At 51.8% G+C, this 130,733-nt stretch overlaps 6 protein-coding genes, 1 long non-coding RNA gene and 1 pseudogene across 20 annotated transcripts; 4 read left to right on the forward strand and 4 right to left on the reverse strand.

The window, feature by feature from the left end:
- The first annotated feature begins 444 nt into the window (after nt 1-444).
- LOC110344263 (uncharacterized) lies at nt 445-2,324 on the forward strand. Its single transcript, XR_015448696.1, has 3 exons — nt 445-604; nt 1,441-1,587; nt 2,142-2,324. It is a non-coding gene; the product is annotated as an uncharacterized LOC110344263 (long non-coding RNA).
- Nucleotides 2,325-4,290: 1,966 nt separating this feature from the next.
- On the forward strand, nt 4,291-30,850 carry Kcp (kielin cysteine rich BMP regulator). Its single transcript, XM_087204407.1, is given in 43 exon segments — nt 4,291-5,133; nt 6,317-6,429; nt 7,471-7,698; nt 8,129-8,318; nt 8,404-8,480; nt 10,652-10,748; nt 10,886-10,968; nt 11,154-11,247; nt 13,171-13,259; nt 15,336-15,429; nt 15,549-15,628; nt 15,705-15,798; nt 16,035-16,097; nt 16,100-16,119; nt 16,192-16,273; nt 16,416-16,571; nt 16,642-16,748; nt 16,820-16,913; nt 17,537-17,710; nt 17,795-17,877; nt 18,031-18,340; nt 18,343-18,375; nt 18,614-18,751; nt 18,754-18,783; nt 20,392-20,568; nt 21,212-21,297; nt 21,545-21,635; nt 21,746-21,828; nt 21,917-22,010; nt 23,213-23,386; nt 23,618-23,700; nt 24,275-24,395; nt 25,222-25,301; nt 25,473-25,572; nt 26,095-26,183; nt 27,155-27,257; nt 27,339-27,481; nt 27,776-27,948; nt 28,029-28,140; nt 28,219-28,320; nt 29,194-29,358; nt 29,952-30,258; nt 30,418-30,850. Coding segments are annotated over 43 exon segments (5,166 nt in total). The 5' UTR covers nt 4,291-5,051; the 3' UTR covers nt 30,690-30,850.
- A 1,376-nt stretch (nt 30,851-32,226) lies between these two features.
- On the forward strand, nt 32,227-47,614 carry LOC110344251 (uncharacterized; annotated as a pseudogene). Its single transcript, XR_002386698.2, has 8 exons — nt 32,227-32,283; nt 32,753-32,932; nt 33,002-33,100; nt 37,753-38,714; nt 38,803-41,797; nt 44,347-44,513; nt 44,931-45,763; nt 45,882-47,614. The product of XR_002386698.2 is annotated as an uncharacterized LOC110344251 (transcript).
- On the reverse strand, nt 39,393-41,576 carry Spmip1 (sperm microtubule inner protein 1). The gene is made up of 2 exons (XM_013076487.3): nt 41,156-41,576; nt 39,393-39,561 (listed from the first exon to the last, which is right to left on the reverse strand). The coding sequence occupies exons 1-2, from the start codon at nt 41,574-41,576 to the stop codon at nt 39,452-39,454; spliced, it is 531 nt and encodes a 176-aa protein (XP_012931941.1). The 3' UTR covers nt 39,393-39,451.
- On the reverse strand, nt 42,062-45,600 carry Atp6v1f (ATPase H+ transporting V1 subunit F). Of its 2 annotated transcripts, none has more exons than XM_004856373.4 (2): nt 45,412-45,600; nt 42,062-42,491 (listed from the first exon to the last, which is right to left on the reverse strand). In XM_004856373.4, exons 1-2 carry the CDS (start codon nt 45,567-45,569, stop codon nt 42,290-42,292), a joined length of 360 nt encoding a protein of 119 aa, XP_004856430.1. In that variant the 5' UTR covers nt 45,570-45,600; the 3' UTR covers nt 42,062-42,289. The 2 variants fall into 2 exon arrangements, with proteins under 2 accessions (XP_004856430.1, XP_087060684.1); XM_087204558.1 differs by lacking the exon at nt 45,412-45,600 and adding an exon at nt 44,898-45,080.
- Nucleotides 47,615-48,388: 774 nt separating the features above from the next.
- On the reverse strand, nt 48,389-74,796 carry Flnc (filamin C). Of its 2 annotated transcripts, XM_004856374.3 has the most exons (48): nt 74,181-74,796; nt 69,595-69,843; nt 68,013-68,110; nt 67,713-67,863; nt 67,505-67,623; nt 67,245-67,322; nt 66,887-67,049; nt 66,514-66,714; nt 65,204-65,341; nt 64,711-64,837; nt 64,430-64,566; nt 64,023-64,216; nt 63,814-63,927; nt 63,056-63,199; nt 62,725-62,848; nt 62,448-62,608; nt 62,091-62,181; nt 61,842-62,011; nt 61,517-61,634; nt 61,163-61,425; nt 60,215-60,812; nt 59,516-59,689; nt 59,226-59,388; nt 58,793-58,953; nt 58,095-58,262; nt 57,891-58,014; nt 57,349-57,505; nt 57,088-57,277; nt 56,890-56,913; nt 56,525-56,772; nt 56,074-56,172; nt 55,660-55,759; nt 55,235-55,375; nt 54,858-54,986; nt 54,592-54,765; nt 53,802-53,963; nt 53,518-53,721; nt 52,995-53,147; nt 52,783-52,905; nt 52,434-52,676; nt 51,976-52,245; nt 51,739-51,876; nt 51,358-51,473; nt 51,015-51,147; nt 50,751-50,927; nt 50,343-50,561; nt 49,406-49,615; nt 48,389-49,296 (listed from the first exon to the last, which is right to left on the reverse strand). In XM_004856374.3, the coding sequence occupies exons 1-48, from the start codon at nt 74,533-74,535 to the stop codon at nt 49,109-49,111; spliced, it is 8,181 nt and encodes a 2,726-aa protein (XP_004856431.2). In that variant the 5' UTR covers nt 74,536-74,796; the 3' UTR covers nt 48,389-49,108. The 2 variants fall into 2 exon arrangements, with proteins under 2 accessions (XP_004856431.2, XP_004856432.2); XM_004856375.3 differs by lacking the exon at nt 56,074-56,172 and having other exon boundaries at nt 74,181-74,795.
- A 6,549-nt stretch (nt 74,797-81,345) lies between these two features.
- Ccdc136 (coiled-coil domain containing 136) lies at nt 81,346-112,567 on the reverse strand. 11 transcript variants are annotated; one of them, XM_013076506.3, is made up of 18 exons: nt 112,423-112,567; nt 111,595-111,702; nt 109,577-109,867; nt 109,419-109,493; nt 101,392-101,715; nt 99,052-99,163; nt 98,320-98,488; nt 97,225-97,365; nt 96,168-96,338; nt 95,596-95,781; nt 93,853-94,047; nt 93,148-93,372; nt 91,141-91,632; nt 90,554-90,775; nt 88,911-89,192; nt 87,982-88,284; nt 85,879-85,985; nt 81,346-81,667 (listed from the first exon to the last, which is right to left on the reverse strand). In XM_013076506.3, the coding sequence occupies exons 1-17, from the start codon at nt 112,478-112,480 to the stop codon at nt 85,884-85,886; spliced, it is 3,456 nt and encodes a 1,151-aa protein (XP_012931960.1). In that variant the 5' UTR covers nt 112,481-112,567; the 3' UTR covers nt 81,346-81,667; nt 85,879-85,883. The 11 variants fall into 11 exon arrangements, with proteins under 11 accessions (XP_012931960.1, XP_021093218.2, XP_004856439.2 ...); XM_021237559.2 differs by lacking the exon at nt 85,879-85,985 and adding an exon at nt 96,747-96,938; XM_004856382.4 differs by lacking the exon at nt 85,879-85,985.
- A 14,083-nt stretch (nt 112,568-126,650) lies between these two features.
- Nucleotides 126,651-130,023, forward strand: Opn1sw (opsin 1, short wave sensitive). Its single transcript, XM_004856389.3, has 5 exons — nt 126,651-127,060; nt 127,316-127,484; nt 127,811-127,976; nt 129,010-129,249; nt 129,866-130,023. Exons 1-5 carry the CDS (start codon nt 126,715-126,717, stop codon nt 129,983-129,985), a joined length of 1,041 nt encoding a protein of 346 aa, XP_004856446.1. The 5' UTR covers nt 126,651-126,714; the 3' UTR covers nt 129,986-130,023.
- The last annotated feature ends 710 nt before the right edge of the window (nt 130,024-130,733 follow it).

Raw genomic sequence — 130,733 nt, forward strand, 5'->3', positions numbered from 1 at the left:
AGAAAAAAAATCCAGCTGCTCAGTTGCATTAGCCACACTCCAGGCTCTCTGTTAGCTTCGTGCGGCCATCATACTGGGCAGCCCAGACACAGAAAGCACCATCGTTGCCGAGAGTTCTGCTGGACCACAGGAGGCATTGTGGAAAGCTCAGAGCAGGGCCCTAAGGGATAAATACATAGGGGTGGCAGAGAGGAGGGAACACCTCGGTTCCTACCCTCTTACCTTAGGGTCAGCCTTTGAGAAAGGAAAATCAGAAGAGTCCTGAGAAGCTCCAGGTGGGAAGAGGCACCCGGGCGCTTGGTCTCCGGGCTGGTGAAGCTCCTGCCGGGCTGCAGGATGTTGGGCTTGGATGACACTGTGTGCGCGCCTAGAAGGGACCTCCTGCCCCTGCCAGGGCTGGCCGGGATGTGCGTTTCAATGTGACCCAACTCTCTCCCTATCAGAAATGAATCAAAATGAAAAGGCCCCTCCTACAATCCTAGCAGGCTCCAGTTGATGAGGAAGTGTGGTACCAACTGACCATTACCCTGGGAGCAGCAAACCATCAGTACTCAGCCTGACATTTCCTGCTTCAGCAAGCATCCGAAGCTCGGTGCTGTGCCCAGTGAGTATTCTAAGGTTGAGCAAAGGAGACTCCCTCTAAAGCTGTGAGCTATTCAGGCTGAATTCGGAGGAGGTGTAGCCAGACTGTGGGTTATGAGTTTGCCTTGTGGGATCAGAGTCTCAGCTCCCTGGTAAACAGCACATTCCTTACTGGCTGCAGCTACTCAGCCGGGGTCCTTTTCTTGGGATGAACATGGTATTTTGAGCAGGGGGACTTGGGAGGGTTGAGATGGGAACTACTCAGAGAGGTGATCTGGAAGTGATTTGCCAAGGGTCATGGGGGACATGGGGCAGGTGCTGGGTCCTGCATAGCTTGTTCCAGAAACTAAACCACTTGTGCACACATGCTTGTCTCTGGTTCTGGGAGCCAGGTGAAGAGTGGTGAAAATTGCCTCAGGCTGTTACCATTGGTTATATCAGTGTGGTAGCTGTGGATGTGACAAGGGACTGCAGCAGACAGAATGGCTTTATACCCTTGTCAAATGTATCTTGTTTCACTGGTCACAAATGTTGTGATTTGAAAGGTATCAAATGAAGTAGAAAAATTTAGTCATTTATTTAATCCCTTTCCTCCCTCCCACAATGGCCTTTTGCTCTCAGCCACCAAATCCAGAGAGAAAACCAACCTGCTGCTACTGACAGTACAGCAGGAAAGAGTAAGAGTAAGTAACTCATGTCGGGGTCTCCTATGTGTCAGATGCCATGCACACATCAGGCACACAAGGAAGGGGCTTTTACTTCACTTTGTAGATGGAAAATTTTGGCTTAGGGAGATGAATTCTCCTCAGAAGGATTTAGCTAAAATATTTGTTTTTCTTTTTTTCTTTTTGGTACTAGAGATTGAACCCAGAGCCTTCACACTGAGCTACATCCCTAGTCCTCCTTTTCATTTTTAATTTTGAGACAGGATCTTGCTAATTTGCCCAGCCTGGCCTCAAACCTGCCATCCTCCTGCCTCGGCTTCTGGAGTAGCTGGGATTACAGGTAGGTGTGTGCCACCTTGCTTGGTGCTACAGGAAATTTAAAGAAGGGATTATTCGCGATCTGCAGACATAGTTAAGAGAGCCAACAAGGTCTATGGAGGCACTAGGGACTAACAAGAGTAGGCAGCCATTGCCACCCCTGACGAAGGGAGAGAAGAAGGGAGAGAAGGGAGAGTGGGGGCAAAGGAACCCAGGAGAGCAGGAGGAGGCCAGGAAAGAAAACCCCCACTGTTCCCTCTCTTGCCCTCTGGACTCTGCAAGTGCCTAAGCCAGAAGACATGAAGACCCGGAGTGCTTCGATCTGTAGGGGCTGCAACAGGTCCGTAGAGGAGGAGGGCAAGAAATGCAGAGCAACCAGCTCAGTCAGGAAGTTTGCGGCAGGAACAGAACTCAGAACTCACTGACTCACACTCTGCCTCTTCCACTTCCCCAGCATTGCACGCTCCTATGCCCAGTGCCTTCCCTGGGGTCCCCTCATAATGTAAGGAAGCCTGCAGTCTCACACAGGGGCTCGCCAGGCCAAGCGGGGCCTCAGTCAGGTCCTTCTTTCTCCAGCTGAGATGCTCCTTGTCGTCGTTGTTGTTGTCAGGCCAGGAAGGCTGCCCGTGGTCCCCTGGCCCAGTGGAGGAGCAGAGCCCTTTACTCCAAGCCTGACAAGCCCCTGCGCTGAGCCTGCACTGGGGTTCTGCCTCATTCACTGCTGTGCCTCAAGTCTAGACAGTGCCTGACACAAAAGAGGCTCACATTGGTTGCTCAATCGTGGAACTCAAATGATCTCCCTTTCCTCAGGACGCTGGGCTCTGATTTCATAGAGTGAATTTTCCAGAAGTTTCCTTACCTTCTGTTGCAAATAAAGAATGTTAATACTGACTTTTCACTTTGGACCTTGGTGGAAGATGACGATTATGATAATGTAGTAACATATTATGGGTGCTTAAAATGTGCCAGGCTACACAAAAAGCATTTTCTGTGCATTATTTCATTTAATATGTTGTGTCGGACACCTCTGGTGCAAATCCTGGTACCTCCTCACTCCAGTTCCACACAGGCTGCAAGCAGCACCACACAGGTGCATCCTGACAGCATCTTGCCTCAGGCCTGGCTGTAAACATGGCCTCCCTCCCTTTGGAATTCCTCTGGTGCTTGCACTCACTGCCTGCCTTTTACATTGCTCAGGTGGTCCTGAGCGATCGGACACTCAGATGCCCGTAGCAGTGGCCAGCTCCATCATGCAACCTTACAGGGCTGCCCATCCCTCCCTGTTTCAGTGTTCCCCCCTGGGATCACATTCCAAAATAACTGCTGCAAGCCTTTGTCTCATGCTTTGCCCTCAGAGAACACAGGCTCAAACAGTCCTTACAATAGCTGTGACACTGGTACTCTGTTGTTGTTGGCGACAGGGTTCTTATTTTGTAGCTCAAGCTGGCCTTGAATGCTCAACTCTCCTGCCTCAGCCTCCTGAGTGCTAGGATTACAGACATGCACCACCACTCCTGGTAACAGAAGTACACTTCTCATCCCCGGTTCTCAGGGGAGGAACCTGAGACTGAGAAAGTTCAATAACTTGCCAAGATGGTACAGTGGATAAGGGGAAAACTGTGGGAACATAGGAAATGCTCCTCTCAGGGAGTGGGAGAGTGAGTTTGCCAGTGATCTGCATCGAATCCGGGCTCTGTGGGCTGTGCCCAGGGCACTTACCCAGTATCTCCCAGCTGGCTCCCATGTGAAATGAGGACAAAGCCATCCCCACCTGCAGGGTCTTAGCACAGATCAGTAGTAAAGACTTCATATGCATAGGTCAGGCTCTAGGCTAGTTGCTCTTTTCGGGTGTTAATCTTTTGAGGCAGGTTTGTTTGTTTGTTTGTTTGTTTATTTATTGGCACCAGGAATCAAACTCAGATCCTTGCGCTTGCACAGCAGGTGGCGAAACCACTGAGCTAAATCCCCAGCCCTGAGGCAGGTGTTTTTAGAGCTCACGGTTGCAGCTAAGAGAAATTAGGCACTGAAATTGAAGTGGTTTGTCCGAAGTCACACAGCAGCGGGTGGCTGACCCAGGCGGAGTCTGTGGTCATGGATTCCCCAGGACAGGCCTCCTAAGCGGCATCCAGTGAACAGAAAGGATTTTCCTAAGCTTGGTGGGAAGACAGCTGCCACTTCCTTATTCCTTTTCCAGCTGACTGGCCCCGCCTTTCCTCTGCTCTGTGACCCCAGCTCCAGGTCCTAGAGGCCAGGCTGAGTCACAGCCTCTCTTAGGAGGCTGCACTCTACTCAGGCCTCCTTAGCTTAGGGGAGCACATGCCTGGGGAAGGGCTGTCGCCCTCCCTTTGGGCAGAGGGGCTGGGGGAGACCTTCAGGCCCTGCCCGGCTTGGGTAGGGGGTGGCTTCTCACTCCTGGTTTTCCGGTGGGAAGGAGACTGCTTTGGCAGGATTCACAGCTCGGCCCTCAATGTCCCTCTTTGCCTGTAAACTTGGGGCCCGTCTGACCTCCCTCTGCTTCCCAGCTGCACTGAGGAGTTTCCCAGCCTCCCTCATTTCCTCCCTTGGGCTTCTCCGTCAGCTCAGCCCCAGGCCCAGCCCTGCCCCCTACCCAGGCTCACCCCACAGGCCTAGCTTGAGCTCAGCAGCTGGAAAGTGGGGCCAGGATCAGCCAGTGAGGGGAAGCCACAGCATTGGAGCCAATCCTGGAGCTGCTGGGTAGGTAGAAGGGGTGAGTGGAATCCAGGAAGGAAATGTAGAGGTGGAGAGAGAGTAGATTGAATATCCTTGATTTCAGAGACAGTTTAGCACCTAATATTACTACTAGCTGAGCACTTAGCACTTGCTAACCACTATCTTAAACTCTTTATCTGCATAATCTCAGTTCTTGTGAGGTACATGTTGTGACCTGTGACTTACAAACAGGAAAACTGAGGCATAGAGAAGTTAGCATGTCTATCTTAAGCCACATGGAATTGACCACGCAGGGATTTGAACCCAGTTCAGTCTGTTTTTCTTTTTTCTTTTTTTGGTATCGGGGATCGAACTCGGATCCTTGCGCTTGCGCAGCAGGCGGCGAAACCACTGAGCTAAATCCCCGGCCCCAACAGTCTGTTTTTTCTTGTAAACCCCTGAGATGGGAAAAGCTAAACTGAGAAACCTCGGGAGGATGGAGCATCCCGAAGATCAGCCAGGGACAGTCCCAGAGCCCCGAGCTGTGACTCTGTTTATGCTCAGTGTCTCCTGCTGGGTCATCTACAGGAGACCGCACACCTCCAGGGCCCCCGTTGGGGCTGCTGGCTGGGCTCAGGACGGGGCTGGGGCCCAGGCGAGGTGGCCATCGAGGAGGCGGGCACTTCGGAGCGGGAAGCCAGGGGCCCTCGGTGAACAAAGACTGGGTAGGAGGCGGAGGCGGCCTGTTCCTCCCCACCCCGCCCCCCAGCGCCTGCTGAGCCGAGACTACAGACATCGAGGCAGGGGCGGAGGAGCATGGCTGGGCCCCGCGCGGCGCGGCTGTCCCCGCTGCTGCAACTCGGCAGCCTGGCGCTGGTAGCGGGCAGGGCCCCCGAAGGTGAGTCTGGGCCGAGGGCACCCTGCTCAGGCTAACCCGAGGCCCTTGCGGGGACCCGCGCTGCTCCCTGGTCCCACCGGGCTGTCGCCCCTCGCCCTCTCAGCTGACTGGGAGCAGGATGGGGGAACCTGGCCAAGGTGGGGGCCAGGCAGGGGGAGGGGTTCCTCCTTCCGTTGGGGAGCCTGATTTCGGCGCGGCCGCGCGGGTGGGGGAGAGGCTGCTCTGGCATCTGAGAGTCTGAAATTAATTATTTGTCTTGGGAAAGGAGGAGGGGCAAGGAGGCTTGCTGTGGGAGCAGGCTTGGAGTCGCTCCATCCCTCCCCACAGGGGGCAGGCAGGAGTGGGGGGCCCTGCAGGGAAAGGGCAGGGGAAGGCTCTGAGAGGAGCTGGGAGTGGGGGACAGTTCCACAGGAGAAGTCAGGCCTGTGCCACCCTCAGAAGCCCTTTTGGAAGGTGTCCCTGGGCCCCCATGCTCCTGGTCATTAGCTGTAGCTTAAGCCGGACTGGAGGAGGGACCTGGGAGCAAGGCCCCTGGGGTAGGGAGAGCCCCTAGGGTTTCAGATTCAGAGACCCTGCCCTTGAGTGCCCTCCATGTGAGTGGGGAGCAAGGTGGGCACAGGGGCCAGGTCAAGACAGAGTGCCATTCCTGGTGGCAGGATGCCTGCACCTGCACGCAGGCATGGACAGGAGCAGGAACAAGTGGCTTGGGTGCTGATGGTATGAGGCAGGGGGCTGAGCACTCCTGGGGGTGCAAAGAGGGGTGCTGCTGGGGGGGGGGTCACACTGGAACTTCCTGCTGGGGCCTCTGCCTGTGTGACTCAAAAGTCAAGCTGACAGAGGTCTGTAGACAGCTGGGGGAAGAGCGGAGGGGTGGCTTAGGGGAAATGGGGAGATTGGAGACTGATGGGATTGGGGAGGGGTGCAGAGTTACACATTTCTGACTTAGGTACCTGGGTCGATGGGGTGGGATTAATCAAGCCAAAGAACTTGGACAAAGCAGGTTTTGGACCAGACTCCCCTCTCCCCTTGGTGGTGGCGGGGGCTGGGGTGGGGAGTGGATGACATTGCTTCCCTGCCTCTTGGGCATAGTATCTGAGAAACCCTCCAGCCAGCCCAGGATGGCCTCACTAGTGAGCTGCCACTGTGGGAAAGGCCTCTCCTCTCCCTCTGTCTCCTCCTCAAGGCCCTCTGCTGTCCCCAACCCCGCCTGGACGTCTGCGTGTAGGGAGCTTGCAGTCCACCTGCCCTCCCCCGCCAGCCCCCTTTCCTAACTCAGGAGAGCAGGATGAGGTGAGGTGATAGCGGTAAGTCTCCATCCTCAGGCCTGAACTCAGAGGTGCCCTGCCCCCTTCCCTCCTACAGTGTCATCCAGAGCCAGGGACAGGCTGCTTCCCTGGCCTGGGTTACTGGAAGCTAGTGGAGGCTTTGCCAGTACTCCTCCAAGTCCTTCAGGAAACGCAATCTGGTCTCAAGTTCTACAGTCCCCCTACCCCCCACGGGGAGCCCCAGACCCAGTGCCACAGGCTTAGGACACTGCTCAGGCTGGAGGTGGACGGGCGTAAGCGGTGCCCTTTCCTGAGCCCCATGCCCCACAGTGGCGCCCTTTCTGACGGGTGTAGATGGGCAGTGGAGGGTGGGGGTTACGCACACAGAAGTAGCTGCCTTATCTTCCCTGCATTGCAGCCTGTGCTGGCTTTTGGGCCCCTGCAGCATGACACGTCAGAGACATGTCAGGTCCCTGGGCCATTGCTGGCCCTGGAGGATGGACGATCCTGGTATTCTTGTAACAGAGATCTTCATGGAGTCAGCCAGGCTGCAGGGAGGCCCTGGTCTGGTACTGCTCTGTAACTCCCTGCGGGTCAGTGTCCCTGGGGGTCACGAGGACAAGAAGAGAAAACTGGTCTGGACCACTTTTGTCTCCTCCAGGTTTCCTTACTTCTTACATGTCCTGCCCCAGCTTTCAACTCTCACAGACCTAGCCCGGTGTGGTGGAGCACGCCTGTAATCCCAGCACTAAAGAGGCTGAGGCAGGAGGGTTGCCTTGAGTTTGAGGCCAGCCTGGACTACATGGTGAATTCAAGGACAGCCTGTATGAAAAATAAAATAAAGCTGGGTGTGGTGGCGCATACCTGTTATCCCAGTACTTAGGAGGCTGAGGCAGGAGGATCACTTCAAGTTCGAGGCCAGCCTAGGTTACATAGTGAGTTCAAGGTCAGCCTGAACTGCATAATGAGCCCCTGTCTCAAAAAAACCAAAGGAAAAAGGAAAAAACAAAACAAAACAGACCATGTCTCCTTGCCTGGGTGGTGGGGTACAAAGTGACCCTCCCCTGCGTTTAGAGGACAGAAGCAGCACTCGACCTCCGGTGGATTCTTGTGCCCTTCAGGTGAAGCTATCCTCAGGGAGACTCCCAGGCTTGCTGATATCCATGGCTACCAGCAGCAGGCACCTGCCCACTCCTCAGTCACCTGCCCACTCCCTGTTGGGAGCCCCCAGAAACAGTGGCACCCCTTGGAGGAACGGCTGGGGTGGCTGGAGGCTGAGGTGCCCAAGCTCAGAGAGCAGGTACCATAGAGGCAGGGCTGCATGTTTGGGGTGGGGTGGACTTTTGCATACTGGGAGGAGAAGAGAGGGTTGGGGGTCCCTGGGGACCCTAAAATAGTTTCACTTCAAAATCACACAGAGAAGATCTCATCTGAACAGTCTTTAACATCCATTCTCTCATGAGTGAAGAATCTCCAGAGTATTTGTGGTGTGTGGATTTCCGTGCCCTTCATAATGAAGCACCTGCCAGGCACGGGGTGAGGGTGGGGACTGCTGCCCTTTCTGCCCAAGGATGGACCTGTGCTCCCTGAGAACCATGTGAGACGGATGCTGACAGAAGGAGACCGGCCTCTGCCGTGGAGTTGTCAAATTCTCATCCTGACTCCGTTTTTGCACCTCATGAATCCATGAGACATGGAAAGGCTGAGCTGTAGTCCCATCTCTTCCCCAGAATGAGGACCTGCAGGCCAGAGTGAGGCGGCTGGAGTCCTGTGAATGCCGCCCTGCCTCTGTCCAGTGCTGGGGGCTTGGGCGCGCCTGGCCTGAGGGGTCTTGCTGGGAGCCCAATGCCTGCACAGCCTGCATCTGCCAGGACGGGGCAGCACGCTGTGGCCCTCGGCCCGAGCTGCCCCACTGCCAACGTTAGTGCCACCCAATCTACCCACTGAGCCACTTCAGGGCCTGGAGATGGTGTTGGGCCTGAGTGCCACACTGTCTCCTCCTCAGGCTGCAGCCACAATGGTCAGGTCTGTGGTAATGGGGAGACGTTCTCCCCAGACACCTGCACCTCCTGCCTCTGCCTGGTGAGTTCCCACGCCCTCCCTCCAGCTCCCCATCACTAGGTGCTGGGACTGGATATTGTGTGATGGGTTCTTGCCCCTGGTGGCCTTGGGCTGATTCTCTGGGGGTCTGCTGTCTGAAGTGCAACCCCCCCCCAAGCCTCAAGCCCCTTGATTTTGCCTTGACAAAGAGTGGCATGGGGGCCAGAGGATGTAGTTACTATCTTCTTTCCTCAAACCCTCTCCTGTGTGACGAGCGCTGTTGCCCTCACCCCACCTCATCTGCTACCTCACATTTCCACTGCCTGCTTTCTGTCACTTCCTCCATGGCCTTTTCTCCTGGCCTTTTCTTTCCTACTCCTCCACTGAGAAAGCCCTGGGTTCTCTTCCTAGGATCTCTCCACTCTGGGGAAGTTGCTGGCACCTGGAGAAGCGGGTTCCAAGGGGTCAAGGGCTTCAGGAATGGTGGGGTGGATGGGACATCTCTTTTCTGCCCTTGGGCTGGGGTAGCATGTATGCTGAGCCAGCTCATCCTCTGCTTCTGGACACATTCCTGCCTGGGGTGAGTCTGGAGTTCGGAAGGCCCTGCAGTCACCCTAGCTGCTTCCACAGGAAGGGGCCATCACCTGTACCCAGAAGCCATGCCCAAGAGCACCCTGCCCTGAGCCGGGAGCATGCTGCCCACACTGTGAACCAGGTCAGCATGCTACAGGCCCTGCCCTCCCTCCTGGTTGTGCCCTGGGGGACCTGACAGAGAGAGAGAGCAGAGCTGAAGAAACCCTGTGATGGTGCCTGGTGAGTGCTGAGCTGAGCTGGAGCCAGCAAATGCTGACGCTGCCCTGGGATGCATCAAAGATTATCAGGACCCTGAGGAGCTTCTGGTCTAGTTGAGAAGATAAATTTACAGCTAATCTATCACAAGATTTAAGATCCAATGAACAGATTAGGAGATGTAGAAGACATGGGCCAGGGATTTAGCCCAGTGGTTCTGTCGCCTGCCTCGCAAGCACAAGGACCCGAGTTCAATCCCCGGTACCAAAAAAAAAAAAAAAAAAGAGATGTAGAAGACAGTGCATGCTTTCCCAGAGGAAGGAACAGGAGGGCAGGGGACACCCATCTGAGCAGGTAGGCAGTTAGGAAGGCCTTTGTAGCCCAGGGGCCATTTGCACTGGATCTTCAAGGGAAGGTGGGATTTCTCCAGGAGAAGGAGAACTTGAGGTCCCTCTGAATAGGAACCAGGCAGGGAGAAATGTATTCCAAGAATCAGTCCAGGAGGGCCAGTGGAAACAGGCTGTGATAAGCCCTGCAGTTGGGCTTTCTTCTGTGGGCAGTAGGGAACTTTTGAAGGCTGAAGAGCCAGAGTGTGACATATTCAAATATAATGTTTAGGAATATTCAGCTGGTGTGGGCTGGATGCAGAGAGACCAGTTGGGGGCTTTTACAGTCCTTGTCTAGGCATGGAGCCAGAGATGGTAGGAGGCTGCAAATAACAAAGTGTTTCTAAAGAATGTGCAGGGATTGGTGACTGGTTGGATCCATGGAGTAATGGTGGCCTTTCATTTAAAAGAAAGACACCCCTTTAAAGGCACTTTAGTCCAATCTGTTGTAAAATAAATACATCGAGGAGCCAGGTGTGGTGATGCATGCCCATGATCCCAGCACTCTGGAGGCTAAGGCAGGAGGATTCCTGTACGTTTAAGGCCAGCCTGGGCTACATAGTGAGTTCAAGGATAGCCTTAACTACTTAGCAAGACCTTGTCTCAAAAAATTAAGAATAAATAAATAAATACATTGTTTCCATCAGTTAGACACTTGACTGTCACCTGCTGGAAAGGTGTAGTAAATATAAAACTCTGATAGCTGGGTCCTGAATGGTGGCCCTGTGATGTGGCACCCAGCCCTCTGAGTCCGGTTTTGCAGGCTGCCCTGAGGGCCACAGGTCAGGGGAAACGTGGCATCCAGAGCCCTGTGTCACTTGCACCTGCCAGGTAAGAGAATCAGGGCCTCGCCCCGGCTATCACCTGCATCCCTGCTGCCCCAGGCCTGATCCTACCCATCCTAATCTGGAGGCCAGGCCAGGCTTCTGCCTCCACCCAGGTGTTGAGGCCTGGAGCCTGCTAGGCCAAAGGCCTGAAGAGTCCTCTGGCTCGGGCAGTGGGGAGGGAGGAGGCGGGGCTGAGTGTCTTGACCCACAGGCAGGGACCGTGCAGTGCCAGGGGCCCTCATGCTCTGAGCTCAACTGTCTGGAGAGCTACACCCCACCCGGGGAGTGCTGCCCCATCTGCCGGCCAGGTGACCTCCCACTCCGCCCACCCCTCCTTCTCCCTACCCCCAGTGCGTCCAGTTCCCACTTGGGGTCGTACTATCCCTTGGGGATGCTCACCCCTGCTCTCTAGTGACGCACCTATCACCCTGGCAACCCTCCCCAGGCTGTGAGTATGAGGGGCGGCTTCACGAAGAGGGGGCCAGCTTCCTGTCCATCTCCAACCCTTGTCTCCAGTGCTCCTGCCTGGTGAGTCCTCTGCCACCACTGCCCAGGCCCCAGGCTGGGCCATGCCAGCCACTCTTTTAGCCATTTATAATATGCCTTTTGAGAGCTGGTACCAGTGAGGCCCTCCCTCCATCCCTGCCTGACACCTGCCCGCCCCATACCTGCTGGGAGACCCGAGGGTGGCTACAGCTATTGGTGCATTACAGAGGAGCCTGGTTCGCTGTGTGCCCATGAAGTGCCCACCCAGTCCCTGCCCCGAGCCAGTTCTGAGGCCTGGAGACTGCTGCCCAGCCTGCCAAGGTGAGAGCCCCTGACCCTTCCCTCATGGAGCCCCTGCCAGACCCTCATGCTATTTCTCACCTCCACAGCCCACCGTACTGGCCTCTTGATTTGGTTTGATGGTGATGGTGGGGAGTAATGCCAGTCCAAGCCTGCTCTGGAGCTGCAATGCCCAAGCTCAAATTCTGCCATTGCCACTTGGTGGTTGTGTGACTCTAAGTCACTCTGTGCCTCTGTTTCCGCATTTTAAGGTGCACATAGTGATATTCTAGATCCCACAATGCTGTGTAATATATGACCATTATTACCTGCTTTTCGCACCCCAACACAGAAGGTGAGGGGAGTGACCTTCAGGGGTGACCACCAGAGGGCGACCCTGAGTCATACACCAATACTGTGAAACAAATGTCACGGTCAGAAATAAAAGCAGGGGATATTCCACTGCTGGGGATCTTCCCCAAGGATTAAAGGGATCATACCACAGTGATAGATGGGCGCCCATGTTCATAGCAGCACAGTTTGTGATAGCTAAAACTTGGAAACAGCCCAAATGCCCATCAACTGGAGACTGGATCAAGAAAATGTGGGTTTTTTATAAAATGGAGTACTGCTCAGCCATAAAGAATGAGAAATTAGAGACATTTATAGCTAAATGGATGCACATTGAGGCCATCCTCTTAAGTGAAATAAATAGGACACACATATGTAAATACCGAATAGTTTCTCTGGTGTGAGAAACTGAAAGTGTAAATAAGGACTAAATGTATAATAGGTAATGTGAAATAGGAAGAAAAGGGGCAGAGGGGAAGGAAGTGGGAGGGCTAGGGGAAAGGATAGAAGGGAATGGGATTAATATGAGACAGTGGAAAAATAGGAACAAAATCTTTGTAAATAGGGAGGAATGGAGGGGTTGAAGGGAGGGCTGGGCAAGGGTGAAAAACAAGAACCAAGAGAGGCTATGTAAAGGTGCAAATTTCCAATGATGAATGTCATTATGTTGCATACCTAAAATGTACCAATGATTAGAATGAATAATCGATAATGTAAAATAGGAAGAAAAGGTCCAAAGGGGTAGGGGTAGTGGGAGAGACAGGGGAAAGGAAAGAAGGGAAAGGAAAAACGATGAGAAATGGAAAAAATGGAAATAAAGTCTTTGTAAATAGGGAAGGGTGGAGGGGGTGAAGGGAGGGGTAGGAATGGGGAAAAAATAAGAACCAAGATGCATTATGTAAAGGTACAATTCCCAATGAGAAAGGTAAATGTGTTGTATACCTACAATGTACCAATAAAAGAATTTAATAAACAAAAATAAAAACAAAAAACCAATCCTATAAAGCAGTCCTAAATGAAAAAAAAAATTAAAAATAAATAAATAAAATGAAAGCAGGGGGCTGGGGATTTAGCTCAGTGGTTCCGCCACCTGCCTCGCAAGCTCAAGGACCCAAGTTCGATCCCTGGTACCAAAAAATAAATAAATAAATAAAAGCAGGGGCCAGGTAGTATGGAAGTTCAGAAGACCACCAAATCCACCTGGGCCTGGGAGGGACACAACCCCAGAGGCAGCCACTGTGAAGGGGACCTTTAAGGATAAAGAGCAGTTAGCTGGGTGATGGGTCAAAGAAGGCAGAGGACATTGCAGGTAGAGGGGCAGTGTGAGCAAGGGCTTGGGCCTGCCCCTCAGCATGGGGGTGTGTACAGTATGAGTGCAGTGCAAGTAGCTATGGATGGCCAAACCTTAGAGGACGAGGTGAGGAGCCACACTCACCTGTAGCTGGGGTAGGTGGGTGTGGCTGTGCTGTCCAGGAAGGCCTGGGGGCAGTCTGTGGTGGGAGCTTCGCTGCCTAGGCAGAGGTTTAGCCTGGTCTGGTGAAGGCATATGAAGAGCACTGGGCAGGCTGAGGCTGGAGCCTGGGCCAACTCCCACCAGGCCTCCTCTGTCCCCAGCCCCCAGCTGCACAGAAGGTGGCACTCACAGGGGCCATGGCCAAGAGTGGACTGCATCCAGGGACCCCTGCCAGATCTGCCGATGCCTGGTGAGTCCTGAGGCGCTGCTGGGCTGTCACTCACCCCATCCTGCCCTCAGGCTCATGGATTCTTAACCTCGTTCTGTTGAGCTATCCCATGGGCACTGAGAGGGGACAGAGATGAAGAAGAGAATCCTGGGCACTCTGAGCACAGGGATGTGCAGCAGGTTTGTGACCCTAACTCAAAGAAGGGGGAGAGACTGAGCAGGATATGACGGCAGTGAAAACTTCAGGGAGCTTGACTTGGGACGTCCAATTCGATGGCACCACTACATGTGGCCATTGAGCCTTGGAATGTGGCTGGCAGAATTGAGATGTGTGCGTAAGTGTGCAATCACACCAATTTCAAAGATAGGAGGAACAAAGAAATGTACGGTATCTTATTAATGTCCTATACTGATTACTGTACATGTTGAAATAATATTTTGAATACACTGGGCAAATGCAATATATTACTAAAACTTTTTTTGTAGGATTGAACCCAGGGCCTCACACATGTCAGACAATCACTCTGTCACTGAGCTACATCCCCAGAACTTTTTAATATATATTTTTTTTTTGGTACTGGGGATCGAACTCCAGACCTTGTGCCTGTGAGGCAGGCTGTGGAACCACTGAGCTAAATCCCCAGCCCCTAGAACTTTTTAATATTTTATTTTGAGACAGGATCTGGCTGCTAAATTGCTGAGGCTGGCCTCAGTCTCCCAAGTAGCTGGGATTACAGATATAACTACTGTGCCATGCTCTGCTTTAAAGTTTATTTTCATGTGTTTTTTTAATCTTTTAAAACATGGCTTTGAGAATCAGCTGTGATGTACACACCTGTAATCCAGCACTGGGGAGGGTGAGGCAGGATTGTGAGTTTGAGGGCAGACTGAGCTACACAACAAGTTCCAGGTTAGCCTGGACTACACAGCAAGACCCTGTCTCAAAAAAAAAAAAAAAAAAAAAAATCCAAAACTAGGCTTTGAGAGAATTCAACAGCTTGCACTAAGCTTTCCACTTGGCTCCCAGAGACCCTGTTTAGGGCTTGGAACCCTGTTGTACCTGCTGACTCACCACTGCACACACATCTAAGTGGCTCGCCTTACATTGCTCTTGGGTAGTACAGACCTAGAACAACTTCATGGAAGGGTGGTGCTGACCTAGGCCTTAAAAGATGAGTTGGATTTCAGGAGGGAGAAGCAGGGGAAGACTATCAGGGAATAGGGAATAAAGGAGAGGAAGCAAGGGACCCAAAGGCCTTAATATCAGGCAGGCAGGTGTCACAGAGCTTCCTGACAGCCTGATAAATACTATGACTCTTGGAAGGCTGCTGGGATACCCAACTCCCATGCCCTTCCTGTTCACACTGACCCTTCACATCCGTGAGAAGAGTCTCTGTGTGACCTGGTGGGGCTGGAGGTGGTGAACCCAAAGAATTCAAGGAATGGTATCTGTTGGGGACAGGTTGGGGGTTGGGAGTAGCAGCAGCTGTCATTTTAAGTAACAGCTTCAAAGGTCGGTGTCACACTGATACCTTCTCTCATTTCATCCCCATCACAATCCTAAAGTGACAGAACTATTATTGTCCGTCTTTTCCCGATAGGCAAACCGAGTCACAGAGTGCTTGAGTAACACGCTAGGTTTTATACTGGTGCAGTTTTAGTTTCCTAGGGCTGCTGTAACAAAGGCCAACAGACCAAGTGGTGCAAACAGCAGAGATATAACCTAAGTCCAAGATCAACATATGGGCGGATTGGTTCCTTCTGAGGGCTGCGCAGGGGATCTGTTCTGGGCCTCTCTCCGGCATCGCTCAGTTCTCTGTGTGGGGTCTAAAGTTCCCCCTGTTTCAAGTACACCAGTCATGTTGGATTAGGGACCCACCTACTCCAATGTGAACTCATCTCAACTAATTACATCTTCAGCAGCCTTATTTCCAAATAAGGTCATGTTCTGAGATGCCAAGGGCCAGGACTTTAACATTTGAAGTAGAGGGTGCAATTCACCCATAACAACATCCAGTGCTCAGGACGGCTGGGACTCCAATGCTGTTTCTGCCATTTGTCTGAACCCTGACGGCCCCTCCCCTGCCACACCCCACAGGAGGGCCACATCCAGTGCCACCAGGGGGAATGCGCCAGCCTGTGCCCATACCCTGCCCGGCCCCTCCTGGGCACCTGCGGCCCAGTGTGCGATGGTGAGTCAGTGCGTGGAACAGGGTCCCAAGTTGACTGCTGGACAGGCCTGGGTTTCCCACAAAGGCCAGAGTGAGGCAAGGGGGCCCCTGAGGACAGCCTGCTCCCCTCTTCCCAACAGGCTGTTTCCTAAATGGGGGAGAGCACTGCAGCGGGGAGCCTGTGGGCTTTGGAGACCCCTGCTCGAGCTGCCGCTGTGCTGTGAGTGTGGCTGCCTGGCAGGGCCGGCCTGGCTTCTGGGCTTGCCTGCTGCCTGCTAACCAGGCCCTATTGGCAGAATGGGAGTGTCCAGTGTGAGCCTCTGCCCTGCCCACCTGTGTCCTGCAGACACCCAGGCCGGGTCCCTGGGCAGTGCTGCCCCGTCTGCAATGGTGAGTGGAAGCCGTGGCTGCCACGCGGGGCAGGGAGTGGCTGCAGGGGCCCGCTGGGTGGTGCTGGGCTTTGCTTCCCTTGCACCTAAGCTGCTGTCCCGTCAGGTAAGTCCGCACCTCACCTTCTCAGGGAAAAGTAGGGACTGTGGTGGGAGCGGTGCTTCTGTGGTGTGAGGAGGGGCTGGATGACTCAGGTGCCAGTCCTGTCCCCCTCAGCCACTTGTCCTCCCATCCAGGCTGTGAATACCAGGGACAGCAGTATCAGAGCCAGGAGACCTTCAGCCTCCAGGAGAGTGGTCGCTGGTCCGCTGCTCCTGCCAGGTGGGCAGTCCCTCCACCTCCCGCCCAGGCTGTCTTGCTCCTCAAGGGCCTCTCACCTGGCCTCCCTCCTAGGCTGGTGATGTCTCCTGTGAGGACCAGGAGTGCCCAGTTGCCCCCTGTGCCCTGTCTGGCTCTGGCTCAAGGTTTTGCCCAGGTGGGTGCTGTCTGGGAGGAGGGCGTTCCTCTGCAGTAAGGGGGAAGAGTTCAGGGTTCAGAGGCTCTGGGAGGACGGGCTGGGAAAGACAGGCTGAGTGGCAAGTGTTCAGGTTGCCATGGTGAGAACTCCCTCATTGTAGCCTGTGTGCTCAATGGAGAGGAGTTTGCTGAAGGGGTCCAGTGGGAGCCTGATGGCCAGCCCTGCACTGCCTGCTCCTGCCAAGATGAGGTGCCTGTCTGTGGGGCTGTGCTCTGCTCCCCACCCTCCTGCCAGCACCCCACCCAGCCCCCGGTGAGTCCCCCAGCCCCACCCTAGCTTCCTTCCCCTGTTTCACCCTGCCCACTTGACCAGCCCGCCCCACCCAGGTGCCTGCTGCCCCGGCTGTGAGAGCTGCACCTACCATGGCCACGTGTACGCCAATGGGCAGAACTTCACAGACCTGGACAAGCCTTGCCATGCCTGCCACTGTGAGGTACCTCTCTGGCTTGCCACTGCCCTGCTGAGGCCCTCCTGGGGCTGCCCACAGCCTCTGTCTGCTCTCAGGATGGGACTGTGAGGTGTTCCGTGGTCAACTGCCTTCCCACTACCTGTGCCAGGCCCCAGAATCAACTCGGTCAGTGCTGGCCCAGGTGTCCAGGTACAGCTTACCTCTAACGGTCCTGTGGCAGATCTACTACCTTCAAAATGAATGGCTTTCTGCATTGGTTTTGGCCCCACACAACAAAGAATTCTCTGGTACTCCCGGGAGGTGGGTGGGAGGAGAATAGAGATTTGTTATCTCTTCCCTCCTGTCCTACATTTCTTCTTCCGATGCCTCACCTCTCCGATACACTCACATACTCACCTTGGTGACTCAGGTTCGAGCACCGTGTTTGCGTCTGTATGCAGGGGACTGGGTCCTGGGGTGCAAGGGGACTCGATTCCTGCCCACATGGAGAGTCTGTGCCAGGGTGTGTGTCACAAGCAGGCACACAGGTATCAGCTCTTTACCTCTGCAGCCTCAGACATGTCTGCCTGTAGGTAATAGGACCCAAATGCACAGACACACACACACACACACACACACACACGCACGCACACACACGCGCATGCTCAGAACAATACAATGTCTGCACGCACAGGCACACAGCCCCTCCCTCCACGGACTCAGTTTCCAGGCCAGCATATCCCAGTGGCTCTGGACTAGGCCGGGGGGGGGGGGGGCGGCGCACCTGTCACCTGCTGTCAGCATTTGCCCGCTTTCTCATCCCCACTGTCCAGACTGCATCCTGGAGCAACAGGTGTTTACGGATGGCCAGCGCTTCTCCTACCCCAGAGACCCCTGCCAAGAGTGCCACTGTCAGGAAGGCCACACTCGCTGCCAGCCTCGCGCCTGCCCCTGGGCTCCCTGTGCCCACCCACTGCCCGGGACCTGCTGCCAGAGCCACTGCAGCGGTGAGGTGGGGTGGGGAGGGTGCTCTGCTTCTTCGCCTAGGCCAGGGGGTTCTCCCTGGGGCCTAGAGCTGCCATCTCCCCCAGGCTGCGCCTTTGGCGGTAAAGAGTACCCCAGTGGAGCCGACTTCCCCCACCCCACCGACCCCTGCCGCCTCTGTCGCTGTCTGGTGAATGCACCCTGGAGAGGAGAAGCCCAGGGGAGTGGCAGTGGGGCTTGGGGAGGCTGGGAGAGGCCCACTAAATGGGGTGGGGAGGGGCGGGGGTCTCCTCGGCCTTGTCCCTCTAACCTGGCCTGGCACTGTCCCTCTGTGCCCCCGCAGAGCGGCAACGTGCAGTGCCTGGCTCGCCACTGCCCGCCGTTGCCCTGTCCCGAGCCGGTGCTGCCGCCAGGAGGCTGCTGCCCGCAGTGCCCGGGTAGGAGCCGCTCCGCGCCGAGCCTCCCCCATGCCTCTGACCCGCTCTCCCCCGCAGCCCTCCCCGCCCCCTCCGGCTGCCTGCTGCCAGGGGGCACCGTCCCTGTCCGCCACGAGGAGCACTTTTCCCCACCCGGCGACCCCTGCAGCCGCTGCCACTGCCTCAACGGCTCGGTGTCCTGACGGCGGCTGCCCTGCGCACCCGCGCCCTGCGCCCACCGCGCCAGGGGCGCTGCTGCGGCTCCTTCGACGGTACCGCTCCCCCCCCCCCCAACATCCGGTCACCACTTCTTCGGCTGCCCCCTGCTGGGTCCCCCGTTCCTCTGTCCCAGACCGGGTGGCCCAGAATCCCCCTTGCTGCTTGCCTAGCATGCCCGAGGCCCTGGGTTCATTCCTAGCATTAAATAAGGGGTTGGAGTACAGTGCTGCGTCTCAGGGCTCTGGAGCCAAATACCAGGCCTCCCAGCCCCAGCCCGCCTCGCCTCCGCAGGCTGCCTGTTCCAGGGGAAGGAGTTCGCCAGCGGGGAGCGTTTCCCGTCGCCTAGCGCCGCGTGCCACGAGTGCCTCTGCTGGGAGGGCAGGGTCACCTGCGAGCCCAGGGCTCGTGCCCCTGCACAGTGCCCCTTCCCCCCAGGGGCGACTGCTGCCCTGCCTGTGACGGTGAGGGGTAGGGGACAGGGGACTGTGGGGCGAAGGCGCGCGTGGGTGGGGGTTTTGGGGGATGGGAGATCCGGTCTGAATCCTCTTTACTGCCCTAGAATGGATGCAGAAATTTTTTTTTCTTTTACAGTAAGAGAAAAGCTCTGGACTAAAGGTTGTATTTTCTCCTGCTTTTGATGCTATTTGTGTGACTTTGGACAAATTACATAACCTCTTCGGGCTTTCTTTTTTTTGGGTACTGGGGATCAAACTCCGGACTTTGCGCTAACGAGGCAGGCGGTGGAACCACTGAGCTAAATCCCAGCCCTGGGCTTAATTTTTAAACTCCTGTTAAAAAAGAAAAAGAGAATTGAACAGATCGAGTTTCCACATCTTTGGTGTCTCCTGCTATTTTAGCAATTATTGCTACACAACTTCTACCAACGGAATTTTTATTTATTCTGTACTTTTCCTCAAATAAATTCATTTATTAATTTAAATTTATTTAGACAGGAGTTTTATATCACACAGGAAATGGAAAATTAGACTTGCCAGGAATAGATTACTGTAAAAATGAAAATAATTGAAATACAAGCCAGGCATGGTGGTACACGCCTGTAATCCCAGCACTTGGGAGGCAAAGGCAGGAGGATCACTGTGAGTTCAAGGCCAGACTGGGCTACATAGTGAGACCTTGTCTCAAAAAAAAAGAAAAGATAAAAAATATTGTTAAATTCTAGAGAAATGCTTTTGCCTGTCAAGGCTTCCAGACAGAGGTTCAATCTCTCTCTTTGTTTTTGTTTGGTTTGGTTTGGTTTGGTTTGGTTTAACAGGGTCTTGCCATGCAGTTCGGGATGGCCTTGAACTCACTATGTAGCCCAGGCAGACCTCAACTCACAGTGATCCTCTTGCCTCAGCCTCCTGAGTGCTGGGATCACAGGTGTGTGCTACCACGCTTTGCTCAACTTTTCTTTTAAAAAATTTGATCAGAGGGCTTGAAGGGCATTGGGCAGAGTCTACAGCCAAAATGATTAATCCCAGCAAGGTAGCTGCAGCTTCATGGTAGGGTAGTGGACAATCCCAGCCAGCCTTCATGGTAGGGTAGTGGATAATCCCAGCTAGCCTGCCCCTTTAGTTACTCTGAAGTTCAGGCCGGTTTCTGGCTATGAAGCTGGAACCAGATTCCTTGAGCCTGCAACAGTCTACCTGTCTCCTGCTGACTTGAACTCTGCTCCTGGACCTCCTGCTGACTTGAACTTGGCATCCACACACCGAGGCACCAGATTGAAGGGCACTGGGAAGGGAGCCCTTGGCCACACACCACTTACATCCACTCATGAGGCTGGGAAAATTAGTGTCCCTGGAGATGGGTTGCTGAGTACTTAACCCCGGGGACAGACCCAGAAGGTTGTTTCTAGGGGATGGAAAGGATTTCTTGCAGGCTTCGAGGGAGAAAGGTTACCAGACCAAGTCTCCGAGGGTCTGGCCTTCTGACGGCCAGAGCTCAGAGCCAGCAGGTGTTTCCCTCCCATTCTTTCTCCCCCTCCCTTCTCTCCTCCTCTTCTACATCTCTCCCCACCTCCCATCCCTCTCTCCCTCCAGCCCACCCTCTCCCTCTCACCTTGGCAGGCTGTGAATACCTGGGTGAGGCCTATCTGAGCAGCCAGGACTTCCTGGATCCCCAAGAACCCTGCAACCTGTGCCCCTGTCTCGGAGGCTTTGTGACCTGCAGCCGCCGTCCCTGTGAGCCTGCAGGCTGCAGCCACCCCCTCACCCCACCGGGGTACTGCTGCTCCATCTGCCAGGGTAGGGCTACAGCTGCCCTTCCGGCCCCCAGCTGGAGCTCCCAAGGGCCCCAGCCAGCATCCCAGTCAGGAGCCTTGCCAGCCTTCTCCTGAGACAGACACACACTGTTCCCCAGACTCCTGTCACACCATACGCATGGTCTCTTCTCTGTCTGTACTGTCACCTCACTCCAGACTGTCACACTCACCAAATAACTGGTCCTTTGGTTTCCATTCCTTTGTACTCTTAGATTGTTTCACTGCTTCCTAAAATACCATGTCATTCTATTCAAAACTGCCCTATTGCTCTGGAGTCATTAACCAGGAGGGACAGCTGCCTTAGCCCACCCTGCTTGGCCCAGCCCATCTGGCTGCATGTCCAGTGTGCCTGTCCACACTGTCCCTTCCCACCTGGTAGGAAGTTCCCAGCCATCTTTCATCAGCCTCGACTCCCCTGCCTCTTCAGTCTGCCTGTGCCATGCAAATCCTGCCCTCCGCGGCCTGGCTGACTCTGTCTTATCTCCCACATCCACCTTACTCTCCCTGCCTCTCCCAGGCACAATAATTTTACCTTAAGCTTTTGGGGGTGTCCCGGCCATGGCTGTGTGTGTGACATCTGAGGGTTTCGTCCATGTTGGCTCTCATTGTGTCCCCGACTCTGCCAGGATACTTCTACCATGGGGTCACTGCTGCCCCTGGAGAGACCTTTCCTGACCAACTTGACCCCACCTGCTCCCTCTGCACCTGCCAGGTGAGGTGGTGGCTTTGGGACCTGGGTGCCCTTTCACTCTACATGCTGCTTTCCTGGTGGGAGGGTGTCTCCTCCACCCAGGTGACATCTTGGGTGACGGAGCTGGGCTGAGGTCTTCTGGCCTAGGGGAGGGGGTTTGGGCCTGGCGGCTTCAGTAGGCTGTCCGCCAAGGGGCAGCAAGCCTGGCTTGAGGGTGCATTGGAGTGTTGTGGAAGGCAAAAGTGGCAGTGTGACCTCTCCTGACCAGGAAGGCTCTGTGCGCTGCCAGAGGAGACCATGCCTCCTGGCTCCCTGCCTGCCCTTCTCTCCAGGACCTTGCTTCTGCCCTGTTTGCCACAGTGAGCTGCCTTCCACCTGCCCTAGCCTCATGCTGTCCCCCTTCCCTCCCTTGTGGGTGCAGCAGGACAGGGTGACACAGGTTCCTACCCAGGAAGTGTGTCCCCCACAGGCTGCCTCTTTAAGGGCCGGAAGCACCAGGATGGGGAGGATTTTGAGGGGCCTGCAGGCAGCTGTGAGCAGTGTCGCTGTCAGGTACTGCAAGGAGCAGGAAGGTGTGGGGTAGGGGCCCATGGTACCCCCTGACTTTGGTAGCAAGCTTCTGGGCCTGCATCTCCTGCAGGCTGGCCAGGTCAGCTGTGTGCGGCTGCAGTGCCCACCCCTGCCATGCCTGCTCCAGGTCACAGAGCCGGGGAGCTGCTGCCCTCCATGCAGAGGTAGGCCTGGTCCCTGAGGCTGCCCCACACTCATGCTTCAGCCCCTCCGGCCCTCTTGTCTTCCCACTGGCCCCCCCACATGTCAGTCCTGGATGTCACCCTAGCCCCCTTCAGCTCTTCCCACCTTCTCCCTGCTCTGGCCTGCCAGGCCACCCCTCTAGGTGCTGGTTAGATTCCACCAAAGCTGTTGCTCTTCCTACCCACATCCTATTCAAAATAATATAATTGTCCTGGTAATTAGCATTTATTGAGCTAGGCCAGGCCCTGAGCTCAGCACTTTACTCCTATTATCTCATTTAATCTGCACAACAATCTTATCAGTTAAGTGCTGTCCTTTTTTAGTATCTTTTTTCTTCTTTTGAGACAGGGTCTCATATATAGCTCAGGCTGGCCTTGAACTCACTATAAGGTGCAGGCTGGTCTTGAACTCCTGGTGATCCTCCTGCCTCAGCCTCCCAAGTGCTGGGACTACAGGTGTGCACCATCACGCCCAGCTGTCATTATGTCTTTAAAAACAAACAAACAAAAAAACCTAGGGCTAAGTGCTTCCTGGGTTCCATTCCCACTGTTGAAATAAATAAAAACCAACACCCAAACAAACAAACAAGGATCAGAGTTACAAAGAGGTAACCTAACTTGCTTGTGGTTGCTTGCCTCAGAGGTAGCAGAGTCAAGATGCGTGTCCTGGCCCACTCCTCCAGAACATAACCCTTTCTGAGCCTACCCGCCACCTACCTACTGTCTCTCACCCCATATACTGCCCAGTGCCGTGTAGTTAACAAAAACCAGCCCAGTGGCCCTCTTGCCCTGTGAGGAAAGGAGGACAGATGTAGTACCCATTTAACAGAGCAGGAGGCGAGGCTTGAAGAGACTAGGTTACCTGGGACACAGTTAGTGAGAGCCCGGTGCATTCATTCCACACCTGCTGAATGCCAGTGTGTCCATGGGAGCTGCAGCCAGCCGTGCCTGCTGCATGCAGCTCAGTCTAGCAGGCAAGCAGACAGGACAGGGCAGTCCAAGGCGCTTCGACCCTGCCCCATGCCTTTCCCCTCCACCACAGACAGGGCTCTGTCCCGCCACCTCCCTGCTACATCCCTGCAGACCTCCACCCTGGTGTCCACATGCCCTGCTGACCACTTGTGGGAGGGGCAGGGCAGATGTCGGATCTCAGGCTCAACACTTATCCCTACCTTGGACTGCAGGCTGCCTGGCTTACGGGGAGGAGCACCCTGAAGGCAGTAGCTGGGTGCCTCCTGACAGCCTTTGCTCCTCCTGCATGTGTCATGAGGGCATTGTCACCTGTGCCCACATCCAGTATGTCAGCTCTTGTGCCCAGCCCCTCCAGGGGCCCAGTGACTGCTGCCCTCGATGCTCTGGTACTGGTGTTGGGACGCTGGGGTGGGGACAGGGGATGGGATGGGGTCTGTACCTCCCCACCTTGGTGCGGGGTGAGTGGCAGAGGGGATGCTCTAGGAGGAGTGGCCTCCATTCTGCAGGTAGCCCAGTCCTTACAGGGGCAAGGGGCTGGAGGGCAGAGGGCCCTACTCCTGGTATCACTGCCAGCCTGAAGGCTCCCTGCTGGTGCCCTTCTCTTGTCCCACCCCAAGGCTGTGAGCATGAGGGCCAGAAATATGAGGCTGGTGAGAGCTTCCAGCCTGGGGCAGACCCCTGTGAAGTGTGCATCTGTGAGGTAAGAGGCTGGGGGCATCCCAGGGAGGGCAGCAGCATGGAGAGGCCTAGCCAGCTGGCCACTGCTTGGAAGGAGTGGACACCATGGGGTCTGAGATGGGAGGGGGTCCCAGCAGCCAGGACTGGGCAGGGCTGGGATGAGCAGGCCCAGAGTGTATGGTTTAGACATGGAGCACAGGGCCTGAGTCAGGGGGAAGCAGTGGGTGCCCTTCAGGCTGGACTGTGGGGGAAGGGATAGTGGGTGAAGGAGCCACCTGGAGTGTACAGATGCTATGGAAGACAATGGTGAGCCTAGGAAGGGATTTGAGCAGGTGAGTGATGCCATGGGCCAGAAGAAGGGCAATGGAGATGGGTGGGCTGGCAGGACAGCTCCAGTCAAGGACGCATGAGAGTTCTGGCCCAAGTGACTGGAAAGAGGAGTGACATCATCTTTGGGCATTAGGACTCAGCGGGACCAAGCCTAGGGAGACAACTGAGTCTGCCCATGCACACCCCGGAGAAGATGCAGCTGGCAGACAGGGCTGCCTCTTGCTTTCATGGCCTGGCTCCCAACCTTTGCTCATTTACTTTTTCAGCTGAAGCCTGAGGGGCCTCCTGGCCTTCGCTGTCATCGGCAGCAGTGTCCCAGTCTGGTGGGGTGCCCACCCAGTCAACTGCTGCCCCCTGGGCCCCAACACTGCTGCCCTACCTGTGCCCGTGAGTCCTGGGGTTCAGGGTAGATGAGCTAGGAGTGTGGGGATGCATCTCAGAGTGATGCTGGAGGAGCCAGCAAGCTGTCCTGTCTGGCTCCAGCCCCATCCCTTTACAGCCTCCAGTGGACTCTGCTGTGGCCCTTGCCCTAGTGAGTGGGTGGACACAGCCCAGGGCAGCTAGGAGGAACAAGGTGAGCAGGCAGGGACCCTGGCCTCTCTGAAGCTGGACGTGTTTGTGGAGCACCTTGCCCAGCAGGTGGCGCTGCAGGGTGGCAATTGGGCCACTACAGGCTCCTTGTGGCTTCTGACGTGAGAACTAGAGGGAGCATTGGCCACCAGGATAGGGAGAGCTATTCTGATTTTTGTTTTTATTTTTTATTTTTTCATTTAGAGTAAGGATTTATAAAGATAGAGGGGGAGTATCTCATTTAATTTTCACAATTGCCCGGTGAAAATTACCCCTTTTCGTTGAAGAAATTGAGGCTTCCAGAGGTTAGTTGTTCTGCTTGTGACGGTACAGACACTGAGTGCTAGAGCCTGGATGAAAACCTGGGTTGCTTGGTTTCTTACGCCTCCTTGTGCTTGTTAGCCAGATTATGAAAGGAAGTGACAGTGAGAGCAGGCCAGGCAGCCTGGCTGTTCCTAGTGACCTCAGACTGAGGGAGCCACACTTTGTCACTTTCCAGTTCCTGCTCTGTCCTCCCTGGAGTCACAGTGCCTGGGATATAGGTCTGCCTTGGGCCCAAGAACTCTGAGGACAGAGCTGGGAGTGTGCCCCTGGCTCCCCGTGTTTTCCAGCCCCCTTCCATACCGGGTTCTTGTCTTCACAGAAGAGCTGAGCAACTGCACAGAGGGCCTCCTGGGGTCCGAGCTGGCCCCACCAGGCCCCTGCTACACCTGCCAGTGCCAGGTGAGCCCTGTCTCGGGATCTGTCCTCTGTGAGCTGTAGCTGTGATCCTCTCTGACCTTCGTGAGTTCGCTCTGAATGTTACATCCTACCTGTGTTCTACTCCCTCCTACATCTTGCCAACTCCTTGAGATCTACTGTCTCTCCCTATGGTGTTCACATGACAATGGGCAGGATCTGACGCGGCTCTGCATTCACCGGGGCTGTCCTGAGCTCAGCTGTCCCCGGTTGGAGCACTACACACCACCTGGGAGCTGTTGCCCTGTGTGTCAGGGTGAGTTCTAGCCTTGGCCTTACCCTCAGAGAGGAGCCCCAGAGGGAGACAGGATGTGGTAGTATTCAGAGGCCAAGTGTGAGGTCTGGGATCTGCACTCTGAATGTCGGTTTCATCCTTGAAAAACATGGAAGAGCTGTTTGTTGGGGAAGAGAGAAGCCCCATGAGGCAGATGGAGGCAGTGAGGGCAACCTAGATTTTCAAGGCCTGCACTGAGGCTCTTCATGAGGCTTACAAGACCCCTGGTTCACCAGTAGGCACTGCACTGCGGAGCTGGCAGCTGGCCCAGAGGCAGGCTCCAGGGTCTGTTCTTTGGGCCTCCAGGACCCTAGAGACATCCAGAGCACTAGTGCAAGGCCCAATACTGCCCAGGCTTTCTGCATATTGGTTGAAGAAATCAACCCCATCTGGGTGCTGGTGGTATGGCCTGGGCACTTCCCTGCTGGGAAGCACAGAGTGAGCCCAGGGAGGGAGGACACAGATGGAAGGACAGTGCCAGCCCATCCCAGTCTTTCTCCTTAGAATGTGTGGTGGAGGCCGGGGGCCGGAGAGTGGCAGATGGAGAGAGCTGGCGGGACCCCAGCAATGCCTGCATTGCCTGCACCTGCCGTGTAATCTGGGGGGTGGGGTGGGGCCGGGGTGCAGACCTCCTAGATGGGTAAAGAGGGGAGGGTCTCACATTCACCAGCAAATACTCCGTCCTTAAGGAGCAGAGGTATCTTGTGGTGGGGCAAGAAGTTGAGGGCTGGATTTTTTTTTTTTTTGTATTAAATTCTTTTATTGGCACATTGTAGGTATACAACACATTTACATTTCTCATTGGGAGTTGTACCTTTACATGATGCATCTTGGTTCTTATTTTTTCCCCATTCCTAGCCCTCCCTTCACACCCTCCACCCTTCCCTATTTACAAAGACTTTATTTCCATTTTTTCCATTTCTCATCATTTTTTCCTTTTCCTTCTTTCCTTTCCCCTGCCCCTCCCACTACCCCTACCCCTTTGGACCTTTTCTTCCTATTTTGCATTATCGATTATTCATTCTAATCATTGGTACATTTTAGGTATACAATATAATGACATTCATCATTGGAAATTTGCACCTTTACATAGTCTCTCTTGGTTCTTGTTTTTCACCCTTGCCCAACCCTCCCTTCAACCCCTCCAGTCCTCCCTATTTACAAAGATTTTGTTCCTATTTTTCCATTTTCTCATATTAATCCCATTCCCTTCTATCCTTTCCCCTAGCCCTCCCACTTCCTTCCCCTTTGCCCCTTTTCTTCCTATTTCACATTACCTATTATACATTTAGTCCTTATTTACACTTTCAGTTTCTCACACCAGAGAAACTATTCGGTATTTACACAGGTGTGTCCTATTTATTTCACTTAAGAGTATCACCTCACTATGCATCCACTTAGCTATAAGAGGGCTGGATTTTTATTTCCCACCTGAACAGTGATGGGTTGGGAGCAGACAAATAGGAGGCTGCTACCTAAGACTGCCCAAAAGGCCCCCAAACATGTGACAGCAGGGACCCCGGGCCCTGTAGGAAATCCCTAGAGCAATGGTGTCTGTCCTCAGCGGGGCCATGTGGAGTGTCACTTGGAGGAGTGCCAGCCCCTCTCCTGTCCCCAGGGCTGGGTGAAAGCATCCAAGAATGGCAGCTGCTGTGAGAGATGCCAAGGTGAGGGGCCTGGAGGGTGGAGGAGGGGCAATCAAGATAGGATAGGGGGGCACTGACCCTGCCTGTCTCCTGTCCCCTCAGACTCTAGACAGTCATGAGAGCTCCAGGGCCGGCAGGCGGCCTCCGGGGAGCACTGGGCCGTAGATGCCTGCACCAGCTGCTCCTGCGTGGCTGGCACTGTGCACTGCCAAAGCCAGCGCTGCCCGCCACTGTCGTGCAGCCCAGTGAGCGTGTGGTCTAAGGCAGTAGGGTGCAGGCGCCTGGGACACAACCATCCATGAGTGACCAAGCTTGAGAGAGGGGGGCTGGGCTTCCTCTCTCCCTGTCCCGGGGCAGCACTGGAGCCCGGGAAGGTGCTGTTCTAGGCGCGGCCACAGGTGGTGCCCTGACCCCACTTACAGTGAGCCTGGGTGGGTGACTGAGGGCCAGCATAGTGGTTAGGGGTGGGAGTCGGGGTGGCGTGGCTGGGGCATGGCAGGGAGCACCTGGGGTCTGACGGTGTCTGGGGCTGAGGCCAGAACAAGGCCCCTGCCCTGAGTCCCAGCAGCTGTTGCCCCCGCTGCCTGCCCCGGCCCGCTTCCTGAATGGCCTTCGGAGACCCCCATTACCGCACCTTCGATGGCCGCCTGCTGCACTTCCAGGGCAGCTGCAGCTACATGCTGGTCAAGGACTGTGGGGGGGGGGGCTTCAGGTGGGCACCACTTTCCCTTCTACCCGACCCCCACACCCAGCCCTGCCCTCCATGGGCACCCAGGCCTCTCTTGCCTACAGTGTGCACATCACCAATGACGACCGGGGCCGGAGTGGCGTGGCCTGGACCCAGGAGGTGGCAGTGCTGTTGGGAGACATGGCAGTACAGCTGCTGCAGGGTGGGACTGTCATGGTGAGCTGAGATCTGTGGGCTGTCCAGCACCGTCCCCTTGTCTGTCCCCAACATCACCCCTCCTCACTTCTCCCCCAGGTGGACGGGCACCTAGTGGCCTTGCCCTTCCTGCAGGAGCTGCTGCTGTACCTGGAGCTTCGGGGCCAAACTGTGATCTTACATGCCTGGCCTGGGCTTCAGGTGTGGCCCGAGGACATGACTGGCAGGGGCTGGGTTCCCTAGGGAAGACCTGAGAGCTACAGGTGTATCTAGGCTTTGTATGCTAGACAGAGTAGGATACCAGCAATACCAGGTACCTCCTGGGCCCAGTGAGGCAGCAGAGTGAAAGAGAGCATGCAGCTGATTCCCAGGAAAGGAATCCAGGCCAGAGACCTCTGGAAGCAGAGGAATTCTGGACATGGTTTTGTTTTGTTTGGCAGTGCTAGGGATCAAACCCAGGGCCTCACACATGCTGGGCAAGTGTTCTACCACTGAGCTACACATCCAGCCCCTGGTTTTAATCTTGACCCATATCCTAGAACAACTTGAGCTGACCTCTAAGACTCTGTTTTCTCATCTGCAAAGTGGGGAGAGGGTATGTAGCAGTGGGAGGATGTCAATAAAGGTCTCCTAGGTGGTATGTGAGGTTCCTCTCGATCTCCTGTGGAAGAGTGACTTGCCCCTCTGCCCCAGGCAGAAGCACAACTTCATGAAATCAGCCTTGTGTGCCCTTCTGACCTGGCTGTAACTGTACAGCCTGAGGGTCCAGGAGACACTGAATCTCAGAAGAGGGTAGCATTGCACCCTGGGCCCAGTTGAGGGGTCCCGATGGAGAAACGGCCCTCATGCAGGAGCTGTGGGCAGCTCTGCTTGTCACCTGTGTTTGCCCAGGGTGGTGCTGAGGGTGCTGACATGGCCTAGGCCAGGGCAGCATCCTCCCTGTGAGGATCTGCACCTGCCCATCTTGCCTGCTGTGGCACAGGGCATCCTGACACATGCAGGGCCATGGTGGACCTTGGCCACCTCAGGGTCTGTCTCCTTCCCTACTCCCTAGTCCCAGGCCTCTCTGTGCAGGTGCTATGGGACAGGCAGTCCCAGGTGGAGGTGAGGGTACCTGGCTCCTACTGGGGCCAGACCTGTGGGCTCTGCGGCAACTTCAATGGCTTTGCCCAGGATGATCTGCAGGGTCCTGATGGGCTGCTCCTGCCCACAGAAGCTGCCTTTGGGAATAGCTGGCAGGTGAGTGGCACAGGGGCCATAGCTGGGGCAGGCTGAAAGAGCTGGGCACAGCTGGGTCTGAGTCCCAGAGCAGCCTCTGGTGTGGAAGGAAGGCCCAAGATGGGCTTTTGGGCTTTCAGGGAGCTGTAGGGGATTCATGCCTGTGGTGGACAGTATGATTGCCTGATGAAGGAAGCCTCATCAACTGAATCCCTAAATCCTGCTTTGCCACTTAGTGGCTGCTGACTTTGGACAAGTCACTTGCCTTGGTTTCTTTATCTATAACCTGAGGACAAGGAAGAGTAGATAAGACTTCCTTTGCTCTTCTTGAAGGTATTGTTTTGTTTTGTTTTGTTTTTTGAGACAGAGTCTTGCTATGTAGTTCAGGCTGGCTTTGAACTCACTATGTAGCCCAGGTTGGCCTCAAACTCAGGGCAATCCTCCTGCCTCACCCTCCCAAGTGCTGAGATTACAGGGGTGCGCCATCATGCCCAGTTTCAAGGGAGTTTTTGGAGGCTAAAGCAAATGATTGGGTGGGAAGCACTGTGAAGATACAGCCCATAAAGATCAGCTGCCAGCCCTATCGTCATACTGGGTTTGTTCTCCCCATGTAGGTCCCAGGTGGGCCTGGGCCTGGCCAGCCCTGCTCTGCAGGCCGAGAAGTGGACCCATGCCAGGCAGCAGGGTACCGTGCCAGGCATGAGGCCAATGCTCGGTGTGGGCTACTGAAATCTTCCTCATTCAGCCGCTGCCATGCTGTGGTGCCACCAGAGCCCTTCTTTGCTGCCTGTGTGTATGACATGTGTGCTTGTGGTCCTGGCTCCTTGGCCGATGCCTGCCTCTGTGATGCCCTAGAGGCCTATGCCAGCCACTGTCATCAAGCAGGCATGACACCTATCTGGAGGGGCCCTACACTGTGCGGTGAGGGGGCAATGAGGGTGCAGGCTGGGGAAGGGATGGTGCAGAGGGAAGGGCTGGCCCAGGAGGCTCGGGTCTGCGTGGGGTGGGTCCAGGGATGTGAGCAGTGACTAGAGCAATGTTGGGGGACCACCGTGACCCTGCCTTCCACTCTTCCTATAGCGATGGGCTGCCTCCTGGACCGTGGCTTCGTGTTCGATGAGTGTGGCTCACCCTGTCCCTGCACCTGCTTCAACCAGCACGTTCCCCTTGGGGAGCTGGCAGCCCACTGCGTGAGGCCCTGTATCCCTGGCTGCCAGTGCCCAGCAGGCCTGGCGGAGCATGAGGCCCACTGTATCCCCCCTGATGCCTGCCCCCCGTCCTGCTCACGGAGGTCCCAGCCACTCAACCCTCTGCCCAGCCCCAGCCAGGATCAGCTCCTGGCTCCACCCTGAGGTAGGAAGACACCTGGCCAGGACTCCTGGTGCCAGAAGTCTTCCCTTGGCAAGCAGCAGCCACCCCAGCCAGAGCTGTGGGGACAACGCCCCACTCGGACCCTGAGAGCCTGGGCTTATGTCCTGCAAAGAAACATGGCAGTAAACTCTGGACCTACTCAGCTCCCTTCTGTGTGTGTTTCTCCTGGCACTGGGGAGGTGGTCAGGCTGCTAGGAACATAGAGGCAGCATTCAGTGTCCCCAGCGTCAGAGAGCCTTACTCTGTCCTTATGCCCACATGCCTGGGCTGCTCCAACCAGCTACTCTAATGCTATCTGGGAAACCTTGAAATGGGCAGGAGGACCCAGGTGTGCTGGCCCCTATCCTGTTTGGTCTGTAGCAGGCATGCTCCCCTTTCTTTCCTCATGTTTGGTGGTACTCAACCACTTGAGTACCTTCTGGGCCATTCCAAGAGCTGTTGACACAGGGACCTCATGTTTAGGGGGAGGAAGGGACAATATCCAGTGATGAAATACAAACACACATGCACAAACACTTTCAGAAACATTTGCAGTGTGTGCATGCACACCTGCCTGCACCCATTCGCATCCATCAGTATACGCATGGACAATAGGCACACATGCAGCCTGCAGAGATGTTGTAGGGGAGAGGCCATGGGTTTCAAAATGGAAAATTTCAGAATTCAAGTTTTCCTTGCTGTACCAGCTGTGTGACATTGGAGTTTTTTGGACAGTGGCTAAAAGATTAGGGGGACTCCATTGTCATTATAGGCCCCTGTAACAGGGAGTGAGGGCTCAGTGCTCCAGGGGCGGTCATGGCCACACCTTTTAATGTTGACTTAAGCAAGAGAGTGCTGAGTTGAATTGAAGATCACTCGCTCCACCAGCTCAATCCTTTTTTGGGGAGGCTGTTCTCATTGGGGCCCAGAGAGAAGAGTTTGCTCCATGCGTCATGGAGCGGTGTCAAGGCTGCAGGAAAGCAAAGCTGCTGATGACAGCACAGGATGTAGATTTCAGGACTGTATTAGTCAGCTTTCCATTACTGTAATGAAATACATGAGGCAATTCATTTTTTTTAAAGAGCAAAGGTATATTTTGGCTCATGGTTTTAGAGGTTCCCATGTAAGATCAAGCATCCTGTTGCTTTGTGCCTCTGCTGAAGGCACTTGATGGCAATGACAGGGAGCATGTGTTGGAACCAGTTGCTTCCATCACGAGCCAGGAAGTGGGGGGAGACAGGATGGGGCAGGGTTCCCATGCTGCTGGTGATCTAAGAACCTCCCACCAGGCCCCATCTCCTAAAGGTGCACAGCACCTTCTGGTAGTGTCACCCTCAGAGCCATGCCTTTTACACATGGCCTTTGGGGGACACTCAACAACACAGACGTCTCCAGTGTCTTGTCCCTGCCCTTCTTATAACAAATGATCTCATCTGTAAAACAAGGACAGCAACAGCATGCATCTTCTATATCGGGAGGCACTGCTGGGCTGACTGCAGACCTCTGCCCTCACTGTCTCACCTCTGGTCGTGAACAGACATGTCTCCGAAGGCTGTGCTTTCCCAGAGCCTATTTGTCACGGTCATCTATATCCATGTGAGGAAAACATGGCCATGTGTCAGGGCAAGTGACTCTCTGGAACCATCTGCTTATCTGTAAGCCAGGATGAGAACAGCACCTACTTCCTGTAGCCCAGGAAGGAAGAATTCTGTGGAGAGGGTCGTCCAAGCTGTTGAGAGCCACCACCATCGCCGCTGGCTACATGGGGCACAGTTGTGACATGCCCACATGACGCAGTCACAGAGTTCACACAGCTATGCATGTGTGTGTACACAGGATCCCCACTGGAAGCTGCGAAGAAGCGCGCACACCTCTCTGCCAAGGTCACACTCAGTACTCCACACTGCCACCTCCAGCCAAGAAACCTGTCTCAGAGTCAGCCTGGCCTCTGTGAAATTCAGGTGCTCCTAGGCCTTGGCTCAGGTGTCAGGGCCCTGCATTATTGAGATCAGAGCCTTTGTCCCACCCTACTCCTAGTCCTCAATGGCCATCCGCCACATTCCAGGCTCTGGTGGCAGAGGCAGAGGAGGGAGGGAACATCTGCCGAGACTCTTTCACCATGGTACAGGCAGCCACTCCTGGGGGCCCAGGGCTTCCTTGTAGCTCCAAGCAGGCTTTGGCCCTGTACCAGCTCATCTTCCGGTGCCCTGCAGGCCTGGGCCAGCTCCAGGCTGCACGGCGACAGGTGAGGAAGTTGGGCACTGCCTTTGAGGGGGTGGGCAGGGGTCTGATGTTTTCTTCCTGCCCAACCCAGGTGCAAGAGAGCCAGGACTGTCCCCCAGGGCTGGCACTTCCCACTGTGCTACTAGAGATGGAGCAGAGCCGGCGGGCCCACGAGCAGTTGGGGTGGCCAGTGAGGGGTGGGTGGCAGAGGACAGGGCCGGTGCCCTCTCACACCCTGGCTCCCCACCTTCCTGCAGCTCCTCTAGGACCAGGTGCTGCTGACTGGGGCAGGCCTGGGCCTCTTCTGGCCCCCCTGGCATTTCTGGCATCAGAGGCACCAGGCCCAGGACACATGGAGCCGGCGCAGTCAGCTCCTTGGTAGGACGGGTGGGGACTCCGGGCAGCAAGTGAGTGAGGTGAGCAGGGGCATGTGTGGCTTTAGGGCAGTGGTGGAGGTGAGGGAAGTGGAAGGTGTGTGGACTTTGTTTTTGTTTTTTGTTTCTTTTTCATATATTTATTGGTACATTTTAGGTATATAATACATTTACATTTATCATTGGGTGCTTGTTCCTGAACATGATGTATCTTAGTATCTTAGTTCTTATTTTTTCCCCCATTACCTGTGCGCTCCTTTTTTTTTTTTTTTTTTTTGGTACTGGGGATTGAACTCGGGTCCTTGTGCTTGCGCAGCAGGCAGCTGAAACCACTGAGCTAAATCCCCGGCCCATCCTGTGCACTCTTCACATAGATTTTGTTTCCTTTTTTTTTTTATTTTCTCATAATTTTTCCTTTCCCTTCTTCCCTTTCCCCTTCCCCTCCCACCACCCCTACACCTTTGGACTTTTTTCTATTTCAAATTATCAATTATTTATTTTAATCATTTTCATCCTTATTTACACTTTCAGTTTCTCACACTAGAGAAACTATTTGGTATTGACACATGTGTGTCCTATTTATTTCTCTTAAGAGGATGGCCTCAATATGCATCCATTTAGCTATAAATGTCTCTATAGTTTCTCATTCTTTATGGCTGAGCAGTACTCCATTTTATAAAAAAACCCACATCTTTATCCAGTTTTCAGTCAATGGGCACTTGGCCTGTTTCCAAGCTTTAGCTATTACAAACTGTGCTGCTATAAACATAGGTGCACATATATCGCTGTGGTGTGATTCTTTTAATTCTTTGGGGAAGATTCCCAGTAGGGGAATAGCTGGGTCAAATGGGACCTCTAGTCCTAGTCCTTTGAGGTATCTCCATACTGATTTCCACAGTGGTTGCACCAGTCTACACTCCCACCAACAATGGAGAAGGATTCCTTTCTCCCCACACCCCTGCCAGCATTTGTTATTGGTTGATTTCTTGCTAGCAGCCATTCTTTCTGGGATGAGGTGGAATCTCAGTGTTGTTTTCATCTGCATCTCTTAAATGACCAGTGATGTTGAACATTTTTTCATATGTTTATTTGCTACTTTTACTTCTTTGTCTGAGAAATGTCTGTTCATTTTGGATGCCCATTTTTGAATTGGGTCTTTGAATTTGGGGGGTCTGATTTTTTTGAATTCTTTTTTTTTCTTTTTTTTCAGTTCTTTATATATTCTCAATAGTAGTCCTTTGTCTGAGGTACAGCTGCTAAAAATTTCTTCCCACATAGTAGGTTGTCTCTTAGCTCTCTTGGTAGTTTCTCTTGCAGTGCAGAAGCTTTTTAATACAATGAGATCCCAGTTGTTGATTCTTTGTGCTAATCCCGTGCTACTGAGGATTTGTTCATGAAGTCTTTTCCTATGCCAGTGTCATCAACAGTTCTACCTAACTTATCTTCCAGCAAGTTTAGTGTTTCTGTCTTAATATTTAGATCTTTAATCCACTTCGATCTTAGTTTAGTGCACGGTGATAGGTATGGGTCTAGTTTTAATAGATGTGTGGACTTTGGAGACCAACAGCCCTGCTCACAAATCTCTGCTCTGACAGCCCCTGTGGCCTGGGAGCCTCGGTCTCCTCAGCTATAAAATGAGGATGAGGGCAGATTTTTCTCCAAGGCTGTTGGAAGGACCTGTGAACTCATCAGAGGGATTCTCATGGAGCCTGGCACCCACCACATGCTTGTTACTTGCAGGCTGCTACTATTATTCCACAATTAACCACCAGACTGGTCAATCAACTGTGTGGAAATGCTGGGAAGCCTTTTAATATGGCTGCCCAGGGTCCCAGAGGGCAGAGGCCCTGGTGGCCAGGGCTGCCCTGAGATGGAGACACTGAGCAGCCCTCCTGTCCAGGAGGGAGTTCCTGTGGTGATGGCCCCCAAATAGAGCTGAGGACTGGGAATGTGGATCCCAGTCCCAGCCCAGGCACTGGCTGCCTGAATCATGGTAGGCCAGCCAGTCAGTGACTGCTCTGGGCTGTGGCATCATCAGCTGCAGAAGGGAGAGTTGGTGGAGACTGATAAGGGTCCAGCCAGCATTGTGGGCCAGGACTGCAGTCTCCTCACAAGGCTCAAGTGGGCAAGAGGGATGTGTTCCAAGCACTTTCTGTGGAGGGGAAATGGTCACACAAGGTCCTGAATACCAGGAGGCAGGGACCTTGGGGCCATCTTAGGGGCTGCCCTCCACACTGAGGGGTGCTGTCCTGTAGACCTGGGTTCCCCAACCCTTTCAGGGTTCCAGGCTGTGTGCTTCACCCCAGGCTGAGGACTCCCGAAGCCAGAACCATCAGCTCACAGAGGGGTGAGTCTCCTGGGGAACCCTACACTCACTCTTGTTGCCTCACAAAGTGACCAAGAACCCAGCCCTTTCTCCTGTCTCCTTCCACAGTCCTGCCCCTACTCATGCTTCTGGCTCCTTTTAAGCCCTCACTCAGTTGCACACACGGTTGTCCCACGATCTCACTGGTACAGGGCTTAGGGGAGGCCACCTTGAACTCAGAGTCTGGACACTGGCTAGTGGGGAATAGGAAGACTGGCAGCCATGGTCCCTCCCTATTCCTGAGTCCATGGGCCACCTGAGGTGTACCTGAGGCAGCCCCTGGATTCCTGCAGGGGACAGGCACCAGGCCCATCATCTGCCTCGGATCTGGATGAAGCCAGGAGTGACACAGACCCAACGAAAGAGGGCCCTGGCACACCTGAAAAGGCCACACCTGGTATGACGACAGGAGGGTTCTGGGAGCTGGGACAGCAGGGAGCCCCTGGAGCTGGAGAAGTCAGACTAGCTTGGAAGGCAGGGACCTTCTCAGCCCAAGTCCAAGGATTTCTGTCATTCTTCAGGGTCTCACTATTTAGTTCAGGCTGGCCTTGAACTCAGTATGTAGTCCACACTGACCTCAAACTCATGGTAATCCTCCTGCCTCAGTCTCCTGAGTGCTGGGAGTATAGGTGTGTGCCCCCATGCCTGACAATCATAAGCTTTTACTTGTTCTATCACACACATGACAGAAGAGTGCCAATATTCTTTTTTGATTGATAGAAGCTTTCGGAGGCATTTTATCTCTTGGGAAGACAGATATTACTTACACTATTACCTGGGAAATAAACTCTCTAGTAAGACAACAGATGAGCATCTCAGAGGGAGGGGTGGGAGATTGTTCTCACAGTTCTTAGCAATCATTTCTAAATGCTGGAGTCTTACTAAACTCCTTTGTTCAAAAGCCCTTTGAAAGATCTATTGTCACAGAGAACATACCTATTTGGTTAAAGTTATGAATATTCACACATCTCTACTGCCTACCAGAACACTGTGCGATATTCTTATGAAAGCTCTCAATTTAGGACCTTATGAAATCAGGTTCCATTAACTAGTTTGATGGATGCAGAACATCTCTCCTTCCTCCACAGCGGCAAGGCAGCAGCAACAGCATCTCTTTTTTTAGATTTCTTTTTTTTTTTTGGTACCGGGGATCGAACTATGGACCTTGCGCTAGAGAGGCAGGTGCCGGAACCACTGAGCTAAATCCCTGGCCCTAGATTTCTTTTGTTAATGATGAACACTTGCAATTTTTAGGCCAGGCTTGGCTTCAAATTTCATTTCTTGAATTTCATTTGAGCTTGGGGTCAGAAACAAGGGGCAAAGGAGGCTTTTCCTTAGTAACAGGGAAAAGTATAGCTCGTAGTGTTTCTTCTATGGGTCTGAATTGGCACACCGGGACAAAGTGGGGTGTTCTTGTGCAGAGGGGCCCCAGAAAATGAGCTCTTCTCATTCCCAGGCAAACTGTAATTGTCTTGGGGAAGAGGATGTGGAAGCTGCCTTAGTGTGGTCTGCCCTGGCTGAGAGGACGAGGCAGACGGGGTCGGGTGTTGGCAGGCGCACTTGACAAGCAGGTGTATGACAGGCTATGTGAATACATGTGGGATAACGAACTGATAGCCATGAAGTTCAAGCAGCGCCCTCGGGGTTCCACCCTGTGCCCTACACTGGGCTTCTCAGGTCCAGTTCAGGGCAATGTTTGTGAGGGCCTGTGGTATGGCAGAGAGTTTTCAACACTGGTCTTTCTCCCTCAGGTTGCTTACAGGAGATGAACTCTATCACCAGCAGGCACTTTGAGGAGCCAGGAAATTTAGCATTTGAGGTGAAAGAGTCAAAGGGACCTGGGCAAGGCCTCTCTCAGGTTGGGAACAGCTCAGGTGGGGTTTGCCTGGGAGGAGGTTGCTGGGGTGAGGTGGGGCTGCCTCCTGCAGCCAAGTGGAAGAAGGGACCATCACTGAAGAACTTGTACAACACATAAAATGGCCTCTGCAAATTCAGAAATCAGGCAAGGACCAGCCACTGGGGTGTCCCAGCTCCCCTAGGGAAAGAGCCCTTACACTGCCACTCTCCACAAGCCTGGACCCAAGGTGCTCTCTCCCTGCCCAGGACCTGCCCCAGAGGGAAGAAAGGAGCCAAGCAGAGCCTACCATCCAACAACTCCACTCACCAACACTCAGGAGCCCACAGGAGGGAAAGCTCAGTCAGGAAGCCCTAGGGCCCTCTGGCCTGGCTTCCCAAGGCCTGCTAGCCCTCCAAGATCTACCCAAGGGGTTCGGCTTGGGCCTGGACAGAGAGAGATCAGAACCTCAAAAACTGCTGCTGCTGGACCCTCTTCAGAGGCTGAGAGAGGTGGTCCCTGGGGGTCAGAAGGGCGAGTCTCTCCCAGTCAGGAAGAAAAACCACAACAGAGTAAGAGCAGGGAGGACCCTCAGGGGCAGAGAGAAGAGGCACCCCAGGGAGAGAACCCAGAGGCTCCTCAGAGTCAAACAGGAAATAGTCCAAAGTGCGTCGTCGGAGAGGAGGCTCCTCAGGGTCAGGGAACGAAAGCTTGGCAGGCATGGGAAGGCCGCATCTCACCAGCCCGGGAGGTGGCTCAGGGAGAAGCAACTGCCCAGCCCCCGGAGGAGAGCGACCCCCTGGGCCAGGGGGAAGAAGAGAGTCCCCCGAGTGTGGAAAGGGGGAACCCAGGCCTCCGGGGAAGGACCTCCCAGAGGATGCAGGGCAAGACCGAGGGCCAGAGTCAGGAGTCGGCCGTGACAACGCTGGGGGTCCCCCGGGAGGAGGCGTGGGCTCCTGTCCCAGGCCCAGGTTCGGGGATACTGGCGACACAGAGCCCCGGGAACCCTGGGCAGCCCGAGCTCCCTGCGACTGTGCCGGGAGGGGGCCGTGGCCCGGCGCAGCAGGCGGTGGGCCGAGCGAGTTTCCCGGGTGCGCTAGAGGAGTGGAGGGGTGGCCCTGGGGGTCCCCCCGCCTCGAAGGCCGCTTGGCTGGCAACCCCTGGCGTGAGCACGGCGCAGCAGGATTCGGCTCTGCGGCGGCGGCAGGACTGAGAACAGCAGCGGCTCCGGGTGCGTCCCCTTGCGGGCGGGCCAGGGGCTGCCTGCGCGGTGGGACGCCGAGACCGAGGCCGAGTACGGCTCACCGCCGCCTCCCTAGGTGCTGGAGCGGCTCCGCATCGCCGGGAACCGCCGCTGCCGGGTCTACCCACTGGGGCTCCCTTCGGGTCCCGTACAGCTCCAGACTCAGACAAGAACTCGAGAAGGCGGGGTCCCCAGGACCCTTCCGGGGGCAGGGCGGGCACGGTTAGGCCGGCGCGGGCCCCACCGAATTCTGCCCATCCAGGAGGACACGGCCGGGTGGCGGCGCGCGCTGCGTGAGCAGCTGGACCAGGTGCACCGGGAGAGGACCGGGCGGCTGCGGGCCCTCGGGGCCAGGGGAGGGGAGGGCAGGTGGTTTGAGGGTGATGGAAGGCGCCCCCCCCCCATCTGAATGACAGGCCACTCTCCTTCCTAGAAACACCCAGAACTTCCAGGGGCTGCTGTGGCCCGCTGGCGATGAGGACCCTCGTCTCGAGAATAGCGCCCACCCTTCCCAGCCCCCTCTGATCCTTGCTGGGTCCCCAAAGGGATGATAAAGGAGATAAGCCTTAAGGAAAAAGAAAGAGGGAGGTCGCAGGTCGGTCTGAAAGGCCCAGAATGCAGCCTGAGGGCCCGGACAGCAGATATAAACACCCACCACATCTCTGTCCCAACAGGAGACCTGTTATTTCTTCTCTCCTCTAAGCCGGCTCGCTGCCAGGCTGGGGTCAGAGGGCCAGGTCTCGGGAGTCCAGCAGCGCAAAGGCCCCGTTCTTGCGGAAGAAAGACTCAATGCGGCACATCTTGCAGGAGACCAGTTCTTGCTTCACTGGGGGGCCTGGGAAAAGATGTCAGAGGCCAGCAATAGGTTCCCGGGGAAGGGACTCAACAGAGCCCTGTCTGTCTGCATGGCCTTGTTGTATCCACTTAGTGTGAAGAAATAAAAAGTACTTCTGAGGAGGGGGGGCTAAAGGCAAATACAGGCTGGACGCTGAACACAGCAGTGAGGGCAGCGTGGCAGCTGGCTATCTGCCATCGTCACCCCAGCCCTGCTGCCACAGGGACAGACTGCTGCCATGGGACTTCCTTCAGCCTCGCTCCCCTCTGGGGCTGCCCTGCTTTTGTTGGAACCTGGCTCCCCTGGCTTCCCTCTTAGTGCCCTGGGGGAAATGAGGAAAACATGCGGTAAAATTCCAACCGTGTTGATTCCCAACTATCTGCCTTTTTGGCACAGGCACTTGAGTAGCTGGAGAAAAGACTCATAACCGAGTGACCTCCCTTGAAATTCACGACACCGGCAAAGGGTCATTCAGCACCATCCAGCAACCTGGCAACACTTGCTGCCATATTCTTTGCCCCACTTTCACTCTTCGCTGAAAACTACTCCACTGACTGGGCTGGTTCCCTCCCAGCTGACGACCGTTCTCAGCCACTCAAGGAAGCAGACTCCGTGTAGATGGATAGCTTTCCCACGCCATTGATACCGGCCTCTAGCCCTGTACACTTGCCCTCAGGTGAGATTTCAGCAACTTGAGCTCCCCAAGTGACCTCATCTAATTGCAAGGATTTAAATAGCACTTACGTATACTCTAATGACCCCCAAGTTTGCTCTTCAGCTCTGAGCTGACCCAGAGCCTGACTTTCATACACAGGCCTCACTTAACACCTCTAGCCTACCTTGGCCAAATGACCTGTGTCTCATGTACCCTCCAGCCTGTCCTCCCCTAGTCTTCCCTACTGGAGGAGCTACAGCCAAACATCTGGGCATTACCAGTGATTTCTCTCTTCCCAAAAAGTTTCAGTGAGTCTCCAAAACATCAGAACTGACTTCAGCTCTACTGCTAAACTTCTGAGCTGAAGCCACCATCACCTTTTGCCAAGATAACTCAAAATACATGTCTAACTCACTTGCCAGAGTCTACAGCTTCCCCTGAGAAGCCATTACCTACAACACAGGGTAATTTTTAAAAAAGTAAATCAAGGGCCGGGGATTTAGCTCAATGGTTCAGGCGCCTACCTCGCAAGTGCAAGGTCCTGAGTTCGATCTCTGGTACCAAAAAAAACAAAACAAAAAAAAAAACCAAAAGTAAATCAAACTTAAAAAAAAAAAAAAAGTAAATCAGCATCATATACCTGCTCAGAACCCTCCATTTGCTTCCCTTTGAACTAGAGTAAAATCCAAAGCCCTCCCCTTGTCATTTAGCTGCAAGCCTGAGGGCCTTTCTGAGGCTTTTCCAGACAACACAATCTGAAGAATCACCTCTCCCCTGCCTGCCCGCCCACAGTCACTCCCTAGTCTCTAGAAATGAGAATCCCTCTTGGCCATTTCCTTGCTCTATCTTTATGGTCTGGACCCTCCACTACATGTCCACTCCTGGCACACGGTTGGTATTCCAGGTTTGGGAAGCGACTGCTGAGGGGTTGGGGCTCACCCAGCTGCCAGCCGTATGTGAAGTTGGTGGTGATGGGTAAGAAGTAGCGCAACTCTGGCAGGTCCAGTTTTCGGGTGTTGAGGTATCGGTAACGCCCCTGGGAGTCATGGGAGATGCCCTCATACAGCAGGGCCCGGGTGGCAGGCGGTACTGGGTACATTTCTGACTGAAAAGAAGCCTCTGGGACAGGGCTGGGGGGCTTGGAAGGTACTGCTTTGGGGACAGGTGGGGGTGAGAGTGGGGCCTTGGAGGCCAAGGTAGGCAGTCTGAGGGGCAGGCGGGCTGCAGCCTTGGCCTTCTGCTTGGCCTTTACCAGTGACCCATACTTGTGGTGCCATTCACAGCGCAACATCTTTTCCCTTAGATATTCCTCCTTCCAGAAATTTTGCCACAGAGTATCCATGCTGAGCTGCCGAGACATGGTGGTAAGTGAAGGAAGGACCAGTACCAGGGTAGTTGCAACCAAGAAGTGAACACAGCCAGTAGAGTCTGCCCCAGGACAGTCACCTGGCAACCAAGTCCCACCTCACACAGGGCCAGGGTTCTACTTGCCATGTCCTCAGCAGTCCTCACGTGCCACCTTTTCTGAAGCAGCATGGGCCTCCACACCTCCTGCAGGACCCAGCTCAGTCTGGAATTATGGTATCCTGGTTTCCTCATCTATTTCTGTCCCTGGGGCCAGGCCATCTCCCAGCCCCATGCAGACCTGGGGGTGGGGAGGTCTCATTCCCATCCCTGTCCCCCCAGCTGGTCCTCTTTGATCCAGACAATCAGTCCTGACTTCCAGCCTCTTGGACCAAACTTCCTGCCCAGCACTTCTTTGGCAGAGCCTTTTTCCAGCCTTGGTCATCTAATCTCCCCCCAACACCCTGGCCCTACACACCCTTTCCAAGCACCCAGCCCAAGTTTGGAGAGAACCAAGAATATTACTTTAATTTAACATCGACAGTGACATTGTAACAGTACAGGGAAGAGGTAGAGGAGAGAGAAGATGGCCAGGGTTCCTGTTCCCTAATCAGCCTGGGTTTTAACAGCAGAGGCCCCAGTGGCCTAGAAGCATCACCCAGCCTTCAGTGGAGGGGTAGGGGTGGGGCTAGCGAGCCTGGGGGAGGCCTGGCAGGCCAGGGGCGGCTCCTAGCGCAGGTCTTCAGCAGTGAACATGCCCTTGGCCCTGCGCAGGATGGAGTCCTTGGCAGCGTCATAGGGGTGGTCCTTGGATGGGATCTCCAGGACAGCTGGAATGGAGCGCTGGTGGGCATCAAGGGCGTGGCGAACCATCTCTGCGATGTACTGGTTGATGAGGACGATGCCGATGTCATCCCGGTTTAGTAACTGCCTGTGGGGAGAGATGGGAAGGGGCTGTCTCCCTTGCCCAGGCAGCTCACTCCAGGTGGGGGGACTGGGCCATGGAGGGGAGTGAGAGAGACCTGGGGGCACAGAGGACAGAGGAAAGGCTGCTACACTAAATACTCTCAGGGCTCTTCTTCCTTGAACGAAGCAGTTTCACTCAAGAGCTCAGGGCCACAGGCAGTACCAGAACTCTGGGAGGCTGAGGCAGGAAACTGAAAGTCTGAGCCAGGCCTAGACAATTTAGCAGCTTAGTAAGACCCTGTTGCAAGGGCCGGGGATGCAGCTCAGTGACACCATGCCTGCCTGGCAAGCACAAGGTCCTGAGTTCGATCCCCAATACCCCCCAAAAAAGGGGGTGGGTGGGTGAGACTGTAGCTGAGTGCAAAGGCCCTGGGTTCAATTTCCAGGACACCCTCCCCTGTTAACACACACACACACACACACACACACACACACACACACACACGCACGCACGCACACCTGAGGGCCCTGTTGGTCAAGGCTGCCTTCTGCCTCCCCTTCTTGGAAAGGGAACTGGTAATGAAGATGTATTCAATATGCGCCCTTTGTGTAGGAAAAGGAAAGGACAGGAATGAATATGTGTACGCATCTGTAGGAAGACTGCAGAAAGATACTGAAAGAACTAAATGGTTATTTTTATGGGTGGCGGAGAGAGATAAAGAGGTGCAAGGTTTGGGGTGGGGGGCTAGATTCCTCAACAAGTACTTTTTTCTTTTTCCTTTTTTTTTTTGTGATACCGGGGATAGAACTTAGGACCCTGTGCTTTTGAGGCAGGCACAGTGCCACTGAGCTAAATCCACGGCTTTCTTTTTTTGAGACAAGGTCTCACTGTGTAGTTTAGGCTAGTCTTGAATTTACACTGTAGCCTAGGCTGCACTCAGACTTGTGGCGGTCCTCCTGTCTCAGCCTCCCGGGTACTGGGATTACAGGTATACGCCACCATGCCTGGCAAAACATACCTTTAAAATATAGTAAAGTTTTTACCTACCCCCTACGATAAATATAAACATTATGTATTGCAAACATGTATTAATAAAAAACTGGAAAAAATAAGTATTATTAAAGTTTTAAAAAACAGGGCTGATGAAACCACTGAAGGCCTCAAGGTCTACACTCAGGAGGGTGGGGGAAGAGTCTGAGGGGATGTTGGCATGAGTCAAGGACACAAGACAGAAAGAGGAAACCTGGCAATGGAGGAATCACACTTTCCACAGAGGCCCTCCTTGTGATCGCCCACCCAATTCATTCACTTATTTACTCATAAAACTAACTCTGTTGAGCACTTACCCCATGCTAGGCACTCAAATAGTTAGGCTTGAGATCTGTGAGCTCCCTTTCTGGTTGGAACCATGGAAGATTTTTTTTGGTGCGAGGTGGAGGTACTGGGGGTTGGACCCTGGGCTGTTGCATTGAGCTACAGCCCCAGCCTTTTTAAAAAAATTTTTATTTTTAAGATACGGTCTTGCTAAATTGCCCAGGCTGGGCTCAAATTTGTGATCCTCCTGCCTCAGCCTCCCAGAGTGCTGGGATTATCTGTGTCATCACTCCTGGCTAGAAAATTTTTTGTTGTTTGTTTTTTGAGACAAGGCTTGCTATGTAGCTCAGGCTGACCTTGAACTCATGGTGATCCTCCTGCCTCAGCTTCCTAAGAGGATTGTAGGCCTACACCACTGGCTACGAAATTCTTTTTTTTTTTTTAAATTTGAGACAGGGTCTTGTTACGTGGTTCAGACTGGCCTCAAATTCCTGGTGATCCCACTGGAATTACAGATGCGTGCCACCACACCTGACTAAAAAATAGAAAATTTTTATTTTTTTAGAAAATTCTTGAAGGACAGTTTCTCTCCTCCCCTGACTACTTGGGCCACTTTACCAACTGCTTGGAGATGAGGATATAGCAGCCTTCCAGGTCAAGGCCTATCAGACCCCCGGCAGCAGGAACCAGTCTCAGCCGGCAGCTCTGGGCCCAGCTGTTCAGGGGAAACAGGTAAGCGAGGTATTTCTGAGACTTGGCAGAGGAGCTCTAGAGAAAGAGTGAGGAAAGAATAGGAGTCTGGCATCAATTCTAATCACCAAGACATCTCCTGGATTAAAGGGCAGGCTTGCTTCCACACTTTGAAGCTATCATCCTTGACTGAGGGCAGGAAGAAGTACCAGGTTTTAGTGGAAAGCCAGAAAGTCCAGATATTCTGCTCATTGTGCTTAAGAAAAAGGAAAATTCCAAGGCAGACTGTGGACAACTGTACAAGCCGAGTGTGTACAGCTTAGGAGAGACAGAAAAGTGTTGGCCCCCGGTTCAAATCCCAGCTATGACTCTTCCCACTAGTGTGCCTTTGGAGATGTCTTAACCTCTCTGAGTTTGTTTTCTCACCTGTAAGTGAAAATAATAACCTCCACCTTACAGGACGATTGGGAGCCTCTAAGGAGGATGAGAGCGCAAGAAGGTCCAAGCCCAGTGCCTAGGATTCCAGTGAGTGTGGTTCCTTTAGGGAGCAATTCGCAAAAGAGCCGAGCGCTTTCAAGGCCGGGAGACCGCTCGTCGGTGAACATCGGGGACCGGAAGAGCTGCTGAGGCTGACCGTCTCCAAGGGCCGGGAGCCCCAGACGTCCAACTATGGCAGGGACAGGTCACAAGCTCTGTTCCCCTTCCTTCCTGACACATGGTCATGTGAAGGGGAGCTCGTGGACCCGTCACAGCCCCGAGACCACCGAGCCCCAAAAGGGAACTCAGAGGCGCAGAAGCTTCCGCTTCAGAGCGGGGGACAGACTTCCAGGGCCGCCTCACATTCCCGTAGGCGTCTGACACCTCGGACCCCGGGTCGCCTCCTCCCTCTCCCCGCGCTCCACTAGGCAGCAGCCCGTTCAGGCCTAGCAGACTACCGTACCGGAAGGTGTCTTCGATCTCATTGATGGTTGTATCCTTTTCTACCACCAGGAAATTAGGGTGGCGATTCTTGTTAAGCTCCCCTATGCCGCCCAGGAGAAAACCAGTGACCGTATCTTCATCTCCAATCACTGCGATTAGCTTCCCCCTCCCCGCCATCTCCGCAGCACTCAGCGATCACTCCTACACCGGAAGTCGCCAAAGCCCTGCCCCCGCAGTGCGTCACCGAGCCGACCTCAGCCCCTCCCTTCAGTCATGCGCAATTCCACCACCGCTGCTTCGGGATATGCGCATTAGCAACAACGAGGCTTCCTACTGAATACGTCTACGCCACACAGAGAGACCCGAACCAGGTGACTACGATTCCCAGAGGGCTGCGCGGCACACGGCAACTTTCTGGCTTTTGTTCTTTCAGACCTGGTTGGGTCCCTCACTCTATTTTTTTTTTTTGGTACCGCGGATCGAACTCAGGACCCTGCGCTTTCGAGGCAGGAGGCAGAACCACTGAGCTAAATCCCCGGTCTCCATCAACCTTCTGAATTGAGCGCTGCTAGACGCTGAGACCCCCCAACGAAGAAGGTCGGAGTCAGGGTGTGTATGCATTACATAACGACGACACAGTTAACAGTTAATACATATTTTTAAAATTACTAAAGGAATGAACAAGTTACTGATGATACTGTCTCGAGAGGTAGAGTCATGGGAATAGGCGAGTACAAAATTCTGTTAGTTGCTAAACTGAGAAGTACATGGAAGCACACATCCCTGGTAACTAACCCCAGGAGAGGGAGTTCTTGAAGAACACTTCCCCAAGGAGGTAGCATCACCTGAGCTGAGACTTGAAGGACCAGCAAAGTGAAGGGAATAGAAATGAGGGCAGGAGGGTGTTCTAGACAAGAGGAACAGCATATCCAAAGGCTTGGCAACTAGAGAGTCTAAGAGTATTCAAGAAAAACAGTCTGGGCGTTTTCCTGAAAAAAGGATTTTAAGCAAAAGGCTGATATGGCCAGGTTTATACTTTAGAGCTATCATTGGAACTGTATGTGGACAGAGGAAATACTGAAGGAGAAACCAAACTGGAAAGTCATTGTGGTAATGAGAATGTGAAGAAATAGATGAAGCCAAGAGATATTTAGAGCAATAGTGGACAAAACTGATTTTTGGATTGGGTTTGGGGATTGAGATGTCCTGATCTATAGACACATTAACCCACAGTGGGAGGACACAAAGACAGTTGGGAAGATCTCACTCCAGGGGCTGGGGGCAAGGGACAGAGAGTGAGGTGGCTATGAAGGTGTGTGTAGGAGTACCTGGTCTGGCAGCTGGCACAGAGCTGGCCCTCAGTGACCACAACAGAACAAATCTGCCCTTAATGGGTTTGTCAGATAAAGGACCTGGGATACCATCAGGTTCATCACTACTACAATCAGACATCATTTATCAAATGTGACCCCAGTTAGGAGCTGAAGAGATAAGATTAATGAAATCTGATTTATGTCCTCAAAGGCTCCCTGCAGGACTAGGGGGAAGGTGAGAAATACCAGAGGGAGAGGACAGGCATATAGTAAAAGGAAGCTCTAAAAATGTCCTGAGGGGCACATCAAGGGTGAAGAAGGGGCTAGTACCTCCTCCCAGATGCAGGAAAGGAAAGAAGAAACTTAAGAGAGGTGTGAGGAGCAGACAGGCCACAGAGTGAAAAAGTGAGGAGGAGGGTGGTTCGGAGCTGGAGGCAGAGGTTTGGGGTCTTTTCTGGCAGTCCCGCTACTAAAGGCCTGAAAACTGGTCTGTTGCAGGATCCATTGAGAGAAACCTGTCTGCTCTGCTCTATGTCTGTTCATTCACATGTTCTTTCAGACTCTTATTAGATCTCTCAGGCCCAGGGAGCTGGTGCACAAGGCCATGGTGGATACCTGGTCAGGGATCAGGGTAGTAAATACAACCAGAGTTGTGCCTAAGGGCACAGTCCGGGAACATTTCCTGTGGTCCAGAAAGACAAAGGTGGAGCGGCAACTGTGTTTCCAACTAGAGGCCCAGACTGCAGCAAACATGCCTGGGAAAGGAGAGGCCATGAAAGGCGCTGGAGGAAGGTGCAATGAGGAGTGGGCACACTGCCCCACTCAGGTGGTAGGGAGCTGGTGCCTGAACCTGGGGGATCTCAGAGGGCTCCTAAGAAAGAGTAAACTTTTTTTTTTTTTTTTTTTTTTGAGACAGGGTCTTGCTATGTAGTTCAGGTTGGCCTTGCACTCTCTCTGTAGCCCAGACTGGCCTGGAATTCAAAGCAATCCTCCTGCCTCAGCCTCCCAAGTGCTAGGCTTATAGGCATGTGCCACTAGGCCTGGCAAGAGTAGGCTATTTAGCCTGAACTAGGAGGGAGCCACAAAGGAATGTAAACCAAAGAAGGGCATACTGCCTTTAGTGGGACCCTCTCTAGCTACAGCATGGACTGTGGAATGGAGGGAGCTGGCCAGGACCTGAAGAATGGTTCAGTTGGTGCAGGAGTCTAGGAGGGCCCTGAGTGAGGTCAGGGCTAGAGGTGAGGCTGCAGCAGGTTTGACCCAGGACCTGGAATGAAGGTCCCGATTGCCTGCTGCCTGGTTGAAGACCGTCCCTATTTGAGTCTGTGCTCACTGTCTTACATTCCTAATTTGAAGAGCATTACCCAGGTCAGGCTGAACTGAAACTGGCCTTCTGGAAGTCCTGGGACAGGCAGCCTTCCAGGACATTAGTGTCCACTTCCCTCTACCACCTACCAGCTTTCAGCCAGCTGAAGACCCAGCCCCCACCCCCATCCCCACCCCAGTCTCTCAACATTCTGCCAACATCCCACCCCTCACGTCTGCCCCCGGCCCTCCCCTCAGCCTGGGCCAGCCCTCCAAGGGACGCCCGCTGGCCTCTGCCTCTCCAGGGCTGATTTGGAGCCAGCAGGACAGGAGGTGGCCAGCCACAGAGAGCACACCCACAAAAAACTGCCAAGCCGCTGCGACAGCCGCACTTTATTTGGAGTTTTCCACCTAAGCGGCTCCCAGTTGAGCTGCATGACATGTGCAAAAGACCCCCCAGAAAGCTGGGCCTCGCAGTGTGTATAAAAGGCCCCCCCATGGGGCAGAGCTGTGCAACCGTAAAAAAAAGAGAGAGAGAAATCAGTTTCCCAGGAGCCTGGTTTGAGTGGGGTACATAGGGTTTGGGGCAGTTCACATGCTGCTTGTTCCAGGTCCGTTTTCTTCGCCAATTGTGCTTTCTTTTCCAAGTCTTTAACACTCCGGGGTGGTGGCCACCAGAGAGGCCAGATGCAGTCTTCAGGCAGGATGGCCTGGCTGGCAAGGGTGGTTTGAGGGTAACCTCTCTCACACACAGACACCCACAGCACAACGCTTCCCCACTGGCCATGGCTCCACCAGGAAACTCAGGGCTCCCCCAACCCCGTGCTGCCCTGTGTCACACACAGCCTCTGCCTCTGAGCCTGGCCCCAGTCTCCCCTCATGGCGCATTCAAGGGAGGACACTGCCCTGAGACAGATAAAGCCTCTGCCCCAGGGGCACAGTGGGATGGGAGGCTGTGCCATTCAAGTCACACCCAAGGCAGGTGTTTGTAGTGTTGGCTCTGTGCGCGTGAATCTGAGTGTGGCACACTGGTGTGTGGACGGGTGTGAGGGTTTGGCTGGAGGTGGGGGCTGAGGCGGGGGGAGGCACTTCCGGCATTCAAGGCACATTCACTTTGAAGGGGCTTCCAGGGACGCTTTCATCACCCCACTTGACAATGAGGATGTAGTCCCCCTTCTCCTTGACGGTGTAGGTGACGTTGTACACCCGGTTCCCCACGTGCTTCACATACACCTCCTCACAGGGGGTCTTGGGCCCGTGCACACCCACCATCATCATGTTGGTGCCTGGAGGGGAGGCGGAGGGACAGGCTCACACCAGGGCCCCCGGTGCTCTTCATCCGCTCCCCACCTCCTTTCCCACTCCCACCCCACACTCCTGTCCCCTCGGGCCTGCCTGCTTTGCTGCAGTCCACGGTAAAGGAGTTCTTCTGACCCACAAAGGCCTGGGACAGCCCAGGGCCCCGTGTCACCACCTTGCTGGCATCCGAGGAGAACTTGGGGATGGAACTGTAGCTGGAGCCACGGCTTGAGGATGACTTGGTCACAGTCTCCACCAGAACCGTGGATGTTTCATGAAGGCTGTGGCCTCCAGACAGCCGGGGACCTGCGGGACGGAGTGGGTAGCCATGAACCCCGTCAGAGGGGATCCTGCCCTTCCTAGGACGGGGGCCTGGGCCAGCATTGACAACTCTGTGACACTCAGGGTTCCAGGCCACACTGCACTGCGTTTCCCCACGTCCTGTTCTGAGAAGCCCATTTCAAACAAGTGTCCAGACTACCAGCTCCAATTCCCACTTATCCCCAGGTCTTGGCCCCTGAGGACTCTGTCCCTCATCCTTCTAGGCTTTGTCTGGGAACTCAAGCTAACTTACAGGGTTAAAGTCTTGCTTTAAAAAGGAACGTGATATATAGCTAACAAGGTCCTTAAAATAGCTTGAAAAAGCGAAGCTTGCCAAATATTTATCTTCTTCGAAGCAAGAAATAAGGGGGGGGGGCAGGAATTTACTCAGTGGTGCCACCCCTGCTTGGAAGCGCAAGGTCCTGAGTTCAATTCCTGGTACCACACAAAAAAAGGAAACCTGGAAGAAGAATGTTAAACAAATGCTTGGGGAGCTGCTACAGATGGTCAAGAATAAAGAAGAGTTGGAGTTTTTTAAATGACCGTGCCTGACTCCACACAATGGAATGATACAGAAATCCAGGCCCACCCCCACCTCCTTCGTGGTAACTTGGCCACGATGTCTAGGGGACGACTAGGGCCAGATATGAACAGCCACTGGAGCTGTTCAGGCTGGGCTGGGCTACAGAGCTCCCCGACCTGGGACACTCACCTGTGACCTTGGCTTTGAAGGGGCTGCCCACGATGTGCTGGGGGCCACCATACTTGATGGCGATGAGGTAGTTGCCAGGGGCCATGGGAGTGTAAGTGACCACATGGCCCTCAGGACACTCCCGACAGTCCAGCTGCACCTTGGAGGGGCCGTCAATGGTGACAGACAAGGCTCCTGAGCCCGCATTCAGGGTGTTCACGATGAACTCTGATGACACGCCTGGGGGCCAGAGGAAGCAAGGCTGTGGGCAGGAAGGGATGAGGCCCAGAGCGAGGCTGGGCCCCAGGCCCTGGCAGCAGGGAGGACTCAGGGCTTAGTGAGCGTTACCCCTGCCTCTAGGACAAGGCAGTACCAAAAAGCACTTAAGAACCCCAAAGCCCACTACTGCACCCCAGCTCAGGCACTTACCAGTGGTGCCTCCCTCAAGCCCAGGACCGTAGGCTGACACCAAGCCTGGGTCCCCAGCCTGGCTCTGTTCTCCTACACGGATCTTGAATGGGCTTCCAGGGATGTGGGCGCCATTGAACTTGACATCGATAGAGTGGACACCATTCTCATGGGGGATGAATCGGATGGTATGTTTGTCTGTGGGGCAGAGGGTTGGTGGGTAAACATCCCTCCTTCCTAGGAGGTCCTGTCTGGCAAGGGGTGGCAGGGGCAAGGCCAGCTCACCACTGTCCAGCTCCGAGACGTAGCACTCCTCCACTGCCCCTGAGGGTGTATGGACCCTAGCATCGATCACGCCCCGTGCACCATTCAGCTGCACCGCAAAGGATGCTGGCTGGTTCACCTTGAGACCCGTCTCCTGCAAAGGCCGCAGAAGATGCTTAGACTCCTGGGAGGCTAAAGGTGGACTCTCTTCCCCAAGTGCCCCACCCTTGGGGTGTCCAGAGAGGGGACCTGTGCCGCCTGGCCTTTCCAAAGTCACTGCTAAGTCCCTGGCCTTATGGGGGCGTGCCATCCTAGACTCTTGCTTATCTTTCAGGTAGCAGAGGGGCCCACGCCCGGCACACACCTGGAGGCTGGTGACCGTGAGACGGCGAGCATCATCCGAGAGGGAGGCCACGGGTACCACGAAGGGGCTGTCTGGGATGTGCTCATCATTGAACTTGATGGAGACCTCATAGTCACCTGGGAAGGGAAGGGCAGCCGGTCAGCAAGGGCCTAGGTGGGGATGGTGGGGCTGACTCCCACACTCCCAGCCTCATCCCAGGACAAGTTCCTTGGGTCAGGGCTCGGCTCTGAGGACAGACAAGTACTCCCAGGGGAGGGTGGAGGAGATGGGAGAGAGAGAGCAGAGCCGGTGAGGTGAGTCCTGCAGCCCCAGGCATCTTCAGCCTGGTCAGTGAGCAGAATACAGTCTAGAAGGTCAGGCTGGCCCAGTGTAGACAATTACCTGGCTCCTGGACAACATAGGAGACACCACAGGAGCCATCTTTGCGGTCCTCAAATGCAATCTCCGCCTTGCTGGGGCCCTCCACAGCAATGGACAGGCCCCCAGCACCAGCTTCTCGGGTCCAGATGCTAAACTCGGCTGGATTCAGGGAAGGGGGCAGGGGTGGCATTTGAGTACCTCTGCCCCTCATGCTGGCTTCCCAGGCCCCAACCTCCCTCCTGGCCCCTTGCCCCTCACCTGGCACTCCTGCCACGCCTTGCTCTAGCCCTGTACCTCCAGCATGCACCTTGTGGGCACCACCTTCACCCAGTGGCCCCACAGTGAACTGGAAGGGGCTGCCAGGCACATGCTGGCCACGGTACTTGACAGTGACCGTATGGGGCCCCATCTCCTGGGGCACGAAGCGCACACTGTAGGCACTGTCCTCCCCCTCAACGATCTCTGCTGCCTCTGTCTTGCCGGATGGACTGGTCACCTGTGCGGTCATGTCCTGAGAGCTGGCCTCCCCTGCAGGGTTGGGAAATGTCAGGGCCAACAAGGGCTGTTTCTGCCCCTGACCCCCAGTGAAACCCTGTCCTGTGCTCAGACCAGCCCAGGCTGTGTGGGCCAAGTCTCACCCTCTCATCCTGTCTCGGGGGATAGAAGGCCCAGCCTCCCAGCAAGGACCCCAGCCCAGCCCTCCGCTCTCTGCTCACCTTCCTGCTGCCGGGTGATGCTGCCAAAGGACCCCAAGCGTTCTCGGCCCAGGAAGTCTCCAAAAACAGCAGGGAAGGGGTCCCCGCCGACCTGGGTGGACTCCTCCACCCGCACCTCACGCTTGGTCTCCCCGCCCCGCGTCTTGCTGATCTCCGTCCGCTCTGTGCGGGTGTAGGTATGGCTGCTGCGTGTGAAGGTGCGAGTCAGGCGCTCCTGGGCAGATACCATCTGGAACCAGTTCCCTGTGGGATGCAGGGAGGCAGGGTGAGCAGTGAGTAAGGGGCATTGAGGCCATGGGCCAAGCTAGCCTCTCTTGCTGCCCTCCACCACAGCTCTTCCCCACTGTACCTGGGATCTTGAGGTTGAGGTCACAGGTGCTGCCAATGGTGGCAATGGAAGGTGCCTGTCTCCGCCGGGTGATGCTTTCCTTCATGCGGCCCTCGCCAGTCACCTTCACAGTGAAGGGGCTTCCTGTGGAGTGGAAGGGGAGATCAGGCGCACACACTGCCTTCCACCCAGCCCCTTGGTCTGTCCCCACTTGGCCTGCACCCAGAGCTTACCAGGCACGTGCTTGTCGGCAAACTTTATGTTGATGATGTAGGTGCCGGGCTCAGTGGGGCAGTAGGTGACTTTGCATGTGCCATCCTCCATGTCCTCGCAGTTGATGTCCACCTTGCTAGGGCCTTCAATGCTCAGCCCCAGGCCCCCATAACCTGGGGAGGGGGAAGAGACGTGTTTCCCTCGGCCCTGTGCCATCCACACCACAATGCTCTCCCTGCCTCAAGCTGCAGGTCCTGCCCAGAATGGGCACGGAATGCATGTAGTAACCACTAAGCAAAATGGTGTGGAGGCAGGCAGAGGGCTGAGTGGGGGACTGTCCCCAAGGGCAGTGGGCTTTCTCTTAAAAGAGGGAACTCACAGGATGTTCACTTTCCCTGAATGGACCCAGGCTGTGAAGCCCAACAGAGATGGGCCAGGAAGTCCAGGGAAGAGGGTATGGCACAGTGGGTTCAGGGTGGGAAAGAAAGACAAGCACCCACCCAAGGGGGCAGTCGGAAGGGTGGACCCAGGGGCAAGGAGTACCTGCATTACGTGTGTCCACGATGAACTCTGCCACCTGGAAAGTGTGCCCCTCGGAGAGACCCTTGCCCCAGACTCGGACCTTGCTGGCGTCCCCAATCTCAGATGGCCCCACCAGGATCTTGAAGGGGCTGTTGGTGACGTGCTTGCCGCCCTTACGCACACTCACCACATGCTCCCCAACCTCCTTGGGGGTGAAGGAGATCCCTGTGGAGAGGGGGTATTAGGCAGAGCACCCCTTGGGACCCCCTCTGCCCACCCCCATGCCCCTGGAGTCCCAAGCTCACCAATGTGCCGGTTGGGTAGGCGCTTCAGCAGGCAGGGCTCCTCGATGCCCGAGGGTGCTCGGATGCTGGCAGTGAGCAGGCTCAGGTCGCTTTCTGTGATCTTCAGCGACACGTCCGTGGAAGTGCCCACGTTCAGCTGTGAGGTCCTCATTGAATCATCACCTGGGGAGGAGTTGGGGCACTGAGCCGTTGTGACTCATCAGGCTCTGCACTCTTGGGGCTCAGGAACCCCCAGGACAGACCCTGCTGGACTCAACAAGAGTCACAGGCTGCTCCCAGGCACAAAGGCTCAGGCCTGCAAGAGCTGGATCTGTTTCACATTAGCTGGCAGCAACCACAGAAGGGCCTAGCACCCCAATTCCTCCACGGCTGCCTCAGTCCTTTGAGGGCTGAATCCCTAAATGGACCGCCGTGTATCTGTCTGTGAAACGGTGGAAATGAGACATGGGACAGACCACCAGACCACTTACTTGCTGTGTGGCTCTGGTCAAAGTGCTTAGCCTCTGTGGGATGGGTTTTCTCATCTATTCAGAAGACTGCCAATACCCTGGCTACGCAAGAGTAACTTCAGAAACGAAATGAGATCGTGCCTTTAAAGCATGGGGCTGTGAGGCTGGATGGTCTTCCCTGCTGTGGAGAAATGTTCTTCAAGTTTATCCAAAAATTCCCTCCTCCACTTCCAGGGGGCTTCTGCACAAAAGCCCTGAGCGAACTGCATATACATCGCGTGCTGTGTGTGTGTGCATCTGTGTGTTTGTGCCATGGGCTATGTGTCCGGCTGTCCACCCACCTGTGATCTTGGCTGTGAAGGGGCTCCCTGGGATGTGCTTGTCATCAAAGCGCACGATGATGCTGTAGTCTCCGGGGGCTGTGGGCAGGTAGGACACAGTGCAGGTGCCGTCCTTATTGTCCTTGCAGGTGATCTCTGCCTTGGATGGGCCCTCCACAGCCAGGGACAGACCCCCTGTAGGTGGAGATGAGGCTGAGCTCAGAGGTCCTGCTCTTGCCTGTGTATCTTGCTGGTCCCCATCCCTCCCTCCCCGAGGCTCTCCTCACCTTCCCCAGCATCCTTGGTGACGATAGTAAAGGTGGCTGGCTTGTTGACCATCCCATGGCTCAGGCCTGGCCCATAGGCACTGACGTGGCGGCTGTTGATGGCGTCCACATAGAACTGCAGGGGGCTCCCTGAGGGGACAGGGAGGGACCCGGGTCAGCGCAGGAACAAGGGCTACCTATGCCTAACTTGAGCCCCCAAACCTTCCAGCAGCCTCCTTGCTGGGCCCTGCATCTCTGCCATGGGGACCTGGCTTGTGGAGGTGTCACCCACCGGGACATGATTCCCTAGAGTCCCAAATGGAGTCTGCACACAGCAGGTGCTTGACTACTCAAGGAGGGAAGGCAGGGCTGACTCTGGGCCACCCCAACCCACTCACCAGGGATGTGGTTGCCGTCGTATTTGATCCCCATCTGGTGCAGGCCCTTCTCGGTGGGTGCATACCTCACCATGATGGTGCCATCCTTGTTGTCGGTGATGCTGGGCCGAGCGGTTTTCCCAGAAGGCATCCTCACCTCCCCTGCAGGGCAGATGAAGTTACATGGGGGGTCCCGGTTTCTCCCACCCTAATCCCCCGCTGCTCCAAGCCATGCTCCTGTGGCTGTGCTTCCACCCTAGAGGCCAGATACTGGGACACAGGCTAGAGCAGCAGGGTGAACCCTGAACTGGGAGACAGGTGGCTTAAGCCTGAGTTTTAGCTCTACCCAACTTGCTTTGTGACCTGGAGCAGTTTGTTCCCCCTCTCTGGGCCCCAGTTTACAACTCTAAGAGGCTAGGTTTCATACCGGAGGCCCCAGGCCGTACCTGTGAGCTCCCCTTTCTGCATGGTGAAGGGGATGACCAGGTTGAAGGGCCTCAGCATGGACTCCAATGGCTCCACCGGCACCACGGGCTCCTCTGTGGCCTGTGGCAGGTGAGAAGAAACAGTCTTTGGCTTCAGGGGGCCTTGGAGTGCGGCCTGCCTCAGGACTGAAGTTGGGCAGAGCAAGGAGAGAACAAGATGGTCAGTGGTGAAACCCGAGTGGCCGAGAGGTGCGCCAGCTGCAAGAGATGCGGTGCTGTGCCTGCTTGGGACTCCCTCTGCTCAGCCTATTGCCCGCCTGCTTTCCAAGAGGCCCCTAAACTGCGCCCCAGCTTTGGCTGCAGAAGAACAGAAGGAAGAACTGGAGGAAGGGGAGGAGGAGAGGGGGGCGAGGTCCACCGCGGTAGGCACAGTACCCAGTGTGTGGGGCGGGGGCCAGGCCGGGGAGGGGTGTAGGGCTGGCACAGCAGCAGCGCTTCAGAGGGCTCCTCCACGTGGGGCAAGGGGTCACACGCCTGAGGAGGCAAGGCACGGGGGCACAGGATGTGACTCAGAGAACGGCTGGGGGAACCCAGGTCCTGGGTGGTTATCTCAGGTGCTCCGCCCTCATTCTCCTGCACGGCCCCCTTTGTGGAGACAGCTGGGGACAGTGGCCTGAGGCAGAGGGGAGCACTGCGTTTCTACAGTTCTGACCTCACCCAGGCCAAAAGCAGAGCTGTGCTCACCTCCCGCTTTGGGAGGCTTCAGGACCCTAAGGTTCCCAGAGGTGAGGACAGGTTCTGGGATCTCTTGCTGCTGCTCAGAGTGTGGGTCTCCTCCCCGCTCCCCACCAGCCACTGTCTGTTGCTGGCAGGACTGTAAGCTTACCAGAACGTGGAAGGGGCTGTTGGGGATGTGCTCGCCCCCAAACCGGATGGTGATGACGTACTTGCCCGGCTCAGGTGCGGTGTAGTAAATGTCAAAAGTACCATCATGGTTCTCAACTACGTCCACGTCAAGCTCTGCCCCATCTGGTGTGGACACCGTGCAGGTCACCTTCCCCTTGCCTGCTGCCTTGGCATCCACTGTGATCACAGTCTCCTCTCCGATCTGGATTCGGGGGCCCAGGCAGGCACCTGGCACATGGAAAAGCCAGGTCAGGGGCTGTGGGGGCTGTGTCCAGTCCTCCTCCTGCTCAGCTGTCCCCCAAGCCTCGAGCCCACAGAAAAAGAGGAGAAGAGGAAGACACTCACCCAGGCCATGGCCTCCAATGGACACTAGAAACAGAGAAGAGTGTTAGGCCCTGCAGCACTCAGGACGGGTCTGGGGTGGGAAGGGGGTTGGAGGGGGACAGGGCCCCTGCCAGCCATCCTTGAGGGGCTGGGCAGCGGGTATGGACATGCTCTGAGGCTGGATGGTGAGAGAGGCAGGGGTGTGGAGTGGGTGCCCACCTGTGACAAGGCACTTGCTGGCATCCCCAGTGGGCAGGGCATGGATGCGGAAAGGTGAGTAAGGGATCTCGTCGCCCCCATACTTGATGGTGATGGTGTATCGGCCACTCATGTCTGGTAGGTAGGACACAGTGTATGTGCCATCCCCGTTGTCCCGGATATTGGCCTTCTTGGGCTTACCCTCAGGGTCCTAGGGGAGAAGCAGAGGTCAAGGCCTGCCTGTGCCCAGGGCCTTACCGGAAGTAGGTGTGTAGGACTCACCAGGATCTGGACAGTGAGCAGCCCCTCCCCAGCATCCCGGGCATCAATGGTGAACTCCACTGGCAGGCTGGCAGGGATGCCAGAAGCGTTGAGGCCGGGGCCGCTGGCCCGCACCTTGCTGGCATCATGGGCTGGAAGCACTTTAATCTTGAAAGGGCTTAGGGACAGAAAGGATGGACAATTGGCTGAGGGCTGGGGCAGGGGTGGGGCGGTCCATCTCATCTTGGCGAGAAGGATCCTTGTGGGGAAGAGGAGCCCATTTCCAAACCCCTTTGACACAGCCTGAGCATTTCTCTGCCATTCCCCCCAAGAAGCTGGGGTAATTGTTTAAAGAGAAGGACCAGAGGTTTCCTCCCCAGGAGGCTTTCTCTCATTAGCCCTTGCTAATTTTGGTGTCAAGTCTCTGGGGTGTGCTACCTCCAGGCAGAGAACTCTAGGGAAGGCAGGATGGAGCCGCCAACAGGATGAGGCTCAAATGGGAGGGGCTGCCCAAGGTCGAGGTGGCCCCAGGAGCAGCGGTCCAGAGCCAAGCAGCTCCTTACCTGCGTGGCACCTCCTGGTCGGCATACTTGACAGCTACTGTGTAGGGTCCGTCAGTGGCAGGGGTGTAGTGGACAGTGTGGGTGCCATCCCCCTTGTCACGCACCTCTACAGGCTCAGCCACACCTGGGCAAGGGGAGCGGGGTCAGCAGAGCCTCCTGGCCCATTGCCTCACCTCCTTCCCCCCTGCCCCAGACATTCTATACCTGTAGGGCCCAGCACAGCCACCTGCAGGGGGGCCCGGCCAGCTTGACTGCAGTCCACTGTGAAGGTCTGGGGTACCCGGGCCCTGACGCCAGCTCCCAGCCCTGGCCCCGAGCACTTCACCTTCCCAGGGTCCACCACATCCTTCACTGGCACCCGGAATGGACTCCCTGTGAGGAGGAGGAGGAGGACATCAACCTCTACCCATCTGCCTGGGAGGGCCTCCCTGATGCCAAGGACTCAAGGAGGAGGCAGCCTCCCTGCCCCTTTGATGCCCACAGCGAGGCCAGACCAACATTCAAAAATGCTTAAGAACTTTCTGAGAAAACATAAGAATAAATGAACTTGGCTACGGACTGAGGCTGGGCAAACCTCATTTGCGCTTCGGGTCAGGAAGAAGGTCTTCCTAACAATACAATGTTCAAATGTTTTCTGACATTGTGGTGGGAGCAGCCAGCAGGCCAGTGACAGTGACCTGGACCATCTGAGTGACCAAGCCTCTTGAGTGGACTTGCACAACCAAAATCTGAAGCTCTAGGCAAGGGTTGCTGGGAATGAACGGGAGGAGCTGTCATCCACAGCAGCCCCCGCCCTGCCCCCCAGGCTTCCTTCCTGCCATCTCGCCTCTGCCAATCTCCACACCCAGCTTCCCTCTCCTCTAGCACCACGCAGCCTTCCCTACACCCTCCCCTCTGTGCACCTGGGATGGGCTGCCCCCCGAAGGTGATGTTGACGTCGTACTCTCCAGGGGTGAAGGGGATGTACTCCACGGAGCAGCTACCATCCTTGTTGTCCTTGCAGGACATCTTGGCTTCTGAAGGGCCCTCGATGGCTAGGCCTAGGCCCCCGGTGCCAGCACCCCTGCAAGATGACACTCCGATCACCTCTGCTAGGACCAGTGAATGTGGATGGAGGGGGTTGCAGGGATGGGGAGGAAAATGATAGCAGGCAGGTGGGGGCCCTGAGAGGGGTGAGGGATGAGCTACAGGGGCTGACTGGGAGACCATGGGAGGTTTGCTCCTGAGTCACCCCTCAGAGAGGATGGGACGGGGTGAGACACAGACAGGACAGGTGGAGAGACAAGATCGAGGCAGCCACAGCCTCAGTTCAAGGTTAGGGAAGGCCAAAGGTACCTGGTTTCCACAGTGAAGCGGTTGGATTTGTTGACCAAGCCACTCTCTAGGCCTGGCCCAAAGGCCCGGACTAGGGTGGGGTCACAGCCTTCAGTCACACCCACTCGGAAGGGGCTTTTGGGCACAGCCACCTCATCATATAGCACCTCCACCAGATGCACGCCTGGAAGTCAGACATAGAGTCAGTCAGGGAGTGTAGCCCCACACGCGCCCCGCCCCCCCGGCCCCAGCCCCGACCATGCTGTGATCAACTCCCTGTCAGGTGTGCCTCCCTTAGCCCAGCCACTCACCCTCCTCAAAGGCTGTGTACTGCACCCGGTAGGTGCCATCCCCATTGTCTGTTACGTAGGTGTCTGTCTTAGCACCAGAGGGGTTGAGCACTCGAGCTGTCACATGGTTGCCACCCACGGTTGTTAAGGATCTTGCATCCACAGTGAACTCAGTGGTCACCTCCCGAAGGACACCTGGGGCCAGAGAGGCGTTCTCAGCATGGGTGTTCAGCCCTACTCCTCCAGGTGGAGCCCGGCCACCCTCTGTACCCCTGTGGGCCCCAGGCTGTCCCCCATAATGTATGTCACCATTTGGTGACATATTCTGCCCACATCAGTTGCTCCACCGGGCTGTGGGTCTTGGGGAGTAAGTCTGGGTCTCACATGCCTTATGTCCTCCATGCCCAGTCCACAGTGTGGCCCCACAAATGGCCCATTTATGCTACTATCCTTTGACTCCTGTCATCTTCTGTCCCAGAGCTTTCCCTCCTGAGCAGGGTTCTTAGCTTTCCTGGGTCTAAGATCCCTTAAGCTAGTAAGTGCAAAGATCTCCTAAGAAAAATGCTCAGGGGCAGATGCCATCTTGTTATAAGAGCAGAGGCCAATGTCCACACCCTGCTTGTCCCCTCTGCACTTTCTTTGAGATGTCTAGGTCCCTAAGGACTCAGGGCTGCCATCTCTGCTTCCCTCCCTCTCACTGCCGTCTCCTCTCTCACTCACCATGAGGCTCCACTCCAGGCCCCGAGACCTTGACACCGCTGGTGTCAACAGCTGGTTGCACATGGACACGAGTGGGGAACTTGGGGATAGGGTGGCCGCCGTACTTGATGGTGATGGTGTAGGTGCCGGGGAATGCAGGGCTGTAGGTGATATGGTAGGTGCCATCCGCGTTGTTGTGGATCAGCACCTCGGCCTTGACGCCGGCATCGGACAGGATCTCGATGGTCAGCTCAGCCTCGCCCGCCTCTGAGCAGTCCACAGTGAAGGTGGCCGCCTCTCCAGCCTTGCCGCGCTCCAGGCCTGGCCCGCTGGCCCGTACCTTGCTTGGGTCAAACACAGGCTGGATGGTGGCCTTGAAGGGCGAGCCTGGGATGTGGGCTTCGGCAAACAGGATGTTGATGGTGTACTCCCCGGGCTCCGTGGGCAGGTAGCTGACAGCACAGGAGCCATCGCCATTGTCCTGGCATTCGATCTTGGCCTCGCAGGGGCCCTCCACAGTCAGCCCCAGGCCACCTGTGCCAGCCCCTTTGGTGTCTATGGAAAATGGTGCGGGGGTGCCGACCAGGCCGCCCTTAAGCCCAGGGCCGTAAGCACAGACCTAGGAGGGAGCAGGTGTGTGAGTTCCCCATGTCTGGCCTCTCCATGGCACCCCACCAAGCTGAGAACTTCAGCTGAGCAGCTCTGGAAGACTGAGTACAAGTACTCAGGAGATGAAATAACTTGTCCTAGTTAGTGGACCCAGGATTTAAGCCAAGGTCTGATTCCAAGGCCTGGCTCTTAATAACTAAATTGTCTATAAGGCAGGTCCTGGCTGGAGGACAATCCTGGCCCTGGGTCCTTGGCTGTGCCCACTCCTGGAACATAAGTACTTCCGGCCTCTGCCCCGGATTTGTTCATTTTCCCCATAGCCCCCCAGGTCTTAGCTCCAGCCAGCCTGTGTCTCCTCACCTTGGAGGGGTCGGGGGGCAGCACACCCTCCACAGCAAAGGGGCTACCAGGCACTGGGTGGCCGTCATAGGTGATGTCCACCTTGTAGGGCCCCTCCTCAGGGGGCATGTAACGGACTGCCTGGGCTTCGGCTCCACCCCCAGGCTCCAGTTTGCAGGGGATTGGTCGTCGGGAGGGTGAGGTCATCCGTACATCCAGCTGGCCCTGACCACCGGCCCCTCGTGTGTTCACAGAGAACGCCTGTTCCTGCCCCACAGCCACCTCTGCACATAGCACAAGGAACACCATGAGCAGAGACTCCAGCCTACCCCACTCAACACTCCTCACTCCCAGGGTGGCTCTTGTCCTACTTACTGCTGTTGAGGCCTTGAACTTTGACTTTGCTGAGGTCCAGTGGGGGTGCCACATTCACTATGAAAGGGCTTTTGGGAACAGGGTCCCCGCCATAGGTCACTGTCACTGCCATGTTGCCCTATTGTGTATAATAGAAAGTCAGAACTGGGTAACTTAGCTTACCTTGGCAACATCCCCTGGGTCTATGTGGACTCATAGAGACACACAGAGAGAGGATGGGAGGCAGGAAAGGAACAAGGACTCAGAATGGTTCTATGAGATTGCAGGAGGGACCCCTGGTCCCTGCTCTGCAGGACAGGTGAGGGCATGCCAGGATGGGACGCACCTGCTGGACAGCAGTATACTTGACAGTGTAGGAGTAGTCGTGGTTGTCTATGATTTCAAAGTCCCGCACAACCTCGCCCTTGGCTGCCCCAGCAAAGTGCACGTCCAGCTTGGCCTTGCCAGCTCCCTTGGTCAGCACGGTGAAGTGAGTGGGCTTCCCGACTTCCACACCTGAGAGCCCATCCAGAGATGGTGAGGACCTCACCCCAAGCCCAACCTCACACCAGCCCCACTCCCACCAGACACCTACCTGTGCGGTTCAGCCCGGGACCCTCAGCCTTGACCTTGCTGGCATCATGGGACGGGTCCACCTTGATGTGGAAGGGACTGGCGGGGATCTCCTGGAAGCAGAAAAGGCCTGATCAGGTCTCTTCCTAGGAGATCACTCCCCTGTGCCTCCTGGATGCTGGTCAAAATGCCCAGGAAACAAGTGAGCATGAGGATGGCCTCTGCACCAGCCCTTTTACGTCTTGGCCACAGTGCCCACTCTCAGGGAAGGGCCTGCATGGCTGTGCCTTCTGCCCCTGAAACCATGCACTGCCAGCTGTTGGGGTAGACCTCCAACATGCAGGCCACTGTGACTACCAACAGCAGGGGGCTGGGGTACCTGGTTGGCAAACAGCACCATGATGGTGTAGTGGCCAGCTCCAGGGGGCGTGTACTTGACTGTGAAGGTGTCATTGTCATTCTTGATGATGTCAAAGTCAATGTCAGCCTCTGCAGGTCCCACCACACCAGGGGCACACTTGATGCCAATGCTTACGTCACCTGAGGGAAGGAAGAGGCCTGAGTGGGGCCCAAAAGCCTCCTGCACCTGCAAGTCATAGGATCCTGTGGAGTCCAAGGCCTCTCCCACTCAGAACCCACCCCGTGCTCGAGTGTACCTTGTCCTGCTTCGCTGCAGTCCACCGTGAAGTAGGTGGGCTCATTGGCCTTGAGGCCTGTCTTCTCCACACCAGGGCCATACACCTTCACCCGCTCAGGGTGACTGCCCTCTCCCACGTTCACCTGTGGGCAGGGGTCAGTGCTCAGCTCGGCGCTCCTCCTAGCACCACCCGACCCAGGCTGATAGAATGGTCTTAGACTCTTTGAGGGATTTGGGATAGGGTGGGGGGTGGGGGCTGCATGGTCTGGGACAGCCAGTCCTGCTGAACAGAGCCCACCTCCCTCTTGGGGTCCCTGGCAGTAGGCATGGGGCAAGCTTGGAGGACGAACCCTGAAGGGGCTCTTGGGCACATTGACGCCTCCCCAGGAGACGATGATGGTGTGCTTGGTGGGCTTGGTGGGCACGTAGGAGCAGCGGAAGGTGCCGTCACCGTTGGGGATCACCTTGATGTCAATGGGGCAGCCATCTGCGTCCTGTGGGGATCACCCAAGCAAGGTTCTTAGTGGCTGTGGCGGGCTCAGAGCACATCAGCATGCCCTCTGCTGGCAGCAGGCAGATTCGACACCCCTCCTTTCCTACCCACTAACACTGATGCCTCCCCTTCCCTGACATCAGACCAGGTGAGGGTAGTGCCATGAGCTCTGGTGGCCAGGGCCCACCCTGGGAACCAGGAGACCTGGCTCAAGGCCACCTGTGTGGCCTGCTTTCCCAGCCCAGCTTCCTTCATGACTGAAATGTGCTAGTGAAATCAGTGTTTCTAAAATTGAGAAATGAGCCTTTTAAAGAGTTATCTCCTCCGAGCCTCAAGAAAATGTTCATTAACCACTAGGAGTCAATGGACACCAGTTTGAGAAAATGAAACCACTGTCCTAAAATTCAGTGGAATCATCTTTCAGTTGCAAAGTATTAGTAAAAAAAATGAGTTGGGTGAAATACGGTTCTATGATTATCATAATAAAACAAGTTTTAATTTTTCATAGCACTTATGGACCCATGAGACCCAGTCCTGCCTTTCTTGATGTGGCAACCTCCCTTCTGGAGGCCCTGCCTGGGGAAGTGGGGGCTGCAGAGCCTGGGGGGCACTCACCTGGGCATAGAGCTTCAGGTCTCCCTTGCCAGCTGCTCGGGCATCAATGGTGAACTCAGCGGGCTTGTCCACGATGCAGCCAGTGGGCTCCAGGCCAGGCCCAAAGGCCTTCACCTGGGCAGAGCAAGAGAGGAGAGCTGGGTTGGGCCTGGAGGAGCCCTAGATCACCACTTCCCAACCCAGCCTGTGTGCAGGAGCTGGGCTTGCACCTTGTCTGGGAAGCAGTCTGGGGTGGCTGGCTGGATGTGGGCAATGAAAGGCGAGTCGCGGATGTCCTCGTCATCACAGATGACATGCACAGCATACTCGCCAGGCTCTGTGGGCCAGTACCGCACATCACAGGAACCATCCCCCTTGTCATCACACTCGATCTTGGCCTGTGAGGGTCCCTCGATGGAGAAGCCTGGGTGAGAAGCAGGATGTCAGAGGGTGTAAGAGGCAACTTGGACGCCCGGGCCAGTCTCCCGTCCCTCCCCCAGCAACCACCCCAGTCACCCCAGTGTCCCATATCCCTGCTCATCCCGATGATCCCCAGCACTCCCACCCCTGTCCCCAGCCACTCTGTCCTGTCACACCTCTCCCCAGAATTCCTACCTTCTGCCACCCAGTCACTTACCCAGTGTCCCCACCTCTGTCCCAATGGCCTCCACCACAAAGTCAGCTGACTTGCCCACCTGGCCAGTCTCCAAACCTGGGCCCCAGGCCCGCACCTTCTGTGTCCCTGCCTCTGGGCTCACCTGGACCTCAAAGGGGCTAGGGCAAAAAGGGAGCTGCTGTCAGTGCCAGGAAGTGCCCTCGCCAGAGGTACCCTCCTCGCTTCCCTCCAGCCCCTGCAGCCTGCCTCCTTTCCTCTTGCCCGGTGAAGGCTCAGACAGGAAGGCATGGGGGAGTGTTTACCTTCGGGGGATGGCGTAGCCGCCCCATGTGATGGTCACCACATACTTCCCAGGCACCACAGGATAGTACTCGCATTCAAACACATCGGCTCCAGCCTCCCGCACCTTTACCAGCTCCTCTGTGCCCTCTGGTGTGGAGGTGCAGATAACATCCTGTGAGTCCCACCTCCTCAATTCTCTCAAGAAAGGCTTGGGACCCAGGGATCTGAGGGCAGTGTCACTAGTGGGCAGAGCTGAAACTCGGGGTAGGAACCATGGTCATCCCTGTGCCCAGAAGTGTTCATCCCAGTGAGGCACACAAGACAGAACTAGTTCTAGTTTGCAGCCTGGGAAACTGAGGCAGGGAAGGGACAATGTGCCAAGATCCCATGGGGCCCCTTTGGAGTCTGCTCCTAGGGTGGAGTGGTGCTGGCTGTCATTACCCTCGGGTTGTCAGAACAAGCGGCCAGATTTCTTCCCTGCTCCTCCACCCCCAGCCCCCACATGGCACTTACTTGGCCCCTTGACTGTGACCTTGAGCTCCCCACTGCCGGCACCCTTGGTGAACACCTTGAAGTCGGCCACCTCTTTCACACGTACACCTTTGGGTTGCAGGCCTCGCCCAGAGGCACGGCACACGTTGGGATTACAGGCTAGGGAGAGGAAGGAAAGGGAGTTTGGGGGTGCCTAGAAGCCCTGGACAGAGCCTCAATCACTTGTTCCCTCACTGGCCGCAGTCCTCTTGACTCCCTCACCAACAGGCACAGGCCATGGCCCCATGAACCCCTGCCCTGCTTCCTTTATGTCTCCCACACAACTGGGCTGCTGGGAGCTGTGCTGAGCAGAGCTGGCACCAGGTCAGGTAGGTTACAAGAAACCCTTTCTGCTGGGGTCCTCAGAGCCAGTACCACTTGGGACAAAGACATGACAGAGCCTGGCTGACAGTGAGCTAAGAAAGGCAGGGAAGGGCCCTTTGTCCACACCAAGTCCATCCATCTGGGTCTTCTCAGAGCCACCATCACAGCCTCAGGAACTAGGTCACGCCACAAAACATCCAGCAATACCATGGAACCAGAGCTGTTCCATGTAACATGAAGCCTGCCACAGAGCACAGGCAATGCATAGAAACCAGCCTGCCATGGGACACGGGCAAGAGTTCGAATCTCAGCCTGCCACAGAACACATAAAATGGCATGGAGCCCAAGGGGCACCACAAAACAGGCAGTGACATGTAACCCAGGGCTTGCCACAGAACACAGGCAGTGGCACAGAACCTGGGGCCTGCCGCAGAATGCCACAGAATAGGGCTAATCCACAGCATATGGGTCATGCCACACAGCACAGGTGAGGCCAGTCTGCCATGGCTATGCCCAGCCTTGCCTCCGCTGGCGAGTACTAATGTGGCTCCACTCTCTTGGCCTGGTGGACGACGGCCACGGAGGGGGCAGGCGGCAGCAGGGGCTCTGAGTGCAGGGAGAGAAGCAGTGTGTGTGTGGGGGTGTCACCAACTGAAGGCCCGGCAAGCAGGTGGGGTCTTACTGGTCATCCTTCAACCTTTCCACCCACGGTGGCACCTGCTGTGATATCCTTCGGTGTGGTCTCCTGCCCCTCCTCTTAGGGCTGGGAGATGATCAGGACAAGGCCTTCCTAGGGCCTGACCTGGCAACTCTTTCTGCCCAGCTCAGCCCTCAGCTACCTACCCTCCTTGAGGATTAAGTGCTGCATTTACCATCAGTCCTCAGACCTGGAATTTGGTGGCAAGTCTTTCTGCATCTTGGCTTTGGTGAGGGTTATTTGGGGAATCAGTGTAAGTAAAGCCCCTTACCTTCTGCCACGTGGACAGGGAATGGACTGCGAGTGATGGGGGAACCAGCAAAGGCCACGTGCACTGTGTGTGGTCCCTCCATCACAGGCCTGTATGTGCAACGGAATGTGCTGTCACCCTTGTCTTCCAGGGCCACCTCTACTGTGTCCTGACGGCCCTGTGGGTCCACAATCACCACAGCAACATCACCAGTGCCAGCTCCTGCCATGGACAGAGGACATCAGGGACATTCTGGACACACATAGCCAATCAGGGCCCTCCCCCATTCTGGGACCAGCCAGCCTCTGCCTAGAACCTCTGCCCTAGCCCGCTGTTCACACCCCCACGTCCTGTCAGGGGCTGCCCACCTGACATACCCGGGTCCCACACATACCAGCAGTGTAGATGTCAAAGTAGGTGGGTTTGTTGGCTACATTACCCACAGGTTCCAGGCCAGGGCCACGGGCTGACACCTTGTTAGCATCCCCCAGGGCCATGCCCACATTCACCTCAAAGGGGCTACGCTCAATGTTCTGGCCAGCAAAGAGCACAGTCACCTAGAGGTCAGAGGTCAAAGGTTAGCTTCTAGCAGAGCGCAGTTCTGAGAGGGGTGGAGGGACAGAGTAGAGCCAAGGAAAGCAAAAGGCAGATGGTTGGTACCCTAGGAGGGGTGGGTGTGGGCTGAGAGGGGTACATTGAACCAGCCATGGATGTGAGTGGCAGGGAAGTCAGGAGGGCCTACAGGGAGATACCTTATGTAACCCAGCGACCTTGGGCACGTAGGAGACAGCATACGTGCGGTCCTTGTCATTGTTGGGAACCACCTTGGCCTATTGAGAGGGAAAGAGATTGGAAGTCGCAGTGGTTGTGGCCCCTGCTGACCACACAGTGCCCAGGGCTCCTCAGCCCCACGTGGTTCCATGATGATGTCTTCTCTAGCCTCCACAGCACCCCCCAGGAATCTGGTTCCAATCCCATGCTAATCCCTCCGTCCCTGAGGGCCTTTCCATACCTCCTCCGTGTGACCCTCAGGGTCCTCAATGTAGACCAGCACCTCGCCCAATCCAGCATCCACCGTCTGCACAGTGAAGTGGGCAGGCTGCAGCACTGTGTTGCCCTGGGGCTCAATGCCTACGGGTAGAAGCAGAACCCAAATTATGCACCAGGACCCTACCCCTGCCCAGCTTCCCTGGGGAAGGCCCTCAGGGTTCCACACATACCAGGCCCATAGGCAATAGCTTTCTTGGGGTTCAGCTGCTTAGAGCGAACAGGGGCACCAGGTTTGAGCTTGGCCTTGGGGAACTGGGAGAGGTAGGTCATGACCGAATGCTCATCCACGTTGGGGTCCACAATCTCCTCAGGGGCAATCACCTGCATGGAGAGGAATGATTCTCATGGTGCCCTCTTTACCCAGCAGCCTCAGTTCTCACCTGCATCCTGCCACGTATCCTCACAGGCCAACCTTTAGCTCTGCTCCACCATCCCTCATGCCCCACACATCACCCCATCCGCCAGTGTACCTGGGGCACCCCGAGCCAGTCATCCGCCTGTTGCATGGCCTCTCGAGCGTTCTGCACTGGCTGGTTGGGATCCCAGGCCTCCCAGTCTGGGCAGAGGCCTGGAGAGATGGTGGAAAGGATCAAAAGTTAAGGGAAACCAGGCAGCCAGATGCTGAGCACCTGCGTCTGTAGGTTCTCCCTACACCTTCAGAGGCTGCAGCTTCTACTACCTTTCCGGCCAGCTTGAGGCCCCTGACCAACCAGGTTCCTGCTGCCTCCTGATGTCACAGCCCATCAGCTGGGATCCCAAGTAAGATGCAGCAGCCCTCACTAGCAGCAACAATGAAGGCTTTCTGCCCTCGCTGATGCAGCCTGGCACCAACCCTGCCAGCTGGCTTACTGCCTTCCCAAGACCCAGCAGAGACCCCGAACACCAAGCCCCCATGAGGGACCCTTGCCAGACTTCTTTTGCCTCATTCAAGTTGCTTCAGGGGTGAGGAGGGGAGGGCAAAGGCCCTGTCCCACGTATGCCTATCCCCTCAAGCTGCAGCCCCAGCATTCTAAGCACTTCCTGCACCCTAAGCACTTCCTGCACCAGCCCTATGCATAAGACTCCTTTCCTGACTGCCCTGGAAGAGGATGAGTTCTCCTCTGGGCCATAAAGAGCCCAGCCTCCTAGCAGTTCAAATGTGAGGTAGGCCCAGATCACACTGTGAAGCTGTACAGGGTCAGGGGATGCTTGGTCCAGAGCTGGAGTGGGGCCTTATGCATTAGTAGGGAGGGGGCCAGCTCAAAGGCCAGAATCCATGACTGGCCGGAACAGCTGAGCTCACTGCTGGCAGCCGCACCAGCTGTGGGCAGTGGCCCAGCAGCTGGGAATGCTTCCCAGGCAGCATGCCCCTGCCTCCCACTCCCTGCTCCCCAGCTGACCCCAGGGTGGGGGTGGGATTTCCCCAAGGGGCTGTGGCTCCTCAGGCAGCGTAAGGTAGAAGAAGACCTCTCCTCTCAGGAGATGAAGGTCAAGTAGGAGCTGTGTACCAGGTAGGGCCTTGGCCTACGCAGCCTGTTTGCTGAGGGCCCTGATCTACCTGACTAGGCCAGGGCCCACACACAGAGGGGGCAGGGTTGGGTCACCTGCCCCTGGATAGTACTGCACTGCCTCAGCCCACATCATGCTGGGCTTCAAGCCCTCCTCAAACTCTTCCAGGGTCTCATCAAAAAGAGCCTTCTCTTAGTCTAACTCTGGGCTTTCTTGTCACAAGGTCCATCACACTTTCCTCCTCTCTGCTCAGAGGGGATGATGCCCATGTGGCAAAGCAGGGAAGCAAGGCCTTGGCCTCTGGGTGTAAGGTGTGTGATTACTGACAACTCACAGCCCTGTCTGAACCTCACTTCCCTGGGTCTATAAAATGAGGTGTTTTAAATCTTTTCCTGCCCCGCAGAATCAGGCCCGCCTACTGGTAGGTCCTGACTAGAGCAGTGATTCCTGGTAGGAGGAGGAGCAAACTCCATGTTGCTCTTGATCCCTGACAACCCCCGGCCTCGCCTCCTTCCCACTGTCCTTCCAGGCTGAGGCTTCATGGGTGCCTGCTGGCCTACTCACCAGGGGCACAGTTGTCCACCAGGGCACCCAGGGCCTTGCCATCCTGCCAGTCACGGTTGAAGTTGGTGATGGGCAGCTGGGGCACCTTGTTCTGAATCCATCCAAGTAGTCGCTGCTTAGGTGTCTGTTTGCGGGCATCCTCGTCATCCTCATCCTCCCACATGGGCATGGAGATGGAGTAGTGCAGGATCAGTGTCCATATCAGGCCCAGGATCAGCTTCAGGTTCCCATCCACAATGGCCTTGCTGTCTACAGAGTGGAGGGAACAAGCTGGTCCCACCTCATGCCACACCTCTGCCCCGAGTGCCCATCCACACCTGCCCAGCTGCCTGAGGCACTGCTAGAGTGCCAGGGTCAGGTTCCTATCTCCACATCTTACCCCCTTCTTTGCCCACTAAATTCTGTCTCTGACAAGTCCTGGTCCACGCGTCAAATCCTCTGTCCCTCATAGTACCTCCACCTCTACTGCAGCGCTTGAGGCTGCCTCCAATCTAAGCCAGTTTCCCATTTTGGCCCTCCTGGACTGCAGGCCTCTTGGGTTCAGACATTATTTTTAAAAAAATAATTTTATCAACATACAACAAACTGCACATTTTAAAGTACAGTTTGATAAGCTTTGACACTAAGCATGTACCCACAAAGCCACTGCTACAAATCAAGAATAATCAGCATGGCCACCACTCCCTAAACTGCCTTGTACATAGCCCTTTGTGAGCCTTTCTTCCTGATCTGTTCTCTATTATGATAAATTAGTTTGTGTTTTCTTGAAGTTTATATAGATGAGATCATACAATCATCTTGGGGTGGGGGTCTGACTTCTTTCACTTTAGATCCTGGGTTTCATCTTCTACACTGTGGGCCTAGAATTGAGCAGGGTCTCAAGAAAAGTGATTGAATGAATATTTTGAAAGCTTAAGTTAGACAAAAATGGGATCAGCCCTTTTCCACTCACAATTTACCCCAAAGGCCATACGGGCTCTTGGAACAATGGAGTTCTGGGAGGGTGAGGGGGCATAGCATGTCCTCAGCTAAGTTGGTTTTTTTTGGTACCGGGGACTGAACTTGGGACCTTTCGATTGTGAGGCAGGCAGCAGAATCACTGAACTAAATTCTCAGCCCTCAGCTAAGTTTTAAAAGTCACATTGCCAAATGCTGGGGATCAGGGAATCTCAAAAAAGCCAGGAGAAGGAAATCTCATCCAAGGGGGGGGGGGGTCAAGGCTTAGACTGAGGCACACTCTACCCATCACCTCCTCTGAGTAATACTTTGGACCAGAACTAGCTCCCCAAGATTTTAGAGCCCCAGTTTCCCTTCAGTAGTTAGAGGGAAATATCCAGAAGGGGAGGGGGTTAGAGTACAGATTTTGGAATCCACCCTACAGTAAAGCACAACGCAGGCCTGAAATCCATCAGCTTCTCTGAGCATTGACTGCTTTTAAGAGGCTTGGAGGGGGCAAAGACTCAGTCTTGTTTACTGATGTTGCCTGAGAGATGAGAGAAGGTGGGGCTGGAGATTCCTACCTTATACACCTTTTCCTGCTCCCCTCTCCCAGATTCTGGGGGAGCGTATTAGAAGACAAGGGCCTGGGGAACCCCTGACGTCTCCACTCCACCCCCACCTACCTCTGAGGAGGATCCTGGTCTTCCTGGGCCCTGGGGCCTCCCCCACCCAGTCACTGATTCATCCTTCCTTCCCTAACAGCTCCCCAGCCCGCCCCTTTCCCCTGGCTTCACTGCAGCACAATGGTTTGGCAGCCCTTGGATTCCATGACACACTCGCTGCTGGCCTCTGGTGCTTTCTTTCACTCTCTGTCACACACAAGCTCACAACACTTTCACACAGTCTGGACGCCCCAGTGCCCCCAGCCTCTCACAGCCCTGACAGCCGCCAAAGCTGGGGACTCACACACCCAAAAGTGCCCTCTGTGAGAGAGGCCTTGAGGCTTGCGGCTGGGAGGAGGTGAGAGGTGGAGAAGGGGTCCTGTTTGCTGGAGAGAGAGGTTTCTCCCTAGCAACTGGCCCTGGGCCAGACAGCAAGTGGTCCATAGCTTGGGGCAGGATGGGGACAGCAGGCTTCAGTCCCACCCTGGGAGCAATGACCTTCCTCTCCCTCCTCCCCTTGGAAGCCAGGCAGAGGCGTGAGCTCAACTCAACCCAAGCTGCTTCCCGGTGCAGCACCCCACTGAGCCATCACTTTGCCTGTTACCCCCCAAAGAGTAGGAGAAACCAGACAGCTAGTCCCAGACCAGATACACACTCAGACTGCCTCTAGCGGAGAGGCGGGGAGAGAGGGCTGGGCAGAGGGAGGTGCTGGGACAGCTGCTGCCCCCTCCAGCCCCTCCCTCGGCTGTTGGCTCCAGGAGAAGGAATAGCAACTGGGGAACAGCTGCGGGACAGAGAGCTGCCTCATAGGCCTCTTTGTTCTGAGGGGCTGAGGGGACAGTAGGGGTCCAGAGGGGGTGCTGGGGGGTAAGAAGGGCATGTAGTTCCTTTGATCTAGGCTGTGAACTCCTCTTCCAGGTGGACTCTGAGAAGTCCCACCCCCTGCTCCCACCCCAAACCCTGACTTCCCAACTAGAAAGAGAAGTGGGGAGTCTTTATGACACCCCCTAGATGCCCAGTTGCTCCATTTCAGTCCTGAGACAATGTCCTGCAGGAGGTCTATGGGTGGCTCCTCCCCACCACTAAATAGGACCCGGGGAACTAGAGGAAGCAGGATACCCCCCTCCTTGCAGGTAGCCCCTCTACATCTCCTTGGGGTCTCCGGGCTGCTGTCTGTGCCCTTCCCCTGGAGCCTCAGCCCTGGCCTAGCAGCTGAATTGCTGACAGCTTATCTCATCAGCATGAGTGAGCCTCTTGGCCCATACAGGGCACAGCTCCCCTTCCTCCCAGCGGGAACTCAGGGAACTTCCCTCCCACCCTCAAACAGCTCTGGCTTCTCTCCCCGTGACGAGGAGCTGGCCCCTCCACAGCTGAGCCAAGGGGGCCCGGAGCCAGGCACCGCCATGGGGGAGGGGAGAGGTGCGCTGGGAAGGATGAGGCCTGGAGAGGGGCCTGGCCTCCCCCGTAGCGCGCAGCCGGAGAGAGGGGGGAGGCTGAGTAGTTTCCCATCATGTCTTGCAGAGGCCCCAGGCTTTCCCCTGGAGACCCCACCTGGGACAGTCTGTCCTGCCTTTCATTCCCAGCAAGGAGGGGGATGACATACAGCCCCAGGACTGCCTCTCTCACCCTCCACCTTCCCCTCCCCGCCACCCCTCAACCCCACTACACACACCAGGGCCCCTCCCCCACCCCTTGCCCTCAGCCTTGTCCTTCTGGAAAGCTCAGAGACATCTGCTGTGTCACGGAGACAGGGCTATTTCCAGGCGAGGGCTGGCGGGTGGGGGAGCAATACTGGGGCAGCAGGAGGTAAGGCCTAGGGAGGGGACTGGACAGGGCAAAGGGCCCCTGGACTGACCTCAGCTGCTAATTCAGGAGGCCTGGAGATGGCCCTGAGGGAGAATGGGGGTGGCTAGGCCTCCAGTTACCTAGACTGGGGGGCACCTGGCCCCATGTGCAATTCTGCTCCTGGAGCCCTAGGAAGCACTCTGCAAGGGGTCCATCCTGTAAATCACAGCAGGGCTCTTAAAAGCTCACCACAGGTGTGGGATGGGGCTCTGCTGCAGGCTCCCAGCCTGCCAGGATGAAGGCGGGAATGTGAGGGGCAGGCCACCCAAAGCCCACCCTGGGCTAGTGGGATCCAGAGGCTGGCGGCCTCCCCAGCTCCACCCAGCATGGACACACCTTCCAAATCTGGTTACACTCAATGACTTCCTCCCTTCCACAGGCCATTCCCTCCCTCCCCAAGCCCAGACTGTTAGTGGCAGCCAATCCCAGGCATAGGGTGTGGGTTGGGGCAGGGCACCCAGAGGCAGGAGCCCCCTCTAGGCAGGCTAAAGCAGGAGAAGAGCAGGCAAGGGTTAAACTGCCTGCCACTGTTCAGTGCCTTTTTAGGTTTTTCTGAGGATGGGCCCTGCCTGCACCATCCTGGGCCTGAACTCAGCTGCTGAGCACAGCCTGTGGAGAACCTTAGTGGTGCTGCATGGCCACCAGCTCTTCCTAGCCTCAGAGCCTGGGAGACTCGGGCTGGGGGTGTGTGGTTGGGACCTGTCTTCAGTCCACACCTTGCGTGGGGAGGGGGTTGCTGGGAAGCCATTTGCTTTGTTGGTATGGGGTAGATGCCCCCAGAATCAGTAATGCCCTCTTAAGCATGCACGGGGACTGCCCAATACAAGGAAGAGGGACAGTGAATGGCCCCAGGCTGGTGGGAGTGTAGAGGGGAAGGCTTTAGCTGCAGGGATCAGAAAGGGTAAGGTCTAGACTTTCTAGCCACCTAGGGAGTGTCCCTTGTCCACAGAGAAGTGTCAAGACAGTGCCAGGGTGGCTGCATCAGTGAGGGAGAGGCAGGGCCCAGGGACCCTCTGGTGCAGGGTGGGTGGGTGGGGGCTCCCTTTCCCATCTCTCAGCTCCCCATGGGCCCACTCAGCACCTGTGTCCCCTGCTCCTAAGGGACAAGCCCTCCCCTGCTGTGGCCATGCCCGCACTGACCAATGGACACGAGTTTGATGTGCTCGCGCTCCAGGAACTCGAGGGCCACGGACACGTTCTCCAGCTTCATCTGGCGGAAGTTGGGGCGCGGGTGGAACTTGCGGTACATGCGCTTCTGGCTGAGCACTTCGAGCAGGGCGATGAGCCGCAGCCCGTCGCTGAGGTCGCGCTGCAGGTCGGTCAGGCGCTTGCCCACGCACTTGAGGTGCTCGTTGCACCAGCGTGTGAACGTGTTCTGCTGAATCTTCTTCCACGGCGCGTCCTCGGCCAAGTCCTTCTCGGTGGACGGCATCTCGTCTGCCTCGTCTCCCAGGCCAAAGCCGGAGGCGTCGGGGTATCCGCTGTTGTTCATCATGCTGTCGGAGGCGGGGGTCGGGCCTGCACGGCCTGGGGGTTCGGGGTGCGGGTGCTGTCGGGTCTCGACTGCAGGACGCCGCTACGCTGCGCTCCTCTCCAACTTCTCTGCGCCCTGACTGGCGGGGCTCCGGACCTCTAGCTGCTCGCCGCTCTCTCCTCTCGCTGTTTCCCTCTGGGGGCGGAGCGGTGCTCGGGAAGTGCGGGCCGGGCCGGGGCGGGGGGTTTAAGAAGCCCCCGTGCCGCTCCCCCCACCCCCCGCCGCGCCCGCGGCCCCCAGGGCCACGTCAGAGCGCCGGCCTCCCAGGAATGCCGCCCGGCCCGCGGGTGGGGGCCGCGCCGAGCCCCACGGCCCCGCCCCCGCCGCCCCTCCTCCACGCTGCCCTGCGAGCAGCCGGACGGGTCACGCACCTGCCCACTTGGCCGGGGGCCACGGTGCGGGAAGATGGGGTGAAGGCGGCAGTTCCCATGTGCACTCAAGACCTCAAAACTAATCACTGTCACTCAGGGATGAAATATGTCCCTGCTCACCCAGAGGGATTATAGAGATAAATGGGGAAACTGAGGCCAGTGGCTAGTGGCTAGGCTAAACACACTGATCCCGTGTTGACAGAATTTTCTGGATGTGGTGAGGTTGTTGACAGGGCCTGGGAGTCCTGGCTTCTAGCCCGGGGTATTGTCCACCTGTGGACAGGGAAAGGAAGTGCTGTGTTTGTGTACACAGAGGGCCTGAGAGGAAGCAGGGACATAGCCCAGGCCAATTTGGGGCTACCTCCCCTCATTGCTCCACTTTACAGATAGAAAAACCTCATTTAGAGCCCAAAGCCAGGGTCCCAGGGGAAAGAGCGAGGCTCCTGCCCTGACTCAGTGTCCCTGTCACCAGCCATTGGGCTCGTTGTCTCAGAATGAAGCTGAGCTCAGGAAAAAGATGTCCAGTGAGTCACATTGTGTGTGCCCCTCCATCACCAGTCTGACTCAGCCAAGGTGACGAGAGGGGAGCCCCCTGGGCAATGTGCCACAGGGCAGAGCCTCCTAGAGAAAGGGTGAGCTAGCCAGACAGAATCAGGGAGAGCCCTGGTAGACCAGCCAAGGGGAAACGTGACGGAGGTGGGGTGGGCAGGGCCAGGGGTAGAGAAGGCAGGAAGAGCCGGAGGGAGCCAGGCCAGGGCAGGATTGGGCTCAGGGTAAGCCAGGGCAGCTGGAGGCATGGGGAATGGTAACAGCAGGGAAACTGAGGCACTCAAACAAAGGTGCCTGCTTGGGAGAGGAGAAAGAGCCACAGAACGAGAATATATATTTGGTATCTCTGCAGTATACATGTGTTCCATACTTCTTGGCACTTATTTAGCCCATGTTCCCTGTCCTTTCCCCTTCCTTTTAGACCTAGTAAGCTCAACTGGGGAGGATACTATGTCTGAGTCTGAAAAGTTTCTTCAAGCCAGACAATCACCAATTCAAGCCACATGATGATTGAGGTTTGGGAAGATTCTGGAACTTTATAGGTGAATCATTCTGTTTTACTCCTCTCCTCCTCCCAGGCCTGGTGAAAAAAAAGAAATGGTGGACATCTTTGGGGACTCATTCTTCAAGGACAGAGTGAGGGCAATCTCCATTACAGACTGAGAAAGAAGTTCAGGGGTTTTGTGGGGGCAGTCGTTATCAGGACAGGGTTCCATGAATCATTTCTTTTCCTTCTCATTTATTCCTTTAATGAGATTGCCTGGTCTTTACATAGGAAAGAGGAGGAGTAGAGAAGGAACCCGAAACAGAAAATTGACCTGCTGTGCATGGCGGGTTGCGGGGGGGTAAGGGCCCTGATAGTGACAGGCGAGGTATAAATAGCTTGGGCTCTGCAGCTCGTGTTCTGTCGGCTGCCTGTGACGAGGTGCTCAGGAATTCCACTCTCCTGTTGGCAACCCCCTCTCCTTGTCTCCAGAACGTTCATTCTCCCCAAGCCACCTTCATCCCATGGTCCAAACCACCCATCAGCATCACTGATGTCTACCTGAGATGCTGAGCTCTTCCATGGAGAAATGCTCAGCTTGGACTGTTAGCTGGGCCTCACAGGGAATTCTGTGTGTGTGTGTGTGTATGTGTCTGTGTAAGGTAGACATCTGACAGCCAACCTGAGGTGCCAAGAGCCCAGAGTTCCACAGTGTTGTATATAAGCTTTGATGAAGAAACAGAAAGAATAGATCCCTCCCTGAGCTACTGGAGAGGTGAAGAAAGGGGCTTTGTCAGGTAGCTTGGAGATGACAGCCTCTTTACAGACCCTGATGGCTCAGTCCTGTCTGGTGGGAATTACCAGGGCCTTCCCCAGTAGTCTAAGGCCTCTGTTGAGGTGGGAGGGTTCAGAGGGAAGCCCACACGGAGAAAGAACTCTGAGGGGAGCCGCCTGTGCTCTCCCTCTTTGACTCATTGTCTTGCTCCAGGAGAGGTCAGCGCGCTGTCTCAGGCGAGCAGTGAATGGCCAGCAGAGCAGGGTGCAGAGTGCCAATGGATGATGGTTCCTGTCACCCCCCTCCTGAAACTTGAGTCTAATGCTCTCCAGGATAAATCGGGGCCTGAGTCAGGCCCCAGTAGCCACTCAGCCTACCCAGGCACAGGCTGGTGACTCAGCCCTCAATATAGCCCATGAGACCAGGCCCCAGGCCCAGCCATGTAGGCTCAGAACAGACCGTGCGCAATGCTGTCCTAGGGACTGCCAAGTGGGGGCCCCCCCATGAGGAGAGCTAATGTGTTGCTCCACAAGCCAGCCAGGGGCACAGAGAGGGGCTTACAGGGGGTTTCATCAGCTGAGTATGTGGGGCAGCATTGGCTGGGCCCACAGGCGGTTTATAGTCCCCTGACTCACTACCTGCTGATCTATCTCAGGAGACCAGGTTGTCTGGCTTTCACCTGAGGCTGCCTCTCCCAACAAGGGTCACTGTTTGTCAGCCAACATTAACCATTTTTAACTTGGGTTGAGCTGAATCTGCCTGAACAGGTGCAATGGGCCATGTTTGAAAATTTTGTTTTCCAGAAACCAGGGGTATTCCCACATTTATCTGTGATGATTCTGGGCTGGCCAGATCACAGCAGGCACTTTGACAACCAGTGAGACTAACTGTGGCCCTGACCTGGGTGCCAGTGACAGTGTGGCAGAGTAGACAGAGCCACAGGCTGAAATCCAGCCACTCTACTTCTAGTTGTCACCTTGGACAGGTTATGTAACTCTCTGGGGCCTTCATTTTTTCAAGTATAAAATGGGGTTAATAATATTCTTAATAGGGATTTAAACAAATGTATGGAGAAGAAATACATGAAAGATGACTAGCATGGTACCTGCTGTAAAACAGGGATTAGAAAAAGAGTTTCCTCTGGTGGTGTCTGGGATACTGAGTGGGGATCAAGGCCTTCCCTGCAGCTGTGTCTATAGCCAGAGCACTGTAGACCCATTGCCTGGATCTCCATGCTGATCCTTTTGTTCCTTCTCTACATCCTAAAACTCTGCCTGTCAGGATCAGAACCAGTGGTACTGTGATCTTTAGAACCTCTCTCCCTGGCCCCAGCAGCAGCTGGTCCTCGGCAGAAGTGGCAGGTGGAGGGCTGGGCAGGGACCAGAGGGGCCCAGCCTGCAGGGAGAGGGTAGATTGCAGGCTGTTTTGCAGACAGCAGTAGCGGGGAGAGATGGAGGCTCCTGAAGGTGTGTGGGGTCCTTGGTTCTAGCTGTACATAAGCTGGGGCACACCTACCTATGACTTCTAAGACACACTACTGTAGACTTAGAATCAATGCCTTCTCCCCCACTTGTAAAGTGAGTGAAAGTTTCACGTTTAACAAAAAGAGACCTTTTTGTATGCTTTGATAATAATCTGGATCAATAAGACAAGGAGGCACCAATTCAAGCCATACAAAGAGGAAGAGATTCTAAAATGAGCAGAGAGGGGCAAGTGTGCTACAGGGAAGAGCTTTGTAGTCTAAGCAGAAGGCTGGTGAAGGCAGGCCCACATGCATGTCATTACCTAGGCTCTAGGTTCAGGTCCCACGATGGGACAAACTGCCTACCAGAACCTGGCCTCCATCTCGGTATCTAATTCCAAGTTGAATCCATGATCCTTGATGTCTTTGTCTGAGCTGCTGTAACAAAATATCACAAACTAGATGGCTTATAAACAACAGAAATTTATTTCTTACAGCCCTGCTGCCTGCAGAGTCCAAGATCAAGGCACCTGCAGATTCCTTGTTTGGTGAGGTGCCCCTTCCTCCACTGTCTCCCTGTGACTTCTCATGGCAGGAAGGCTGAGGGATCTCTCTGGAGTCTTTTTCATTTAGGGTACTAATCCTACCCATGAAGGCTGTGCCCCAACTCCTAATAGGCCAATAGGACTGCAACGTGAATCCTGGGGGACACAAACATTCAGACCATAGCCTTTGGCTATAGCTAATCTTCCAGTCATTCCCATCACATGTTTTCCAGGCAACTGGTGGCAGTGTAAAGTAGTTAAAAAGCACAGTCAGCTGCACTTTGTGGCACACACCTGTCAACACTTGGGAGGCTGAGGCAGGAGGATTGCCATGAGTTTGAGACCAGCCTGGGCTACATAGTGAATTCAAGGTCAGTCTGAACTACATAGTGAGACCCTGTCTCAAAAAACAAACAAATGGCAGGGTATCACTACCTGAAAAGCTAGTGACCACTAGCACTAGGTAACTTTGAAGGAATTTCTATTTTAGTTTTTTTTTGGTGCCGGGGATTGAACTCAGCACTAGGCGCTTGTAAGGCAGGTGCAGTAGCACTGAGCTAAATCCCTAGCCCTAGGTGTTTTTGGTTTTGAATCAGGGTCTCTTTTTGTAGTTCAGGCTGGCCCTGAACTCACTTTGTACCCCAGGCTGGGCTTGAACTTGTGGTGATCCTCCTGCCTCAGTCTCCTGAGTGCTGGGATTACAGGTGTGTGCCACCACGCCTGGCTTAACTTTTGTTTTTTTTTTGGGGGGGGGCAGTGTCTTGTTATGTATTCCAGGCCCAGGATGGCCTCAAACTTGCCACAATCCTCCTTTTTTAGCCTTCCAAGTGCTAGGATTACAGGTGTCCATCCCCAGGCTTGGCTAGAAATTTCTCTAATTAGGGTACAATAAGAACATACGCCTTTAAATAATTGGCAGTGCTTTCCAAGTTTAACTGGGTTTGCTAATCACCTGGGTGTGTTACAAAGCCGATTCTGTGTCAGGAGAGCAGAGACTCTAATGAGCTCCAGGAGATGTTGACACTGCTCATCCTTGGGCCATATGGAGTAGCAAGGGGGCTAGACTACCTGAAATAAGGACGATCTTCAAAGAGGAGTCACTCAGAGCTGGATGTGGTAGCACAAGCCTGTGATCCCAGCACTTGGGAGGCTAAGGCAGGAGGATTGACATGAATTGGAGGCTAGCTTGGGCTACATAGTGAGTTTGAGGTCAGCCTGGACTAGAGTGAGACCCTGTCTCAAAAAAAAAAAAAAAGTCACTGAGAGGCAAAAGGGACTTGTGGCACTGCCTGTTTGCAGCCATGTTTATAAGGGGCTGGCCACAATGTCAGTACTGGCCTCAGGGTTACCTGAGGGACTTTACTTAGCTCAGCCTTGTTTCTTCTCTGGGCTACGTACAATTTGAAAAGTTCATCTAAATGTTCTTCCTACTTTCCCGTAGGAAAGGGCTGGGGAAGAAATGGACTCATTTAGGGCCTAGCCACCACAACATACCGTGTTCTTCACAGATGCTTGGCTGAATTGGACAAAGTCCTTTGCTGTCAACTGGTGAGGCAGAAAGAGGGGGCCCAAGATGGTAATGGGGCCCCCTTTTTTTTTTTTTGGTACTGGGGATTGAACTCGGGTCCTTGCGCTTGCAAGGCAGGCGGTGGAATCACTGTGCTAAATCCCCAGCCCCAATGGGGTCCATTCTATGCACTGTGGGTTAAGAATACACTCAAGGTTTTTCATGTGTAAACACCCATGATGAGAACAATCAATCAGAAAGGACTCCACGGGAGTGAAAGTAAACAGGACATGCATGAAGCGTTCTAGCCATTCTGCTGTCCCCTTAGATCCACTGTCATCCTGCTCTGAGCTCAAGGAGCACCTCTGCTCTCAGCTGGGTTTAGTGAGAGAGGTATTAATTACTAGGAAGCTGGCATTTGGAGGAAAGGGCAGGGGACTGAAGAGCCTTCCCACTTCACTGTGGCTGTAGCATAGCACTCCTGCCTGGGTCCACCAGTTCAGGGCTCTGGTTTTTGCTTCCTTGCCCTCTGGCTCCAGTCTGAGGTGATAATAGCTTTCCACTGTTGCTAGGGCCTGGGTACTTCACAATTTATTGTTGGTTCTCCTAAGTGTGCCTTCTGTGCAAAGTCCCTTCATTAAACGAGCTTCAGTTAAGGCTTTGAGTGTCCTGTTTACTGCCAAGACCTTGACTGATTAAAGTCATCTCTGAGTGAATCCCTTGAGAAGTCTCAAGGACTAAGCCACCATGGCTCCCACGCCGATCTTCTCAGTGACTCGATCGCACACGGATGATGTGGGCACAGAACATGAGGGGAGGTCCTATGACCCCAAAGTACCCAGTTCCTTCCATTTCTCCATGCTGAGGAGCTCCTTGAGATAGGGTTATTAAGGACAGATCAACCCCTCTGCACTTCAGCTGGCAGCACAGGGAACCAGCCTCGTTTCTGAGGTCATCTGTAGGGTGAAAAATCGTGTTTAAGAGCCAGGCCCTTATGTGAAGTATTTGGTTGAAGGGGAACTGTTCTGTTCTGTTGTGTGCGAAGGATTTAGCAAGTAAAAAGCCACAAAGTCTCAGGTAATTTGGTTGATATTTAATTACGAGGAACCCAGGTTCTTATACAAGGCAAAAAATGGAAGCCAGCAAGAGTCAGCAGCTCCTATAAGCCTTTCCAGCCTGAGTGACTGAGGCTTAGGAGATGGGGACACATGGGATACATGGGTGGGGTGGGGGCTCTGGCACAGTGTGTCCTGCCCAAAAGTGAGGGTGGTAGCTGCCGGGCATCTGCCCTCTCAGCTGGCCCAGGACTCTGTTTCCTGCAGTCGCATGTTGGGTAACACATACAGAGCCACAGCTGCAATAGCCAAGAATACCATAGGCTTCCACATCCCAGACATGTTCTGTGGGGACCAAAGAGAAATGGTGAGTGTCCAGCCTTCTGAACTTTTCCCTAAGCCAGAAATCACCTGCCCGGGGGTGCTGGAGAGGGACACCTCAAGAACAGCATGGCTCAGCCTCTCACCTCCTGGTAACTGGTGGAGATCATGTAGTCTGTTCTCTCTGGCACCACAGATACCATGGCATGACATGGCATGGTGCACATTATGTCAGGTGATGCCTGTATTCATGCCTCCACTTCTCCCTTGGGATGAGAATATTGGCTCCTATGTGTGGAAGCAAGCTCTCGGGCCAGATTGCACAGATTCTCCATGTGCATGTGGGAGGAAGGGTGAGGTATCATGGCAAGAAAGCAGAGGGTAAAGCTAGGCCTTTGGGAAAAGTGGAGGAATCTCATAGGCTTTATGGAAGACAAGTGTACTGAGAATTAAGAGGAAGGAAAAAGAGACTAAGAGTAAGGGGAAGTTATTGGGGAGTGCAGGTTAACAGGAGGTTCTAATGCAGCCAGACATTTGCACAGAATGATGTTGGTTTTAGGAAAATTCAAGGAACCTATCACTGGCCCTGGAAGGAAAATGTCAGTCATTAAACACCTCCCCCATCACCAGGTGTGTGGCCTCACTTGCTGGTGCATATGCTGGAGGCTTCTAGAAACTGCTGGCCCCTGGTCAAGCCTGAATCATGGATAACAAATAATACCATCTGAAGAGCTCCAAAAAGCATCTTTTAGGAAATACTGGAATCTTGGACAAGAAAATTCATACTTTGGGAAATAGTTCCTATTTTTGTTACCTTTTTTTTTTTTTTAAACTGTATCACTTGAAAGATGGAATCTGGATTTTTTTTTTTTGTACCAGGGATCGAACTCGGGTCTTTGTGCTTGCAAGGCAGGCGGCAGAACCATTGAGCTAAATTCCCAGGCCTGGAATCTGGATTTTGAGCCATGAGCTATGGCATAAGATTACAGAGGAATAGTTTTAGGTAAAGGGTCAATAGAGGCCATTAAATCTAAGAACATATTTGCTCAAAGAGTAACATACAAAGAGGACTTTAGGCCAACTATAAAGAGCAAAGAAAATCTCCTAAAGTTATAGAAATAGTTACTAAGGAGAACAGAAATGAAATGAAAAGCCAAATAATATACAGAATAATTTATGTAAGAAAATAACTGAGAAGGAAGCTAGAAGAAACGTTTACATGCTCAGATATTTATATCCTAACGAGCACTGCTAAAAATGTCAGTCTGATGCTCTTATAAGAGGAAAGCATGTTGAAATCCATAAATGTGGGGGCAACCCACTTTCCAGTCCTCCTTCTTTTTCTTTTTTTTTTTTCGTACCGGGGATCGAACTAGGGTCCTTGTGCTTGCACAGCAGGCATCGAAACCACTGAGCCAAATCCCCCGCCCTCCAGTCCTCCTTCTGTATCTCTTAGGCAGAAGCTTTCTTTCTCTCAATAAGTTTTTCCTACTCTTAAAAAAAAAAAAAAAAAAAAAGAAATCCATAAATGTGAACTGATGTACTTTACACTGGAGTGGATGTATAAAGGGATGGTTTGGGTGTCCCAACAGGGGAAGTCACAGGCTTCTAGAAACTGCCTTCTTTTAGATTGTGTTACTAAAATCATGGTTTTGGACTTAACCAAGGTACCTGACAAGTTTCCTTGAAATCCTTGCAGCTAACATGTGGAAGTAAGACTAGGATGACAAGCCTGTCATTAAGTAACCAATGAGCTGATGAAAGGAACCTAGTGAGATGACACCCTAAGACTGAGTCCTCACTTGTAACTTGGATGTAAACATGGAAAGTGGGTTTGTCACCCTGAGAATGGTGTGTAGCTGCAGGGAAAAAAATTTTGTTTTGGTACCAGGGATCGAACTCAGGACCTTGCGTTTGAGGGCCAGGCACAGTGCTACTGAGCTACATCCCCAGCCCTAGAAAGAGAATGTTTTGAAATCACAGGCTTGGGTAAAACAAAGACAGAAATCCCATAAAAGTTCATAGGTTTGGACAATGGACTGTATGTAATAGGCAGGGATGGAAAATTCTGCTTTTGGACTCCCCAAAATGAAACTCTCATAAAGAGTGGGGAGGGAATGCTAAGTGTGTGCAATATGCAAAGGAGTTTTATAAGTAAGATGAAGTTAATTAATGATATGATAGTAAATACCAGAAGACCTAATGAAATCTGAGGTTGGATAAACAGAAGTATGGTAACCTCCTAATTACCTGGAGATCAACCAAAGAAAAGCGCTCAAAATGAGATGATAGAAGGAAATAGCATTAGGATGTTATCTATGCTTAATAGTAAGCCCTTACAATCTGAGTCATAATTTCTTGGCTGTATTCAGGTCTCTATACTTTAGTTTTATCATGTACAAATAACAATAGGGAGAGCTTCCTTACAGAGTTGGTGCAAAGATTTAGTTAATATATGTAAAAAAAAATATATATATAAATATATATATAAATATATATATATATGTATATTTATATATATGTAAAGTGATTAGAGCAGTGGCTGGCATTTAGGATACACTGTACTACATGCATGTGCTTTTTGTTATTGATGTAGGATTTTATAATCTATAAAGTACTTTACATGCCCTAATTCATCTGATACTTACAGAATCCCTGTGAGGAAGACCAAGCTTAATCATCCTTTGTTTACATCTGAGGAAACTGAAGTTCAGATGAGGCACTTTTATTTTTATTTTATGAGTACCTGTTTGCAGTACATATCGACTGCATTCATCATGAAGAGTTGGTACATGTACCCGATGAGGCATTTTGCTTTCCTGGACAAAGCTTGTAGGCAGAGATAGACTCAACCAAGTTCTTCTCGCCACTGTCAGCCACACTTTTTACTACACTGCACTGCCTCAAATCCTGGATAGGAGCTACACACTGGGGATTAGCTAGAACTCCGGGAATTACAGGCTCTCCCAGGAAGTCCCTTAGCTAGCAGTTCCTTTCTCTCACTCTGCTAGGGCCTGGCAGAGTTGGAGTTGGCAAAATTTTGTAACTGAGTGCTTTGGGTCTCATTCCATAGGGACTCAAGACATTGCGGGGTGTTCAGGGGAGGAAGAGGTGTCAAGAGACACCCCATCACTAAAAGAGCTAAAGGCTGTCTGGGAGAATAACTGGAATGCCTAAAAGAAAAAAGAAGGGCTGAAAAGTAGGGGAACTAAGGGGGATGCAAAGGGAGGATAGAAGGTAAGAGGTGCCACCAACAAATACTTTGGCTGCTCTCTGAACCTAGCACTATGCCAATTATACTTCACTTATGGAAGCAGGAGAAGAAAGGTCAGGGGAGGGCCAGTGGCAAGGAAAGCATGAGATTGGAGCCAAAACAGGACAAGAGAGAACAGCTTTTGGTTCCGGAAGGCATGTGGAATCCCCAGGTTGTACCTTAGGCTAAGGGACCATAATCTGCTTCTTGAATCCAGTGTCCTGTTGACAGATCAGATTACATGAACTAGGGCCAACTGGGAGGCACCAGAATGCATCAGTCTTGATTTCCTGAGAACATCTGCATCTCTAGTTACTTTAAACTTTTCATCAATACCATATTCTCTCTTGGGAAGCCAATCACAATGAAATCTGACACCCAAAAGGGATAAACAGAGAACTTTAAAATATTTCCTGAAATTTATTCTAATTTTTCTGGAGATCAGAAGTTCCAACTAGAAAACTTTTCAGGAGAAAGTGCACAATATAGTAGGGGTTCCATTCTAGTTTATTAAGATTGAAGGACCAGTTTAGGTTGCCCTCATTCAAATGTCCGTGGGAGGATCAGCAGGATCAGAGCTCTTCCTATCTCCTCTCTCAACCACCAAGAGAGGGAGTGATTCCTTATTTGCCATATTGTGTACAGGCAGTGGTAAGAGATCAGCTCTGGAGTTAAAGACAAAGAGAGACTAGGCCACCCTTGCAGACATATCAGAAATAGGAGGCTTTGACAAAGCAATAGTGGTGGGCTATTCAAATTTTTCCCAGCCAGTGACAGAAACTCAAGCCACACTTCTGTAAGCATTCCAACTCCCTGTGCATTACATGCACCACAAAGACATGCCTGAGAAGTTACAGGCTTTGCAGGAGCCCGAGGAAAAGACAGGGCTACAACTCAGTCCTGAGCATTGCCTATTACACAATGGCAAAAGTAAGGAGTAAGCAGCTGAGGGAGGAAAGAGGAAAGGAAGCGATACTTATACCTGCGTTAGGACGACGTCTCAGCCCACCAGCACCAGAGCAGAGCCGATATGACCACCAGGCCTACAAGAGGCAAGGAGAAGATGGGGGGATCGGGGACAGGGGATGGCTGCAGCATGTCAAATGAGGAGAGACCAGAAAATGTGAAGTGGTATGAAAAGATGTAAACACGTGAATGAGGATGAGAAAACAAAGGAAAAGGAAAAGAATTGAGAGGTTAAAAACCAAGTAAGTTAGAGCAGTAGCATTTCTTCTGTGCTCCCTGGGCCTTGAAGAGAGCAGAGGAGTCTTCCCACTGGCAGCCTGCAGAAGCTGCAAAAATGAACGGGTTAAGCAGTGGACAGGTCCAAGTCAGGTGGCGAGGCCAGTTTTCTGTCCTGTCACGTATCTCTCATGTCTTTTCAAATAGGAGTTATCTGTACCTAGACCCTTCTTGTGGGTGGGAAAAGTACAGGTCTAGAGATTAAAACTGGGCTTTCTTAGAGGAGTGGATACTTTTCCTGGATCATTCCAGGAAGAGCCAGTCTTCGGTCAGGCCACCTGCCTGGTCTCTTTTCCATCAAGTTAACTGGTATTTTGAGCTCCGGTAGTAGGTATTTTGGCATCAGATACTCTAGGAGTCTGATGCTTTAGTTGTAAGACAATATGTACAAGCTAACAATGGGGAAGAGCTAGTCAGGCTAGTCCTCAGGCTACAACAGCCTCAAAAAAGAAACTGAATCTGCAGGTAATAACACATGTCAAAAGACACAGGACCTACTGGGCCAGCGGGACACAGAACGGACTCAGTGGTGGTGAACCTATGGCACGAGGGCTGCAATGGGCTGTTTGTTATCACTGAAAGCTCTAAAAGGTTTACCATCCCTGGGCTTGACTTTGAAGTACAAAAATCAACTTTGAACTTTGTCATCCCAAAGTTCAAGAAAACTATAAGGCTCTGAGCCAGCATATGATGGGATGTGAGGAGTTAAAAAAAAAAAAAGTATTGGAGAAGGGTTCAGCTGCTCTCTTTACATTATGAGTAGTGGTCCCCTGTCACAAGTTTAACAGGGAACTCCATGTGAGAGCCTCAGCCAGTGCTATAGACTGAATTGCTGGGGAAGCCCAGATATCCTTAGAGTTGACTGGGTAATCCCACAACAGACTTATTTTTTCCTCATGTTCAGAGTAGAAAAGACCTATACTATAAAGTAGGACTTATTCAGGAAGCACTCAAACTCCAGAGACCCCAGTTAATCACAACACAGGTTTTCAGTTGATACCAGGACTTCTGTACAGTTGGTGAATGACTACTACCATCCTGGCATGTCCCCCAAGAGACCCCACTCCAATCTTTGAAAGATCCAGCAACTAAAGGGACAGGGCTGTGGCTGGTCATGGACTAGGCAATGCTCCTGCCATAAAGTTGGAAATTCTGACTATTGCTCCTACATATTCCCACACTTATGTCCTATGATAATAGAACCCAGTGGGTGATGCAAGCCTACAAAGAAGAGATTATGCGCCCTCCACATCCCTAACAGCAATGACAAAGGTTAAAAGGGCACCATGGGAAAACAGGACTGAGTCACTTTCCCAGGCTGACCGAAATGCCCTGAAGAAGGCCTCATGCTGTCAAGGTCTTCATACAGTGCCAAGGAGAGGGCTGAGGAAACCCTCTCAACAGAAAGAAGGTAACAAGGGCTACCATGTAAATGAAAGGACACAGGACTTCAAAGACCCCACTTTGGTTTTGAGAAAGGTGGTCAATGTCAGATGATAACAGCAAATTGGTCTAAGCCTGCCATTTCCCTGAGACTGCTCCGTCCAACTCCTTCTCCATCCCCATCTTCCCTGAGAGCCATACCTTATGCTCACTGGCCTCTACTTCTACACAAGTTCATCCGCCCTTGACAGAGCCAGCTCTGAACGCTAAAGTGCCTATGTCCAAGGCCCATTTACATTTTTTTTCTTTTTTGGGGGGGGCAGGGTCTCACTATGTAGTCCAGGCTGGCCTCAAACTTGCACCAATCCTCCTGCCTCTGCCTCCTGAGTCCTGGGATTACAGGTGCACGCCACCATGCCCAGCCCATTTCCCAACTGATCCAGCCTCTGGCAGTGGTTACCTTTTTGCTCTTAGAAATTTTAAGGGGGTTTTCCTCTGCAGTTTCAGGGGAAGCATCATCCTCCTCATCTTCATTGTCTTCTTCCTTATCCTCCTGTTCATTGTACTCTCCATAGTCTTTCTCCTGATCTTGTGTTGACTTAACTACCTTAGGGTCTGCCGGTTCAGTAACTAGTTCATCCCAGGACTCCTCCTTTGTTTCTTCCTTTGTTGTCTCTTCCATCTCCTCTTTCTTTTGTTCCTCTTTTCCTAGCTCGTCTAATTGCTCCTGGCTTGCCTTGTAGTATAGCACCACCTCCAGACTCTGTTGGGTGAAGGCAGAGCAGAATGGGGGCTGCTATTACCTGTGAAGAATCTACTTTCCTGACAATGCTGTATTATCTCCTCAAAACTCTGTCTGAGGCATGTTGCTGTGCTAGGGTGTAGCACTAAATTCTGGGACTGCAAGCCAATCTCCCTGAGCATAATGTGGAGGGCAGCTGCACCTGGCCTCTTGGTGCCAACACATCTACTTGGCTATTAAGCCATTTCCAACAGTGACTAGGGCTAAAGACTCTTGGGCTCTGCACTTCAATTCTTGCTTCCCACCCCTCATGGTGACTCCTATCATACCAATCCTCTTTCACTTATTAGTACAGCACTGCTCTGAATAAATTCCTTTTTCTTCATCTTGTTAGTCCTCCTCTTGGGCATATAACTCAAGAACAGGGTCCCTAAAATGGGGCTGGGTCACTGCAAGTAGTTCAGCCTAGAGGCTGTATCCACTCTTCCCATAGATCCTAGGAGCAAGAGTCCCAAATTTCTCCTGAGATGAAATTGTCTCAGAAACCTTCCTATAAGCACCTCATCCGGGAGAGATGGTGGTAGAGATGATGCTTCTTCCCAGGGCTTTCTCCACCCTCCTGTCTGACTACCAAGGCTGTCACTCACCTTTTTGGTCTCTAAGCCACCCTTAGAACTGTCCAAGCATGGCTTGGTCACCCATTTCTTTTTGGTCCCATTGGCGTTCTTGTTTGTGTTCTTATTGCAGTTCTTTCCCCTGGCCTCTTTGCCAAAAGAGGGCCTCTTCTCTTTGAGCTGGTGGAGCTCTTCCTGGCAGCACTGCAGCTGTCCTTCCAGCTGCTCCTGCACTGCCAGGAGCCGCCCCTGTTCATCCATGCTTGCCTGGTACTGAAGCTGTAGCTCCCGCAGCTTGGTTTGAAGTTCCTTGATCTGTTGGTAGTAGGGGGCCAGTTACCCAGAGCTGGGTTCATGCAGTCAGCCCAGGCCCTACTTTGGGCTTACTGTTTCAGAAATATCCCTGCTAAATAGCCCATGGGTTGGCAGATGGTAGAGACAACATTACACTGTGGAAAACAAGCCTCTTAAACAGTTTTACAAAAACCTTTTCCCTAACTTGAGGCATCTGAAGATTTACATCTCATGTGATCAAATGATGATTTAAAAATAGATAATATATATACTTTTTAAAAAAACCAGGACCTATCTGAAGAATAATTACAAGGGTGCTACTACTTCCAAGCCTCAGGGTTTATTATGTAATTTTTCTATCAGGAATTCCTACTTTACCCATTTCTCTAGGCACAACTACTCAAGGACGTGTTGCCCAAGCCTGAGCATAACTGGGTGCCTGCACCTCTCCTGGGAAAGAGAAGCAAGTTACCACCCCACTCCCTAATCTCGGGTTTTGTCTTCCTCAGCTGCTGGCAGCCAGTCACGATCCACTTGGTAGGTACTAATCAGTCTAGGCCTCTGTGGTCAACACTCTGGGTCTCTTGTAGGTACACACACAGTGATCACTCCCTTCCCTCCCACTGCGAATCACTGCAGGCTAGAGGCAGTGCCTTCTGCTTCTTTCCTAGTGGACAGAGAGCACTCCTGTTGCCATTAAGAGAGATTCAAAAGAAGATATAATAGACCAGGGGTTTAGCTCAGTGGTGCTGCCACCTGCCTTTCAAGTGCAAGGTCCTGAGTTCCGTACAAAAAAAAGATATGATAGCCAGGCAGCTGGGTGTGGTGGTACATGCCTGTAATCATAGCACTCAGGAGGCTGAGGCAGGAGGATCATTGGAAGTTTGAAGCCAGCCTGGGGTACATAGTGTGTTCAGGGCCAGCCTGAACTATATAGTGAGACCCTGTCTCAAAAAAAAGAAAGAAAGAAAGAAAGAAGGAAAGAAAGAAAGAAAGAAAGGCAGGCAGGCAGGCCCTGTCCTTGAAGTCTTTATAACCTAGCAGGAGAGATGAGATAAATGTATACAAAATAACAAAAGAAAACTGGCAAGTGAAAAATATAACTCTGCAGAAGTACTCTAGGACATAGAACAAAAGAGAGAACAAAAATGGCAATGGGAAGAAGAAAATAATTCTGAGACAAGTCAGGATGACTAGTGCCTCCCAGCACAGTGAGCACAGGAGAAACGTCCTTTGGCCCAAGCATAGGGCATCAGCTATACTGACTGTTTGGCCTTCTGGGATTCAGTGTCCCTGCTCTGCCCCTCTGTCTTTGGTCTCTCAGAAATGGCCATCACCTCCTCTGGTTTGGGGAGAAACTCTGCCTCCCTGATAGCAGTTACCTCATTCTTGTCGTTGTGGGGGGCTGCAGATTTTTCAAGGCTTTCCATGCACTCCTTGAATTCCTTTTCGCAGGCATCGATCTCTTCCCTCAGCTCTCTCTGCCTGTCCAGAAGTTTGTTCATCTTCTCTTGCAGCTGGTAGTGCTCCTCCTGGCTCACCTGGTACAGGGCCTGCACTCCCTGCAGCTTAGCCAGCACCTTGGCCACCATTTCCTCAAAGTGCTGTGGAGGGTAGGGGAGCAATGGCAGCACCCCAAGAAGTGCCTGACCTCTGGCCCACACTTTGCTAGGCCATTCTCTGGAAACAAAATAGTGGCCACCAGGATCTGAAGCTGCCCAGGGGACACTGTTTCTCCCCATAAAGAGCACCCTGTCTGTGATTAAAATCCTCAGTCCTAGGCCTCACTCTATGGGAGAGAACCGGCGGGGAGGAAGGCTGCTGGGAGAAGCCTTGCTCACTTCCAGCAGCTCCCTAGGTCAGCGCTGACCCCATTCCTGTCTCACTCCTGCACCTCTCCCCATGTGATGTTTCTTTTAAAGACATGACCCTATCTTCCCCTGCCTCACCTGTCACCTGTGATGGTTACCTCTAAGTCTTTAGGCTCAGCTGGATCCTCATCTGCACTGCTGCTGACGTAACTCTTAGGACAGCTGTCAGAGGTACTCGTGCTGCCATAGCTCTTCTTATAGGTGATGCTGCTGCTGCTGGAGCAGTAACTCTTCTGATAGGTCTCACCAGAAGTGGTGCTGTCATAGCTCTGGAGAAAGCCCTCATTGCTGACCTGGGTGCTAGCGTAACTCTTTTGATAGCTCTCGTTGTTGTCAATGGTGCTGCCATAACTTCTGTGGAAGTTCTCACTGGTGGCAGAGTTCTCCTTGTAGGACTCAAGACTCATTCTGATACAGGGGGACTGCATTTGGAGCAGCTGCATTTCTTCTAGACAGAGCTGCAAGTCGGCCTGTAGCCTCCTCCGCTCCTCGAGGAGCCGCCCATGCTCCTGTTGCAGCAGCTCTTGTTCCTTCTGGCTGGTGACATACAGCTCCTGCAGAGCCTGCAGCTGGTCCAGAAGCAGCTTGGACTGCCAGAGGTGGGGGTGGAAGACATAGCCATTACCCTTAGACATTTCAGCTCTCCAAGCTGCCCGTCTCGGGGGCTGATGCCTGTGTGCAGACCTATACTCGTCTCACCAGGCCTGTCTTTGACTCAGCCTACAGGTGATGGGCATGTATGAGCTTCCTGCTCATTTGGGACAATCTCCCTGGGGTAGATAGTCCCCAGGGCTCCTATTTCTATAGTCTGGCACATCTCTCTCTTCTTCCAGCAGTGTATGATGGGTCTCAAGAAGACCCTAGCTCCCTGACCTACCTTCTTCTTAATCAAGTGTACCCATTATCCTGATCCTTAGGCTGTCCTTTCCCCTCACCCCTAAGGCTAAAATTAGTCATAACCCTGAATGTAGGCATATAAAGAATTCTTTCCTGGGAAGATGCAGGCTCAGAATCAAGTCTTATTCCTATTGGTCCTGTACCTCCTGCCTGGATTCTGACTCTGGCCCATGGGCATGTTTCCCAGGCCTTTGGGCCTGCCTTCTTGGCTGCCACCTCCCAGGATATCTGATCAGTTAAGGAAATATCTTATACCTGGTTTCCTGTCTCTACCTTACTCAGGCTTTTCGCCTGGATATCTGATGCCCCTGGAATATGACCGAGTCTCATTTTAGGCTTCTGCTATTCCTTGCTTGTCCCTTTTGACACTGATATCTGAATGAGTAGGTTCAGGCTACGGTACCCTGAAACTGTCTACTGGCTCTCCTTTGCTTACATTGAATCCACAAACCAAATTTACCTCGTCCCCCAATTCTCAATAGACTTGTTTGGAAATTTCTGCCTCTGTCACCTCATATGAATGACTTCCTGGTGCTTGAGACACATGGATTTTCTGGTCTAATCCCCCTGACCTGTCTCTGTAACAACTGTCATCAAAGTACTAATGAAGGTGGTGTAGTCAGTGTGATAGTATATGCTAGGAACATACATCTCCCTTGGAGATAAATGGACCCAGATTTGCCTCATATAGAGCACTAAAAGGTTAGACTTTGAAAATGAAGAAGTGTACCTCCCACCTCATAAGAAAAGAATGACACATTTAGAGTCAATCCAAAGGAATCTAAAACACTAAACTGCTATTATATCTCTTGAAAATGACACATCAATGGGATTGAATCCAGTCGTCAGATTACAGACTTCTGGGTCATCCCAGCTCTGTTTTACGTGCTCACAGTACTCCAGTTGGTATGCCTTTGGGTGAGGTCCTCAGTGCATCTAAGGCCACATCTTTTTTTTGGTACTGGGGATCAAACTCAGGACCTTGTGCTTGCGATCCAGGTGCGGTGCCACTGAGCTAAATCCCTGGCCCTAAGGCCACATCTTAATGGAGCCCATGGTGGTCCTGGCTGGTTAAGGTCAGGACTTTGGCTTCACCCTGCCTTCTGTCCTAACAGACCTTCCTGACTCTGACCCTTCTGTAGAGCCACCATTCCCTCTAATGCTGCTGTGCTTGGGAGAACCACCTCCCTTCCTCTTGCTATGGTTACCTTTTTCTCACTATTTGTGGACTTAGGTTGTATGGCATCCTCAGGATTCGCCAATACTTCCTGGAAACGAGAGTTTTTGAAAACTTGCAGCTCTTTGTGTGCTTCTACCTGTTCCTTTAATAGACATTCTTGGTTATGTATCAGTTTTCTTTGTTCCTCCTGCATGTGTTGGTAGAGCATTTGTAGGTCCCACAGGTCTTGTAACTTTGTAAGCAGCTCCTGACTCTGAGTACAGTGGAGGAAGGAGGAAGGAAGAGTAGCAGTTAAAGGGAAAGCCCCAGACCCCTCCTGTGCCACATCCCTGTTGGGCACTGTCTCTCCAAATCTCTGGCTTCTGGGGACATAAGAGTCTTCCTATGGAGGTTGAGTGGTACTGATTTCTTACATGTGGATGTATTTTATACTTTACAAAATGCTTTCAGGTGCATTTCCTCTAGATGGGCTAAATATCTAAATATCTAAATGCTGCACAGATTCCAGAGTATAAAATATATTTTAAGATTTAAAGCCCTTATGTGGAAAAACCCAAATCAACTCTATGGAGCTGTTTGGTGTGGGAAGATTTATGGGAAAGGAAGGACTCATTAACCAAGAAAGGAAAATGTTAGATTCCTACCCTTTTATTTTCCCCAGGGATGACCATACCTGGGAAGCTTCTCAAAGTAGCCTCTCTGAGGCCAGTGACCATGTCCTGGCTGTAGGTACCTTATAGAAGAGGCCACATTTGGGCAGTGGGAATGTGAGCCGGTGCAGCTCCTCCTGTAGCTGGCCCTGCTCCTCCTGCAGCCTCCTCTGATCCTCCAGGAGCTCGCACTGCTCCATCTGCAACTGCCCCATCTCTTTCTGGCTGGCCTTGAACTTGTCCTGCAGTTCTGTCAGCTTGGATAGTAGTGCATCACACTGTGGAGGTAGGTGGGGTGTGGTTACTCTGTAAGGTACTTTGGGGGGGGGTGGTAGTGGCGGAGCCCTAGTGTGCTCTCCTGACTCCTGTGACTCACAGGGTCTTCCTCCCTATCCAGTTACCTTGGACTGTCAATGGCTGAATTCTGAGTTCCCTCTGCCAGCTCCTCTGGAGGGTGGTTGGAGAAGGAGCACTATCAATGTCCTTCCCCTCTCCCTGCCTTCTGTCTCTGGCCTTTCCTTTGGTGTACCATCTTCTCACCCTGAAGGAACTCCAGCTCCAAGCTACTCTTATTATTGTCAATTGTTTTTAGACCTAATTATGTTCCTTCCCAATAAGGATTTAATTTCACCCTAATATTTCCCATTTTTGTTTTCCTAACCATCTCTTAAAACCTTTAGAAATTATGAGCTATTGCTGAATTTGGGTTAAAACTAAATTATCCTATGATCCCCCAAACCAAATCTTCCAATAGCAAATGAACATCAGTGCTGTTCTATGACTAGAGAAAAGGCTGGCTTTGTACACCACTGTGCTTCTCCTTTCCTATAGTTCTTCCACTAGAAGAGGAGGTAATAGACAAGTCGCAGATCCCCTGAACCCCTAAATTGAATCGGAGTGGAAGAAGAGGGAAACATGAGCCTGGTGCAGAAAGGCAAGTAGACTGTATCCTTTTCAATTCTCTATCTCCTGAAGGCCTTTCCCTAGAAACTCTGCCTTCTGAGTTCCTGCAAAGGCAGGAACCACTGAGCATTCTGGCAGAATGTGATCACCTCTATCAACTCCTGGGACTCTTGTGCTTTTTCTCCAACATGCATCAACACCTGCCCATTTCCTACCAGTAACCAGGGGCAGAAAGTGCTCAGCAGAGTAAATAATGGCTTGCATTTTATAAACTATGGAAAAAGGATAGGTGAATAAGGTTTTATTTATCACTATCAGGATTCATTAATAAAAGGATGTGAGGTTAAAGTAGCATTCTATTCCGTTTGAAGAGGGCAAGCCTAGAGAATTTACTCCAAGTCACACAGTAAGTCCTGGAAGAGCCTACCAGGGATGGTGAGCCTACGACAGGCATGCCACAGTGGGCTGTTTGTATCACTGAAAGCTCTAAGAAGTTCACCATCACGGGCCTAGGCTTCTGATACTCCACCAGCACTCTAGGCACATAAAAAGAACACATACAGTCTGCCTCAGAAAACTGGTCCCACTTTTTCTAGTTCCAACAATAACAGCTACATAAATGGGCCTACATGTTTGTGTCTCTCCACAAATGACCAGACACCACTACTCTTTTAACATGATTAAAAATGTCTACCCACACGGAATCATATGGAAAACCAGTCAGGTGTTCAGCCTGGGATCTAGACATACTGGTCCCACTGTGGCTTTGGTTTCAAGTCAAGATCAAGGCAAACTGTCTGAGGATTAGCAGCACGTGGCTCTGCCTATCTCCCACCTTTGGTTGGATGAGTTTGCCTCTTGCTCTGCCCCTACTTTCTCCAGAGCAGGTGCCAGAAGTGCTTGTTGTCTGGTCTGTTGATTACCTTATTGGCACATGATCCCTTCTGTTCAGGAGAGGGCTGGGTGGTCTTGAGCTGTTTGAGCTCCAACTGGTGCAGCAGAAGGTCCTGCCCGAGCTGGTCATACATGTGCTTCTGGCGCTCCAGCTCATCCTTGCTGGCCTCGTATAGCCGCTTCATCTCTCGGAGCTGGGTGTGCACCTTTGCATTCTGGGCAGGGGAGGCAGGCCTGACACTCACTCCAGGCGCCCCTGCTGCCACGCTCTCATCTCAGGAAGGGACTGGGGATTTGTTCCCCCTTCTTTCCAGCCCCTACTTCATCCCAGCTAGGAAGACACAAGATGGACCCATCCCTAACAGGCTTGAAACCCAGACCTTGTGGAACTTTTTTTAGGGGGGGGTTCTTTAGAGTCTAATTTTCTGAATTAAAATCAAGGAAGCTTGGAGCATTATGACTCCCTGAGACCAATTTTCTACATGCACCTCTTTGGTCTCATCAGCAGCTCCTCCACAAAACTCCCACCAGGGCCACTCTGTGCTCACCCTCACAGGAATCCTGCCTGGCCATAATCTCCCTCACCTGGGCCTCCTTTTACCTTCTCACCAGACTCCTGCAAGGAGGCCACCATGTCCCGGAGGCACTGCAGCTCTGCCTCATGGCACTGCAGCTTATCCTGCAGCTGATGCTGCACCTCTAGCAGCTTCTCCTTCTCACCCATGATGTTCTGGTGCTGGATCTGCAGCTTCTGGAGCCGGCATAGTAACTCCTGTGTGCAGGGGCTTAGGGTAGCACTGCTGTCCTGTAACTCCACTCTTCTGCTCAAGTCATTCTAGGTCACTGGTGGGTTGTGCATTTACTTCTCCCTTCTTTGTCTGCCCCTTGTCTTCCTACCTAAGGCAGCTTGACCGGGGCTGAGGTTCTTTAGTTCAGGCTGGCCTTGAACTCACTATGTAGTCTAGGCCGGCCTTGAACTTGCAGGGATCCTCCAGCCTCAGCCTCTGGAGTACTGGGATTATAGGTGTGCACCACCACACCCTGTATGAGGTTCTTTACTTGTGGTGCTGCCTAGGTGGTGGCTGGAGCTATTTTAAACTCTACTCTTATTTATCTTCCCCAAATCCTCAGACTGGTGCTCTTAGCACTTTGGTTGTTCCCTCACCACTGGTGCTATTACCTTTTCACTTTGGCTCTCTGTGATTGTGGATTTCATGATTTTAAGCTGTTGGAGCTCAGTCTGAAGTTGCACCTGCACCTTCAAGAGCTCACTCTGCTCATCCTGGCTAGCATCATACTTTTTTTTTTTTTTTTTTTTTTTAGCATCATACTTTTGTTGCAGGGCACAGAGCCTGGTCTTCAGCTCCTCATTCTGTGAGTAGAATGATTATTCTCAAGAAGTAGCAGACCCCTTACTAGGTCAACTTGATCCTTTTCAGGTGCAGACTGCTTGAGAAGCTCCCCTGGGTCTATGGTTTGGTTTCTTCAGCAAGGCAGACACGTTTCTAGAATGCCAAGCTACGTGGCTTCTATAGCTGGCCTCTAGTAGCCTGGGTTTCTGGTTGTAGGTTGAACATCAGCAGAGCTCAGAGTCTCCTGAGGCAGAGACTCCTAATAGGCCCTCTGCCCTCCCAGGTGCCTCCCCTGGCAGTGTTTACCTGGACAACGCTGTGGGACGTCTGAAACTGAAGCACTTCATTCTGGGCACACTTGAGCTCCTTCTGAAGTCGCTTCTGCTCCTCCTCACTGACCCGCCGATGATGCTGTAGTTCTTGCAACTCACAACACAATTCCTTACACTGTACAGGAAATGGAACAGAGGGCTGATTCAGTTCAGGTGCCACATGTCTGGAGGAACAGGCTGGGGCAAAGTAAGGCACTTGATTGGAATATAGTTATGAGTTGCCTCCCAACATGGACACATGCTGAGAAATGCATCCTGAGGTGACTGAATCCTTGTGAGAATGTTATAGATGGTATAACTGGATGTTACCTATGACACACCTAGGCTGCATCGTGGCCTATTGCTTCCAGGGCCATGATGAGCAAAACAACATGAGATTAACTTAAGCACAAGAGTTAAATGATGTGCCAGGGATTTAGCTCAGTGGTTCCACTGCCTGCCTCACAAGCAGAAGGACCCAAGTTCGATCCTGGGTACCAAAGAAAAATAAAAAAGAAGTAAAAAAAAAAAAAATTGGTGTGAAGAGTTAAATGATGCAATCCAGAGACTCAATGCATAAGAAATCTAAGAGGCTGCTGCCAGTGTGACACAGTATATTGTTCTGCAGTAAATTTTTTAGTTTTTATAAGAAGGAGGATTATATTCTAAAATAATGATAAAAACATATCAAATATATAAGCCAGCAGCATAGGTATTATCATATCAAGTCTTAAATACTGTGCATAAGTGTATATACTATGTTTTATATGACTGATAACATAGGTGTGTTCACACCAGGCATCACCACCAACATATTAAGCAACATGCTGGACTACAGCATCATGAAATGACAGGAATTCTTCAGCTTCATTATAATCTTACGGGATCACCACCATGTATGGCGTCCGTTTTTGACCAAAGTATCATCATATGGTACATGACCAAGTTTACATCAGGCAAGCTAGCAAGACCCTGGGGACCTCTCTCCTGCCATAGCACATGACTCCTCTGTCAGCCCTGTGCCTGCCACAGTCCAGGAGAAGGTGAAAGAGCAATGGTGGAACAGGCCTCCCCGCCCTCTGTGGTCTACCTTGTTCTGCATGTCATACATCTGCTCTTCAGCTCCCAGCAGTTGCTGGCGCAACAACTGCACTTCAGGATCAGGCTCGAGGAAATCCATTTCTGAAGTCTGAGACTCTGATGATACCATAGTCTTTAGTGTTTGGGACTCCAGCCACCTCTCTGTTGCTCTTCGTGTCCTGTAACCCAGAACCCAGAGCTATGTTGGGAGCAGCTCAGACTGGTTAGCACCAGACAAGTGTACTTGGGCTTTATGCCTTCAGTTTAGGTCAAAGATTATAAGAGGCCTTCAGTTGTGATCCAACTCTCAAGTAAACATGTTTAGAAAATTACAGAAAGTTTCCAGCACCTCAGGTACAGAGGCGTGCTTGGCTCTGGGACACCCTAGGAATGAGGGTCCGGTTGGTTTCAAGGTTGGGCCTGGTATCAAGCCAGCTCCGACCTGGAGGCTCTGTGCCATTAAACTCAATCATGTCTGTCCAGACAACAAAGGACTCTACTTACCTATTCTAAGGCTGAGTAAACCAGACCCCAAAGCTGAGAATAGAAGAAAACTAAATTTTAGAACTCACTCAACTCTAGGTGTGGAATCCCATGCCTGCTTCTAGATGGTGTCTAAGGCCTAGGGACAGCACAGAAAGGACTGGCCCTCTGGAAGCAGAGGAACACTCTTGGACCCTGGCCTCTGTCTTCCAGGGAATGCTCAAGGAAATGTCCACAGCACCCCGCCTCCTTGCTGTACCTCTCACTCTCCAGCTCCACCAGCTGCCCCGTGAGGCTGCTGTTGCTCTGCTGCAGGGCCTGATACTCCTCATTCAGAAAGTGGTAGCGTTCCTGCAGTTGCTGCAATTCTTCTGCAGAGGACAAGCAGAGAGAGATGAGATCCTTGGTGAAGCAGGGTGGCGAGCACTGACGACCAGCCCCCAGTTTTCCTGCCTAGAAACCTGAGACCAGAAGGTTGACAACTTCTCTTTTTCTGGAGACAGAAAAGAAATACTACAAAGACATAGAAGACAGGCCCCAGAAAATTCCATGGCACAGTGAGTCTTTGCTGTTTCCAGGAGCTGCCCTTCCTCTTGTCTTCCCAGAACATGTACCCTGTTCGCTCATCTGAAGCAGAATCTTGAGCTCGGGAGTTCTTAAGGGTTTAAATAAGTTTTTGGCTTATTGTACTTAAAGTTTCCACTTAACTGTTTATGATTTCTTCCTTATCATGATTTTAGTACAAAAAGCTGAGCAATGTGAACTGCCAGATGATATAGTTCCAGATCCTGCCTTTTGAAGGCAACCCAGGAATCCTGAGCTTCCTTTACTTCTTTTACCATCACACCAAAGACACTAGCCTGATGTGGCCAAGTGTCCTTTCTAATAGTCTTTTGTCTGTTGACAGAAAAGTCCATCCCAACCAGACCCATATCTCATCTTCAAGCATTAGAGGAGATCTGGTAGAAATGTCCCAGCACATATCCTGAAGTACTAGTCACCAATTATTTTCCCCAGTATTTGGGATTGAACCTAAGACCCTCACACTACACTATCTCCCCAACTCTTTTTATTTTGAGACAGAGTCTTCTAAGTTGCCAAGTTATCCAGGCTAGGCTCGAACTTGTGATCCTCCTGCCTCAGCCTTCAGAGTGCTTAGATTATAGGTGGGTGCCACTATGCTCAGCTTTTTAAGGCTGTGATGATACACAACATCTATGTGTTATATGTTTTCATGACTGAGAATCATATCTCTTAGAACACTAATTCTACTCACATTTAAGGAAAACTAACTTGTCCTTATTACAACACAAGACCTATCTTACCTGATAGAAAATTCAACACTCTAAAAGTCACTTCTAATGTTTTCTATTTATTCCAATCAGAAGTCTTTAGAATACTGCAGATTACCATAGAAGGATGGAAGGAAACTAATATTTGATGAAAACCATGCCAAGCATTAGATTTGATGGTTTCAGTCTTAAATGGGTATTTCATTTAATTCCCAAAATAGCCTTATAAGTGTTTCTTTTTCTTTTTTCTCTAAATAAATTTTAAATTTTAAAATAGTTTTAGAGTTATAAAAAAGCTACAAAGATAATGCACAGTTCCCTGGGAAAATTCTCACTCAATTTCCTTGATGTTAAAATTTTATATTTGCATGGTACACTTGTCACAACTATGGAATCAACACAAGTACTTTACTATTAACTAAAGTCCACACTTTATTCTAATTCCTCCACATTTTCCCTAGGGACCTTCTTCTCATCTAATTATAAGGTTTTGTTAACTAATTTGGGTCCCGTATCTAAGAGATGGAAACTGAGCCTCAGAGAAAGATAATAACCTAAGTTCACCCTGTTGAGTCGAGCTGTGTTTCTGAACTGTTTCATTCCAGCCAAAGCCTTTCCCATGTGCTAGCCACCCCCAGCACCACCAGTCCAAAGGCTCTTCTGAGAGGCTTGATACAGCTGGGAAAACTTGGAATTCTTTGATTCCTTGTTGACTACCGCCTCTGCTTGACCTGGCCAAATATAGGGCCTCCATTATGCTCAGATCATAAATCTAGCCTCAAATAAAGGCAGACTCTCTGATGTCATGGATCCTAGCAACTAGCTGAGAGCCTCTCTGTCTGAAAGCAGGACTTGAAGCTTTTGAGTACCTCATGCATTTCTAGAAATAACCTCTTTTCCTTTCCAGCTGTCTTGTGCTCTGATTTGTTGACCCCTAAAGCTTCTACTTTGGGAAGAGCTAAAGAAGCTTAAGAATTAGCATCCTGGAACTGAGAAACAGGGCTGAAGGTCCCCCTAAAGTGGTCCAGGGAAAATGCCATGACAGAGGAGCAGAAAGAGTTTCCCAAGCTGACAGGTCTTTCTATACTCATCCCAGAGCTGCACACTTTTCCAGGAAGAGCTTTTCCATAGACAAATCAACAGTACCCAGTGGTTCTCTGGGTAAGAATCCCCAGGGTACATCTCTACAGGGTTATTTATTTTCTAATGCATAATGTAACACCACTCTTCCACCACTTTCCTATCTATGACCTCCTCTCCTCTACCTGACCTTCCTGATGGGTCAGGAGGTGGGCTTGCTCTCATACCTTGCAACCCAGAGAAGTCCGAGAGACTTATACTATTTGATGGGTCAGAGCTCTTCATTTCCATTTCTGCTCGGAGTGAGGCAATCTCCATTTCATATTCCCCCCGAATGCGTTCCATGTCATCAAGTTCATTCTGCATTCGGTAGAGATCTTCCTGCAGGGATGCTATGTCGCTCTCATGTTCAGCTGCAGAATCTGCCGAGGCTTGCCGCAGATTCTGGATCTCAGCCTGGGCCAAATGTAACTCTCGTTCTATTTCCTTAAGTTCATTTTCTTTCTCATGTTCCAACAGGGATATTTCCTCCCGTAGATGCTGCAGCTCACCTGAAAAGCCAAAGGTTGACATGGTCAAGAGGATAAGTGAACTAACCTTTCATGGATTTTTTTTTTTTTTGAGACAAGGTCTCACTATGTTGTTCAGGTTGGCCTTGGGCTCACTATGTGGCCCAGGCTGGCCTCAAATTCATGGTAATCCTCCTGCTTCAGCCTCCCAAGTGCTGGGATTACAGGCATGTGCCACCAGGCCTGGCAAATCTATCAATCTATCATGTCTTATGCACACAGTTAAAGGCAGAGATTTTCTTGTCTGGAAACTCCTGACAACCTAGACCCTACCCCATCAGAGAAGCAGAGTGCCGTATGGCATGAAAAGAAGAGGGCCAGGGATGTAGCTCAGTGGCACCTGCCTGACAAGGGAAAGGTCCTGAGTTTGATCGCCAGTACTGGGAAAAAAAAAAAAAAAGAATACCTAAGAAGTGAACAGAGGGACTACACAGTAAGGCACAGTAGAAAGGCAGATTTTGAGGTCTCGTACAGAGAGCAACAACTTGGGCTACTGTAAATAAAAAATATTAAGTGCTTCTAAGGACTCAACTGACAGTTAAACACCAAACACTAGCTGACAGTATTCTACAGATACTCTGAGCTTTTCTAAAAATTCCTTAGCTAAAAATCTCTCACACCATATTTTCACCTATTCAACCTGGGAGTTTAGAAATTACACTGCCTCAGAGCCCCCATCATGAACCACTTGTAGTAAGTACCGACCCCAAAACAATGTGCATTTAGAGTTTCCAGCTGAAATTCAAAGAAGTTCTTCACATGATAACCAAAAATGGAAAAATAATCTAAATATTGACTAATCAGGGATTATTTAAATTGATGATGGTTAATAGAATATCATAGAGCCATTTAAAAGAAAGTAGCAGATCTATAGTGAAAATATAAAAAAGTTTTATGTTAACTAGAAGGTAAAACATATGGAAAATCTAATGTTGCAAAAAATGTTATGTACAGTAGATAACACACAAATGTACAAAGACATTCTGGAAATATCTATGCCTCAAACCATCAAGGATAGTTGCTTCAGAGAGGGATAACAGGTAGCACAGTATTTTACTTTCATATATATATTTGTGCTGTTTGATAATCACAAGTCTTTATGTTATTATACATATATATTAGCTTATAAAGAAATATATCAGAGCTTTGTATCTGTGGATTATCTCAGCTCATACAGGTACCCATCTAGGATCAGGAGAATCAGAAAGTGGAGAGAGAATAAAAGCCACTGACACAGAGCCAGGTGTGGTGGCGTGTGCCTGTGATCCCAGCACTCAGGAGGTTGAGGCAGGAGGATTGCTGTGAATTCAAGACCAGTCTGGGCTACATAATGAGTTCAAGGCCAGCCTGGACTACATAGTGAGACCCTATTTCAAAAAAACCAATGAAATAAAACAACAACAATAACAACAAAAGCCACTGATACCAATAAAAACTCAAGATCTGGGGGCCAGGATTAGGGAATTAACACAGATTGGACTGAGAGGGTCCGGTCTTTCCCACAAACTCCTTGCAAAGCATTCTCCCCATGCCTCATTTTGCTCACCACTCAGATTTCAACTTTTCCTAGCCTCAACCCTCATCTCCTCAAAAAGCTAACAGGAAAGAAAGAAAAAAAAAGCTAACAGAAGTCCTCTATTAAATGCCTTCACATAACACCTTGTACTCTGCAGTGGGGTGTCTCTGTGTGTGTTTGTGTGCGTGTGTGTGTCTATCCGTGTGTATAGTTAGTCTCCTCCTCACTTGGTTATGAGCTGTAATAAAGCAGTAACATGTCTCTTTTTCTAGTTTAGTTGTGTTTTTTTAAGGCAGGGTCTCCCTTTGTAAGTTTCAGGCTGGCCCTGAACTTACTATGTATCCCAGGCTGGCTTCGAACTCACAGCGATCCTCCTGTCTCAGCCTCCCAAGTGCTGGGATTACAGGTGTGTGCCACCACACCCAGAAGGAACATGTCTGTTTTGCTGACCATTCCAGGTCCAGGAATGGCAGAATGCAACTCAATATACACTTGGTGTATTTATGCATAAATGAGGTAGGGGTTGATCAATTCAACAAACTTGTACTGAGTTTTTCCTGTGTATTTCACAAAAATCGAAAGAGAACTTAGACATTTTATAAGGCAAATTTAGGGTGTGGTAGTGCATGCCTGTAGTCCCAGCATGAACTCTAGACTGGGGGGGGGGGGATTGCTTGATCCCAGGAGTTTGAGACCAGCGAGGGGGGAGAGAGAGGGAGGGAGGGAGAGGGGGAGAGAGAGAGGGAGAGAGACTGACTTGGCCAGACTGCAGATATAAACTCTGCAGAGAGAGGCTGCCTCAAGGGACAGACTCTGGTCCTACACTTGAGTGCAAATGTGTAGCACCAGCCACATCTCTTCCTCCAATCCTTCCTTTTCTAGAAGGTTCCTAGCAGCAAATGTTGACCGATCATCAACCGTACCAAGCCTCAGGAAGTCCACATAGGTTCTCTGACTTTTTAATTTGAAAGGAAGTCATCCCCTTACTGTACTGGCTTGCTCTATTCCCATTACTAAACAGCACAGTGAGGGCCGCGTTGACACTGGTCATGAGGATAAACCTCCCCTAGAGCCTGAGGTGGGCTTTCTGTAGGGAAGTCTAACAGGCCCTTGGCCTCAGGGTACAAGTCTCTGGAGTCTGGGGCCTCCGAAGACCCCCTGGGGGAGGGGCAGGGGCGGGGCCTATCCAGAAGTTGAACAGGAGGAAGTGGCCAGGAATTGGAAAGGCTGGAACTGCGCCTGTTGACCTTGGGGCTGAGACCTTTGGGGTAAGGCCAAGAGCCTAGGAGTCGTCTACCGGACAGAAAAGTCGATTCTCACTCACAGGTTATGGCCTCCATCTCGCTGGCCCCCAACTAGCGTTCTCCCTGGGGGGGCCTCCCGCCTCCCGGCAGGTCCTGGGCCCCGAGGGGCTGTGGCGGCCGGAATGCCCTCTGACCACCGACCGCCAGCTGCCTCTGCGGCCGCGCGCGCCCCCTCTTGGTGGAATCAGGAAATGTGCCTGCGCGAGGACTGGCTCAGGTTCCTCCGGTGGGGCGGGGCCTGGGGCGGCCCCCTCACCGGGAGTCCAGGCCTAGAGGAGACAGAAGTCATCCTGGAAACCCTAGAAATAACCCTGGAAGACAAAGGATGGAAGCGCTCTGGAGCTTTTCTTTCCCAGATAGTTCAGATTGCCTGTCTTGCCCGCCTATTGGAAAGGAAGAATGTTCCTTCTCCAGGCACGCATCTGCTCATGATCTCCAGTTTCCTACTTTTAAAAAGAAAAGCCCTCACTTAAGAGTATTGCCTCAATGTGCATCCACTTAGCTATAAACGTCTCTAATTTCTCATTTTTTATGGCTGAGCAGTACTCCATTTTATTAAAAAAACCCCACATTTTCTTTATCCAGTCTCCAGTTGATGGGCATTTGGGCTGTTTCCAAGTTTTAGCTATCATAAACTGTGATGCTATGAACATGGGCGCACATATATCACTGTGGTATGATTCTTTTAATTCTTTGGGGAAGATACCCAGCAGTGGAATAGCGGGGTCAAATGGGACTTCCAGTCCTAGTTCTTTGAGGTGTCTCCATACTGATTTCCACAGTGGTTGCACCAGTCTACACTCCCACCAGCAGTGGAGCAGGGTTCCTCTTTCCCCACAGCCCCGCCAGCATTTGTTATTGGTTGATTTCATGATAGCAGCCATTCTTTCTGGAGTGAAGTGGAATCTCAGCGTTGTTTTCATTTGGATCTCTCAAATGACCAGTGATGTTGAACGTTTTTTCATGTATTTATTTGCTATTTCTACTTCTTTGTCTGAGAAATGTCTGTTCATTTCAGATGCCCATTTTTGGATTGGGTCTTTAAATTTGGGGGTCTGATCTTTTTAAGTTCTTTATAGATTCAGATAGTAGACCTTTGTCTGAGGAAGAGCAGGTGAAGACTTTTTCCCACATTGTGGGTTGTCTCTTCACACTGCTGGTGGTTTCTCTTGCTGTGCAGAAGCCTTTTAACATGTATAAATACCGAATAGTTTCTCTGGTGTGAGAAACTGAAAGTGTAAATAAGGACTAAATGTATAATAGGCAATGTGAAATAGGAAGAAATGGGACAAAGGGGAAGGAAGTGGGAGGGCTAGGGGAAAAGACAGAAGGGAATGGGATTAATATGCGAAAATGGAAAAATAGGAACAAAATCTTTGTAAATAGGGAGGAATGGAGGGGTTGAAGGGAGGGCTGGGCAAGGGTGAAAAATAAGAACCAAGAGAGATTATGTAAAGGTGCAAATTTCCAATGATGAATGTCATTATATTGTATACCTAAAATATACCAATGATTAGAATGAATAATCGATAATGCAAAATAGGAAGAAAATGCCCAAAGGGGTAGGGGTAGTGAGAGGGGCAGGGGAAAGGAAAGAAAGGAAAGGAAAAATGATGAGAAATGGAAAAAATGGAAATAAAGTCTTTGTAAATAGGGAAGGGTGGAGGGCGTGAAGGGAGGGGTAGGAATGGGGAAAAAATAAGAACCAAGATGCATTATGTAAAGGTACAATTCCCAATGAGAAATGTAATTGTGTTGTATACCTACAATGTACCAATAAAGGAATTTAATAAAGTGCAAAAAAAAAAGAAAAGAAAAGCCCTCCCTTGACCTTATTTTTCTTTCCCTCCTTCTCTTAAAAATGACTATTAGAGTGGGCTGGGGATTTAGCTCAGTGGTGCCGCCTTTCTCACAAGGGGAAGGTCCTGAGTTCGATCCCCGGTACCAAAAAAAAAAAAGACTATTAAGAGTGATCTGTACTCACCTTTTCCATTTGACCTCCCATTTCCTCTTCAATCCCAATCCACTAGAGCTCAATTGGCTCGAAGATGTCTCAGGGTGTGCCATCTTGACAACTCCAATGGCCATCTCACTTGCCTTAGCAACTTTTGACACAATGGATCATTATCTCCTTGAAGCACTTTCTGCTCTTGGCTTTCAGAGTATGACGTACCTCTGGAGTTTCTCCTACTGCAGTTCTTTTTGTTCATTTCTCCTTCTATAGTGGACCTCTGAATACTAGAGTGTTTCTGGGATTGAACCCTTATTTTCTCCTCCATATGCTAACACCATGGTATCCCATGGATTCTAATGCCAGGAAAATGCTAGTAACTACCAAATCTCTATTTCCAGCTCTAATTTCTCCACTGGTTCTGGATTCATATCTCCGCCTGCCTCCTTAACATAGTCACTTAGGTGTCTAACTCATCAGGTGGAAAACATTTTAAATCTTAAATGGCTCCCTTAGTCCTCAAACTTGTTCCTTGCTAGATCTTTCCCATCCCATTGAGCAGTGCCATCATTCATCCAGCTTCTCCAGCCTAAGTCCTCCTTCGTGTCTCTGAAAGATGTATTCCTCATCAAGTTCATCGGCAGGTCTTGAGGGTTCCACTTTCAACATTTATTCTGAATCATCTCCATTTCTTTTTTTTTATCATCTCCATTTCTACTGCCCTAATGCAGGCAAACATTATCTCTCTTTGGACTGGACTATTGGAAAAACTTCCTGAGAGGACTCACTGTTTCAACTCCCTTTCTTCCAACCATTTTTGTTTGTTTTTTCGTTTGTTGAGACAGGGTCTCCCTATGTAGTTCAGGGTGGCTTTGAATTCATTATGTAACCCAGGCTGGCCTTGAACTCACAGGGATCCTCCTGACTCAGTCTCCTGAGTGATGGGATTACAGGCATGTGCCACCACGCCTGGCTCCAACCAATTTTCACATAATGGCCAAAATGCTCTTTTAAAAATGCAAAGCAGGGCTGGGGATTTAGCTCAGTGGTGTCACTGCCTGCCTTGCAAGCATGCCCAAGATCCCAAGTTTGATCCCTGGTACCAAACAAACAAACAACAACAAAAATGCAAAGCAGATTAGATCATTCCACCACTCGCTAAGATCCTCCTATGGTTTAAATGAAAGCTAGACCTCTTAGCTGGCCTACAAGACTCTCTGTAATTGGCTTCTACCTGCTTCTTGGAACTTTGTCTTACTAGGGTCCTCCATAGCCACTAGGGCCTTTATTCTGTCCCTCAACATATGAAGCTCATTATTACCTCTGGGCCTTTTCAGTAGCTGTTCCTTCTGCCTGGTGTGCTCTTCCCTCAGATCGTAAATGGCTGAATCCTTCCCATTATTCAGCTCAAATGTCCTCTTTTCAAAGAGGACTTTTCAAATTATGCTGTCTAAAATAAACTCCCATCTCATCTCCTCACTAAAACTCATTCTGTTATATTGTGTTCAGAGCATTTGTTGGCTCCTGAACTTAGGCTGCTTGTTTATTTTCTGACTTTCTCTATGAGAATCTACTCCTCATTAGGGATCTGGTCTGCCTTGTTCATAGCTGGCCCTTCAAATATAAAGGCTCTCAATTAACATTTCATAGACAAATTAATTAGCCCTATTTTATAGGCAAGAAACCTAGTCTCAGAGGGATAAAAGTGACTTGCCCAACACAGGTGAAAGTGGGCGTAACATACGTTTTTCTTTTCTTTTTTTTGGTACCAGGGATTGAACTCGGGTCCTTGTGCTTTCAAAACAGGTGCTGGAACCACTGAGCTAAATCCCCAGCCCATAGGATCACAACATTTTAAGTGACAAGGCTGGGGCCAAGAATCTAGGTGATCTAGAGGGGCTTTGTGGTACCTGCCTGTAATCCTAGTACTCTGGAGGCTGAGGCAGGAGGATCACAAGTTGGAATACAGCCTGGGCAATGTGGTGAGACCCTGTCTTAAAAAATAAAAAACGAGCTGGGGATGTAGCTCAGTGTGAAGACCCTGGGTTTAGTTCCCAGCACTGAAAAAAAATCTAGGTGATTGGAGACCAACACCCACATCTTCCCTGTGTGACATTCTCCTCCTCTTCACCTTATTTCCTGCATTTCCCTTTGCTTAAATTTTCTGTCCCCTTCTCTTTCCCTCCCCTTCTTATACTTTGCTTGCTTCTCTCCAGGCCTGCTCCCAGGCCTACCTTTTTTCTCCATTTATACTCTTCATTTGGCTTGATCTCAGCTCTCCCTAGAGAGTCCCTGTTGTTTTCTAGGGCAGCTCCCCAAAACCTTCTGGAAGCCCACAGAACTAACAAAAGCTGATTCTCTAGTGATGTGACAGAATGTGGGATGCCTACCTTGCTGCATTCCAGAGACAAAGGGATGTGGATGGTGGAAGAGAGGAATTTGGGGGCCATGAGCGCAGGTCTTGGGGATTCAGAGAAGCATTCTTATCTGTTTCCCTCCAAGATGGGTCGAATACCCCCAGTCACTTCACACTGGCTCCCTCCTCTTTCCCATGGTGCCAATGGAGTGACCCAAAAAAGGAATCTGCCTTGGAATTCAACCTTGATCATCCACCCCTGGCACTGATCAGGAGAAAGGACAGGGGAGAGGAGAGAGAGAGAAAAGGGGAAGAGAGAACTTGTGAGATAGGAGGGGAAACAGAGAAGGGAGGACAGAAGAGCCAGGGAGTGATACAAGGAATGGCAATTAGGGAAAGAGGAGAATGAGGGAAGAAGGAAAATAAAACGGTGAGAATAGTAGAGGAAAATGAGATGAAAGTACTGAATAGGTTATGCTTGTCTGCTGTATTTCAATAAACCCTCAGGAGAAAGGGGCTTGGTTGGCTGCTTCCCCTTTATCCGAATCAGGCGATTACCTTGGAGTCCCTGGATCTGCTTGGTGAACACCTCTGCCTGCTGGGCACTGGCCAGCCGTTCATCTTCCAAGAGCCCTGCAGTAAGAGGGGGTGTCAGTGTGACTCCGAGGAAGCGCAGCATCTTTGCCCCCCACCCCACCCCCATCACAAGTGCTCACCCTGCAGTTCCAGGGAGTCATCTTCATGCTGCCCAGCCAGTTCACGGGTCTCCTCCAGCTCTGCCACCAGCTGGAGCACCTGAGCCCTGAGCTCCTCCAGCTCCGTCTCCGTGAGGCTCAGGCCCCGGTGCTTGCCAACAGACAAGGAGCTCACACTGCCACTTTTCTGCACTTGTTCTTCTTCTTCTTCTTCTTCTTCTTCTTCTTCTTCTTCTTCTTCTACCTCTTCTTCTTCTTCTTCTTCCTCTTCCTCCTCTTCCTCCTCATAGAGAGCTGGGAGTAACACCTCCCCTAGGAAGACACCCATCCCACCAAGGAGTCAGTACCCACTTCCTGTCCGTAGTCCTTCCACAGCCCCCCACCCCAACTCACTATCCTTGGACCAAGATGGAGGAAGAGTGCCACTTCCACCCAGGAGGTTCTGGGCAGGACCTGATGAGGCTGCAGATGTGAGGGTCAAGTTTGGAGGCATCCCCTCCCCTCCCCTCCCAAGCCCTTCTTGGCCAATATCACACTTGCTGGCCCCTTTCTACCACCCTTGCCCCCTTTCTACCAGCAAATGGAGCAGCTTGGTGCTGGCTCAGCTGTGAAAAGCCTGCAGAAGGATACCTGGCTTTTCTAGTCTGGTGTCTGGATAGTAGGACAAGTAGGCAAGAAAGGGTTTAGACACTGTGTGGTGACTTTAGGTCAAATGGGCCAAGAGTTTCTTTTGGGGGCTTGTAGGTTAGAAAATCATCCAGGTGTGTTGTGAAACATTAGCCTTTCCATAATTAGAAAGTATTGACTGTCTGTAGGTAGTAGAAAAAAACATCTGGGTAAAATGATCCTAAATATTTTAGTGGACAAACACTGGGGTCCTTTCAAATGTATGCTATCAAATATGTTTTTCTAAAAAAAATTTTTTTTTTTTTTGAGGCAAGGTTTCACTTTGTAATTCAGGCTGGCCTTGAACTATGTAGCCCAGGCTGCCCTTGAATTCGTGGCAATCCTCCTGCCTCAGCCTCTTGAGTGCTGGGATTACAGGCATGCATCACCACACCAGGCTGTTTTTAAAATTTTCTAACAAGTCCATCTGGCTTTCCTCAGCTGGTGTCCTGCTCTTTTCCCCTGCTGACCCAGGGTGGTTTTCAGGGGAAGTTTTAGGTTAAACTTGTGTGTAAAAGACAGCTTGCCATATTAATGGTTTTAAAAAGTGGGGTTTGGTGCTGGTCCCCAGCCTCCAGTTGGTGAGCATTCTCCCCTTCCCCCCTTACTGCATTGCAGTTGCTGTAGATAGCAAAATCTTGCCTGGACAGCAACTGTCTGCTTTGTTTAGAAATTCTGAATCTTTGCTTTCACTTTCCCCAATACCTGCAGCCTAAGGTGCATCTGGGACCCCTTGTGTCATCTGACCCCTCTTATAGGGAGCAAGCTTGCTCACACTGATTGGTCAGAGGGGCCTGGGGACACTTCACAGGAAGTCCTGTGAAATGTGTTGGCAGCAGCTGCCTACTCACAAGGGTTGTGGGGAGGCACATGTGTGAGGAGGTTGACTTCACCTGCCTCCCTCCTAGGCTCTGTCTTTCAGGCAGTGAGAAATGCTAGAAAACCAAAGCTACAAAGCTTCTATTAGAAGTTAATGGTGGTGGCTCCAGAAAGACAATTGCAATGCTTGTGTCCTTCGTTTTTAAAATAAGAGACAGCTTGGGATCTGGGTCGGCAGGCAATGAGAACAAACCCCCTGCTGAAAGGCTGCTTCAAAGCTCTGTCCAACAAGGCCTCTTTCTCCGTCTGGCAGCTCCCACAGGACACACAACCTGGTTAGCTGGGTGAAGAGGGCCCCAAAGGGTGGCACCCTGAACTTCCATCAAAGCCTTAGCCCAGGGAGGCCTGGGGCTCAGATGCTAAGGTGGAAGGGCCTGAGGTGAATTAAGGGAAGGCTGTGTTCTGGCTCAGAGCTCTGGGGTCAGAGGGAGGAAGGAGGGAAGGGAATTGGGGGAGGAGAAAGGGAAGACAGAAAACCTTTGGGGAAAACTCACCCTCCATAGCTTGCATCCCACGCCGTTCTAGGGAACCCCAGCGTTGGCCTTTCTTCCTCTCACAACCCTCAGACACCTCATAGGAGCCTACAGTGGTTACTGTGGGTCCTGTGGGCAGGAAGAGGAGGCATTGTGGGATGCCAGGGAGCTGAGGGCCGGGGTGTAGGGGGAGAGAAGAGGACACGTCTTGTAGCTCGGAGACCCCTGGGACCCCTGAGACTTGTAATCCCAGACAGAGGACGTGCCTGACTCAGTGTGCCCTGCTCTGCGACTCCCCGCCCTCAGCCACCTCTCAGGCTCTGCCTGCCATGACGACCCCAGCTCGAGCTGGCCAGCCTCTTCAGCACCCCCGTTCCAGCCTCCTCTCCCTAGCACGGGCAGAAAGAGGGTGTGTGTCTGTTTAGCCTGGGGAACAGGAAGGAGAGGAGCTAGGATGGGAGAGAGGGGCCAGGAGCCAGGAAAGAAGGGCTGAAAGGGGGCCTTGGTGCACACAAGGGGAGGCTGTGAAGGGGGGCGTGCGGGAAGGGGCTCCGGGCCGGCCGCTCCCCTCCCTCCCCTCCCTGGACCCCGCCCCGCTCAGGAGCCTCGGGACCGAAGGGTGCAGGCTCTGGAACCCCACGGGCTGGAGAGGTGAGGTGGGGCGCTCGCGGGGAGGGGGAAAAGCCCCAGGCCGAAAGATGGGGAGTGGGCCAGTGGAGGCCAGGATGGAGGGAGCCAACGCGGGGCACAGGGCCCCGGAGCTGTGAGGCAGCGAGCGCCAGGGGGTCTGGAGGGAGGAGATTCGTGCAGAGCCGAGGCTGTAAGAGGTGAGGGAGAGGTGGCTCTGACCTGGGCCTGCGCAGCTCCAGCCGGCGGCTCCCGCGCCGGCCCCGGCGCCCGCCTCCATGGCCGCTCCCGCCGCCGCCGCCTCCCGGAGCCGAAGCCGCAGCCGTGGGGCCCGGACCCTGAGCCGGGTGCGCAAGGAGGAGGGAGGGAGGGCGGACCGAGGGGGCGGGGCCTGAGCCACCTGACACCGCCCCCGCCCCCGCGGCCCGGAAGCCCTCCCTGCCGCCTCTACAGCCCCGCGGGCGGGGACGGGGGACGGGGGATGAGGGGCGGACGGCGGGCGAGCACGTGCCCGCGAGGCGCCCCCAGGATCGCCTCACTGGGCGCAGGGAGCGACCCGGCTGGGGCCACAGATGTGAGGTTCTCGGAGCTTAGGTCTCCCCAAAAGGGAGCGACGGGATCCACTGGTCCTGGAGGTGGGTCCCGCCCCAGTGAGCGGCGCGTGGGAACCCTGTGCGCCGGGTGTCAGGACCCTGGCCTGTCCAGTGATCGGAGCAGAAAAGACAAGGCTGAGCTCTCTTCTCCTGACGCAGACACGCCGCTCGCCCCTCCTCCTCCCTCCACGCCGGTCTGGCGCCCCCACCTCCGCGGTCAGCCGGGACCCCAGCCTCGCGCAGTGACGTCTCCCGCCCCACGAGGCTGGAGAGTAGGGAATCCGAGGCCGAGATCGCGGGGCTCTGATCTCTCTGCTTTCCCCACACTCCCACCAAAGTTGAGCCAGTGACCCACTTAGGAGGGGTCCTCCGGTGGTCCCATGCAGGCTCAGCGCCCAGAGACCCCACCCTACCGACCTGCCAACCTGCTAGGCTGGGGGCCACGTCCCCGTGGTAGCCGGTTCAGAGTGGGCACTGCTGATGTTCGCTCGCCCAGAGGGAGACTGGAAGTGCAGGAGACTGATTTCACCTGTTCAACCCTTCATTCATTCAAGGAGTGACTGCCAGGTTCTGGACCCTGACCATGCAGTTCTCGCTTCTCTGCAGGACCCATTCAAGATGGAAGTGGATGCATTTGGGAACGCGGGCTGCCCTGCACATCTGAACATTGTTGGGAAGTTCCTAAATCTGGGTCACACACCAATCCCTTCTCTTGCGTATCCTCTGCCAAGGTCTTTGTTCGACCCTGCAGGCTCCCAGGCTCACCAGCCCTCCAGGCTCCGGCGTAGGGGACTTGGGGGAGCTTTAGGGGCTGACAAGAAGCCCAGTTGACTGTTCTTCCAACCGAGCACAGCTCTTTCCGGTTCTACCTCAGCCAGAGGCACGTGAGCAGTTGCCTTTGGCTACTACCTCTGTGCAGACAGAGACAGGATAGGGAATAAATTGTCACTTGTGACATCAACAAGTCCAAGCTCTCCTTAGGGGGAGCTCTGATCTTGAGTATTAAGACTAATATCTTCTGGCTCCTGGGGTGCAGGTCACTGGTTATCCTTGATTTGGAGAAAATTCAAGAGAGATCTGAACCATGCTATTCTTGGGAGCCAAACAGGCAACCCTGTTCAGACTAGTAGTGAGTGAGTTGAGGGTGAAGGTGAAGTTAGGGAGCAGGAGGAAAGACTTTAGCAGTATAGAGGAGGTGGGCTGTGGTTCAGGGGGGGGATCTCTGTCGGGCTAGGAGTGGTGGGTGTATCAGCCAGGTGATCAGTTTAGGAGGATGATCTGAATTAATTCTCATAATCTCTGGACTCAGGACTCACCCTCTTTCCTAATCCCATCCCAAGAGATCATCCTTTCTGAGGACTGATGCAGCCATTTATCCCCTTTTACCCTTATTTCTAAATGCCTAGATCCTTTCATTAAAAATTTAAAAATGAGTATTTGAAATATACAAAAAAAATAGCATTGAGAATAGTATAACAAATATCCATGTATGTAGGGCTAAAATCCAACTATTCATATGTTGCCACATCTGATTCTATGATTTTACATGTATATATCCACAAAGAATACACCATTTTTTTTTGCTTTAGAAATCTAAATGGTGTTGTATGGTATACTTTTGTCTGCAAACATTTTCTTCAGTTCGTTTACATTAATCCATCTTGTTTCCGATAGCTCCAGTTCATGGATACTATTTTGTTGCTGAATAGGCCACAATTTACTTATCTATTCTTCTGCCAGTGGGCATTTAGGCTCTTTCCACTTTTCCATATTAAAAATAATGCTGCAATGGGTAGTTTCGTGAATGGCTCCTTTGTGAGTGTTTCTCTGGGGCAGATATGAAGAAGTGGAATTTCTTGAACTCTGCTAGTTGTGGCCATGTTGTTCTATAAAGTAGTCAGACCAATTTAAACACCAGTAATCACAGCTTTATTTATTTATCTTGTTTATACTCTGGTCCTCCACTGACTTGGACATTACATATTCTATTTGTATTGTTTCGGTGATTATCTTTTTATATATTTTCTAAACATTCTTCCTTAAGTCTACAGTGACTGTACATTTTCTGAATAATAGAAGGAACTTCAAACATGTTAATTTTGGGACTACAGAAATGGTGGTGTTTAAAGTCTGTTTTATCCAACCTCTGTGTGTTTATTTTCAGGGGCACTTGATAAGGGTATAGCTACATTTGTGCAGTCTTTTATGGTACCAGAAGTTCTCTTGTAGATTCTCTCTATTATGTTTTACTTCTTTAGAAATAGGGTCTTGCTATGTGGTTCAGGCTGGCCTTGAAGTCACTATGTAGTCCAGGCAGGCCTTGTACTTACTGTGATCCTCCTGTCTTAACCTCCAAATGCTGGAAGTACAAGTGTGTGCCACTAGGCCCAGCTATATTCTCTTTATTTTTAATGTTATTTCTAACACGTCCTGTGACTCTAAGGTGCATTATATTTTCTGATTTAATCCTCTCAGCAACTCTGAGAAATGAGTATTATTGTTCCCTTTTACCAAGGGGAAAACTGAATCTCAGAATTATAAACTTTAATCCTTCCTAGCTTTTGGACCTTGAGTCCAGTGCATTTCATAGCATAGGCTTTACATGGAGAGCTTGCCTGTTTTTGACCTCCAGCTCAGTTCAGCCTCCGACTTGTTCCCGTCACTGGCTCTTCACCTGAGGCCCTCTGAGGGGCTGTCTTTGTGGGTAATGAAAGGCAGCCCTTAGACTAACCTCCTCAGGCTCAGCCAGATACTGTGCACTCTCCTGCCCAGTTTGGCCTCTATGGAAATGATGGGGGTATGACAGGTCATGTGGCTAACGGGGAGACCGTCTGGAAAGAAGCTTGTCTTCAGGATCCTTTAATTACACACGGTGAGGCCATTTCTTCACCTAGCCTAGAAAAGACAGAGTGTATGTGGCAGCCAGCCAAGGAAGAACAGAAGAAACAAAAAGTAAAACAGGGCTCGTCCAGGATTTGAACCTGGGACCTCTCGCACCCTAAGCAAGAATCATACCCCTGGACCAATGAGCCACTGGCAGTTCAATCTGGCCAGATGTGTCATCTCTGCCACATCATCATCATTAGTAGCAGCAGCAGCCATAGGAGTTTGTGGTTCCTAGGATCTGCCTCTTTCCCTTCTAGGCTGGCTCCCAGGCCAGGCCGGCAGCGGTCTAGCAGGCCTTGCTCCTGGGCTCTCTCCTGTTCCTGCTGAGCCTTGGCCAGAGCCACACAGATACTCCTGTGACCCAGGGCTCCAAACAGGGCCCATTCTTCTAAGCATGGTTGAGGGGAAAAGGTAGGAAGGAGACAGGCCCTGGCAACCACCACTTTCCTGGGCAACCCCAGGGCTGTGTGAGGCAGTCTGGAGTTGTATCAAGTTAAGAACTATCCTTCTTCCTTTACTCACGATCAGATGAGCAGAAAAAGTTCCCCAAACCATTAGATTCCTAGGAGAGGGCCCAGAAAACTGTCCCAGCTCACCCTCAACAAGGTGAAATTTGCTAAATCACTCAGTTTCTGCATCTGCCAAGTGGGGAAGACATCACCTGCCCTGTCTGCCTTACAGTTGAGAGGTGAGAGGCTGTTTGTGAAAGTACTCTGCAAACTGTAAAGTGCTGTACAAAGGAGAAGAGCTGCGACAGCAACACAAGGCAAGGAAAAGCACACAACAGGAAAGTGGCCATTTAATGCCTGCTGTGGGCCAGGCAGTGTGCTCTGTGCTTTAGAGATCTTTTAAACCATGTAACAACCTGGTGAGGTCAGTGTCACACGTGCTGTAACATAAAAAAGCTTGCCTAAATTCAGCTTACATTTCGTATTTATCTGAATGCTTACACCCGCCTAAATTCAGCTTATTCACATTTGTCTGAATCTGAAGCCAATTTTAAATGCAGCACACAGCTACCTAGACTTTCTAGAAAATCAGAGAGGGAATACATCCTGCACATATACACACTGCCCCCTTCCCAGCCTGCCCTGCTCATCCTGCCAGGGAACGATTTGCTTACTGTGTAAGGATTGCCTGGGTAAGCGTCCTTCTGGTGGAGATAGCCCACCCCAAAAGAGAGAGGGGTGAGATCACATCTCAGATACCAGGGCCTTATAGGAGAGTCCAGTGGGCTCAGCCTGGCCCTCTCTTATCTCCACAGTGCCTGTACCACACCCATCACATCAGTACTGTCTTGCTCACTTCCAGGGGGCTGGCCTCGGTATGCCGGAGCTCCATGGAGACAGAGCCCTCTCTTGGTGGTCTTTGGGTCTAACCCTGTGTCTCGCCCTTGGCAGTCTTACTGATGGTGCAAACAAATCCCAAGCACTCTGTGTGCCTGGCCTGGGTGAGCTTTAGCCAGATCAATCTCGTTTAACCCTCAGCACAACCGTTGTTGTCATGGCTTTGCAAATATCTGTGGAATAAATGGATGAGTGAGTGAAAGTCTCAGGAGTGTGCAAAAAAAGTCACAAGTGCCACAGCTATTCAGGTGACTCTTCCCACTTGGCTTGGAGTAGAAAACACAAGCTTGGAGGAATCCTCCTACCTTCCTCCATTAAGCAGGCTTTCTAGTAAGCCAGTACCTGTCTTGGATAGGTGGGGAGAATGGCCCCCCACTTCCAACAATGGATTGGCCAGCATTTCTTTGTCACTAAGTCATAAAGTTATTGTTTTCACCCAGGACCGTCTCCACCAGGCAACTGGCTCTGCTGTCTAATCATGATCAGAAAGAGACGCAACTGCCCATCTATTCTCAAACCAAAGAGACTTTTTTGGGTAGCTGTTCCCAAGATTTAAACTGACTTTTAATAAAAGCACGTTCAACATGTCATTCCATGATCTCAGCACACATTCCCTAAATTGTTCCTATTGGTGGGTGTGCCAGGGAGTGATGTTGCTCAAAGCTATGGCTCTGAGGGAGACTTTGCTGAAAATGTTTCAGAGCTGAGACTGAGGGGCCCCAGCCAGGGCTCCTCTTGGGGGGGTGCTGTTGAATTTGGGGCAAGATCATTCTTTGTGTGGCCTTATCTGCAACAGCATCCTGTCCACTAAATATCAGTAGTCCCTTCTCTGCTGTTGTGACAGCCATAAACACCCCTTGCTCACTTTGAAATGTCTCCTGGCAGTGGGGGTTTTGTTGGGTGGAGAGTGAGCTTGGTGGAAATCCACCGGTACCTGCTTTCAGTTTATTTCCAGGCTAAAATTACTGTGCCTTTGCTCCATGCAGTAAAATTCTAGGCTCCTCATCTTTTGTTTGTCTCTGTATCAAAGAACCCATGCCATAGACGGAATTTTTGTGGACCCTCACTCCTCTGAGGTATGAGAATAACTTTTTTTTTTTTGTACCAGGAATCGAGCTCAGGCCCTTGTGTTTGTGAGGCAGGTGGCAGCACCACTGAGCTAAATCCCTGGCCCGAGGATGCCTTTTAAGCAAGACAAATCCTTGAGTGATTCCTCACTTTTACAACCTTGTGCCAACCCTTCCTTTATCTCATCGCTCGTCTAGAGAGCCTTACGGGTCAGTACTCAACAGACAATATTGTCACAGCACATTTTTCACACTAACACTGGGGCTGGGGATTTAGCTCAGTGGCACCGCATCTGCCTTGCAAGCGCATGGTCCTGAGTTCAAGCCCCAGTACCACACACACAAGAAAAAAACACCAAAAAACAAAAACTAGAACTGGTTGCCTCTGAAAAGGGAAACTGAATAGTTGGAAGTGAGGTGGGAAACATTTTCCACCATATATCCTTCCTTATTTTTTGAGTTTTGACCTCTGAATCAATGTATCTCTATATTCCACTCAAAATTATAAAGAATACTAAGAGGAAGAAGCAATCATTAGGATAAGGAAAAATGCATTTCAGGCCTCCAGGTAGCCAAAATTCCCCAGGAATCAGAAGAGCTCAGCAGAGACTCATATTTGGTTCTGGCCCTAATGGTTCTGACTTCTGCACAGTTTGAATTGTGCTTGGTACTGCGCTGGGTCCCTAATGGAGGTCAGTGATAGATACAATCCTGGGAAGCTGGTTGCTGTGTTTACTCAATGCAAATGATGTCCAGAACATAGTTTACCATATCCCACCAATGTCTTCTTTAAGAAGTCCCCAGGGAGGCAGTCTTTTTTTTTTGGTACCGGGGATCGAACTCGGGTCCTTGTGCTTGCGCAGCAGGCAGCAAAACTGCTGAGCTAAATCCCCGGCCCAAGGCAGTCTTGCCAGTCATATTCCCAAGAACAGTTGGTTTGCATTGACTCTCTGCACACTTTGAATTTTGTAAACAAGTAGCTTCTAGAAAGCATGTGACCATAAGTAGCAAGTTCACAGGGTGATCATATTTCACTCTAACTCCTTGGTGGTGTTTCCTCTCTTCTGCTCCTAATTAGATTCATGGTTTCTTGTATATAGTCTTCTTCCATATAGTTCTATAAACTTCCCTTATCTATTTCTGGATAAGGGGAGGGTATAAATAAACTACTAATGAGAATAGAGAGAGGGAAAAAACCAAACAAATCCTGAAGCTATTCAGAAAATATTCACTTTTTCTAGGACTTTCCTTTTTTTTTTTTTTTGTCAATTAGAATGACTGGAAAAATGAAAAATGAATTTCCTCTTGGCTATTTTCCATTCCATTCTGGGCATTTAGAAATTTAAATCTAAATCAGGGATTGTCAAACCCTCCCTGAGGGGAGGGATTGGGGGAGTTCATCTCCTCAGGACAGTTTTGGTTATCATAACTGGGGTGGTAAAAAAAAAAACACTGGGGTGGTAGTGGTGATTTGCATCTAGTCAGGAGAGCAAGGGATGCTGTTAAAACACCCCACAATGCACAGGACAGTGACCACAATAAAGAATTATGTGCCATCACTATTCTCTCGCTGGGAGGCTACTCTGTAAGCCATATTAGGCTGATTAGGGATTGCATTTTTTTTTTTTTTTTTTGGTACCAGGGATCAAACTTGGGTCCTTGTGCTTGTGAGGTAGGTGGTGGAACCACTGAGCTAAATCCCCGGCCTGGGGCTTACATTTTTGATCTCTAGTTCTCAAGGCTGGTTATTTTCTGGCTCAGTCTTACTTTCAGGGAAAGAGGGTTGTAACATGACAGAGCCTCCTGTCAGAGCCATATTCAGAGGTGGGCACCTTGGCAGAGTGCTGAAGACAGCCGAGGGCAACTTGTTCCTGTAGGTCAGGCTAACACAGGGCCATGTGTCCTGCTCAGGGATAGGTTCCTTTAGATGCTCTTTGGTCCTGGTCCTCAGGTCCTGGCTAGGCAATGTGGTGGAACAACTTGTGGGCCCTTGATTGTATCTTTTCAGTAGTCTCCCAGGATCCCATCTGTAGGATAGCATGTGTGTGAGGTTGTCTGTGTACCTGCACATGGGAATGCTGGTCATTCAGAAATGGCTGACTAGTCTCCATCCAGCTCTTCTAGCTCAGGATTCAAGGAACTCAATAGACATCCATGTGTGACAGAGATTTTGAGGCCTGGATGAGGCCTGGCGGCTGTCAATGGTGCAGGCCTCATTCAGGTCGAGTGACCAGTGTAGCCAAGCCCTGTGAGAGCCAGCTCACACAGGGGCTTGGCTGGCCTAGTGGACTGGCCGCTATGCATACACTTCTGTAAATGTGGAAAAAGGAAACGGGTAGAACGGGAAGGAACCAGCCTGGAGTGACTAAGAAGAAAAGAATCACATTAAACCAACTCCACTCATTTCGTTTTTAAGAATTTTTTTTTTTTTTGGTACTGGGGATCGAACTCGGGAGCTTGTGCTTGCAAGGCAGGCTGCGGAACTACTGAGCTAAATCCTTGGCCCTTTTAAGACTGTTATTGGTAGGGCCAATAAGATGACTTATCAAATAGGGCCCTAAAGCAGAGAGTATTTGTATTTCAGGAAACATTTTACACATGTGTTGAAAAAAATAACTATCACCTGGCTAATAGTAGAGGGATGAAGAAATGGCTGAAGAACATTGCCCAAAGGCGTAATAAGGGATGAGGCCTTCAGGAGAGTGCCACAGAGCTCTGTCTCTGGCTTTGTCTAATGCCCTCCATCTTGGCAGAGGGTTGGCATGGGGAGGGAAAAGAAGTCTCTCTATGGAAATGGTTTTCTCCTGTATCAGTATGTTCTTAGGGAATAAGATAATTTCTATCTTCAATTTGGGCTGAGCTAGTAATCCCTAATAGTCAGCAGGGCTTACTTAGAGCTTTCCTCTGTCCCCTTGCCTGGAGGCAGTGAAACCAAAAGGAGTAGGAAAGCTGTGGGAAGATCCCAGTGTCCCTTGCTTCCTGTGCTGGTAAAGCACCTCCTAACAAATACTTGTGCTGAGGCTGAGGTTTCTTTTATTTTTTAATTTTTTTTGGTAAAAAAATTTTACCAGGGGATCAAACTTAGGACCTTGCACTTGCGAGGCAGGTGTGGTGCCACTGGGCTAAATCCCTGGCCCTGAGGTTTCATTTTTGTCCCTCAGAGAAAAGGTGAACAGTAGAGCCTGTTGTCTGACTGCTTGCTGTGAGACAACACCAGAGAAGAGCCACCGCCAGGGGCAGCCAGGGTGGACATGGACCTGAGAGAGGCAGAGCCCGGCGCCACTCCCCGGAATCTTCCAAGCACACATGCTCAGAGTTTTCCTTCTAGCAAGCTCGTCCCTCCCTTGGAGGATCTGTGAGGTATGTATTTTAGGAGGTCTCTAGAGTTGACATGTGAAGCCAACACACCGGTAAGACTCCACAGGGTCTGGCCAAGCTGCAATGATAGGACACATCCAACAAAAATAAGATTCAGAGTCAACACAAGACCCGCACTTGGCCCTGGGCCACAGGCACACTCATGTAAGCCAATGTGTGGAAAAGATTGCTTTTATCAACTGTAAATTCACTGCGAGTCTATAATGTGCACAGGTGCCAAAAAACCCAGAGCTGGATTAGACCCGGGATAGTGGCCCAACAAAGGGGAGGTTAGGGCTTGCCCTGGCCATGCAGATGACAAGCAGCTCCATGAACCTCAGTTTCCCCATTGGCAAATTTCTGAGACTCTTTCCAAAGTCCAAAATTCTGATTATTTTTGGAGCATATTTGCCTCTTTTGTATACCTAGGAATGCACCAAATGCTGATAGTGGCTGATGCAGCAATTCCACTAGTAAGTATATATCCAAAAGAAATGAAATTCATATGTCAAAGAGGTATCTGTACTCCCATGTTTACTGCAGCACTATTCACAATAGCCTAGATAGGGGATCAACCTAAGTGTTCATTGATGGATGAGTGGATAAAGAAAATGTGGCATATGTACACAATGGGATATTGTTCTGCTATAAAAAAAAAGAATAAAATCCTGTAGCTTGCAGCAACATGGATGAGCCTGGAAGACATGTTAAGTGAAATAAACAGGCACAGAAAGAGAAATACCACATGTTCTCACTCATACGGGGAAGCTGAGTGAGCTCATGTTATACAAGTAGAGAGTAAAATAGTAGTTATTAGAGGTCAAAAAAGGTAGGCAGAAGTGGGGACAGAGAAGGCTGGTAAACAGGCATAAAAATACAGTCAGATAGAAGAGAATATAGTACAGAAGGAAGACCATAGTTAATAACAATTTATTGTATATTTCAGAACAGCTAGAAGAGAGGATTCTGAATGTTTCCAACACAAAGAATAAATGTTTGGAAAAAAAAAAGAATAAATGTTTGAGTGATGGATTTGGTAATTACCCTGCATTTATCATTACACATTGTATACATGTGTGGAAATAATGCACTGTATCCCATGAACATGTACCATTATGGTATATCAATGAAAAAATTTAAAAAGGGGTTGGCAGTGTAGCTTAGTGATACAGCACTTGACTGCTATTGAGAGGCCCAGGGTTCTGTCCCCAGCATAAACAAACAAAAAAGAAAGAGCAGATATAAACATTAAATTCCTGTCACAAGGAGGCTGGAAAATGCTAATGTTCACTCAGTTCCTGTGGAAGAGATGCTTGACAGGAAAGAGCCCTGCATTCAGTTTTGCTTCAGGTTTCAACTGATTTCTCTAATTTTTTTTCTGGTACTGAGGGTCTAACTAAGGGCCTTGTGCTTGCCAGGCAGGTGTGGCGCCGCTGAGCCACATCCCCAGCCCTAATTTCTCTATTCTTTATTCATTTTCAGTTTCATTGTTTTCCTCTCTTACCTTCTGTATCTCCTTTCTATTTATTTTGGGATTATTTGTGTTTTTTCAAACCCAAGGCTTTGTATATGCTAAGCACATGCGCTGTCATTAATCTAAAACCCTCATCCTTATTTTGGACTTAGGGCCGGGATTTAGCCCAGTGGCACTGCGCCTGCCTCACAAGCACAAGGTCTTGAGTTAGATCTCCAGTACCACAAAAGAAACTTATTTGGGGTTTAATTTTCTCTTCTTTAGCTTCTTAAGGTGGAGGTTTAAATTTTTTTCTTTTTGGGGGGGGGGCTTAGGATAAAGTTTAAATTTTAAGCATTTCTTCTTTCCTAATACAAATATTTAAAGCTATAAACTTCTCCCTAAGCACTGTTTTAGTTGCATCTCTCAACTGCAGATTGTGATATATTATGCCAAAGCAGCCTGTAAGCAGTGCAGGTTGTAAAGAGTTAACCCCACAACTGGCTTGTTGACATAAGTGAGTCTGGCAGAAGCCCACATGCCCTGCCAAGGTCAGAGTAACTCACACCCCAATTCTGTTCCCACAATTAAAACTTTTTAACTAAAAGGACAATGTTCTAATTACAACTATATATATTGTCTACTCTGTTCCTAATTTGAGAATGTTGTCTTTTTCCTCTACAAGCCTTTTCTCCATTAGTTTCCATAATAATCGCATAGTCCCATCCTCGAAAGTAGTTTGCCTTTACCCCGATTGATAATCAATAAAAATCAGTGGCTTAGGGCCAGAGATTTAGCTCAGTGGTGCCTGCCTGCCTCAGAAGTGCAAGGTCCTGAGGTGAATCACTGGTACCTAAAAAGAAAAAGAAAAAGAAAAATCAGTGGCTTAGATAGTCCAGTGCCTTTGCTAATTAAATGGCATTGGCCATCCTGGCTTTCTGATTTCTGTCTCTCTTAGTTCTGTCTTTTAGTTTTTCCCTCAGGCTTGTGTCATACACTGCAGCAGGAGATTGGAGCCTACTGCAGAGGTTTCTGGTAATTTCAGGAGTTCTCAGTACTCAACTGTCTATATATTGTTTTTATTGTTATTTAGCCCACATTTTTTCAAATTCCTTTATGATTTCTCTTTTGACCCATGGGATATTTAGATATATATTGGTCCTTTAAAAGAGTCTGAGGACTTTCCAGATACCTTTTTATTGTTCAGTCTTCAAGATCACTAATCCTTTCTTATGTTTTCCAATCTGCTATTAATCAACTTTTCCATTGCACATACTGCACTTTTCAGTTCTGGAATTTCCATTTGGTTCTTTTTTATTTTTCCCATTCATCTGTTGCGATCTGTTAACTCATGATGTTCATTTTTTTTCCTTTTAGTCCTTGTACATATTTATAATAGCTGTTTAAATTCCTTTGGGCTGGTGCCAATTTCTGGGTCATCTTAGGGTCTATTTCTATTTACTGCTTTTTGCTTTTGGCTGTGCCTTGAATTTTCCTATAGGTTCTTTTTTCCTCTTTCACTTGCCTTTTAATTTTTTGTAGTATATTAGACATTGTAAGTAGTACATTAGACTGTATTCTGTTATCTACCACTAAGGAGTGTTTCTTTTCTTTTCTTTTCTTTTTTTTGTACCAGGGATTGAACTCAGAACCTTGCGCTTGTGAGGCTGGTGTAGTGCCACTGAGCTAAATCCCTGGGCCCTGTTGCTTTTCATTGTAACAGGCAGGTAAATTGCTAGTTGGTCATATTGAAATTTTTTATTTTATTTTTGATTGAGATAAGATAGGGTCTAGGTAGTTCAGGCAGGCCTTGAACTCACCATACAGCCCAGGCTAGCCTCAAACTCATGGTGACCCTCCTGCCTCAGCCTTAGCACACATCTAGGGTTACAGATATGTGCCCCCATGCCTGGCTTGGTCACCGTGAGCTTGTTGAAGCTTAGTCTCACACTTTATAGCATCAGTTTTGGGTTTTTTTCCCTGAATCTCAGGGTAAATCTTTAGTTCGGAGCCAGATTTTAGTCCTACAGTGGTGGCTTTTGGGGAATTATACATGAGAAGCCTGATGTTTACCTAGCTCTCTGAGTGAGATTCACACTCAGACTCTTCTCTGTTGTAGTGGGTAGCAGTCAAAATTTGCTCAGTCTTTTCAAACCTGTAGCTGTTGCTTTTTTTTCTGGGCTCCCTGGATATTCCTCCATTCACAGTGCAGTGGAAAGTTTACAAGCACATTTCAAGACTCCCCCTTTTTCTTTTTGAGGTACTGGGGGTTGAACCTGGACCTTTGCACTGAGCAACATTCCTAGCCCTTTAAAAATTTTTTTGAGACAGGGTCTTGCTAAATTGCTAAATTTCCCAGGCTGTGGGCCATCTTGCCTGGCTAAGTCTTCCCATTTAATAGCTTTTGTCATTCCAGGAAATCTACTTTCAATTTTCAACTGCTCTAGAGTTCAGAAATGTGTCCCCTGACTCTTAAAACCAAGAAAGGCTGGACTTTCTGCTGGACTTCTAGCTGTCCTCCACTGTTCATATTGGAAGTGCCCTCAGGAAAAAACTCCACTTGAGTGCAAGTGGTCCTATTCAGTTGTGGTGGCACAAGCCTGTAATCCTAGCACTCTGGGAAGCGGAGGCAGGAGGATCAAAAGTTCCAGCCCAGACTGTGCAATTAGCAAAACTCTCCCTCAAAATAAAAAATAAAAAAGATGCCGGGGATGTAGCTCAGCGTGAAGACCTTGGGTTCAATTGCCAGTACCATAAAACAAAGCAAAGAACAGCAGCCCTCTCAAAAATCTAACAAGAGTTGAGTCCATTTCATTCTGCTTTTTGTATTCAGGTGCTTTTAAGTAGGTGTCTTTAATATTCTGCCCAGAGTTCATAATTTGTTACCACTGGGGATTCATCTAATAAACTATTCTACCAGTACTGGATCATCTTTTCACTTTTTAGTTTCACTTTCAACTTACCTCTTCACAATCTGCTGAGGTGGAGAAGACGATACATTCATACATTCATATAGGCTGAAGTGCAGTGGTGAGTCCCAGTGTGGGTGGGGATGGCACAGAGTTCGTGCCACAAGATGGGCTTCCCAGAAGAGGTCTTTGCAGGGGCCAGGCAGGACCTGAGTAGACAGGAGGACGATGGTGGCAACTTAAGCCCTGCTCGGTGAATGGGAGGGGTCGGCATGAATGTGATGTGAACACAGTGAGAAACCACCTCAACTGGCTAGAATAGGAAAGTTACACTCTGGGTTCATCCAAAACAAAGAAATGGAGGCAGTCTGGCTCAGGGATGCCCTAGACCCATAGGCATTGTCAAGTTGTTTCTTTCCTGTTCCACAAAGGGTCTCTACTAAGGTGCTTTTGGGGGTGCTCCCCATGAAAACCTGGGGTTGGGGTGCAGAAATCTTCAGGGATGTAGTTGTGCCAGAAGCCAGAAAGAAGGGTACCTTCTGTAGCTCCACCTAGAGGCCAAACAAGAAAAAAAGGGCAAAATCGTCTTCATTGAACATGGGTCAGACTCTCCCTGACCTTGGAAAGCCCACATGGACTCACTCCAGCTCCCAGCATTGCATACCCAGGTTCTTTGACCCTAATCTTTCATCCTCTGAGGAATACACAATCGGCTTTGGGACCACAAAAGGAGGTTTAGGTGAGGGCTTAGGGATTTCTAATCCCAGACTTTGTCCATGGGAGACTTAGGATCTCAAACATGTCGGGGCGGGGGGGGGGGGTGTTCCTGTTGGGTGAGGGGCATGGTAGAAGGATAATCTATAAGAGGGACTGGAGGGGTGTGAAGAGCAGCCAAGGAACAAGATGTCAGGGGAAGAGGACTTTTATCTGTTCAAGAACACCTCCTCGGTGGGGCCATGGGATGGGTCTCAGTATCACATTGCCCCCATCTGGGCCTTCCACCTCCAGGCAGCCTTCATGGGCCTTGTCTTCTTTGTAGGGACACCACTCAATGCCATAGTGTTGGTGGCCACACTGCAGTACAAAAAGTTGCGACAGCCACTCAACTATATTCTGGTCAATGTGTCCCTGGGGGGCTTCCTCTTCTGCATCTTCTCTGTCTTCACTGTCTTCATCGCCAGCTGTCATGGATACTTCTTCTTCGGCCGCCATGTCTGTGCTCTGGAGGCCTTCCTGGGCTCTGTGGCAGGTATTTCAGGGGAAGGGGACTATGCGAAGGTAAGGGAAACTACTCCAGGATTGGAGCATGGGGCCGGACTTTTGGGGTGGAGGGGTCCCCTAAGTCCATACAAGAAGTTTGGCACAAATAATGTTTGAGTCTTAACTCTAAACATTGGTCCAACCTTCTGTCTTCCTGGGTGTGCTCCATTCTATCAGTACTCTACTCTGCTGGCCAAGCTGGGTGAGGCTCTGTCCACCTGATTCTTCTCACATTTTCCCACAGGTCTGGTGACAGGCTGGTCACTGGCCTTCCTGGCCTTCGAGCGCTACCTTGTCATCTGTAAGCCCTTTGGCAACTTCCGCTTCAGCTCCAAGCATGCACTGATAGTGGTCCTCGCTACCTGGGTCATTGGTATTGGTGTCTCCATCCCACCCTTCTTCGGCTGGAGCCGGTGAGAGCACAAGGGAGTGGTGCTGACTTGACTAGGTGCTCAGACTTGACTAGGAGCTCAGGTTGATATGCATGGAAAGAGAGGTCGGGGATAGCCTTCTAGTCTGGTGGGGTAGGCTAGATGAAAGGGCTGATGAGTGTCAACATTTACTTTGTAGTTGGAATTACTGTAGCTTCTGCTGGAAAGAACAATAAAAAATCTGGCCTGAAGCCTTCTGGCATTCTCTGGGCTCTAAGTAGAGAATACAATCCATCCAGGAGTCTCAGCTCCCACTCCACGAATTCTCCTGAGAGCCCAGAGTTGAGCAAGTGCTTGGTCTTTTGCAGGTACATCCCTGAGGGCCTGCAGTGCTCCTGTGGCCCTGACTGGTACACTGTGGGCACCAAATATCGCAGCGAGTACTACAGCTGGTTCCTCTTCATCTTCTGTTTCATTGTGCCCCTCTCTCTCATCTGCTTCTCCTACTCGCAGCTACTGAGGACCCTCAGGGCTGTGAGTGACTTTTGAGAGGGTCAGGGGGGCACCAGGTGAGAGGGAAGAATGGGTGGATGCTCTTAGATGTCTGGAAATGTCCATGGCCAGACAGAGGTGTATCTAATAGTGAAGGATGTGGGGCTAGGAGGAAAGACACAATGAAATGAATAAGGTGAAATCATCCCTGCTCAAATAGGTGTCAAAAGACATATGTGGTGTGATCAAAATATACAGTGAATTTTTTTTTTTGAGACAGGGTCTCGCTATGTAGTTCAGCCTAGCCTTGAACTCCCTAGCCCAGCCCAGGCTGGCCTTGAACTCATAGCACTCCTCCTGCTTCAGCTGGTATTACAGGTGTGTACCACCACACCAAACACAGTGAATGTTTAAATTTTTTTAAAAAAATTACTACTGTAAAAGGTACATTGCCATTAATCCCCCTCAAAATAATTACTTTGAACCCAGTTATCCCATTGCTCTTGCCATTTTCTGAAGCAGTTCTGGAGGTCCCCTTGTGTCTTTGTGAGGTGTAGTAAAAACATACAGTGAGTGCTGCCACCAAGTGCCATCCAATGGAAAGTCAGGCTTATAAGATCATTATGGTATGTCCTCACCTACCTTATTCACTGGCTCTGGCACTGACTTCTGGCTCTTTCCAAAAGTAAAAAATGACCATGAAAGGTAAACATTTTGAACAAATTCAGGATATCAAGGCAACCACAACAGCGGAACCAAAGACATGCAAGAGGACCTCCAAAATTGCTTCAGAAAACGGCAAGAATGATGGGTAAGTATTCAAAGGGGAATATTCTGAGGATTAGTGGCAATGTGTTTTACTGTAATAATTGTAACCACTTACCATGTTTTGATCATGCCTCATATGTATGTGGTCCCTTCCAACATGGCAGACCGGAGAGCCCCCTCTATTTGCCTTCCTGAAGGGAGGACAGCCAAAAGAATTTGGCCAGAAGGGAGGCAGAGTGGAGGTTCCCAGTAGAAAGATCTGGGAGTTCTGGGCCAGAGATGTGATACTCTCTGGCTTCTGCCCCAGGTGGCAGCTCAGCAGCAAGAGTCAGCAACAACCCAGAAGGCTGAGCGGGAGGTGAGCCGCATGGTGGTGGTGATGGTGGGATCCTTCTGTGTCTGCTATGTGCCCTATGCTGCCCTGGCCATGTACATAGTCAACAATCGTAACCATGGGCTGGACTTACGGCTTGTCACCATTCCTGCTTTCTTCTCCAAGAGCTCCTGTGTTTACAATCCCATCATCTACTGCTTCATGAACAAGCAGGTAAAGCTATTTCCATGAAGCCCTATTCTACGACTCTGGTTCTTCCCCATCTATGACTTTTAGCCTAGAGCACTCTGGACTCTAGGTTCCTAGAGGCAGACAAGGGAAGGTACAGAAATGCCAAGTAAACACCAAGTAGATCAGAAAGTCCTTGGTAAACCCAGGGAGGATAGAACTTAAACTAGAACAATCACATTGTTCCAGAGTAGAATGAGAAATGAAAAGAATTTGTTTTGTTGAATAGTTCCAAATTTCCAGCATTTTACAAGTTATTAACCCTTCCCCTTCCAAATTCTACCCTACAGGAACAAGTAGTTTGAGATTGGAATTTTGCTCATTTTAAGGATGAGGAAGACATATTCAAAATATGAGTGGATCCTGGGGGCATTGGGGATAGAATGTAAAGTCCTCCCTGCACTATTTTTTTGTGGGGAGGGGTTGAGGCAAGGTCTCCCTTTGTAGCCCAGGCTGGCCTTGAACTCGCAGCAATCCTTCTACCTCAACCTCCTGAGTGCTGGGATTACAGGCATGTGCCACCATGCCTGGCACTTCTTGATGTTATTGTCCCTTATTGTTCTACCAAGGGGACCACCTCCAGTCCTGCCTTTCCTTCCAGTTCCGAGCTTGTATCATGGAGCTGGTGTGTAGGAAATCCATGGCAGATGAATCTGATATGTCCAGCTCCCAGAAAACAGAAGTTTCTGCTGTCTCTTCTAGCAAAGTTGGCCCCAACTAAGGACCCCACATTGGACTGTTTGCAGCAAAGAACTTCCTATTTATGTAAGATTCTCCTTTCTTCATCAAAAACTAATACCATGGGGGGGGGTTGGATAAGCAGTAGTGGCAGTTTGGGGCATCAATTCTCCATTTTCCTGATATTCCCTCCCTGCCTACAGAGCTGCCATTCTCAGCTGGGTCTACTGACCACCCAAAGCCCATTTCAACAACCACGTTTCTACTCACAAAGTGGCACCTACTTAGAGAACTATGTACAAGTGTTGATTTTTCAGAATGGCTAACTTATTTTCCTTTTCAGTAACATTTTTTGCCTTTCTAGGGATCTGTTCCAAGATGATGTATTATGACTAAGAATGAACTTAGGAAAATACCTTAGACATATGTGTTGCTAGAGATCGAACCCAGGGCCTCATGCATGCTAGAGCAACCACATTACCACTGAGCTACATTCAGCCCTAAGAAAGCACCTTTGAAGTCGGAGAAACATAAAGAAAAAAGAAACAAATCCAAAACAGCTCTTGGCAAGCCTCAAATGAAAGTTTGAAATGACTTCCTTATGTTGCGTCTACTAAGAGTTGTCCCGGCTCTGGCAGGGGCAGTCCTATCTGCAAGGTCCTGGGCCAGGGTGAATTATTCTAGGTGCTTCTCTCCTGTGCTCCTTTTTGGCTAAACCCATATGTCTTGAACTGTATATTTATTAAAATTAATAGCTCAATTCCCTTGCTGTCCTCAAAATTAAGTTGCAT

The sequence above is a fragment of the Heterocephalus glaber genome, unplaced genomic scaffold, assembly GCF_053883595.1.
Source record: "Heterocephalus glaber isolate CG9 unplaced genomic scaffold, H.glaber_assembly_v1.0 deba00000546, whole genome shotgun sequence".
Taxonomy (NCBI): Eukaryota; Metazoa; Chordata; class Mammalia; order Rodentia; family Bathyergidae; genus Heterocephalus; species Heterocephalus glaber.

What these genes read in the sequence shown, in the direction of transcription:
- Spmip1 (XM_013076487.3), bottom strand. Translation starts at nt 41,576, where the DNA reads ATGTCTCGGCAGCTCAGCATGGATACTCTGTGGCAAAATTTCTGGAAG. An exon ending in CACATACGGCTGGCAGCTGG is followed by an intron (nt 39,562 to 41,155) that starts GTGAGCCCCAAC and finishes ATCTTTTCCCAG; the next exon opens with GCCCCCCAGTGAAGCAAGAA.
- Ccdc136 (XM_021237559.2), bottom strand. Translation starts at nt 112,480, where the DNA reads ATGGAGGCGGGCGCCGGGGCCGGCGCGGGAGCCGCCGGCTGGAGCTGC. An exon ending in CTGGAGCTGCGCAGGCCCAG is followed by an intron (nt 111,703 to 112,422) that starts GTCAGAGCCACC and finishes TCCTGCCCACAG; the next exon opens with GACCCACAGTAACCACTGTA. An exon ending in GCAGATCCAGGGACTCCAAG is followed by an intron (nt 101,716 to 109,418) that starts GTAATCGCCTGA and finishes TTGGCTTTTCAG; the next exon opens with GTGAGCTGCAGCATCTACGG.
- Opn1sw (XM_004856389.3), top strand. Translation starts at nt 126,715, where the DNA reads ATGTCAGGGGAAGAGGACTTTTATCTGTTCAAGAACACCTCCTCGGTG. An exon ending in CCCTTCTTCGGCTGGAGCCG is followed by an intron (nt 127,485 to 127,810) that starts GTGAGAGCACAA and finishes GGTCTTTTGCAG; the next exon opens with GTACATCCCTGAGGGCCTGC. An exon ending in ACTGCTTCATGAACAAGCAG is followed by an intron (nt 129,250 to 129,865) that starts GTAAAGCTATTT and finishes CTTTCCTTCCAG; the next exon opens with TTCCGAGCTTGTATCATGGA.
- Flnc (XM_004856374.3), bottom strand. Translation starts at nt 74,535, where the DNA reads ATGATGAACAACAGCGGATACCCCGACGCCTCCGGCTTTGGCCTGGGA. An exon ending in CATCAAACTCGTGTCCATTG is followed by an intron (nt 69,844 to 74,180) that starts GTCAGTGCGGGC and finishes TCCACTCTGTAG; the next exon opens with ACAGCAAGGCCATTGTGGAT. An exon ending in TCCCGGGCTGAACCGCACAG is followed by an intron (nt 62,012 to 62,090) that starts GTAGGTGTCTGG and finishes ATGGGCTCTCAG; the next exon opens with GTGTGGAAGTCGGGAAGCCC.
- Atp6v1f (XM_087204558.1), bottom strand. Translation starts at nt 45,076, where the DNA reads ATGTTCACCGACGAGCGGTCTCCCGGCCTTGAAAGCGCTCGGCTCTTT. An exon ending in GTTATTATTTTCACTTACAG is followed by an intron (nt 42,492 to 44,897) that starts GTGAGAAAACAA and finishes CTCTCCCCACAG; the next exon opens with GCAGTTACTAAACCGGGATG.